Consider the following 126,713-nt stretch of genomic DNA (forward strand, 5'->3'; position numbering starts at 1 on the left):
AGTCAAATGGGGGGGTGGAGCGTTTTAACTAGACACTGAAAAATGGCCTCAGAGCACACCTATCCCAGGGGTGTGCATTTGACAAGGCCCTCCTCCACACACTGCTGCACTACAGAGCCTCCCAGCATTCCACTACAGGGGTCTCACCCGCATCCCTCATGCTAGGCCGTGAGCTCATGCTGCCCCTTGGCAGGCTCCGCCCCTCGCTAGCTCAGAGCCCTGCTCCACGGGTTCAAGCCACAGTCGCTAGACAGCAGGAGAAAATGAAACTCCGCTTCGACCAGTCGAAGAGGGCCAAGGCGCCCAACATCTCAGTCTCCGATTAGGTCAGAGTCCGCAGGCCTCACCACAACAATAAGATGGCCTCATTCTGGTCCTCCCCTCTCCAAATCAGCCGCCAACTTGGACCAGCCACTTTCTGCCTCACTGACGGCTCTCGGTGGCATGCCAGCCACCTTCGGAAGGTGCCAGCACCCCCTGATGCGGGATTATACGGATTTAATCCCGAAGCCTTACCCCCAGAGTGGCGGGATGCACATGTGGCTCAGCCAGCCAACCCTCAAGCAGATATTGTGCCTCAGCCTGCTCCTCACCAGTCCCCACCTCGGCCTGCTCTTCACCAGTCCACACCGCGGCCTGTTCGTACACGTTCTCGCCCTGGCCACCTACAGGACTTTGTCACTACATTTCATGTTTGAAATTCTGTGAGGGGGGAGGAAATGTTATGTCTGACATTGGTGATAGGTACTCGATTGCCTTGGCCTGAGCACATGGAGTTTGATAGTGCTGTTATCGTTGTATTGTGTCTGATATTGGATATAGGTATTTAATTGCTTTTGCCTGTAAGAGTGTGTTTGGATCAGCCATTAAAAGCAACATGAACTGAGCTCTGCATACGGCCTCTGGATTATCTTTGCAAATGCAACAGAAACATGGCAACCAATTTGCACACAGCAAAGGTCCCACAAATAGCAATGAGGTAAATTACCAATTAAACTGTTTGGATGGTGTTAGTTGAGGGATAAATGTTGGCCAAGACACCAGGAGAACTCCTCTGCTCTTAGAATAGTGCCATGGAATTTATTATATTCACCTGAGAGAGCCGGCAGGGCTTCGGTTTAATGACTCATCCAACTCACTCACTCAGTATTGCACTGGAGTGCCAGCTGAGATTATGTGCTCAAATCCTGGAGTGGGGCTTGAACCCATGACCTTCTGATTCAGAGGCAAGAATGCTACCACTGAGTCAAGGCTAATAAATGTATTTGTCCATTTAATTCAACAATCAAGCAGAAATATTAAGTTAGTTGGTATTAATATTCAGTAGAGCAAACAGGGGAATTGAAAAAAACAGCCCCACCCAAATGTTCTTAGTAGCTGTGTGTGCCCTCTCTGAGAAAACTGTGGAAAAATTCTTTAACTAGCTAATCTGGATTCTGCATAGACACTTGTCCTTGGTCACTGGCAGGTTGCTGATCTAATGCCTGCACATATGGTTGGTGGCAAAATGGCAGATGCACACAGTGTGGTTCTGGTACCTGCTAATCTCCGTGGCTTATCTTCTTTCATCTTGTACGGGTTCAACCACTGTATCTGGGGTGCATCAAAAGCACCTCTCATTTTCCATTTTTCCTCGGCTTGCTGACCACAAGAAGAGTCGGCACTTTGCTCTTAGATGGTTTGTGGCTCCCTGGGTTCTAGTGAAAGCTGGTATTGGGAAAAGTTCCTTTTTCATCTGTTCCCTTTCTTCATCTGTTCCCGTTTTCCTGAAGTCTTGTGTATGCTTCACTTACAGTCTTCTTTCTAGTGAGTTAGTAGACAATAATCTATTTTTGGGGATTTCAAAAAAAAAAACTACAATTCTCAGTAAATAGAGATTGTGTCAGGAAAAAGCCCAAAAATATATATTTAAAAAAGATACAAAAATTAAAAACAACTGCAAGAAAAGCAACACAGCATTAAAAAGATACTGCAATCATTTTTGTTTGAGGGGGCTAGGGGGGCGCGCGGGGCAGGGGGTGGAAACCTATTGAAAGCCTGTGCTCCTTTATGAGTTTAATCACACAGAGGACTTCCTTTAAGGCAATTCAAAATGGTCTTACAAAACAAATAACTAAATCCCGGTGGAAAAAAAACTGGGAAGCCATTCCAGATACTGATTTTAAATATTTTTAAACAAATTCTGTGTCTTTAATGAGGCTCTTGCACAAAAGGCCGTGGTATTGTTCAACGGAACATGCAAGACCCTATGGGTGCAATCTATAACCCTGGACCTTTCGAAATCCTGTGATCAGGTAAAATTACACAGTCCTCCCATGCAGATGCTGGTTGTTCAGGAGGAAAGAGATCAAATTGCTTGTTCAAGGAAACAAAGTATCTACCACTTGCTTTATACATCTGTGTATTGATTAATGTGGGTGATATCATTAATGCCACCTTGGAATGACCTGGAGGAATAGAAGTTGCTCTGACCTTCACTGCCTCCATCATTGCCCTGCTTGCAGATAAGTGTAGCCACAGGTCACCTTGAAGCTTGTGGCACAATTTAGTCACAGCATTCCTTGTGAAACATAGTCTGAGTATGCACTTCACTGACATTTGCAGGTTATCTGTGACTTAGTCTGTCAATGCAGATGCAATGGTACCAACACATGCCTATACTGCAGCTTGATCTTCCCCTTAACCCTCGATTGGTCCTCCTCTACTTCTTTCAAAAAACACAACTACAATAGGCTTCCTATGTGCAAATCCACAGTCTCACTATTGTGGCAAAAGCAGGCTGTGCCACAATAATTACCACCATGGCTCGTAATCCAGCGTCTCAGCAATCACTCTGAGGAAGTCAAAGTACCGCTCACAAGTGCTGGTCAACACCCTAGAAGCTGCAAGATGTGCAGTGTCTGATAAAATTCATGCCAGAATTTCAAACTTTGGTGGAGGTAGATGTTTGTGACATAGATATGCATTTGAAGTTCATTTACCTGCATTGTGTGTAAGGACTCTTCTACTAAAATTCATGTGTGTGGCTAAAATGGCGTTGTTGGATCCACACTTGTGTCTAGTCAGTGATTTCTATTAAAATATCTGCGATATCTGTCTTAGGAACATAGGGGGGAAAATTCGGTTGCTTTGCGCCTCCCGTTAGTGCCCTAAGAGGGTGCTAACGGGGCGCAAAGCAACTAGCGCCCGGGCACGGCGCCGCCAGCGTCTCCCGCAAAATTGAGCGGGAGGTTAGCGGCGGCAGTAACCATTAGCGCCCCGTGGCGCTGTGCCACCGGCGATGATGTCATCGCCATCCGCAGTGCCCTGATCGCGCCCCGGCCGCGATCTTCAGTAGCGCCCCCTGACTTACTGCCGGACGCGATGTCCGACGGGGTCAGGGGGGCCTACCTGCGGCCGGGGCGGCGCTAATTAAAAGTGAGGTGCCGGGCACCCATTTTTGTTGCTGGCCACCTGCCAGCACCTGCCCCCGTTGCTGTCCCCAGCCTCCTGAGAAGTCCCCCCACGGAGTGCTGGCTGCTCTCCGTGAGCCCAGCACTCCACTTGAGTGCTGGGCTCTTTTGCTGGCACTCCGATCCCCGGTGGCCCAGCTGGGCCCTGGGTCGCGCTGCGCAAGGCTTCTCCCCTTTAAGAAGGGGAGGAAGGCCTGCAGTAGCGCCACGATATTGACTCGCAGCACCCCAAGAGGGACACGGGGCGCTTCCAGTAGTGCCCCTCCTCCCTCTCGGGGCGCTACCTGGGAAAATCGACCGCGGGGGCGCTAATTTTTTCAGGGCGCTAAAGTAGCGCCCCAAAGGGGGCACGACTCAATTTTTCCCCCATAGACTTAGAAATCCGATTAGGCCAGGAAATGGCGGGTGCCACTGTGAGCTGAAGTTAACAGCCATCCGTTAAAAGAATGCAGGCAGCTGCCTGTTGATTTAAATTAGCGCAGTGCAAAACCTGCAGTGTAATGCACTGATTTGGGGGGTAGTCTCAGCAGGAGGCCTAATGTAATGTGGCCGTGGCATCCCTGGAGCAAAGCAGTGTTCTCTTAAAGCTAGGTTCTCATTTTAGAAAGTAATTTTGGTCCCGTAAAGGGGAACTACCTTGTAAAATTAAAAAAAATAAAAATAATTTTAAAATAGGCAATCTTTAGCCCTTAGAGCTCAACTGTCTTCTGAAAAAAAGGAAACATGAAAAATAATTCCAAAATGGCAGTCTTCAACTCAAAGCTGAACTGCCTTCTGCACATATAAAAATGGTAATATTGCTTCAGCACTAAAACAAATGGCTCAGCAAGCCAGGGAAGGGACACCCAGGGTCTCACATGCAGCACTCCAGCTTTGTGCAGGGGGTCAACACTACAAGAGAGGTCCTCTACTCACGGGCCAGGAGGCCCTCCAGAAAGAATGATGTGGGACCACATCACTGGGTCCATTACTGCCAGCAGTGCTGCCCCCACCACCTGGCTCCAGTGCCCAAAGAAGCTTCATGACCTCAGACCAGTGGTCAAGGTCAGCGAATGTATTCAAAAGCTGTCTCCTACCAACTGCACCACTAGCCTCACACATTGATCATTGCACAATCCCCCCACCCCATCACTCACCTACCAACAATCTGTACCAAACATGAGGCACACCTCCCATTCCTAGCTTCACTTCACTCCATTGGAGGAGACGGTGTAGGCCATTCTTGGCAGGGGCATGGCTGAACCCTTGGCCAGCGGCAGGGCTGAAAGGATATAAGATGCTGGTATCCTCATACATTATCCTCCTTCTCGGACAAAGTCAACATGGATTTACAAAAGGTAAATCATGCTTTACTAATCTACTTGAATTTTTTGAGGATGTAACTGGTAGAATAGATAAGGGAGAACCAGTGGATGTGATGTATTTGGACTTTCAGAAGGCTTTCGATAAGGTCCCGCATAAGAGGTTAGCGTGCAAAGTTAAAGCACATGGGATTTGGGGTAAAGTACTGACTTGGATAGAGAACTGGTTGGCAGACAGGAAGCAAAGAGTTGGAATAAACGGGTCTTTTTCCGAGTGGCAGGCAGTGACTAGTGGGGTACCGCAGGGATCGGAGCCAGGACCCCAGCTATTCACAATATATATTAATGATCTAGACGAGGGAACTAGATTTAATATCTCCAAGTTTGCAGACGTCACAAAGCTGGGTGGGCGTGTGTGCTGTGAGGAGGATGCAAAGAAACTCCAGTATGATTTGGACAGGTTGGGTGATTGGGCAGATGCATGGCAGATGCAGTATAATGTGGATAAATGCGAGGTTATCCACTTTGGTGGCAAAAACAGAAAGGCAGATTATTATCTGAACGGCAATAGATTGGGAAAAGGGGAAGTGCAACGAGACCTGGGTGTCCTTGTGCACCAGTCGCTGAAGGTAAGCATGCAGGTGCAGCAGGCGTTTAAGAAGGCAAATGGTATGTTGGCCTTCATAGCGAGAGGATTCGAGTACAGGAGCAAGGATGTCTTGCTGCAGTTGTACAGGGCCTTGGTGAGACCACACCTTGAGTATTGTGTGCAGTTTTGGTTGCCTTATCTGAGGAAGGACGTTCTTGCCGTGGAGGGAATGCAGCGAAGATTCACCAGACTGATATCTGGGATGGCAGGAATGACATAGGAAGAGAGATTGGGTCGACTGGGCTTGTATTCGCTGGAGTTTAGAAGAATGAGAGGGGATCTCATTGAAATTTACACAATTCTAACAGGACTAGACAGACTAGATGTAGGAAGGATGTTCCCGATGGCAGGGGAGTCCAGAACCAGGGGTCACAGTCTAAGGATAAGGGGTAAGCCATTTAGGAAAGAGATGAGGAGGAATTTCTTCACCCAGAGAGTGGTGAACCTGTAGAATTCTCTACCACACAAGGCAGTTGAGGCCAATTCATTAAATATATTCAAGAAGGAGTTAAATATATTTCTTAAGGCTAAAGGGATCAAGGGATTATGGGGAGGAAGCAGGGACAGGGTACTGAATTTGGATGATCAGCCATGATCTCATTGAATGGCAAAACAGGCTCGAGGGGCCGAATGGCCTACTCCTGCTCCTATCTTCTATGTTTCTCACATCCCACTTACCCCTCATCCCATAATATCTTCTGATTTACAAGGTGTGCATGGTGTAAGTATACAGCTCTTGCTTTCCCACCCTCCCCTCACCACAACTTGTGCCTTCCTCATTTCTGACACCCAAGAAATGCAGCCTGCACAGTCAGTGGTTGACCAAGAAGAGGGAGAGCAGAGTGAAGAAGAAGAACAAGAAAAAACACCATCACTCGATTTCACACTCCCAGCCACCAGCTCCTCGAAGTTGTCTTGCAAGACCCTCTGCAGTAACCCTCACTGAAAGTCAGCAGCCTTCCACCAGCCAGACTGCAGCCACTAGGGTAGCACTGCGTAAGAGCACTAGAACAGGCAAAGGCACACACAAGACAGTCACTAAGGGTATGCACAAGGGTGATTAGTTGATTTTTTAATGTAATATTGGATGCATATATGGATAAAGTGGATTGGAAAGTTTGCTTTGTGCTGGCTTTTATTTCAGCATTGTGGCCAAGAGGATACTGTGATGGTCAGTAACAGAGGGACGGTAAGGTGTGGGACAAATGTTGAAAAGGGAATTAGGATTGTGGTCACTGGTACCTCAGGCGGACGGTTTCATCCTGGATATCCTGGCCAGAAAGGGACTGTCTGGGTTGCATCCTTCCTTCCACTTCCTCCTCTTCTGCGTCTTCCTCTTTTGTGTCTTCCTCTTTCCTCTGCGAGTGGATGCTGGAAATCTGAAATAAAAGCAGAAGGTGCTGGAAATACTCAACAGGTCAGGCAGCATCTTGACCTGAGACGTTGGGCTTGATTTTGCCAGGCCCGAGGAGGTGGGATTGGAGGCGCGTGAGGTGTTAAAATCGCAAAAAATGTCGAGCGGCTCTGATCCCGCCTTCAGCCTGCCTCCGAGCAATTTTCCCAGAATCGGGGCTTCAGACCCCGTTTCCATCACACCTCTAAGACATGGGATAGGCCCTTAAGGCCCTTAACAACCAGTTAATTGCCTCTATAATCCAATTTTGAGAGGCCTTTCTGATTTTAACACATTTCCCCATCCTGCACTCCTCTGGAACACGTCATTTAATCCTGGCGGCCTCACAAGTGGATTGCTTACTAACAGCTGCAGCTCCACCATTAAAAAGGAGTTTTCACCAATCATCAATTGCAGGTGGCAGAACTTTGTTGTCTCAGGTCTGGGGGAACTTTTAGCAGGCATACTCATTGTTGTGGAAGTTTGGAGCCTGACACCCATCTCCAGTGTGACCTCCTGGGAAACTCCTCTCCCCACCTTGACTGAGCGCTTCCTCAACTGAGGCATATACCAGAAGCATGGGAACCATTTATTTCCTTTCCTCCTGGCCATCAGATTTGGACGAAGACCAGCCGTGGCAGCAGCAGAACCATGAACAACAGCAGCACCAACAGTAGCAGCAACAACAGGAGTGCCAAGCTGCTGCTCACCCACCTGAAGCTGCACAGGCCAGAAGGCGCCAGCGAGTGACCACATTGCTGCCTGGGATGCAAGGGACGCATTCATGTTGGCCAGATTTGCTTAGCCTGCACAATCAAACACTTTTGCCTCGCACCTTCTTACCAGAGCATCGACAATGGACAAGAACCTACGGATTCCTATCACTCTGACCACCATACTAACAATTGCAAGTCGCCCTAAGCCCTCAATGTGGAAGTCCCATTTGCGAGATGACACAGCCCACAACTTCAACAGTTTGCCATCAAATCTGTTTATCATCACATTACAAGGATGGCTTGTCAAAAAACAATATAACAGAACACCCAAGTGACTATCCTTGTGACTACTGAGACGTTGGGCTTGATTTTGCCAGGCCCGAGGAGGTGGGATTGGAGGCGTGTGAGGTGTTAAAATTGCAAAAAATGTCGGGTGGCTCTGATCCCGCCTTCAGCCCGCCTCCGAGCAATTTTCCCAGAATCGGGGTTTCAGACGCCGTGCTTTATCTTCCTCTTACTTGTGCTCCTACGTAGTGCTTCCCCTGTGGCATCAGCAGATGTGGAGGCCCCTTGCTCACTTTCTTGCTGCTCCTGTCTCGACACCTTTGGCGGGCGTCCTCTGGGGTTGCGAGCCTGTCTGCTACTCCTGCGGCTGTGCAGGGGCTGAGACGCCCATCTCAGTTGGGTGAGGACACTGGTGGGGCTCTGACCGAGGGCTCTGCAGTGGCATGGTCGTGTGAGCGCTTGGAGAGGAGCCCCCACTTCCTTGTTGTCTGCCACCAACAACCCTCTCATGGGTCAGCCCCACTTCAGAGCTAGCAAGTGGCTTGACAGCACCTTGCTGCACTTCAGGGGGGCCATGAGGACCCGTTTCTGCACTGGAAGTCCTATACAGAGGACCTCCATGAAGGTCTGGTTTCTATGCTCAATAGCTGACCATCGCTCCTCAAGAGATGTCAGTCTATTCTGAACAATGACCATGTTTTCAACACTCTGGCGACTTAGCTCCTCCATGGCCGTCGCAATCCTCTCCTCTACCATAGCCATCCTTTTCACGGAGGTTGCCATCCTTTCTGTGGTGATGCATTCATGCGCCAATGCCTTCACAAAGGCTCTGCTCATGTTCGCGATGGACTCCTCCATTCACTCCACACTCGCAGTGACCCTGGAGACAAAAGCTGCCAGAGACTCCTGCACTTCTTCCTGGAGTTCCAGCACCGCTCTCCTTCTGGATGGACCTGGAGGCACAGGGTCAACATGCAGCTGAGCCAAGCTGGGAGAGTCCTGCGCCCTCCGACAAGGACTCTCCACTGCTGTCCCTGTCTCCACCATCTGCTGATGCTCACTTGTGATCTGTGATACACCAGGTTACAACACTACTCTATCTTGCGAAGGTCCCACCTAGGTGTGACCGTCTGCACTAGTGCAGGGTGCGCTGAATTCTGCTGACGGAGCGCCCTCAGAGGTTGCAGCTTCCTCTGAGGAGTCTTGAGGCTCAGGCTGTTCCTCCTGGACAGTGGGGATGGGGGCTGTCGATGGTCCTGTGAGGGAGTAAAGGAAAGAGTTAGAGATGTGAGGTTGGGATTCTGTTGGTTGTAATGGTCTTCTGGAGCTGGCAACTGGTGTGCTGACCTGTTGCCTACTGGAGTGGGTTGTGCAGATGTTGGGGCCTCTTTGCTGCGTTGGTTATGGTGGGTTTGAGATGGGGTTTCCTCCACTTTTTGCGGAAGAGTCCTGTGTGCATCTTTCGACTCTTGGAGGCTGTTGGTGCCATTTGGTTGAAGGATATGGGATATGGGTTTCCTGGATGGATGAATGGATGGGATTGTGTTTGCTTTGTATGAAGCTGTATACTGCCATGAATGTTGAAAGGTGGTGGAGGATAATCTGACAGAAATTGGAGCATAGTGGGGATAAGTCATCATGTACATGATGCCTTAGTTACAAAGCACATGTTTGAACTATTGAATGCCTTACATTTCTTAAGGATTTTGAGGGACAGGTCTGGAAATATTGAGATGTGGCTGTTTTGAAGTGTAGTGCACCCTTGGCCCTCACCTAGGATACTAACATCTCCTTCATGTGAAAGTTGAGGAGCTGTACTACAGAGCCCTGGGGTTGCGTCAGTCATGGACTGTGTAGTAACCTGGGAGGTTATGAGTAACCTGATCCACCAGGTGGTGCTGTGGCAATTGCTCTCCTGAGTTAAGTCTGATCTGTACTGTTGTACTCTTTGTTTTTGCTGCCTCATGGCAGAAGCTTTTATGTGCAAGGGTTGATTAAACCATGTTACGGAGTTAACCTGTGTCTGTCTCCATCTATGGCCAGCTCAAGATACCACATATGGCGACGAGAATAAAGGACGGAAGAGTTTTGCAGTATTCGGAAGAGGTGCTCGGGTTGGTTAGCAAACTAGTCGGAAAAGCACGAGGCTAGGCCGCGGGAGTCGAAACGGAGTTTGATTTTTTGGCTGAAGTGACCGGACTCCAAGGATGGCAGGAACGGTAGGCTCCGTGGCACCTTTTGACAGCAAGTCGCAGTCTTGGGAGGAGTATATTGAAATACTGAGCCATTTCTTTATGGCAAACGAGGTGGACAGTGCTGAAAAGAAAAGGGCCATTTTACTGAGTTGTGTGGGAGCACAAACCTATACACGGATGAGGAATCTGCTGAGCCCGGAGCAGCCAGGAGAAAAATCTTTTGACGAGTTGGTGAGTCTACTAAAGAATCATTTCAATCCGAAACCTAGTGAAATAGTACAGAGATGGAAATTCAATTCGAGGATTAGGAGGCCGGAAGAAAGCGTTACCGAGTATGTGGAGGAGCTTCGGAAGCTCGCACAGGACTGTAATTTTGGAAATGCGCTCACAGTCATGTTAAGGGACAGACTAGTATGCGGAGTTAACGATGACAGTATACAGCAAAGATTGCTGTCAGAAGAAGTGAGTGAGAGAAGCAGTGCTAAAGGGGCAAAGCATGCAAAAGGGGGGAGGGAGAAGTACACAAAGCGGGCAAATTACATACAAGAGGAGGAAGAGTCTAGTGAGTCTAGTGAGGAGGTTTTCACTGTATACAGTATAGACACTTCAAGGCCCAACGTACCCCCTCTCACTCAGTATTTGACAGTGAACGGAGGTCAAGTAAAGTTTGAGATTGACACCGGATGTAGTGGAACACAAAGGAGTCACCAAAGAGCTTACGGTGGTAGTGGTAGCAGGGTCAGGGCCAAACCTGTTAGGGCGAGGGTGGATCAGTGAGTTGAGTGTGTACTGGCAGGCAATGAATAAAATGGAGGACAGTACAGAGGCACTGCAAGAAGTGCTGATGAAGCATGAGTTAGTGTTCAAGGACGAACTGGGCACCTTAAGGGGAGCCACAGCCAAGATTCATGTAGCCAGTGATGCCACGCCTCGTTTCTTTAAACCAAGGTTGTAAAGTATGTGTCTATACTTAATCCAATAATGAAGAGACAGCTTGGAAGATTCAACGTAGGTCTTTACTTAATACCAACAGGCGGGAACTGAGGGGAGATCAGTACCCACAGTACTATTTATACCCCTATGGCCAGGAGTGGTACTATGGTATCACTACGCCCTACAAAGTAGTGCCGCCCTGGCCATAGGTTTAAAGTAACATACATATTACATACACAACATTCCTCCCCTTTTAATTAAAACGTACCCGTGCAATTAAGTCAACAGATGCACCATAACTAGGGCTAATAACATTTGGTAACACAATATACATAACATATTTACATCAGAGTTGTCTACCTATATATATATATAAAAAGAAACATGTTATAGATTCAGTCTCTGAGGAGGCCTCCTGTCTTGACTAGGATAACGTCTTTCTCTAGTCGGTCTCGGTGTAGGCGGCGGTACTTCCGTCACCACTTCATCGCTGGAGTCGTCGGTGCCTGATGGCACATCCTGTGCCGTGGAGATCACTGGAGTGCTGAACTCCTCGCAATCCTGAGACCTCTGTAACGACGAGCTGGGCCGTGATTCCACTGTAGCAATGTGCTGAGACGTTTGAGGTAGTGAATCAGTTGGGTTTCTGGACTCCACAAGTTGATCAGCATGTCGTCTGATTATGCCGTCCCCTGTATCCACTGTGTACATCAAAGGTCCCTGGCGGGCCTTTATCGTACCAGACCGCCACTTTTCATTTCTATAATCACGGGCCAACACTTGCTGCCCCACCTCGAAGCTCCGTGTCTGTCTGTCAGGAGCCCTACGAAATACTTGGTTTTCCACATCTCTCCGGATGTTTGGTCTGAGCAATTCAAGGCGAGACCTTAACCTTCTATTAAAGAACATGACGGCGGGGGCCTGGTTGGTCACCGTATGTGCAGCATTACAGTACGCGAATAGGAAATTGTCCACCTTGTGTTGTAGTGGCAACCTTTCCTCCCCCATCGCCTTGATGGCCTTTTTAAAAGTCTGTACAAAGTGCTCTGCCAGCCCATTTGTAGACGGATGATATGGTGCGGACGTATAATGTCGCACTCCATTCCTTTTTAGGAATGCTTGAAATTCTTCTGCCACAAATTGTGGCCCATTGTCCGAACAGACTTGCTCGAGCACCCCGTTTCGGGCAAAAATGGTCCTTAAGACTGCGACCGTCTTTTCGGCTGTTGTTGATGACATCTTTATGACCTCCGGCCATTTTGAGTGGGCGTCCACTACAATAAGGAACATCGCATCCAGGAAGGGCCCAGCGAAGTCCACGTGGATCCTTTGCCACGGCGTTGAGGGCCACTCCCACGGATGTAGTGGGGCTTGGGGTGGTACGTTCTGTACCATCTGGCACCCTTGGCACGCTTTTGCTACTTCCTCGATGTCCCTGTCAATGCCAGGCCACCAGACGTAGGCTCTGGCGAGGCTTTTCATTTTGACACCCCCCAGATGACCTTCGTGTAAGTCCCGCAACACTTTATGTTGTAATTTTTGAGGGACCACCACCCTGGCTCCGCACATCAATGTGCCCCGGCAGACGGACAACTGGTCCTTCCTTGCCGAAAACGCCGGCAATGATGCGTCACCCTGCGCCGGCCAGCCTTTCACGGTCAATTCGTAAACCCTTGCCAGTGTCGGGTCGTTCTGTGTTTCCCGCTCGATACATTGGCTGGTGATGGGCAAGTGTTCCATAACAGCCGTATGATATATTTCCACGGGGTCCTGTACTATCTCTTCGATCTCGGCAGGCAATGGTAGCCGCGACAGGCCATCCGCATTGCCATGCTGTTTGGTACCCTTATATTCGATAAGGTACTGATGTGCGCCTAAGAACAGTGACCATCTCTGTAGCCTTTGGGCCGTCATCAGGGGCACCCCTTTTGTTGGATTAAATATCGACACCAACGGTTGATGATCCGTCAGTAGTGTGAAACGTTGCCCATGTAGGTAGTGGTGGAATTTTTTTACACCCCACACCAGACTGAGGGCCTCCCTGTTGATTTGCGCATAGTTTCTTTCGGCTGTAGTTAACGACCTTGAGGCAAATGCTATTGGCCTCTCCGTCCCATTGGGAAATTTGTGTGACAACACTGCCCCTATACCATACGGGGAGGCGTCACATGCCAACCTCATTGGCATTTTTAGGTCAAAATGTGCGAGCACTTCCTTTGATGTAATGAGTTGTTTACCCTTTTTAAAAGCAGCCTCACACGCTTCGTCCCAATTCCAGGAGACTCCCCTTTGCAGCAATGAATTTAGTGGATGTAAAATGGACGATAAGTTCGGGAGGAACTTATGGTAATAGTTTATAAGGCCTAAGAATGATCGTAACTGAGATACATTCTCAGGGGGCGGGGCCTTCACTACTGCCTCGATCTTTTCCGGGGACTTATGCAGGCCTTCCTTGTCTATAATGTGACCACAGTATGAGATACGTTCCTGGAAAAACTCACATTTCTGCTTGTTCGCCCTGAGTCCGTATTGTTGTAACCGCAGAAGTACTTGCTCCAGGTTAGCGAGGTGGTCGTTATCCGTTTGTCCTGTCACCAGGATGTCATCCAGGTAGCATTGCGTTCCTGGAATGCACTGTAAGACCTGTTCCATGGTCCTCTGCCATATTGCCGGGGCGGACGCCACACCAAATACCAGGCGATTGTACTGGTACAATCCCTTGTGTGTGTTAATCGTTAGGAGCTTTTTCGAGTCCTGTTCCACCTCCATCTGTAAATAAGCTTGACAAAGGTCAATCTTCGTAAAGTGTCTACCCCCAGCTAACGATGCGAATATGTCCTCTATCCGCGGCAGCGGATACTGTACCGTGTGCAGGACTGGGTTAATAGTTATCTTAAAATCCCCGCAAATGCAAACCTTCTTTGGTTCCCCCGGTGTGTTATTTGCAGATTTCTTTATAACTGGGACGATGGGCGTGGCCCACTCACTCCACTCAATCTTTGTAAGGACACCTGCACTCTCTAAGGCATCCAGTTCTGCTTCCACAGCTGGCCGAATGGCGTAAGGCACCGGTCTGGCCTTACAAAACTTGGGGTTTGCGTCTTGAGCAATAGTTATTTTTGCTCTAATGTCCTTTAAGGTCCCCAGCCCTTGTTGGAACACCTCTGGTGTTTTTGCCAATATTTTCGACAGCCTGCTTGTAATGGTTGTATCATCCTTGGTGGTCTCTACTTTTAACTCGTGTATCGACTTCCAGTCGAAATTGATTTTTCTTATCCATTCCCTACCCAAAAGTGGTGGTCCACCGTTTGGTAGGACATATAAATAAAGTCCTGGCACTTTTCTGCCGTTGTATTTAACTGTTACTTGCATTTTTCCCTTCGGGTAAACTTTTTGTCCCGTATATGTTTTTAATTTAATTTCCGTATCCTTTAAGGGAATGCGTTTGAACAGCCTGTTATAATCTTGTTCATTACTTACTGATAGGGCTGAACCCGTGTCCAGCTCCATATTAACTTCGACGCCTGCTACCTTCATTTTAACCCACATTGTGCTGTGGTCCTCCGTTTTGTCTACACCATATAACTTGAGACATCCCAGACCTTTAGGCTCTGCTTTTGTGCCTTCCTGTGACTCGTCTGAGCTACTGTCAGACATCTTATGTATTTTTGTCCTTGCCTTGGTACTGCTCGGACTGCCCCCACTATTGGGTTTCGTACCCGACCGACAAACTTTCGCTATATGCCCCTTTTTCCCACACTGCCGGCATATTTTATCACGAAACCAACAATTACTTTGGTCGTGGGTGGTTTTGCCACAACGGTAGCATTTACCTTTGTGAAATGTCACCTCATGGGTGTCATAGCAGGTTGTGTTTTGTCGCATTTGAGCAGCACCCTGTGCTGCTGCTTCATGGGAATATGCTATTTCAATTGTCTGATCTAGGCTGAGCTGTTTCTTGGCTAGCAACCGTTTTCGTGTACTCTCATTTAACATGCCACAGACAAATCTGTCTCTGATCGCGTCCGCCAAAAAGGCTCCAAACTGGCAATGTTTGGACAACCTTCTGAGCTCAGCCAAATAGGCTGCCTGCGACTCATCATTCCTTTGGTCGCGTCTGTAGAAGCGGTACCTTTCCGCTATAAATGGTGGCTTAGGGTTTAAATGTTCCCTTAATGTATCAACAATTTGGGCATACGTTTTGTCTGCTGGCTTTTCTGGAGTAAGAAGATTCCTCAGCAGACCGTATGTTTTTGCCCCCATAAAATTTAATAAGGTTGCTGCCTTTTCGTCATCTTTCACCTTGTGTACTATGCAATAAAGTTCATGCCTTTCGACATAGGCATCCCACTCTTCTGTGTCCTCAACAAATTCTGACAACCAACCTTCTTTAGACATTTTAAACTGCTGAAGAGCTTTTCCCGCCTTTGTCCACTAGATGGCGTTTTTTTTATTTTTTATTTTAAACTGCTGAAGAGAAAAAACTTTTCCCCTTTGTCCACTAGATGGCGTTTTTCCCGCCTTTTCTCCTGCTGCTGCTAACGACCTCTCTCCAGCGTCATTATTTTTGGCCCTTGCAGCTCCCGTTATTGCCACCGGCGCTATTAACAATGACCTTCCCCTCTCGTGGCTTGCTAGTCCTCGTGGCTCCGTTTGTTCCCCAGATCGCCTGCCCGTTCTGGCCCTTGCAGCTCCCGTTCCCCGGGAAGGATTTCAGTTTACCTGACCCTGGGTGGACTTTTGCCCCGTGGCTGGAGCGCCCGTTCAGCCTCTTCTCTCAGCTGCTGCAGCTTCTGTTGGAACCCTCTCTCTCTCTCTCTGTTGCTGCTCCTCCCGAACCTGGAGTGCTGGGCGGTTTCCTTTGGTCGATGCTGGACTCTGCAGGCTGGCTGGTAAGAAGCCTTTCTCCTTCTCTCTCCGTACTGCTGCCGTTCCTTTGTTGCACCGTGTACTGGTGAGTTCGAACCTTACTCGTCGCCAGTGTAAAGTATGTGTCTATACTTAATCCAATAATGAAGAGACAGCTTGGAAGATTCAACATAGGTCTTTACTTAATACCAACAGGCGGGAACTGAGGGGAGATCAGTACCCACAGTATTATTTATACCCCTATGGCCAGGAGTGGTACTATGGTATCACTACGCCCTACAAAGTAGTGCCGCCCTGGCCATAGGTTTAAAGTAACATACATATTACATACACAACAAAGGTCGGTACCTTTTGCAATGAAAACCAAGGTTGAGGCGGAACTAGATCGCCTGCTAAGGGACAAAGTAATAGAACCAGTGAAATTTTCAGACTGGGCAGCACCAATAGTCCCGGTATTGAAGCCCGACGGTAACGTAAGGGTGTGTGGTGACTATAAGTTAAAAGTGAACAGAGTATCATCACTGGAACAGTACCCCATTCCGAGAATGGAGGACATGTTAACATCGCTCGCTGGGGGAGAAAGATTCAGCAAACTGGACATGAGTCATGCGTATCAGCAGATATTGCTAGATGAAGAATCAAAAAAGTTTGTCACAGTGAACACGCACAAGGGGCTGTTCACGTATGCCAGGTTACCATTTGGTGTCAGTTCTAGCCCAGCAATATTCCAACGGACTATGGAGGGCATTCTGCAGGGCATTCCAAAGGTGGCCGTGTACTTAGATGATATTCTGCTAACAGGAAGTGACGATCAGGATCACTTAAAAACACTGGACAGAGTGCTACAGTGGCTGGAAGAGGCGGGGCTACGCCTGAAACGGAGTAAGTGTAGTTTCATGGAGAAGGAAGTTACATTCCTGGGACATCGGGTGGATGCCACAGGCTTCCATCCATTACCAGGGAAAGTGCGGGCAGTGCAGGATGCACCTGCACCCACCTCAGTGACTGAACTGAAAGCCTATCTAGGGCTCCTGAATTATTATAACCGGTTTCTTCCAAACTTATCGATGCTGCTGGCACCCCTGCACAAACTGCTGAGAAAGGAGGAGCCATGGCGTTGGGGGCCAGAGCAAGCGAAAGCGTTTCAGCAGTCAAAGGAGCTACTTCAGTCCAGCAGGGTGTTAGTGCATTACGACGAGAAGAAGGAGCTGATAATGTCCTGCGACGCATCACCCTATGGAGTGGGGGCAGTGTTGGCCCACCGCATGCCAGATGGAGCAGAAAGGCCCATCGGGTTTGTTTCATGCACGCTCACAGCTGCGGAAAAGAACTATTCACAGCTTGATAAAGAGGGGTTGGCCATTATATTTGGAGTAAAGAAATTCCATAAGTACATATATGGGAGGAAGTTTGTAATCAGTACTGACCACAAGCCTCTTATTAGCTTACTGAATGAGATGAAAGCGGTGCCTCAAATGGCATCACAGAGAATAATGAGATGGGCAGTAATACTAAGAGCCTATGAATATGTGATTACGTACAGAGCCGGCAAAGAAAATGGGAACGCGGATGCTCTCAGCCGCCTGCCCCTCTCAAAATCTCCTCGCAGTACTTCCCCTGAGGAGCACGTCCTGATGCTGGATCAGGAGATCAGTCCCCTGATGACTTCAGTGCAAATCCAGGGCTGGACAGCCAAGGACCCCGTTCTGTCAAGGATCCGTGAGTATGTGTTGAAAGGCTGTCCAGATCACCGTGAGGGACCGGAGTTCGCGCCGTACAGACAGAGACAGCACGAGCTCAGTGTCCAAGATGGATGTGTGTAATGGGGAGCACGCATCATAGTCCCAGAGCGGGGACGCTCTACTTTGATGGAACAGTTGCATCAATCGCACCCAGGAATGACTAGAATGAAAGGACTGGCTAGAAGCTACCTGTGGTGGCCTAACTTGGATGCTGAAATTGAGTCAAAGATAAAGTCATGCACTATATGTCAGGAACAGAGGAAAACGCCTGCCGGGGCACCACTCCATCCCTAGGAGTGGCCCAGCAAACCCTGGAGGAGAATTCACATAGACTATGCGGGACCTTTTATGGGCAAAATGTTTTTGGTGCTGGTTGACGCTCACTCAAAGTGGATCGACGTTTATCCAGTGAGCTCTGCAACGACTGATGCCATACTGAATTGTCTCAGGAACAGCTTCAGCACGCATGGTATTCCAGAAATGATTGTATCCGACAATGCACAGTGTTTTGTTAGTGAAGGGAGCAAAGAATTCATGGTAAGGATTGGAATCACACATGTCACCTCGGCTCCATATCACCCAGCCTCAAATGGGTTAGCCGAGCGAGCCGTGCAGACTTTTATGGAGCTCATGAGGAAGAGCTCAGGTGACACCCTGGAGACCAAGCTCAATAGAGCCTTGTTTAGTTATCACATAACACCCCAAGCTACCATGGGGCTTTCTCCGGCTGAGTTGATGATGGGGAGAAAGTTGCGGTGCACGTTAGACCTGATACACCCAGATCTCAAAAGCAAGGTTGAGACAAAACAAACAAACCAAAAAGCGTACCATGACAAACATACTAAAGCTCGCCATTTCGCCATAGGGGACTCTGTGTACACCTGGAATTTAGGTTATGGACCTAAATGGATACCAGGACTAATCCAGGACATTACAGGACCTGTGTCGTACTCCGTGTTACTAGGGGATGGTCGAGGGGTTTGTCGGCATGTGGATCAGCTTTTCAGTCGGCAGCAGGGGGAACTGCCTCAGATGGAACAAAGGGCAGTAGAGGAGGCTGTTCCAGGACCCAGCACGGCTTATAAGGTGCCAGTGGACACTGGTACTGCCAGGCCACAGCGGGACAGAGTAAAACCAACATCAGAGACTACTCCAATCTCAAGTGCGAATGAATCTGAGAATCCACCACAAGTGGAATTAAGACGTTCACAAAGGATTTGCAAGCAACCAGAAAGACTTATACAAACCTGTTAAATTAGTCAGGGGTTAACCATGGTTAGAGCATACTGGTTAATTAAAACATAGTACCTAGTAAGGGTTATTGTTTAAGAATTGCATACGGCAATCTTAAGGGGGGAGGAGTGTAGTAACCTGGGAGATTATGAGTAACCTGATCCACCAGGTGGTGCTGTGGCAATTGCCCTCCTGAGTTAAGTCTGATCTGTACTGTTGTACTCTTTGTTTTTGCTGCCTCATGGCAGAAGCTTTTATGTGCAATGGTTGATTAAACCATGTTACGGAGTTAACCTGTGTCCGTCTCCATCTATGGCCAGCTCAAGATACCACAGACTGGAGTTCTTGGACATGTTCTTGCATCAAGTCCACCCTGTTGTTGAGGCCCAGGAGGGATTTGGGAGTGTCTTAGTTAAAGTGGATTGTTCTATTTCTCTCCAGGCCTTCAGGGACACCAAAGATCCAGATATCATTTCCCTGGTTGTCCAGGTCATCTAATTTTGCAGCACCAAGAGCTCTGTGTGCATTGTCTGCTGCTGGACAGGAACTTGTTGAGGAGTCTTCAGATTCTGCCTGGGTGGTCACCTGCAGATGTTATATTTTGATTCTGGGTCATTTCCTGTGGTTGGAGGCTGTATTGTGCAAGTCCTGACACTGTTGTTGTGGGGGTTCCTGGGGAGGACTGTAGGACCTGGTCATCTGTAGGTGTCACTGTGGTCCATTGCTGTGGTTGTTGGCTTGGGCATTGGATAGTTGTGGTGATTCATTGGTTGTGGGGATGGAGTCCCCATGTTACCAAGGTGCATTATCCCTACTAGTTCTCTTTGACCTCTGCGGCTTTTGATACTGTCGACCATACCATCCTCCTCTAACTCCTCTCCTTCATTGTCCAGCTCTGTGGGACTGCCTTTATGTAGTTCCACTCTTACGATCATAGCCAGATCACCTCTAGCAATGGCTTCTATTCCCACCCCTGCACTCTCACCTCTGGAATTATCCAAGGATGCATCCTTGGCTTCCTCCTCTTCCTCATCTACATTTTGCCTCTTGGCAGCATCATCTGCAAACACTGGGCCAGCCTCCACAGGTACATCAATGATACCCAGCTTTACCTCTCAATCCCTTCACTTCTATGCTGTCAGTGTGCTTGTCCAACATCCAGTTTTCAATGAGCCTTAACTTCCTCCAGCTAAAGATTAGGAAGACTGAAGCCATTGCCTCCGGCCCCTGCCTCAAACTCAAACCCTCACCACTGTCTCCATCTCTCTCCCTGGTTACTGTCTCAGACTGAGTCAGGCTGTTGCAAGCTTGGCACCCCGTTTCATCCCAAGCTGCGCTTCTGACCCCATATCCTGTCCATCACAAAGACAGCCTACTTCCAGTACTGTATCTCAACTCACCTCCACCCCTCCGTTAGCCCATCTGCCACTGAAACCCTCATTCACACCATTGTCAGCTTCAGACTCGAATATTCCTTTTAATCACCTAGTTATGATGTGAAATGTATAATGAATATTAAGGATATGAATATCAAATATCATTAACTCTTTTGAAGAGTTGATGAGATTTATGCCCATCAAGTAGCCAAAGAATTGAGTAGAGAATCAGGGAAATGCTTCTTACAATGGAGTAACGGTAGAAGAAGGGGAACAGAGTATCCAGTACTAGACTTTATAGAGATAACACCCATGTGACAAAATAGGGACATTATTGTATTTTTTGTTATATAATTTTTGCATAGATGGGGTAAATCTAATTTAAACATGGCTTTAGCAAGCAGTACCTCTAAGAAAGTCTCATTGTTTCAGTGGCACCAATACATGTAACTAGTCAGGCCCCAGACCTCACAGTGCATTAGAGGAGTGTTTATCACAGGCCCTGCAACCAGTAAGTGAGAGAGACCCAGTGCCAATGGGTGAAACAATCTACTTGACAGGGGATGATTCACACATGGGCCTACGGAGGCCGTGCCCAGGGGCCTACGGAGGCCGTGCCCACGGGCCCCTAGTAAAACTCACAATAACGCAGAAAAACTGGATCAGTTTAATTGAAATGTAGTATATTGTGATATGATTTGCTTTATTATGTGCCAACATTCTATGGGATTGTTCCTACATGCATTTTACTACACATTCGTGCTTTAATAGATGGGGGTTTGTTCAGAGGTTGCAGAGGGACCCCGAATGTTTTTGGTGCCCAGGGCCCCAAGAATTCTTAATCCGGCTCTATTTATTGAGGTCCTAGCTCTGGAATTCCCTCATTAAACCTCTCTGCCTCTCCACCTCTCTCTCTTCCTTTAAAACCCTGCATTAAAACTACCATTTTGACCAACCTTTTAGTCACCCCTCCTATTATCTTTGGCTCGGTGTCAAATATTTGTCTGATTACACTCCTGTGAAGTGCTTTGGGATACTTTTCTATGTTAAAGGCTATGGCCTAGAAATTCAGTGGGCCGCGCCACCAGTTAGCGCCCAAAGAGGGCACTCAGTGGCTTTAGCGCCACTGGCCACGCCTCCCGCGATATTTAGCGGGGCGCTAATGGCGGCGTTAGCTTGTAGCGCTGCGCCGCCACCGATGACGTCATTGGTGTGCACAGCGCCCCGCTCCCGCCCCGATCGCGATATTTGGTCGTGCCCGCCTCTGTAACGCCGGTCGCAAATCGCGACCGGTTCACAGGGCCTACCTGTGGCGGTAGTGGCGCAAATTAAGGTGGAGGTGCGGGGTGGCCATTTTTTCCGGTGGCCACCTGCCAGCACCTCCTCGCGCCGCCCTCCCCGGCCTCCTGATCCACCCCCCGGGCAGTGCCGGCTGTGTCCCAAAAGCCCGGCACTTCTCCTCGGTGTCGGGCTCTTTTGCTGGCACTTGCGATCGGTGATCGCGCTGGTGCAGGCCCCTCCCCCTCAAGAAGGGGAGGAAGGCCTGCAGTACAGCAGCGCGCCGTGCCACAGCATGTGGCGCTGTGGCACGTAGCGCGGCGATATTCAGTTTGAGCGCCCCAAGCGGGACGCGGGGAGCCTCGAGCGGCGCCCCGAGTCCCTCTTGGGGCGCTCCCACTGAATATCGGGAAGGCGCAAACGGCTCTGGCCGGAGCGCAAATTCCGGCGCCCAGGCGAGCTTGGCGCCCCAAACGCGGTGCCACCGAATTTTTAGCCCTATATAAATACAAGATGTTCTTGTTGTTTCTGGCTGCACCCAGCAGCTGACTGAATTGCCTGTTGTGATTTGTCACAGACCCTGCACCAAGTGGGTGAGAGCGACTGACTGGGGTGTCACACCACTCCTACACCCAATGGGTGAGAGCGACTGACTGGGGTGTCACACCACTCCTGCACCCAGTGGGTGACAGCGGCTGACTGGGGTGTCACACCACTCCTGCACCCAGTGGGTGAGAGCAGCTGACTGGGGTGTCACACACTCCTGCACCCAGTGGGTGACAGCGGCTGACTGGGGTGTCACACCACTCCTGCACCCAGTGGGTGAGAGCGGCTGACTGGGGTGTCACACACTCCTGCACCCAGTGGGTGACAGCGGCTGACTGGGGTGTCACACCACTCCTGAACCCAGTGGGTGAGAGCGACTGACTGGGGTGTCACACCACTCCTGAACCCAGTGGGTGAGAGCGACTGACTGGGGTGTCACACCACTCCTGCACCCAGTGGGTGACAGCAGCTGACTGGGGTGTCACACCACTCCTGCACCAAGTGGGTGAGAGCGACTGACTGGGGTGTCACACACTCCTGCACCTAGTGGGTGAGAGCGACTGACTGGGGTGTCACACCACTCCTGCACCCAGTGGGTGAGAGCGACTGACTGGGGTGTCACACCACTCCTGCACCCAGTGGGTGAGAGCAGCGGACTGGGGAGTCACACACTCCTGCACCTAGTGGGTGAGAGCGACTGACTGGGGTGTCACACCATTCCTGCACCCAGCGGGTGGGAGCGGCTGACTGGGGTGTCACACCACTCCTGCACCCAGTGGGTGGGAGCGGCTGACTGGGGTGTCACACCACTCCTGCACCCAGTGGGTGGGAGCGGCTGACTGGGGTGTCACACCACTCCTGCACCTAGTGGGTGGGAGCGGCTGACTGGGGTGTCACACCACTCCTGCACCCAGTGGGTGAGAACGACTGATTGGTGAGTCACACCACTCCTGCACCTAGTGGGTGGGAGCGGCTGACTGGGGTGTCACACCACTCCTGCACCCAGTGGGTGAGAACGACTGATTGGTGAGTCACACACCCTGCACCCTATGGTGAGAGAGCTGATGGGGGTGTCACAACCCCTGCACCCAATAGGTGAGAGCAGCGGACTGGTAAGTCACACCCTCTGCACCCTGTGGTGAGAGTGGCTGACTGGGGTGTCACACACTCCTGCACCCTGTGGTGAGAGCGGCTGACTGGGGTGTCACACACTCCTGCACCCTGTGGGTGAGAGCAGCGGACTGGGGTGTCACACACTCCTGCACCCTGTGGGTGAGAGCGGCTGACTGGGGTGTCACACACTCCTGCACCCAGAGGTTGAGAGCAGCGGACTGGGGTGCCACACCCACAGGGGGCGAAATTCAGTTACGCCCCGTTTGGGGGTGGAAACTGAATTATCGTTGGAGATTTAGGACCCAGCACGGAAGAGCCGCCCTGGCCACTAAATTCGGCTTACCGCCCCGGCGAGCATGCGGAGTGCTATCTCGGGTGCTCCATTTCCTCTCGGGGCAGTGTCGGGGGCGCAATGCGCAGTAGCACCAGAACGCCACATGGCCGCTCTGCATAGCGCTGATGCGTTTCATATGTTTCTATGTTTCTCTCCTCTTCTGTTAAAGGGGAGGAACGCTGTGAGCTCTGCAAGGCCTCCGATGACACACACTAGCCCACCAGGCCGGCGTGGTGCCGTGGCTGCAGCAATGGTGGCCACAGACCAGGCCAAGGGCTGCCATGGAGGACCAAACTGGAGGTCGACCAAAACAAAAATGGCGGTGCGGGTCGCGGCCACACCTCCCTATCATTAGCGGCCAGCAAGTGGAGGTTGATCTGGCTCGCGACCCGCGAGGCTGGTGTTGACACCACCTGCGGTAGCCTTGCGGGATGCAGCTGAATTTCTGCCACAGGGCGATAAGGGGGAGTGGCGGGGCACTAAGGGATCGCGGCGCACAGCGATGACATCAACGCTGGTGGTGTAGAGGCCCGGCGCGCTATTGGCTGGGGTATGGCACTATCAGCGAGTGCCTCAGTAGCGCCCTGCCAAATTTCTTGGGGTTGCCCCCGCCCGGGCAATAAGTCCTTTGCGCCCCGTTAGCACCCCTCGGAGGCGCTAACGGCAGGCACAAAGGAGCCGAATTTTGCGGCCACTGCACCCAGTGAGTGAGAGCAGCTGAATGGGTTGTCACAGCCCCCTGCACCAAGTGGGTGAGAGCAGACTGGGGTTCCACACATGCCCTGTGAGAGCAGCTGACGAGGGTGTCACACACCCTGCACCCAGTGGGTGAAAGCTGCTGAGTGGAGTGTGACACCCTCTGAAGCCTGTGGGTGAAAGCAGCTGACAGGGTATCACACCCCTGCACCCAGTGGGTGAGAGAAGCTGACTGGGGTGTCACACCCTCTGCACCGAGTGGGACTGAGCAGTTCACTGGGTGTTAAATCCCGTGCATCCAGTGGGTGAGAGCAGTTGACTGGGGTGTCACAATTCCGTCACCCAGCGGGTGAGAGCAGCTGACTGGGATGTCACACCCCCTGCACCCAGTGGGTGAAAGCAGCTGATTGGGTGTCAAATCCTTTGCACCCAGTGGGTGAGAGGAGCTGACTGTGATGTCACACCCCCTGCACCCAGTGGGTGGGAGCAGCTGACTGTGGTATCACACCCGCTGCATTTGTCTGGGGTGTCACACCCCTTGCATTCTGTGGGTGAGAGCAGCAGACTGACATGTCATACACTCCCTGCATCCATTGGGTGAGAAAAGCTGACTTGGGCGTCACACCCTCTGCACCCAGTAGGTGAGAGCAGCTGATTGGGTGTTACACACCCTGCACCCAGTGGGTGAGATCAGCTGACTGGGGTGTCACGTCCCCTGTACCCAGTGGGTGAGAGCAACTGGTTGGGGATCCCATAAACAAATTAAAAAAAACCTGCACCCAGTGGGTGAGATCAGCTGACTGGGATGTCACAAATCCTGCACCCAGTGGGTGAGAGGAGCTGATTGTGATGTCACACCCCCTGCACCCAGTGGGTGAGAGGAGCTGACTGAAGTGTCACACCCCCTGCACCCAGTGGGTGAGAAGAGCTGACTGAAGTGTCACACCCCCTGCACCCAGTGGGTGGGCGCAGCTGATTGTGATGTCACACCCCTGCACCCAGTGGGTGAGAGCAGCTGATTGTGATGTCACACCCCTGCACCCAGTGGGTGAGAGCAGCTGATTGTGATGTCACGCCCCCTGCACCCAGTGGGTGAGAGCAGCTGATTGTGATGTCACGCCCCCTGCACCCACTGACAGGAGCTGCTCGCGGAGGCGCCTCCCCCGTTTGTTGCGTCACGGGCTTCCCTGCGGAATCACGTGATTCCGGCTCCTCTGCTGCGCAGCCATGATGGTGGGTGTCCTTAATTCTGTCCCATTACAGTCTTTTACTGTCCGTGTCACTTTTTTTCTTATCGACCGCCTTGTCGGCCGCGAACACGCGTATTTATGTGTGCAGTGACAATGTTTTTTTTCTGTTCAATCAGCAGGAAGGGTTGGACGACGGCCCCGACTTCCTGTCTGAAGAGGACAGAGGAGTAAGTTTTTGCCTTTCTCTTTTTCTGGGTCTCCAGTCTCGGGCCCTCCTTTGGGCCTTAATGGGGAAATAAAGCATGTTCAGCCCTTTAGCTTCATAACTGTCCCCTTGGTAGATGCAGTTCCTCCCCTGCTGATTGTGTCTGTTGGCAAATTATTTCCATTAAAACGCTGTTGAATGTCAGATATGTTTCTATAATACCTCTTGTGTTTCCTCTTTTTGTTGCATAGTTCTATACAGGCTCACAACAGCAGCATTTTAACATGCATTTAATCCGTTATTTGTTAGTGTTGTTTCAGGCTTTCAGTTATTAAGTCCGCTTTAAGAAATTTAGCTGCAAAAAATATCCTAGAAGTGAATTAACGTCAGTTCCTTGTATATCCTAGTTTAGGAACAGACTGCAAAAAATTGCAGTTTTATAAAGTTCTATTTGTAAGTTGTATTACTACCCTCGGGAAGCTTCTACATTTTGGGGGGAGGGGGGACAGAGATCAGGGTCTCAGTGACTGAGATCTCTCCAGTTCCATTTCTACTCCCAGTTGAGTTTCAAACGAACTCAAATGTGAATGTACAGAATAAACTGGAGAACTCTTTGCTCTCCTATCTACACGATGGTGCAATATCTGGAGCATCACGGAGTCCATTTTTTGGCCAAATTTACTTCTATCAAGTTACTGACGCTGCCATGAGTTATTCTCTCTACGATCTTAACATTATTACTGTGTCTTGTTTTCTCTTTTCCCCCTCCCCTTGATTTATTTCAGCGTGAGAAGTTAGCTGAATAATTTTGTGGTATATTTCAGAGATTGCACTATGTACATAGAAGTAATAATGCTAAATAAAGTTTGCAAAATCGTGTGCAGGAATAACATGTTGCAAGGGTGTCGTGCAGTTGAAAGTCTGAATGAAATCCCTCAAAGTTGTGACTTTTTGTACCTCCCTAAATATGTAAATAGATATGCAAACATACTTTATATGTTGAATCAGATCTAGCATATTTTGAATTTTTGAATTGAAGTGCCTAAATTTTGTTGCTGGTGATCTTGTTATTCAGTATGCCAGTGTTTGTCATATGACCGATCAATGCATACAAGTTTATTTGCAGGTCAGATAATACTACAAGGTACTGACTCAACACAATATTTAAAAACAAAATTAGAATCCCCTCCACAAGTGTCAAAATACCCTTTCCAGAACATATTGCTTAGAATCTGGTTACTTTCCAGATGCATTGTTTGTGGATGATGTGGATATCCGTTTCCTAATTATATATTGAGTAGATTGGGCCTATACTCTCTGGAGTTTAGAAGAATGAGAGGTGATATTGAAACATATAAGATTCTGAGGGGCATCGATGGGGTAGATGCTGAGAAGTTGTTTCCCCTGGCTGGAGAGTCTAGAACTAGGGGGCATAGTCTCCGGATAAGGGGTAGGCCATTTAAGACTGAGGTGAGGATGAATTTCTTCAATCAGAGGGTTGTGAATCTTTGGAATTCTCTACCCTAAAGGGCTGTAGATGCTGAGTCTTGAGTATATTCAAGGCTGAGATAGAGTTTTGGACTCTAGGGGAATCAAGGGATATGGGGATCGGGCGTGTAGTTGAGGTTAAACATCAGCCATGATCTTATTGAATGGCGGAGCAGGCTCGAAGGGCCAAATGACCTACTCCTGCTTCTATGTCTTCAGTTCTGGCAGGAGATCGAAGAACATAAGACTGAGAACTCCTCGGTACTTTTTCAATCCAAAGGTTTCTGAAGTTAGAGCTGTCAATCGAACATGATTACATAGAAACATAGAAGATAGGAGCAGGAGTAGGCCATTCAGCCCCTCGAGCCTGCTCCGCCATTCAATGCGATCATGGCTGATCATCCAAGTTCAGTACCTGGTCCCTGCTTTCTCCCCATACCCCTTGATCCCTTTAGCCTTAAGAAATATATCCAACTCCTTCTTGAATATATTTAATGAATTGGCCTCTACTGCCTTCTGTGGTAGAGAATTCCACAGGTTCACCACTCTCTGGGTGAAGAAATTCCTCTTCATTTCTGTCCTAAAAGGCCTACCCCTTATCCTTAGACTGTGACCCCTGGTTCTGGACTCCCCGACCATCGGGCACATCCTCCTTGCATCTAGTCTGTCCAGTCCTGCCAGAATTTTATAAGTTTCAATGAGATCCCCACTCATTCTTCTAAACTCCAGTGAGTATAAGCCTAATCGTCCCAACCTCTCCTCATACGTCATCCCAGGTATCAGCCTGGTGAATCTTCGCTGAACTCCTTCCATGGCAAGAATATCCTTCCTCAGATAAGGCGACCCAAACTGCACACAATACTCAAGATGTGGTCTCACCAAGGCCCTGTACAACTGCAGCAAGACATCCTTGTTCCTGTACTCAAACCCTCTCGCTACGAAAGCCAACATACCATTTGCCGCCTTAACCACCTGCTGCACCTGCATGCTTACCTTCAGCGACTGTTGCACTTCCCCTTCTCCCAATCTGTTGCCATTCAGATAATAATCTGCCTTCCTGTTTTTGCCACCAAAGTGGATAACCTCACATTTATCCACGTTATATTGCATCTGCCATGCTTCTGTCCAGTCACCCAACCTGTCCAAATCATCCTGTAGTTTCTCGGCATCCTCCTCACAGCGCACACGCCCACCCAGCTTTGTGTCATCTGCAAATTTGGAGATATTACATTTAGTTCCCTTGTCTAGATCATTAATATATATTGTGAATAGCTGGGGTCCAAGGGCCGATCCCTGCGGTACCCCAATAGTCACTGCCTGCCACTCAGAAAAAGACCCGTTTATTCCAACTCTTTGCTTTCTATCTGCCAACCAGTTTTCTATCCAAGTCAATACCTTGCCCCCAATCCCATGTGCCTTAACTTTACACGCTAATCTCTTATGTGGGACCTTATCTCAAGCCTTCTGAAAGTCCAAACACACCACATGCACTGGTTCTCTCTTATCTATTTTACTGGTTACATCCTCAAAATTCCAGTAGATTAGTCAAGCACGATTTACCTTTTGTAAATCCATGTTGACTTTGTCCGATCCTGTTACTGTTTTCCAAGTGCTCTGCTATTACATCTTTTATAATAGACTCTAGCATTTTCCCCACTACCGATGTAATTCCCCATTTTCTCTCTACCACCTTTTTTGAATAGTGAGGTAACATTAGCTACCCTCCAATCCATGGGTACTGTTCCAGATTCCATCGAATGTTGGAAGATGATCAGCAATGCATCTACTATTTCTAGGGCCACTAGTAGAACACAATAGTAGAAATTATTCTGCAGAATGCTAATGAGGTGGTGTTACCTGTATTTTGAGTGACTGTTAGTGTCTCAACCATGTACAATTCAATTTGCATCTGGAACAAAGCCCATGCATCCTGACTAATTTCCAGTTCAATCAACCTGACCTGGTCTTTTAGGCGACTTGTCTCCTGACCTTCATTTTGCAGTTTGGTAATGGGACAGCTTGAATTTTAGCTCTGAACCATTTCAAAGCCATATCGAATAAACTACAGAAATTCCATATTTTACCACAAGATTGAATGAATTGTGTTGAACTGGCCAAAAGAGAGGCTGAAGGAGATCAGAGAGTGATAGACTCAACATATGTCCAGTATTGCAAAGTAGGAATCAACAGAGCAAACAATGTTTGGTTATATTGCTAAATTGGTGTGGAGCATAAGCCTGAGGGCATCATTCCTGTTTCGTGCTCTGGTTAAGCTCTAACTTTGAGTAGTACGTTTGGTTCCAGTCACTGAAGCTTTAGGGAAATACCAAGCCCTGGAAGCAGTACAGAGAAGAGCCACAAGTCTGATTCCTAGTGTCAGGACTGTGTTATGAGGTAAAGTTAGAAAAGCTTGGACTCTTCAGCCTTGAAAGGAATTGAAAGATTTGGGACCTTATTGAAAGAAAGTACTTGCATTTATATAGAGCCTTTCACAAGCTCCAGGATGTCGCACAGCTCATCACAGCCAACAAAGTACTTTTGAAGTATAGTCGCTGTTGTAATGTAGGGAAACAGTGCAGCCAATTTGCGCACAGCAAGGTTCCACAAATAAATGACGAGATAATCTGTTTTGGTAGTATTCGTTGAGGGATAAATGTTGGGTGGGACACTTGGATATTGAAGTGGATTAAAAATGGTTAATTTAGGCATTATTTCAAGCTAAACCTCAACTGTAGGACAAGGGGAACATAGGTGTAAACTGGTAAAGAAAAAAAAAAGTTGATTCAGGAGGCACTTTGTACAAAGAGCGATTAATACCTGGAACATTCTAGAGTAGTGAAGGCAAAACTCTAATAATTCAAAAGACAGTTTGATCATGTGATGGAGGGACAGTAGGTTTCTATAGAAGGATGACCTCGATGGGCCCAATGGCCTTGCTCAGCTGTATTTTATTTTTGTGTATCTTGATTTGTTACTGCGTTGTAACACACTCCAGATTGTGCACTGTTCTTTCGTCACTGATTTTGGTGACCAGTTTGATTGTATTTAATTCATATATGATGGGATGCGTTGCCTATGCAATGGAACAATTGATTTAAAAAAAATAGTGGTTTGTAGATAATGGTCTCCTGTGCATTTGACAATTGTGTGTGGATGACAGAAGTGAGTCTCGATAAGATGTTCAACATGACGTAATTGCTTGCTTCTATGCTAATCTTTAAATAAACTTTCAATATCTGAATGAATACAGAGGTATTGTGTTTGGTTTTGATCTTGATTATGTAAAATGTTACTGTCTAGCTTCGAGTTGTATCAAGGCAAGATAGGTAAGGTTTGATGAATTTTTCTTAAGGTGAGCTTTGAGATAGAACACTTTTATCATGGCGGTTTAGTTAGCCTATCAGACTATTTTTCCAAAAAGAGTATTTTAAGAGCATACAAGAGGGAGATTTTGGAAGAAATTGTTTATTTTTCAGTGTGGTCTAAATGCTTGTTGCATTTCAACAAAAAGTACTTATTGTATTCTCATAAAATTAGAATCTTTATTTTCTAAAATGGATGATTTTTCTTTAACTGAATTGTAATAAACTTGGATTGGTATTTTTTAAACAACTGACATTTTAATTGTTTCTCTAATTTCATGAATAAAAGTAGGGAAGAATGTATAGTCTGTGAATTAGCTTTGTCTAGTTCCGAGGCTTTACACGGAAGCGATATGTATGTATCAGTTTGTTCTAGTTAGTGGTATTGTGTGAAGTGCAGTTGGTGTTGCCAGTGCATTTGAGTTTACTATCATAGCTGTGTTGGTGAATTGATTACTGCAGTTTTTTAAATACAGACTTGTTTGAACACATTTATTGGTCATAAATTGGAAAAGAGCCTGTGCTTGCTGACCTACATTGGCTCCCAGTCCAGCAATGCCTCGATTTTGAAATTCTCATCCTTGTGTTCAAATCCCTCCCTAGCTCTGTAACCTCCTTCAGCCCTACAACCCTCCCTACCTCTGTAACCTCCTGCGGTCCTACAACCCTCCCTACCTCTGTAACCTCCTCCAGTCCTACAACCCTCCAAGATCTCTGTAACCTCCTCCAGCCCTACAACCCTCCCTACCTCTGTAACCTCCTCCAGCCCTACAACCCTCCCTACCTCTGTAACCTCCTCCAGTCATACAACCCTCCCTACCCCTGTAACCTCCTCCAGCCCTACAACCCTCCAAGATCTCTGCGCTCCTCAAATTCTGGCCTCTTGTGCATCTGCGATTTCCTTTGCATCGCCATTGGCGGCTGTGCCTTCACCTTCTTAGGCCCTAAGCTCTGAAAATCCCTCCCTAAACTTTTCTGTCTCTCTACCTCCCTTCCTTTTAAAGTGCTCCTTAAAACCTACCTCTTTCATCAAGCTTTTGTTCACCAGTCATAATGTGTGGCCCGGTCTCAAATTTTGCCTGATAATACTCCTGTGAAGCGCATTGGGATGTTTTACTACATTGTTGTTAGGTCCACATCACTGCAACATGGTTTAATTGAACATGATCATGCATTAGCTACGCAAGCTTGCATAGTTGCGCAATCTCAACTATGTTCACTAGGAACTGGATTGCAATTGGCCAAATTTATTTAATGTAGGACCATTGCCTTTTTATAATGAGCATTAAAACTTGCAGAAAGGATTGTCTATTTTGAAAGGAATCCAAGTACAGGAAACTGTGCTATCCGGCACCCATGGGACCGAGCTGCTGCCGTTGCCTAAAAAGTGCCGTACTCTCCAGAGTTAATCACAGAATCACAGAAACCCCACAGTGCAGATAGAGGCCATTTCGGCCCATCGAGCCTGCACCGACACTTATCCCACCCGATCCCCGTAACCCCTACACCAACACATATCCCACCCTATCCCCGTAACCCCACGTATTTAATCCCCCTAACACTAAGGGTCAATTTTTTATCATAGCCAATCAACCTAACCCGCACATCTTTGGACTGTGGGAGGAAACCGGAGCACCCGGAGGAAACCCACGCAAACACGGGGAGAATGTGCAAACTCCACACAGACAGTCGCCCGAGGCCGGATTCGAACCCGGGTCCCTGGCGCTGTGAGGCAACAGTGCTAACCACTATGCCACCGTGCGCCATGTTGAGAGATACGGAGACAACAAACACTGTTGCTTAGCAACAGCTTCTAAACACTCGGGTGTGGCCCTAAAGCTCTGTAGCTGAAGCTGTTGCTATAGCTACAGACTTTGCACAGCTTGACTGTTCAAACAAAGCAAAAAAAAAAACAAACAAAAAGAATTAAAAACGGTTGCTGATTTTTGCCAGTGGCTCCAGATTGCCGGATAGCTCACCTCCGGATAGCACAAAGTTTCCTGTACAATGTGTGATAAAAATAATAACTTCCGGGAAGTTATGTCATCACTTCCTGTGAACTATGAACTGTGTACATACCTCACTTCCTGTCATGTGTCACTTCCTGTTGGACTGGTATAAATACTGGTCTGTTCAGTATTGTAAGAGGCTTCTACCAGAGGCATGGTAAAGACCTCTCTTGTATATAGTGTGTTTATAAGTTACTTAAAGCTTACTTTAAAGTTACTTGATGGTAAGCCTCCTTTTTCTTACATCAATTTAAGTAACTTAGTATTTACACTCACGAATACTAGACCTTCGGACAAACTCGGAATTAAGGATCCAGGGAACCACCCATCATGGAGAAAATCCTTAGACCTATTCGTCTGGACTTGGACCCGAATGCACCAGCAGCTGGCAGGGTATGGAAGCATTGGTACCGTACTTTTGAGAATTTTCTGGATGAATGTGAAGCGGATGCTCCTGCTAGATTGAAGATACTTATCAATTATGTGACCCCAAAAGTGTTCGAATATGTTGATGAATGGGATAATTACGATGAGGTGATTCGGGCACTTAAGAAACTGTATGCCAAGACCCCAAATGAGGTCTATGCTAGACATCTACTGGCCACAGCCCGACAAGGGCCAGGGGAATCAATTGACGAATTCCTGCAAGAACTTCGCAGGCTCAGCGTAGATTGTAACTTTCAGGCAGCCTCAGCTGAGCTGTACCGCCAAGAAATGATTCGTGATGCTTTCATCTGCGGGATTGCCTCTCCATTTATACGCCAGCGTCTACTAGAAAGTAAAACACTTGAGCTACAAAAAGCTTTTGACCTAGCTTGTTCACTGGATTTGGCAAAGAGAAATGCAGACCTCTATCAGCTGCCCAGATCTCGATCTGCTGCTGTAGCTGCAACCAGACAATTCAAGCGGTCTCAGGTGAACCCTATCATGGGGGAATCTAATTCTGATAATTCTGATGAAGAAGAGGAGGACGACCCCACTTTAGCAGCCTCTTGGCAATCTAGGAAGGAATGCTTCTTTTGTGGAGATGCTTTTCACCCTAGGAAAACCTGCCCTGCTCGCAATGCAATCTGCAGTTATTGCGGGAAAAAAGGACACTTTGCTAAAGTTTGCCTATCAAGGGCCTCTACGAGGGCCAATCCAGCTAAGGCCTACCGAACTGCCCCAATTAGGGCCTATCAAGATGCTCCAGCTAGGACCTATCAAGCTTCCTCTCGAGCTCTCTCCCGAAGAAGCACACCGAGAGTTTTAGCCACTCTCTGTGCAACGACACCAATTACAGCTGCTTGCCCACAGAACCTGTCTCATGCTGCCACAAAAATTTCAATTAAAGGGCATACCTTAGATGCCTTAATTGACTCAGGAAGTACTGATAGTTTCATTAAGGAACAGATTGTTGCGAAATTGAAACTACATGTCTTCCCATCGGACCAGGCAATTGCGATGGCCCAGTCATCACTTAATACCAGAATCTCCGGCTTTTGTGTTGTTGATATGACACTTCATGGTCGTATGTATCCCTCCACCCGACTTTCGGTGCTCAAGGACTTATGTAGTGATCTCCTCTTAGGACTGGACTTCCAAAAACAGCATAAGAAACTCACCATTGAGTTTGGTGGATCCAAACCCGGACTTACTATTTCTAATATACCGTCTAAATTACCATTTTGTGCATTATCAGCAGCTTCACTTGATGAACCCTCATTATTTGCCAGTATTCCGCCTCAATGCCAACCGATAATAACGAAATCGCGGCGCTTTAATCAGGAAGACCAATCTTTTATTGCGGCTGAAATCTCTCGACTTCTAGCAGAGGATATCATTGAACCATGTTCGTCGCCCTGGCGGGCTCAAGTCGTCATTGTCAAGAACCCTCTAAAACCTCACAAACAGCGACTATGCATCGATTATTCGCAAACCATCAATCAATATACCGACTTGGACGCCTACCCATTGCCACGCATTGATGATATGGTTAATAAACTGGCCGAATACAAAGTGTTCTCAACTTACGATTTAAAAAGTGCCTATCATCAGTTACCCTTGAAGGTCTCAGATAAGCAGTACACAGCCTTTGAGGCTAATGGACGGCTGTACCAATTTCGTCGCCTCCCATTCGGGGTTACTAATGGAGTGGCTGTCTTTCAACGGGCAATGGATGGCCTGGTTAAGCAGGAAAACCTAAGGGACACTTTTCCCTATCTTGATAACATTACCATTGCAGGTCACGATCAACAGGAACACGACTCCAACCTCCAAAAATTTCGGGATGCCCTCCATCGCCGTAATTTGACCCTGAATGAATCCAAATCTGTTGAGTCGCAACCGACCATCAACATCCTTGGCTACTGCGTAGGCAATGGTATCATTAAGCCAGACCCAGAAAGACTTCGCCCGCTCCAAGAGCTCCCGTCACCTAAGAATCCGGCTTCTTTACGTCGGGCTCTCGGTCTGTTTGCATACTACGCTAAATGGATTCCTCATTTTTCGGACAAAATCCAACCCTTGCTGCATGCTAGATCATTTCCACTGGGAACAGCGGCTGTTGCAGCCTTTAACCTTCTCAAAAAACAGTTGGAGAAAGCGGCTCTTCACTCCATTGATGAGAATCTCCCTTTCGTGGTTGAATGTGATGCCTCGGAGGTGGCGATCTCGGCTACTCTGAATCAGGAAGGTCGTCCTGTAGCATTTATGTCCAGGACCTTACAAGGTGCCGAGCTACATTATCCTCCGGTTGAGAAAGAAGCCACAGCCATCATAGAGGCAGTACGGAAGTGGAACCATTTTCTAGCTCGCCAGCACTTTACATTGATCACGGACCAACGATCAGTCGCCTTCATGCTCGATAATCGAAAACGAACCAAAATTAAGAATAATAAAATACAACTTTGGAGGATGGAACTGGCCTCTTTTGGTTATACCATTCTCTATCGGCCTGGCAAGGAGAATGTGGCCCCGGACACCCTCACATGGGCATTCTGCTCCACTATGTCATCCTCCACCCTCATGGATGTCCACAATGGTTTGTGCCATCCTGGCGTTACGCGCATGCTACATTTCGTACGATCACGGAATCTCCCTTTTTCCACTGGAGATGTAAAGAAAATATGCTCAGAATGCCGGCTTTGTGCGGAATTAAAACCTCAGTTCTTCTGCCCCTCAGATGGTATACTCATACATGCAACCCAACCGATGCAACGACTTAGCATCGATTTTAAGGGCCCAGTGCCCTCTTCAACTCGGAACACATATTTGCTCGCCATGATCGACGAATATTCACGTTTTCCATTTGCCTTCCCCTGCTCCAATATGCTGGCGTCCACAGTAATCTGCTGCCTTGAGCAGGTATTTTCTCTCTGTGGCATGCCGGCTTATATTCACTCAGATCGGGGTCCATCCTTTATGTCGAGGGAACTCAAGGACTACCTCTCAGAACGGGGAATTGCTACAAGCAAAACAACACCATACCATCCCATCGGAAATGGGCAGGTAGAGAGGTATAACGGTATCATCTGGAATTCCGTACGTCTCGCTTTAAGATCTCGGGGCCTACCAGACCAGCAATGGGAAACAGTGCTTCCGGATGCATTGCACTCTATACGGTCCCTGCTTTCTACAGCCACAAATACTACACCTCATGAGCGGTTCTTTGGATTCCAGCGTCGCTCATCTCATGGGACATCACTCCCGTCATGGCTAACTACTCCTGGACCTGTATTACTCCGAAGATACGTTCGGACGTCTAAAAATGACCCTCTTGTAGACGAGGTCGAACTAACCGATGCCAACCCCACCTATGCAAACATACGATATTCCGACGGCCGAGAATCTACCGTATCATTACGGGATCTGGCTCCCTGCCCACCAGGACCTAGTGGGACATCGGGTGATGGCATTTCACCAGGAAACTCTTGGGACCTATCGGGTACCCCTCTCCAGGATCCTGATCGGACACCAACTAGCTTGGTGCCGGTAGAACCCCGTGCTCAAGGTTGCGACCCTCCCAGTACCACGCATGAAAGTACTGGTCTGCCACAGACCAGCTCTGCACCTCCCTCTGAACAGAGGCAGTCTGACTTTGAACCTATTGGGGCTCGTACTCGAAGCCATGATCTCCCCGACCCTTCACAGGGCAATCCAGGCCACACGGACTCTGGCCAATGGCCAACCGCATGTAAGCGGACCAGCGACCCTCTACGACGGGAATCCAAACGGGTGCGAGTCTTCCTTGTTCGGCGGCTGCGGACCAAAAGGTAGACCACAGCCTCCTAAACCTGCAGGAGGGAAGAATGTGATAAAAATAATCACTTCCTGTGAACTGTGAACTATGAACTGTGTACATACCTCACTTCCTGTCATGTGTCACTTCCTGTTGGACTGGTATAAATACTGGTCTGTTCAGTATTGTAAGAGGCTTCTACCAGAGGCATGGTAAAGACCTCTCTTGTATATAGTGTGTTTATAAGTTACTTAAAGCTTACTTTAAAGTTACTTGATGGTAAGCCTCCTTTTTCTTACATCACAATGCATTTGTCTTCAATCAGTATTGCACACTTGATTTATTGGTAAGTCTAAATTTTGTTGGTGGATAAATCGCCATCTTGAGAATATATTTGGATTTTAAAAAGTACTGATGACATTTGGTTTATTGGGTTATTTCTCTTCATTTGTCCAATTGTGAATATTTTGGTTTCCGCAAAATCTTAAATCTTTTCTGTTTGTTGGGCTAATGCTCAGATTTATCTTAGTTTAAAAGCTAATGGCAGATTATAAAACATATATGCATTCACCTTAAGGATAAAATGTTGCAGCAAGAAATTTTGATTAATATGGAAGTCCTATTTTGTGCCAGTTAAGCTATGAATACCATTTTTATTAAAGCTTGCAATATTAGTTTGAGTTTGGTAGAAAGAAAATGGTATTTCAGAGTATAAAGAAGGTATTGTTTGCAGATTTTCAATGTAATAATGAAACATTGACTTTATATCCATTTGTGTTTGCAGTTGGACTTAGTGTTAGATTTTCTGAGCCAACCTTCATATAAATCTTCACATTCTTCAAGCATGAGTAGAATCACAGACCCATCAAGTCTGTGTCATTGTTTTCCCCACATGGGGCACCTAGTCTAATTTTGCTCTCCTCACTCACCATACTCTTTAATATTTTTCTGTTTTGTTTAAGCGGCTACCTAATTCTCCTCTATGAATTTATGGACCCTGCTTCAACAATAGTTTGAGGCAGGGAATTCCACATTCTAACCACCATCTGTGTAAAGATTCTTTTTCTAACTGACCCTTCAATTCTTTTGGTGATTATCAGAAATTTGTGCTGCCTTGTTACTGTTTTGCCAATTAGTGGAAATGATCCATCACTATCTTATGATTGCCCTTCACCACCTTGAAGATCTCTATTAGGTCACCCCTTAACCATCTCCACTCCAGTGAAAAAGCCCCAACTTTGCAAATGTCTTCATAATTATAACATCTCACCTCTGGTAATTTCCTAGTGAATCTATGCTGCACATTTTACATTGCTTTAATATCTTGTAATGGGGGAACCCAAAACCATACACAATACTCCCAACTAATTAAGTCTTGTATAAGTTCAACATCACCTACTTGCTTTAGTATTCTATGGCACTAGATACAAAAGCAAGAATTCCAGTTGTGCTTTTAATATAATTGTGCTGCCACCTTTTAATGACCTGTGTACCTGCACACCAAGCTCCTTTACTCCCATTAAAATACAGGAAACTTTGTGATATCCGGCACCGACGGGACCGAGCTGTTGCTGTCCCATCAAAACTGCCGGACAAACCAGTGCTAATGTTAAAACATACGGAGCTTTTGAGCTCCGTATCTGGCAACAAACCCAGTTTCTAAACAGTCGGCTGTAGCTTGCAAGCGTCTCTGTAGCTAAGCAACAGCTTTAGCTAGACCTTGCAGAGCCTGACTGGTGGAAAAAAAAAAGCAACGAAAAGATAAAAAACTTACTGAACCGACTCCTGAATTTTGCCGACAAATCCCCGGGGCCTGATAAACTACATCCTAGGGTACTTAAGGAGGTGGCCCTGGAGATAGCAGATGCTCTAAGGATCATCTTCCGGAACTCCATTGACTCGGGAACAGTACCCGTGGATTGGAGGGTAGCTAATGTTACCCCAATATTTAAAAAGGGGGGTAGAGAGAAAGCAGGGAATTATAGACCAGTAAGCCTTACATCGGTTGTGGGCAAAATGCTAGAGTCCATTATTAAGGATAAAATAGCGGAGCACTTGACAAATGGGGAAAGGATCGGACAGAGTCAACATGGATTTACAAAGGGTAAATCGTGTTTGACTAATCTGCTGGAATTTTTTGAGGAAGTAACTGGTAAAATAGATGGGGGAGAGCCAGTGGATGTGGTGTACCTTGACTTCCAGAAAGCCTTCGATAAGGTTCCACACAAAAGATTATCATGCAAAATTAAGGCTCATGGGATTGGGGGCAAAGTATTAACGTGGATAGAGAACTGGCTGGCGGATAGAAAACAGAGAGTTGGAATAAACGGCTCGTTTTCGGAGTGGCAGGCAGTGACCAGCGGGGTGCCGCAAGGATCTGTCCTGGGACCCCAGCTGTTCACAATATATATAAATGATCTGGATCAGGGAATTGGATGCAATATTTCCAAATTCGCTGACGACACTAAACTAGGAGGAGGGGTGGGCTCTGATGAGGATGTCAGGAGGCTACAGTGCGATTTGGACAGGTTGGGGGAATGGGCGGATACGTGGCAGATGCACTATAATGTGGATAAATGCGAGGTTATCCACTTTGGGGGTAAAAACAGGAGGGTAGATTATTATCTAAATGGCAATAGATTGGGAGATGGGGAAGTGCAGAGGGACCTGGGTGTTCTTGTGCACCAGTCACTGAAGGAGAGCATGCAGGTGCAACAGGCGATTAAGAAGGCAAATGGTATGTTGGCCTTCATATCAAGGGGGTTCGAGTATAGGAATAGGGATACCTTACTACAGCTGTACAAGGTGCTGGTGAGACCGCATCTGGAGTATTGTGTACAGTTTTGGTCGCCCCATCTGCGGAAGGATGTTCTTGCCATGGAAAGAGTGCAACGGCGATTCACCAGGCTGATACCTGGAATGGCGGGAATGACCTACGAAGAGAGATTAAATAGTTTGGGCTTGTACTCACTGGAGTTTAGAAGATTGAGAGGGGATCTCATCGAAACATATAAAATTATGGCAGGCCTGGACAGGCTGAATTCAGAGAGAATGTTTCCAATGGCCGGGGAGCACAGAACCAGGGGCCACAGTCTAAAAATAGCGGGCAAATCATTTAAAACAGAGATGAGGAAGAATTTCTTCACTCAGAGTGGTGAGCCTGTGGAATTCCCTGCCACAGAGGGCTGTGAAGGCTAATTCAATAAATATTTTCAAGAGAGAATTGGATATATTTCTGAAGGCTAAGGGGATTAAGGGTTACGGAGAAAAGGCGGGGACGGGGTACTGAACTGGTAAGATCAGCTATGATCTCAGACGAAGATCAGCCATGATCTCATTGAATGGCGGAGCAGGCTCGAAGGGCCGAATGGCCTACTCCTGTTCCTATCTCTATGTATCTATGTATCGAGCATTCCGGACAGTTAACCTCCGGATAAACCAAAGTTTCCTGTATTACTATTTATTTAAGATTTGTTTTCTTTCCCCATTCTTACTACCAAAATGTATAATTCACATTTTTCTACATTAAGCTTCATATTCAACTTTATTTTTTGATGAAAAATGTTGTTACTTTGTTGTACATTTTGAGGCTTATTTTTCAATTATTTTTCCCATTTCAGCCGAGACCAGTCAATGTTGATCTCCAAACAGATGCCACTCTTCAGGTTGACATTTCTGATGCTCTTAGTGAAAGAGATAAAGTAAAATTTACAGTTCACACAAAGGTAAAGGGATTTAAAATTTAAGATGAAAACTGAGCACTTTAAATGACCTGTACTTTTCTCTAATGTGTGGTAAACAGTGAAATATCATGCTAAAATTTGTGCAACAAGGTTTTGCATGTAGCTTTCATTGTTATCTGCAGCTAATTACTGTAAGTATTGTAGCAATGTAGTCTTATTCAGCTTCTGCTAAATGAAAATCTACAGGTGTTTGAATTTCTTGCCTGAATTTTTCAGGGCCTGCCACAAATTTCAAGGATTTTTTTTTTAATGAGTGACTGACTTGCTGTGCACAAATCTTTTTTGAAGTGAGCCCATACAATTATAGATTGAAGGACTATATTCTGGATGTTACAGCCTTATTAAAATATCAAAGTTTTTAAAGCACACTTGCTATGTTTCTATTGCTTGGCATCTTTGCTTAATTACAAGTGACGAGGCTCATAAAATCTATGGAAATGATAATTGATTAATAATAAGTGTCAAACTTGATCTCTGGTTGTAGACCCTCCAGAGAGCCTACACTGGCAGTGCTGATAAAGATTGGGAACTCGCTTGTGGGAACATGGATGCAACAGTGTGCTGTACTCTGGTATAGTGTATCAGTGTACCAACACAGGATTATACTTCACTAATTGTACGTCTATATTGAAATATCAGGCACTGTTGGAAAAAATCCTAGAATTTGGGGCTTGATTATATTCCAAATTGAAACAGATGTGGTTACTTTAAGCTAATCTTCATTATAGTATAGTTCCTATAAACTGGAGGTGACTGTTCTGTAGAAGTTTATAATTGCAATTATTGTGGAAGCTACAAAATGTTATTCCATAGTTTCTTGTCTTTTCCATTATCTAAAATCCAATTTGTATGTTCTCAATTACTTTTTGCTTACTACTTCATGTGTTAGGAATGGTTAAGTTTGTTAGTTAAGGCAACAGTTTGTACGTTCTACAAATTTTAAAGCCTCTAAATCAAATTTGTTGACAGTTTGTGTGTAATTAGGAAAAATTAATTCACATTGAAATTCATTACCATTTTAAACTTAAGATGAAAATTTTGAACTGCAAATTTTGTCCAGTTTTGTGATCTGCAGTATATAAGGGCAACTAGGGATGGGCAATAAATGCAGGCCTTGCCAGCGACGCCCACATTCCATGAATGAACGAATAAATTAAAAAAAAAATCATGCTATAATAATTTATATAAAAGGTATTTTACGTAGCTTAAATGGTTAATTACTAGACGCAAGGTAGGAATAGAGGCTTAAGCACAGAGCTTCTGGTAAGCAAATCATTTTCAAAGATTTTGTTTTAGTGGCACTGTTTGTTAACATTTAGGGACATGTTAATATAGTGTCCAGTGTTTTATTTCAACAAAGGATTGGCATTTCAGCTTGAAATACATTGGAGGCTGTTGCTTAATGTGATTCATTTAATTTACTATTTGTGTTGTGTTGAAACTAATTGCACAAACCGAAAATAATTTTTGTAAATCACTTTGGATTTTTCTTCGGGGCTAGACTATCCTTACTTTAAAAAAAAACTTGCCCTCAACACCTTTGTCCTTAGAGTACCTTTCGATCTCTAATCTCCCGTTCTTGTCGAGGACCCTGAATGTTTCATTGTTGCCCAACTACTATTTGCCATCCCTGTTTGAATCCCTTTAATCTGGTTTCTGATCATCCCACAGTACCGAAACTACCCAGGTCAAAGTCATCAACAATATCTTGTGTGACTGCAGTTGTGGCTCACCATTCCTCCTAACCTTCAACCTCTTACCTGCTATAAACACTAGTGTTCTGTCCATTCTCCTCCAACACCCCCCTCTCATATGGTCCACTTCAGTGGCATTCCATCTATCTTGGTGCAGTTACCACATTTCTTCTAATGGTTTCTCCTCCCATACCTGCATATCCACTTGAGGTGTGCCCCAGGATTCAGTACTTGCTCCCTCCCTATTTACAATCTACATATTACCCCTTGCCAACATCATTCATTGGAAGCAGCTTTTGTATGTAACCCGATAATTGCCTTTTTGACACTACACTTGTACTATCCCACTGTCTGTCAAACATCTGTTCTTCGATGAGTTCCTTCTCATCATGTAACTTCCCACTCAGTGCTGGCAAAATTGAAGCCATCCTTTTTGGCTCTTGCCTTGTGCCTCTGGCGTCAACTCCATCAGCTTTTCTGGCTGTTTGCTTTGGCTGCTACCTCATGGTGCATGACCTCAGCATTTTTTTGACCGAAAGCCTAGATTTCTACCTCATCTGGTTGCAATAAGAAATAGGAGCAGGAGTAGGCCGTACGGCCCCACGAGCTTGTTCCGCCATTCAATAAGATCATGGCTGATCATCGACCTCAACTCCACTTTCCCACCCGATCCTCATATCCCTTGATTCCCCTAGATTCGAAAAATCTATCTATCTCAGCCTTGAATATACTCAAAGACTCAGCATCCACAACCCTCTGGGGCAGAAAATTCCAAAGATTCACAACCCTCAGTGAAGAAATTAAATGGCCTACCCCTTATTCTGAGACTATGCCCCCTAGTTCTAGACACTCCAGCCAGAGGAAACAACCTCTCCGCATCTACCTTGTCAATCCCCTTCAGAATCCTGTATATTTCAATGAGATCACCTCTCATTCTTCTAAACTCCAGAGAGTATAGGCCCATTCTACACAACCTCTCATCCCAGGAATCAATCTAGTGAACCTTCGTTGCACTGCCTCCAAGGCAAGTATATCCTTGCTTAGATAAGGTGACCAAAACTGTGCACAGTACTCCAGGTGTGGTCTCACCAAGGCCCTGTACAATTGTAGCAAGACTTCCTTACTGTTATACTCCAACCCCCTTGCAATAAAGGCCAACATGCCATTTGCCTTCCTTATTGCCTGCTGTACCTGCATGCTAGCTTTCTGTGTTTCTTGCACGAGGACACCCAAATCTCTCTAAGCACCAACATTTAAAAGTTTCTCACCATTTAAAAAATATTCTGTTTTTCTATTCTTCCTACCAAAGTGAATAACCTCACATTTCCCTACATTATACTCCATCTGCCACCTTACTGCCCACTCACTTAGTCTATCTATATCCCTTTGCAGACTGTGTTCTCCTCACAGCTTGATGTCCCACCTAGCCCTGTATCGTCAGCAAACTTGGGTACATTACACTCGGCCCCTTCATCTAGGTCATTAATATTGATTGTAAATAGCTGAAGCCCCAGCACTGATCCTTGCGGCACCCCACTAGTTATAGCCTGCCAACCTGACAAAGACCCGTTTATCCCTGCTCTCTGTTTTCTGTCCATTAACTAATCCTCTATCCATGCTACTATATTACCCCCAACCCCATGAGCCCTTGTCTTGTGTAATAACCTTTTATGTGGCACCTTATCGAATGCCTTTTGGAAATCCAAATATACTACATCCACTGGTTCCCCTTTATCTACGCTGCTAGTTACATCCTCAAAAAGCTCTAATAAATTTGTCAAACATGATTTCCCTTTCATAAAACCATGCTGACTCTGCCTAATCATGTTATCATTTTCTAAGTGCCCTGATACCACTTTCTTAATAATGGATTCCAGCATTTTCCCAATGACTGATGTCAGGCTAACTGGCCTGTAGTTCCCTGTTTTCTCTCCCTCCTTTTTTGAATAGCGGTGTTACATTTGCTACCTTCCAATCCGCTGGGACCATTCCAGAATCTAGGGAATTTTGGAAGATCAAAACCAATGCATCCACTATCTCTGCAGCCACCTCTTTTAGAACACTAGGATGTAGGCCATCAGGTCCAGGGGATTTGTTGGCTTTTAGTCCCATTAGTTTCTCTAGTACTTTTTCTCTACTTAAATTAATTACATTAAGTTCCTCACCCTCATTAGACCCTTGGTTCCCCACCATTTTTGGTATGCTTTTTGTGTCTTCTACTTTGAAGAGAGATACAAAATATTTATTGAACATTTCTGCCACTTCCTTATTCCCCATAATAATTTCTCCTGTCTTACCTCTAAGGGACCAACGTTTACTTTTGCTACTCTCTTCCTTTTTACATACTTGTAGAAGCTCTTGCCATCTGTTTTTATATTTCTTGCTAGTTTTCTCTCATTCTATTTTTTCCCCTTTTTATCAATTTTTGGTCATCCTTTGCTGGTTTCTGAAACTCTCCCAATCCTCAGGCTTACTACTATTCTTCACAACATTATAAGCTTCTTCTTTCAATCTAATGCTATCTTTAACTTCTTTAGTTAGCCACGGATGGATCACTTTTCCCGTGGAGTTTTTGTTTCTCAATAGAATGTATTTTTATTGAGGATTATTAAATATTTCTTTAAATGCTAGCCACTGCTTATCTACCGCCATACCTGTTAATCTATTTTTCCAATCTACCTTAGCCAACTCACCCCTCGTACCTATGTAATTGGCTTTATTTAAGTTTAAGACTCTCGTTTTCGGACTTAGGCAAGTCACTCTCAAACTTAACGTGAAATTCTATCATATTATGATCACTCTTCCCCAGAGGATCCTTTACTATGAGATTGCTAATTAACTGTGTCTCATTTCACAATACAAGATCTAAAATAGCCTGTTCCCTGGTTGGTTCCATGACGTATTGTTCTAGGAAACTGTCCCAAATGCATTCCATGAACTCCTCCTCCAGACTACCTTTGCCAATTTGATTTGTCCAGTCTATATGAAGAGTAAAGTTGTGGTAAACCACTTTTATCGTTCACTATCGTTACACTATGTTTATATCGTTACACTATGGTTATCACTGTTTACACTGTTGTATCACTACACAAGGTCACCTCTTGTCACGCTGTTATACCTGGGCTGACCACAGCTGACTCCGCCCATGGCTCCGCCTGCTTGCCCAGGTATAAAGGTGGTCGACTGGCTGGTATTCCTCCTTGTTGGACCCGATCACCCACGAGGGTGGGCTCTGTTATTTAGCCAATAAAAACCTATAGTTACTATCTTAACTCGTCGCTTTTCATTGAATGAATTGATAGGTATATCAAAAGTCCCCCATGATTATTGCATTACTTTTGTTATAAGCTCCTACTATTTCTTGATTAATATTCTGTCCAACGGTATAGCTACTGTTAGGGGGCCTATATACTACTACCACCAGTGCTTTCTGCCCCTTGTTATTCCTTATCTTCACCCCTACTGATTCTACTTCCTGATCTTCCGTGCCGAGATCCTTTCTCTCTACTGTCCTTATGTCATCCTTTATTATCAGGGCTACCCCCCCCACCCCCCCAGCTTTTCCATTCTGCCTGTCTTTCGAAACGTCAGTTATCCTGAAACATTGGTCACCTTGCAACCATGTCTCTGTAATGGCCATTAGATCAAGCTCATTTATCTCTTTGTACCACTAGTTCATCTATCTTGTTATGAATGCTTCATGCATTCAGATAAAGAGCCTTTAATTTTTTTTTTAGCATTATTCCCTGCTTTGACCTTATTCTCTGCTGCACTGCTACCATTAAACTCTGTCCCTTCCTGTCACACTCTGCTTATTTTTGCCCAAATTGCTACACTGCTCTATTGTCTTGACCTTTCTCTTTAGATTTCTAAATTTCCCCTCACCTGACCCCTCCCCCACAAAAGGCCATCTTCCATCTCTAGAACTGTTCTGTTGTGTTACTCCGTCTGCAGCGGAAATCCTCATCACCTCATGGAGCGATTTCTCAAATATGTTTTTCACCGCCTTCCCTACCTCTTCTTCTCAACCTTCAGCTAATCCAACACTCTGTCCTGAGTTCTGTTCTGCACAAAGTTGCACAAATCCAACTCTGTCCTCATTCTGCTCCGCTCGTCCCTTGTACCCCAATGAATTGATTTCAAGATCATTATAATAATAATAATCAACTTTATTGTCATTGTTAGTGCACAAGTGCAGTACAACGAAATGTAGGCTTGCGGCTCCCGAGAGTGTACATTTAGATTAAGACATTTAAACATTCAACATACATTTGGCTTGTAATACATTAACATAAACATAACCATAATAAAGTGCATTGGCAGATGTGCAGGCTTTAGGGTTTATTTGTGGAGTTCAGTAGGATGACAGCCCTGGGAAAGAAGCTGTTCCTAAATCTGGTCGTACGGGTGCGAATGCATCTGTAGCGTCTCCCAGATGGCAGGAGGGCAAACAGACTGTGGCTGGGGTGGGTAGGGTCTTTGATGATGGACCGTGACCTCCGTAAACAGCGTTTCTGGTATATGTGCTCTATGGTCGGTAGCTGGGTGCCGGTAATGCGTTGGGGCAGTTTTGACTACCCGCTGCAGGGCTTTCCGGTCATAGTAGCTACAGCTGCCATACCATACTGTGATACAGTTCGTCAGGATGCTCTCTATAGTCCATGTTTTCAAATTCTTCAGTCTTATTTGGATAATCTGTTCCACCTATATAACCCAACTGACATCCCCTGATAGCAGATTGTTCCCCATCTCCTCTGCTCATCCATTGGAGACTGATCAGTCAGCTGTTATGCCTCTGCCATTTGGAACTGTTCCAAAACCTCTTAACCTCCTTGCTTCTCTCCCTGCTTTCCGAAGCCTCCTAAAAACGTATCTCTCAAACTGTGCCTTCAGTCTTTTCCCCATTCCTTACTTGTTAGTTATTGTCATCTTCTCCCCATTGTCAAGTGCTCTGATTTTTTTTTATATAAATGCAAATTTGGTTCTCAGGATTCTTGGCAGTTACGCAAGTTAAGAATCTTTTGCTAAATCACAAAGCATCTTCTATAATGTTTATTGCACCTACCACATAACAATTCTTTTTTTCTTTAAAACAGATTAAAGCTAAGTTGTGGATGTTGTAATTTAACATGTGCTTGTTTTCCTGCAGAGTACTCTACCTAATTTCAAACAGGATGAATTTTCTGTAGTTCGTCAACATGAAGAATTTGTCTGGCTTCACGATGCTTTTGTTGAAAATGAAGAATATGCTGGCTATGTTGTGAGTGTTATAGAAATTTAATAGTATACTGGTTACAATACAACATACATTTTCCTTACCAACTGTGAATGTTTTAAGTGTCCTGAGCTAAGTTAGTGTTTATTTATATACATAATCTATAAAAGAATTCTTAAAATTATAAATGACAAACAATGAAGGAAAAGTTCAATTGAACTGATGAACCTTATGTTCCTTGAATGTGTCTTCCTCTCCCAAACAGCATTTGGGATAAATGGTTCATTCTCAGACTGGCAATCAGTAACTAGTGGTGTTCCGCAGGGGTCAGTGCTGGGACCCCAACTCTTTACAATCTATATTAATGATTTGGAGGAAGGGACCGAGTGCAACGTGTCCAAGTTTGCCGACGATACAAAGATGGGAGGGAAAGCAGTGAGTGAGGAGGACATAAAAAAACCTGCAAAAGGACATAGACAGGCTAAGTGAGTGGGCAAAAATTTGGCAGATGGAATATAATGTTGGAAAGTGTGAGGTTATGCACTTTGGCAGAAAAAATCAAAGAGCAAGTTATTATCTAAATGGAGAGAAACTGCAAAGTGCTACAGTACAAAGGGATCTGGGGGTCCTGGTGCATGAAACACAGAAGGTTAGTATGCAGGTACAGCAGGTGATCAGGAAGGCCAATGGAATCTTGGCTTTTATTGCGAGGGGGATGGAGCATAAAAGCAGGGAAGTCTTGCTGCAGTTATACAGGGTACTGGTGAGGCCACACCTGGAATACTGCGTGCAGTTTTGGTTTCCATATTTAAGAAAAGATATACTTGCTCTCGAGGCAGTTCAGAGAAGGTTCACTCGGTTGATTCCGGAGATGAGGGGGTTGACTTATGAGGAAAGGTTGAGTAGGTTGGGCCTCTACTCATTGGAATTCAGAAGAATGAGAGGCGATCTTATTGAAACATATATAAGATTGTGAGGGGGCTTGATCGGGTGGATGCGGTGAGGATGTTTCCACTGATGGGTGAGACTAGAACTGGGGGGCATAATCTTAGAATAAGGGGCTGCCCTTTCAAAACTGAGATGAGGAGAAACTTCTTCACTCAGAGGGTAGTAAATCTATGGAATTTGCTACCTCGGAGAGCTGTGGAAGCTGCGACACTAAATAAATTTAAAACGGAGATAGACCGTTTCCTAGCTGATAAGGGAATAAGGGGTTATGGGGAGAGGGCAGGGAAGTGGACGTGAGTCTAAGTTCGGATCAGCCATGATCCTATTGATTGGCGGAGCAGGCTCGAGGGGCCGTATGGCCTACTCCTGCTCCTACTTCTTATGTTCTTATGATTCCCCTTTAATATTTGAGTTGGTGGTGGTTTTGTATGGTGGAACCGATACTGTAATCTGATGGATTGCAATTTACTTACTGCGCATCATTTTTCTAAACAATTATTAGAGCAAAACAAACCACTAGTATATTGGGCGCTTAAACACATTTGATAAGGTAGTCCAAATATAGCTTGAGCGAAGGAAATAACGTAAAATTAATAAATCTTTAGAGCACAAGAGTGTCTTAGAGAGAGGCCTGTCAGTGTGGCAGAAGCTAAGCTCTGTCCTTCTGCAAATTATAAAATGATGGCCTTTTTAATAAATATATTAACCTTTCCTATGACGTACTATTTTCCACAAAATGTTGCTTCCTTGTAACACTTTGTCAGTATTTTTAATGGAAATGTATGTAAACATTTGGGATTCTGTATGTAAATATTTAAACATTACATAATGGGGAAAATAATTTCTAAACTGTCAATTCATTGACGAAATAATTGAATAACTCATGTTTTTTGAAAAAAGGCTCGTCAAAAAAGTCTCTTTCTCACTGGCTGAAATTTCTGTCCAAAATAAACAATTTTTTAAAATGACATTTATAACAGGATTAAATGTACTTGTTAAATTGTTTTTGTGTCTTTTAATACATTCATTAACATTTTGATTTGAATGCTCAGTCTCTGCCATAAGCCTGGCTTTGATATTTTTGCCCAGAGCTGTGCATCTGAGCTGAATTTGGTTTGTACACTCTGAGCATATACCCTGTATAGTGTACCTAATTTCTCAAGATGCATCAGTACTGTTCAGTCAATGCTACTGATGGGATATTTTTTCTTTAGCTCCTGTTACTTTCTGCCCACTTTTTTCAAATAATTTTGAAAAAAAGAAGGCAGATGACAAAGCTGAAAAAAAGCTTTTTTTACAGAGGTGAAATTTATATTGTGTTTTTTTAAAAACAGAACAGGGGCTGTGTGTGTGTGTCTGAGAGAAAAAAATGACGATGTTTTCATAACACATCTGTTGTAGCTTTTTTGTGTTCATTTAGTTCAATTAAAAAAAAGATACATTTTGGAAACCAACTAATTATCTCCACCTGCATATTTTTTTAAAACAGAAAATATCATCGCTAATTGCATAGACCTGTGATAGAGATTCTAATTTTTAACACCTATGAAACAGGAGATGGGGAAGGTGGGTTAGGGGGGAAGAGAGAAATGCACAAAGACAGAGTGAGAATGATGGGGTGTTTCTTTCCTCATTCTAATTTGACTTCTGTCTTTTTTTTTAAAAACTTCAATTTTGAAGGCAAATAGTATTTGAGGGAAACATAGGATGGGAGGAGGGAATCTTGTTGAATGTAATAAATTGTACAGCAAATAATTTCATTTGATGTTTGAGGAATCCGTCAATGTTTGAGAAATCCTTCAATTTTTGTATCAACTTGGAGAGCAAGTTTACACTACCAGTTATATAGTTCTAGTTTTAAATGTTGTCAAATAAAGACTCGAATAAAAGACACAAGTAGGATGTGGTGACATTCAAATTCTGGCATACTCTTTATCTACTTTGTTTGAAAGTACAACTCTTGAATATTGTGAAATTATGTGCCTGTTGCTAATTATTTCCTCTGGTTTTAGTTTGATGTAGAAATTACCAAGTTTAGTACCACCATCTGGTTTACCAGACTTAGTGACACACAATGGAGCAAAATTATAAAATATCTTCTAAATCTCCAAAATCAGCTCGTCTTTGTGCCTGTTTTAAATGCAGGCTTACAGTTTCTGAGAATGCCCAGGCATCCACTTTAGTAGACTGTGTGGAGGGATGGGGGGCGGGAGATGCCACTTGAGTGGATTCGGTTTGTGTAATAGTACAGAATGTTAAAGTTTGGATTAGATAAAGATAAGCAAACATGTGGATAAGTGAAAATAATCTGTACCTCCCATGAAGGCATTGCAAACTCCAGCCTAATTTTGCTAAATGGGATCGAAGTGTACTGAGATGTGAAAGTCTTCAAATTTCTTGGCATGATACTTTATACTTGAATTAAATGCTGATTCACTTCTTTCTGGGAAGTAGTATTGAGAAATTGTATGGTCAAACACAAATTGCATTGGAAATGTTTTCTGGTATCCACAACAGAAAACCACAATATTATGGTAAATCTTGTCCTTGACATCCTGATGGTCACAGATTGGGTTTCTGTTTTCCTTCTGCTGAGTTATGTACTCAATAGTTCATCTTGCAACTTTTTAGTCCACTATTTCTGTTGGCTAGTGAGGCAAATTTTCTTCTGTTTTTCAACTTTAAACCCATGACCACTTTTAAGAGCTACATTACTAAGGCACTCAAGTATTTGAAAAGTCTGATTTGACTACATAATGTTTGAAGCATATTTAACTTTTCATGGTTACTGACATTGCTGAGAATGTTAGGGTTTCAAAATGTATTCCGATTGCTATATCTGCTTCAAGAATGTAAGAAAATGTCAAGGATGAGAAAAGGCGATTTGGTCTATCAAGCTTAGCACTTGTACTGTCTAGTACTGAATTGCATTGTGAACTACCTTAGCTTTGATTCTAGTACTTCACCTGCTGGATCTTTCCAAACATTAATCACCCTTTGAGTAAAGACTTTTTTTTAAGTACAACTCTTGTGTTGCACAGTATCACTCTAGGAAGCTGAAGTTAAAAGTATTTCCATTGCAAGATCCAGGAAATAAATTTACTGCTGCAACAAATAAAACTAAGAGATAGAGTTTCTGCTTTGGATGCAATTGGGAAATTAGGTGCAAATTGTGCTGGTTAGGTTACAGATGTTACAATTCAAGTTTCCGCTAAAGTGCATTTGCATAATCACAAATGGAATATCTTCCATGAGCCAGAGCAATCGGACTTTGTAATAGAACGTAATTTTTTTCTTTGCATTAAACAATATTCATATATTTAAGAGTGGTACCCTGGTGCAGTTTTATTAATACAGCTGAAAATGGGTTATCACAAAAAAAAGCATTTTTGATAGGGTCTAGCTCTCCACCTATGAGTAACCTGATTTTAAATCACTGAAAATGACTTTTAAAAAAAAGCCAATGAACCATTCTAGTTTCATTGGTGTAGTATAGTCAGTTTCTCAGTAAATTAACCATTTTTAAATATGAAAAATCTTTTAAAATGATGATCTAGTGCTTGTGTGCCTAAGTAAACAAGCTCAATTTGAAGACCCTCCTTGCAATTGGTGGAAACTCACCATCCTCATTATTTTGATCTGGGAGCGTGGCCAGCTTTGTGGGCGGGGCTGGCTTCGGATTAAATAATTTTAAAACCAGTGTTAAAGATCATGGAAACTTGATTTACACTTGATGTAACTTGCACTTGAATTTCCACAATCTTCTGCGCTGGTTCGGCCAATTTCACCCGGATTGTGCTGATAAAACTAGCCGTAACTCTAAGCCTTGAATTTTAGGGTTTTGAAGATAGTTGTATTTTATTTTCTTTGTCACTGATTCCAGGGGATCTTCCTAGATATAATGTCCTAATACTGTTTTATCTGTTTACTCTTTAGGTTGACATTAAGTCATTACTGTAGATCAGTTCCATTTTAATTGCAGCGTTGCCAGAGAAGTAGCTCTCCTTGCATCCTTATAATTTCCTCATTTGTAATGTTAGCAAACAGTTAGCCTTTTGTTTTATTACATTGCTTTGCAATCACATTGTATAATTATGCAGTTGTGAGCTGTATACTATGCATTCTGTTACACTAGTCACTGGTTGCCTGTGTTAACTAATTATAATGAAGCTGTTTGTTGCAAACCAGTTAATTGTTCTGGCTGGGACAGGATAGTTTTCAGACAGGAAAGGTAAACTTAGAATTCTAAAGGATGGTATACTGTTGTATAATTTGTATTTTGGAGAGGAGGGAGCTAAAAGAATGTAATTTAATTGATATGGAGTATGTTGAGCATATGTTTCCTAGGATCTCCTATATAATGTAAATGCAACAGGAAGAATTACATTAAATGTACTAATTGTGCAAGGAGGGCTTTTATAAAAAAAAACAACAACTTTTGAGTGGGCTGTAATGGACTCGCATTTTACAGTTTGATATTTCTATTTAGAAGTTAATCTTGTTTTTGACAATGAAAATGTGTTCATGGCTGCTTGTTTCTTCCAGTAGCCCAAAAGTGGGACAATACTAAAAAGTTAAGGAAGTAACTATATATTTATATCAACTAAAGTAAATGTAATCTCAACAGATCCCACCAGCACCTCCAAAGCCTGACTTTGATGCTTCAAGAGATAAACTTCAGAAACTAGGGGAAGGAGAGGGATCAATGACCAAGGAAGAGTTCACAAAGATGAAGCAGGAACTTGAAGCGTGAGCATACTATGCCATGCAGTTTAACATAGCCAATACATTGTCTTGCAGTTGTTAATGGTGACTTTAAAATATTTTCTTGTTACAGTGAGTACCTGGCTATATTCAAGAAAACCGTTGCCATGCATGAAGTCTTTTTGTGTCGTGTAGCTGCACATCCAGTTCTTCGAAATGACTTAAACTTTCATGTCTTCTTGGAATATAATCAAGATGTCAGTTGAGTTTACTTTATAAGGTCTTTTATATGTAGTATTTACATTGGCGCGATTAGTTTCCTTTTCAATTCATTTATGGTAAATGAGCAGTTAATGGGAAAATGGCATGATATGCTTGTATTTTGACAGTGTTCATGTTTACTGTGTTGTGCTGGGTTACTTCCCTTATTTTCTCCATTTCAAGTATTTGGTCTGCTTGGAATGCAACTTTAATGCATGTCTTAATGTTCAGTAATGGAAACAAATCAAAAGTTACTTAGTTCAGAGTTTTAAAGTTTTTTTACATTCTTTGAAAAGTTACGTTTTAACATTTGCATTTGATGTGAATGAAGACACCTTTTTAACTGGCAGCAACCTCTAGTTTTGTAAAACTGATCTCCAAGGTAAGAGTATAACCATATCAAAGGACTTGGCATCTGGGTAAATTCAGAATGGATACCTTTCTCCTTGATATAAATGACCTGCCTTCACTTGAAGATTTGTAGTGTTGAATTAATAGTCTTTTTCAAAAGTTGAACAAATATACATGTAGAGCCTCTTGCTCTGATGGTGTAATTGAACTTGTAATGGCTGACTGAACCATTTATAAATTATTAAACGTAGTCTGCTTATGCTAACACTAAATACTGAAAATATTAGTTGGTTGTAGTGCTACGACAATGATTAAAGACAAGTTTGCATCAGCAATTTCCTCACGTGGCACCTTCCAGATGTCGGGCATATTGTCTGGAGCAGACTATGATCAGAGTAATATTGGAAGGAGAGGTTGCTTTGGGCTGCTTTAGTACACCTCCTTGCAGCAGGTTAAACATTGAACTTGATGGAAACTGGGAAGATTGAGTGCCTGCCTCCTTTATTTGATCACCTTTTAGGGATTTAGATACCTGAAGACATAAAATACATAGAACCTGTAGAGGTGCCCAATATCTGCTTGCTTCCTTCCCACAGCAGAGAGGATTGGGAACTAATAGTGTGAGCAAATTAAATAGTAGCATTGTGTGTTGGTCATTTACTGTGCTTTACCACCATGCTGTATAAAAATATGCTTTAATAAAATAAATATATTTTGATGGGGAGTTGGGTAAATGTTCACTTTTTTTAATCCTGTTGTCATCCACCTGGCTTGATGCCTACAGCAGAGAGATCAGCTTGCTGCCAATGCCTTAGTAGCCAGCCTCCATTAGGTGCCAGGGATCAGGAACCAAAGAGGGAAAAACTTGAGCCTATGTTGGTCCTTGCTCCCTACCACCTCTTGTATATTTGTAATTGAGAAATAATAATAGATTGCAGATTTTTGTTTGTCAGAAATTGTTAACTTTCTAAAACTAGATTGTTAATTGAATTTACACTTATATGGAACAGTACTTCTTTAAGCACTGTACTAGTTATGGTAACTTTATTTTGTTTTTTAAGCTGAGTATTCGTGGAAAAAATAAAAAGGAGAAACTGGAGGATTTCTTTAAGAATATGGTAAAATCAGCTGATGAAGTACTTGTTGCAGGTGTTAAGGTACGTTAATGTTTTTGTATTTAAAGACCAAGAAAATTGATGAATCTGTATTAAAAGTTTAGTCTGTAATATTGTCATACTATAATAATATAGTGAGCATGCATTGTTGTCAACCATGTGACACCATATACCAATCCACTCCTAACATTCGCCTATCCTAGACCAAATAGAACTCTTTAAAAACAAAGCAGTTGTGTTGGATTTTGTATTTATTTCAGGTTGTTTGCTGAAGAAAAACAAACAGGAATCTGTTCCAGTTCCCAATAAATTCTAGTTTAATTATTTTTGAGTATGTGGTTGAGGAAGACCCACAGAAAGCAGAGCAGGATAATAACCAGGCCAGAAGCTGTGCAAGTGCACAGCAAACCAAATCATGGCACAGCTGATAAGGAGAGAAGCAATTATGAACTAAAATAGCATCAGACAGAGAGGCAGGGAATTTTCTTAGAGGAAGCAAAAAGACATGTAGAGGGAGTAAGTTGGGAGAGAACCACCACCTCCCCTTGATATACTGATTATCACCCACCAGCAGCCTCTGGGAAAGATAAGAGCCCAATCCATATAAATCCATCAGCAAGGTCACAAAATCTGTTAGCTTTTGTGTTAAATATTTTATACCAATGTGAGAATTGGGGTGCTGAACTTATTGCTGCTAGTTTTCCATACTGAAGCACTTCACTTCAATTGTTGTACCATGTTCAACCTGTAGTAATGTTAGAATTGCACCAAAACATCAAGAATAGATAAATCTAATGCCATAATTAACTAGTTTTGCATTTGTTAAAAATATGTACATCCTGTCTAATTGGCCTACATACAATACATGCATATCATTACAAAATGTTGACATTTGTGAAGTTTCATTGATAAAGCAAAAACATCAAGAAACAACTAAATAGAAAGTTAGGTAATGCCGTTCTTGTTGCATTACGTCTACCAAACTGCAGGCTAGGTCATTGGAAAAGGGGTTAAATCTCGCCTATTTTTTCATTTGCATCATTTTCACTTAATGCCATTGTGGATTTTTAAAATAGAATTTTCTACTTAACCAGGAGTTAATTACATGGTTGAAGAAAATTCTAATGTATCAGTTTTTAAATGATATAAAAACATCAGCTTTGCTTAGTCACCAGTACCCTGGCAGCCTAACATTCGTTATCATGGATGCTGGCAAAATAGTCCCAAAAAATGTTTGCTGGATATTTGTTAACCTGTATGAACTATTTTATTGGCTGCATCACTGATGCTTTCCAGATTGAGATTATTGTTCCTTTTGGTAGTTTGATTTGTATTTGAGTACAAACAGGTATTACAATTTCTTGTGTGAATTAATATTTTTATCTTAAAATGTTGTATGTGTTTGTGTGTATTCAAATTGTTCATCTATACAATATCCTAGCATGTTTCATTTAGTGCAATGGCTTTTGGTTTTTGCCACAAGATTGCTTTAGGTCTGTTGTCTCTTTTTTAGTGGAAATATTGCTTCAGGCCTTTTGAAGATTTTTATCTGAGGTAGCTGCTGAATATAAAGAAGATATACTACAATAGACTAGGAAAAAAGCAGGAGAGAGAATTTAGCTGCATCAAGGTTTGACTAAAAGGTCAAAAAATTATAAATTCAGAATCATATGGAAATAGAGAATACTTAAACGTTGTCAGAGATCGCCAAGTCAACAAATCTAACTTGTATAACCAGTTAATTAAACTACATTTCTGTATTTACAGTGTTGTAGTTATATTAACCTAATGTTTGTTTAATGGTTTCTCTAAGGTTTGCTAAATCTTGAACTGCAACTGAAAAATGCAAGTTTGCTTACTTTCACCTCTACAATATTGTCCACCTCAGACCCCCACCACACACACTTTGAAACCCTTAAACATACCTTTATCACCTATAGACAACTATTTTGACACACTCCTTGCTGGCCTCCCATTCTCCAACCATCAGAAACTTCCAACGTGTTCAAAACTCTGCCGCTCGTGTTCCGTCCTGCAGTAAATCTTTCTCGCCCACCATTTCTATCCTTGCTGACCTACCTTGACTCTATTCCCCAGCACATTAGATTTAAAATCCTTATCATTGTCTATAAATCCCTCCACAACCTTGCCCCCACCCAATCTCTGCCATCTCCTTCAGCCCTGCTTTCTCTCCCAAAAGCTCCATTCCTGAGTCCAGCCTGTTGTACATCCTCCCTACACCCCATCATTAGTTTTAAAGCATTCAGCTATCTTCCCTCTTGCTCTGGAACTCCTTCTGTAAGCCCCTCTACCTCTCCCTTTCTCCACCTTCTCAAAACCTACCTCTTCAACCAAACTTTTGATCGTCCTTCCTGTTCCTTCCCTTCTTGGCTTTGCAACCATTTTGTTGTGAAGCACCTTGGGATGTTTCTTTAAGGGTGCTATATAAATGCAAGTTGTATAGCTATCTACAAATGTATTAATGAGAAATTTGAAACCTGTAAATGTCACATCATCTAATTTTTACAAAGAGCATTAGACTGCTGAATATCTGGTTGCAGCTGCATAAAAGAAAACTTTAGGGTGCATCTCCTATCACGGAATGACAGACTATGGCCACCGTTGGTTAGCTTGCGTGAAGGTCAGCTACTATTGCGATTTGAGCCTGAGAACGCAAAAGTACTCAAGTAAGCACTTAGCTATTGGGTTGCTGATTAAGCAAGTCAAGTGTTTTAATTCTGTATTAAGTTGTCGGTTTTAAACTAGCTGCAAAATATTTTTAGGATGTTGATGATTTCTTCGAACATGAGAAAACCTTCCTTCTAGAATATAATAACAGAATAAAGGATGCAGCAGTTAAAGCAGACAAATTGACAAAATCGCACAAGAGTAAGTAGCATTTTTTGTTGTGCTGCATTGAAATGTGAAGCAATGCCAATGAGGTATATAGAATATTGGTATGTTAGACAAAATATTCATCCCTTTTCTTTGTACTGAAACCTTTCGTTGTATTTTTGTTATTCCTGTGGGGTTAAAAGTTAAATCAATAGAAAAATGCAAGCATGGACTACCACAAAATACATTATTGTTTTCAAAGAATGCTTCATTTGGCTAGTTACAAACATTTCCATTTTAATTTTACATAATTATTTATTCACTTCAGAATGATGGAATGCATCCAATCTGCATAAAAGTGGCAGCATAGCAAATTCACCCATGGAACTAATTATGGTGCTAGTTATTAAATAGCATTGAGAGACTGAAGCAGAAATCCGTATGGGGTGGAGGGAGGGTCTTACTTTAAAACAAAGTGAGGGGTGTGAAAGATTGGGAAAGGAACTAAGATTTGGATGAGTGTCATGCAATGACTGTTGTGGGGTGGAAAGGAAAAACCGATGCACATAAACAGGCATGCTGAACAGGTACTCAGAAACAGAACATTTTTATTATACGTTCGTGAAATATCTTAATGTCGTACACTACATGGTTTTCCTTTTCAGATGTGGCAGATGACAACAGTAGAATTAGTTCAACATTGTACACTTTAGGAACTCAAGACTCAACAGATCTATGCAAGTAAGATTTATTACATGCTTGTTTTTTCTAGATATTACGTATTCATTCTTTCAGTGGACTGCATAATATATTATCACTTGAATTATGAATTGGGGTTTTCCCGATGGCTCGTTGGTCCTGGTGGAACTAGGGTTGCAAAGGGGTGGAAAGTTTCCGGTAAATTTCTGGAAATTTTCCACGGGAAGTTTAGCTTGGGAATTTTGCCCAAAAAAGCACATGCTAGCATAATATTGTTTTTTTTGTATTTCTTTTTTTTCCACAGGTCCTCTGTTAAAATTACTAACCGAGATGGAATCTTAATTATTAAGGAATTTCTTAATCAATATATGTTTATCTTCTTACTTGGCTTGTTTTAATAATTACAAGTTTTGTGTGTGACTGTGAACAAATGTGTCCTGATTGAGTGGATGAGCGATTAGCTCCCTCTATTTGTAATATTTGCATATCGAATTGTGATTGGCCTGCTATATTGTCCTCCCACCAGACATGCTTTGTCTACTTATTTGCTGGAGGCTGAGTATAACAGAGTCCAAGGAAAGCTCAAAGAAACGATAGCGAGCACAGACACGAAGGACAACAGACACACAGGCACATACATTGCTGATGAGCTGAAAGCGGTCATCAACGATCTTGGATCACAAAAGGTCTTTGCAGTAGTTACTGACAATGCTGCGACTATGAAGGCTGCTTGGGCTCAAGTGGAGGAGGCCTACCCTCATTATGTCTATTGGGTGCGCAGCTCATGGGCTTAACCTGCTCCTCAAGGACATCATGGGTTTGAGAACCATGGAAGCACTGTACAAGAGAGCCAAGCAAGTTGTTAAGTATGTCAGGGGAAAACAGGTAGTTGCAGCAACCAACAACTCCAAGCAAATGACAAAGAACAAGAACACCACGCTGAAGCTGCCCAACAACACTAGATGCGGTGGCGTTGTCATAATGTACAACAGCCTTCTGGAGGGTAAGGAGTCGCTGCAAGAAATGGCAATATCCCAGTCTGGGGATATGGAAACCACCATCAAGAAAATACTGCTGGATGATGTGTTTTGGGAGAGAATGGTTAGCAGCCTTAAACTACTCTCACCAGTAGCATCTGCAATTGCTCAGATTGAAGGAGATGACGCTGTCTTGTCAGATGTTCTCGGGCTTTTTACTGTTTTAAAAGAACAAATCAGCATTGCCCTACTCACATCCCTGCTGCTCAAAGCAGAGGAGAAGGCAATTGTTCAATTCATACAGACGCGTCAAGAATTTTGTGTCAAGCCGATTCATGCTGCAGCATACATGCTGGACCCAAAGCATGTTGGGAGACCAATACTTTCTGGAGAACAGATCAACAGTGCTTACAGTGTGATTTCTACCCTCTCACACCATCTCAATCTGGATGTGGACAAAGTTCTGGGAAGTCTGGCAAAGTTCTCTACCAAGCAAGGTCTTTGGAATGGGGATGGGATATGGGAATCATGCAAGCATATCAGTACACATACCTGGTGGAAGGGACTTTGTGCATCTGAGGCCCTGTCACCTATTGCATCGGTGATACTCCAAATCCCACCTTCATCAGCGGCCTCTGAACGAAACTGGTCACTTTTTGGGAATACGCATACAAAGGTGCACAACAGGCTGACTAACAAGAGAGTGGAGAAGCTGGTGGCTATCCGGGCGAACCTACAACTTATTGAGCCAGATACAGAAGTGTCCACCACACAGCTAGACACTGACACAGAGGAGGAAATGGACACGTCAGAGCCAGAGTCAGAGAATCAGGAGGAGCAATGAGGAGTAGAAGACTCAAAGGGACAAAATAAGGACAAATTACAGGCTAAATAAGCTGACGCTCTTTTTATTTTAGATGGGTCTTTTTTGTGGGGGTTCAATAAAGTTCAAAATTATAACCTAAATAAAGTTTTGAAAGCCTGTTTTTATTTGTATGGAACAGTATGTCTATTTTGACGACAAAGATAATCTAAGGGTCAGAGACAAAAACCATCAGTGTGCAAAAAAACTCAAAATTCCCATAAATTCCTGAAAATTCCCATGGAAAGTTTCCTCTTTTAAAAAATTCCCAGAATTTTGCAACCCTAGGTGTAACATTAAGTCATACATCCAGAATGTGCCTTGTTTGATTCCCACTTTGTGCTGATGTAACTCGCTTTAGTTGAGGCAATAGTTGGGTTGCCATAATTGGCTTTGGTGTCACTGAGCTATGGAGAGGGAAACGTCAGCAAGGATTCCCAGTCTTGCTTGTTGTAATGATTCATGCTGGAAAGCCTGTGTGCAATGAGAGCAGGATCTGGTTTGGCTGTGATGCCCTCCACAGTGAAATAGCCAACCGATGCTCACTGACACTCGTGAAGAAAGGCCACTTGGGTGAGGTGACCGAGCGCTGCTGGTGTCTGTGGAGATGGATTCCAAAGAGAGTAGGTGGCTTTAGGGGAGATGGAAGGAATGAGGTTGGTGGGTGGGAGGGGAATTAAGACGACAAAAAAATTTACAACTGGAAATGGGTAGTGAGGCTGAAATTCAATCAACAGTGTGATGATTTTGGTCTCTTAACTAGTTTTACAGCAATTCCTGTAAGCCCACCTTGTCTGTTATTCTTCACCCCTCCCTGTAACAATTCAGAAATGTATGTTTTTACATGATCCTCCCTAGCAGAGTTGTGTGATATTGAAGATTAACAGTTATGCAATAATATGTTCATTGTTTTAGGCATATTCTCATGCTATGCTGCATAATCTCTTTGAAAGGAGGGTATTGCATATACAAAAAGTAAAGTGAGAAAAGACCATCAACCATACCCCATTCATTCAGTGTTGCAACCTTACACACTGTTCACCAACCCCTAAACCATGCTACCCTGGGAGAGGCAAAAAAACCTGCAACCAATTCAGGGTAAAACTCTGGGTTGTTCCTTTGTGACTCCCTAAGGCAAAAGTAAAACTTCAGGAGCCTGTGGTTGTCCATGATTTATCACGATCACAACTAAATCGCAACTTACTCCCATAACTGGAAATGCATTCTTCCCTCATGACCATGTCAGGTTCCCTTGTATAGGACAATAGCAACTTGATACTCAGTGTGTCTCAGCAGTTTGTACCAGAGGGTGATAACTCTCATTTAATCTAACTCTTTGCCTATTGATTTTATAGAAATAGCCTCTAGTCCTACCCTACCTATCCATTTCAAATAACTTATCTAACTAGACTGTATCCAATCCCTTCATTTTAAAAGCTTCAATTATAATTTCCTCTAAAACCGTGTTTCTCCAATGTAAATAACCCAACTCTTGGGTCCTATTATAACTAAGGGCCTGTAATGATTAATACTTTACCTGTATTGCCTGCACTGAATTTCTTATTTTCTAATATTTCTGTAATGTTAGATACAACTAAGAACAGGTTAACTCCTAAGCCTGCATGCAGCATTTTTCTCAATATTAGGCTAACTACTTGGTTTTTGTCTCCACGCAAGTAATTTGGAATGTTAATTAGTAAACACGAAGGAGATCATTGTGTATCATCTGAAGCATTTCACACAACTGTTGTAAGTAGTTCCCTTGTGATCTTGTGGAATAGTCCAAGCATCGTTTCATTTCATTTGCACGGCAAGGGGCGTGGCTGGGGCAATCATTTGGGAGCTGCATGCTCTTCCATCAAAAGGAAGGCGTTTTGTTTAAGATGATAACTTCGATTGATGGCTCAGTGTGGTCGAACTTCTGACAATCACATATTAAAAGGAGGAGCTCACAAGTTTGTTTTCTCTATTTTGTTTGCTTCGGTGTCTCACTCATTCACGCTCTCTCTCACGCACACACACACCCCTAACAGAAAGTCAAAACAACATATGTTTTGATTAGTTTAGCTAGAAAGTGGGCCTACGTTTCGAGAGAGAAGGTTGGCACCTTTATTATTTTTCCATAACTAAAGATTATAAGAAACTGTTAACACTGTAAAAGTTGTATACTGTTCATATTTTATTTATAAAATAAACGAGTTTGTTGGTTTGAGGTCAGGCCTTATCTCAATAATGATTTTCATTCCGCCTTCTCTAGAGGGGAATGCATAAGGCAGCACATGTGATTATTACAATAGCTGGTAATGTTATGGTCCGCGGGTCATGCTATCGTTTAACTAGATACTGGTCAGTAAAATGTGCCCTGCATCATACAAGTGACCAGTGAGACTGAACCATGCAAAACCCGAAAATTGCGATAGGGTTCTAAGATTTAGTATTATCCTGTTTGTCCTATGCACTCTGTCCAGAGTGTCTGTATCCTTCACCAAGTGCAGCAACCAAAGCTGGACACAGTACTATAAGTTGTAACCTACCAGAGCCTTGTACAGCCTAAATATATTACTCTTTGTTTTGTATTCAGTGGTCCTGGCAGTGCAGCCTAAAAATGTATTTGCTTTCTTCATGGTCAGCTCACACTGCTTGTGCAGCTTTAACAAATGATTGACTACTACTTTTAATAGGTACTCCTACATTGTGTAAACATGCTAAGAGTTTCCTAACTACCAAGTCAGTCACTGCACTTGTCCACATTAAATAACATTCGCTACACACAGGCTCTTCCACTTGACTTCTCTCACTCAGCCTGCAACCTACTAGTTTGGTCTGACTTATGATCTTCCCCATTTCCTTGAGCAACCTTGGATAAATGACATTGGGTCCTGCAGAACAATCAATCTTAAACACGTTCATCTTGGCTAAAATGTATTTGTAGTGCCTTCTAATGAAGTCGTTTTAGCTACACACCTGTCCTGTAACACTGGAACCATGGTATCCTGTTGAGAAGTGAAAACTGATGCAAAGTATCTATTCAGCTCATCAGAAAATCTTTTATCTTTATACAGACCCTGGCAAATCCTTCAAAGGACTAATGTGGTTCTTGATTGTCCTCTGATTTTTAACATAGTTGTAAAAAGCTTTGCTGTCACTATTGCAATTGTCCAGTTTTTTTTCTAATTCCATTTTCGCACTCTTAATACAGAAACATTTATTGCATTTAAATAAAAATGTGAAGCACAAAATAATTTGTTCTGTACTGTTACACAATATTAAACATTATGATTCGATTCTGTAATGGGTTAATCATCTTTCACAGTAATTTATCCTGAAGAAATCTAATAGTCTTTTCATTGTACAAAACAAAGTCCTGGTTGCAGGCAAGATGAATAAAATGGATTAGTTGTTTTGCACCATTTTTGATACTGATGTGTCAGTTGGAGTTCAGATGTGATGTATATAATGTAAACTTTGTTATGGAGTTCTCCACCATTCCAGAACTCAATGAACTGCTGAACTAAAAAAAAAGCCTTGCAGCTTTTAACCTATATTTATTTCAATTAACTCATGTTTTCTGATGAGCTTGCAGGTGGTTTCTTGACCTTACAGACAATGCTCAACAGTATTGTAATTCATAGGAACAATCAACACTGTTAAACATTTGACATTGGACAAGGAGACAAAAAAAAATTGCATGACTTTTGCACTTGCAGACTAGACACACAAATGAACTATTTGATGTTTGGTAATCTTTGTTTTGCGATCTACTTTTTCAATCAGCCGTAGTGCAAACGTACACATTCAACACTCATGTCAAAGAGGTTCAAATGATAGTTAAGCTCAACTGGGTAGTAGTTGTCTCCTGAACCAGGAGATTAATTTATATTCTATCTGTTATAACAATTATGGCCTCAGTCAGCTGAACATAGTTGGTAGTACCAATTACAAGCTAAAGAGCAAGATTTTCACTTTGCATTATGTGTAATTAAATCATAAACATGTTCTTTATAATTTATGATTTTATTAGATGATGCATAGATGAAACCTTCTCCCAAGAGAGCCATTGCATTGCCATCATTGCAGATCAATACTGTTACATGATTCATGGGAGTAAATTATTTTGTGATTCTGAGAGAGACGATAGTGTTTAATCTTTGGTTTTGCATTGTGTACTTGCTGTTTAAATGTGCATCAAAAAGCACCAATGCAAACCTTTATTCTTTTCAATACATTCATAGTACCACAGAAATAACTGACCGTAAAGATTGGAGAAAATTATAATTCATGGGTTTTTAACACTAATGGTGCAATTTTGTTTTGTGGGAGATACAGATACTGACAAAATTGTTAAATGTCACCAGTCAATGCATTTTTAAGGAAAGGTAATTTTTGGTTTGAGACAGAACACTTAAGTATTCTATTTTTGCAATGATGGTGCCTAATGAAAACTGGACGGCTGCTTTCACATTTTATATCTTTTCCCGCTGAATAAACAGGAACTCCGTTTAGTAAATACATCCAATTTATTTTCTCTTCCAATCAAGGATTAACATTTCCAAAACTATGGCTGTAATTTGGTTTTGCTACTAAGTATATCTGTTAATACTAAAATATACTATGCTGTATTTACTAATTTTGAATATAATGTTTTGGGAGAGAACTGTCTGTCCACCAGATGACAAATGTCAGCAATAGAGGAATGCAATATTCTTTCCACCTTTAGCAATGTCCGTATCGCACTTCAGAATCAGTTATAGCACAGATAACATTTTTTGATACCCTGTCTATCATTGAGCTATGGTTCAAACTCGGAAGCATCCCCACTACACCAGTGTGACATTTCTGCTTCCGGCAACAGCCATGTTTATGGCTTGTCTGCATGAAACTGCCAATTTAAGTTACGAACAGTTTTGTGGTATGAATTTGTGCCCAGTAAGAGGTGGGTTGAGACTAGCCAAACTCATTTCACTTATGACTCCTAGAGGCATTATTAAGAGGAGACTCATTGTTCAAACCCAGGTCGTAAAGGTGTTGAGGACGTGCCTTGACCTAGTGAACCACAAGTTTTTCCTTAGTTTTGAATGGTGACTTATAAAGTACTTTTGTTGGAATGATTGATTTAATACATTCCCTTTTTTCATTAAGTACCATATATTATTTTTGGAAAAAAAGTTACAGTTTGATAATGTGTTCATAATTTTGTTTCAGATTTTTCTTGAAGGTATCAGAGTTATTTGAAAAAACAAGGGTATGTCAATTTTGACTTGCATGCATCTAGTTTGACTGACTTTCCAAATTATGAAATTTAGCTGAACTTTCCTTCAAAGGTTTTTGTTAATAAACCATGTTACCTTGTTCAGCATTGGTGTGGATATACAACAACAGCTTCCATTTATATAGCACCTTTAACATAGAAAAAAACCTCTCAAGGTGCTTTACAGAGGTGTGTGGAAAAAGTAAACGCCAAGCCAAGGGAGGAAATATTAGGAGGGGTGACCAAAAGCTTGCTCGAAGGAAATGGGTTTTTGAGGAGAATCTTAAAGGAGGAGGATGAGGTACAGAGGAAGAGGGGTTTAGGGAGGGAACTCCACGGAGTGTGGGATCTAGGTAGCTGAAGGCATGGCTACCGATGGTGGGACGAGGGGAAGGGGATGCACAAGAAGCCAGAGTCAGAGGGGGTAGTGGTGGGGGTGGGGTTAAGGCTGGAGGAGGTTGTAGAGATGGAATGAGCAAGACCATGAAGGGATCTAAACATAAGGATGAAAATGTTAAATATGCAGCAGTGGGGCGATTGAGAGCCAATGTTGGTCAGTGAGGCCAGGGGTGATGGGTAAGCGGGACTTAATGGAGCAGAGTTTTGATGAGCTGAAGTTTAAGGAAGGCCAGCCAAGAAAGCATTGAGGTACTGAGTGGAGGTGAAAATGGCAATCCGAGGGTTTCACTAGCAGATGTGCGGAAGTCGATGATGTTCGAGGTGAAAGGGGAGGATATAGGGTCAGACACTCTGCTCTGGGGCGAATAGGATGCTGAGTTTGCAGATCAACCTGACACCGTGGCCGGGGAGACAGATGCAATTGGTGCCAAGAGTTTGTGGCAGGGGCCAAAGGCGATGGCTCCAGTCTTCCAATGTTTAATTGTAAAATAATTATGGCTTGTCCAAAATTGGATGTCAGATAAACAATCTGACAGCATGGACATTTGAGTCAAGGGAGGTGGTGGAGAGGTAGAGCTGGGTGTCATCAGCATATATGTAGAAGCTAACCCCATGTCTTTGGAAGGCGTCGCCAAGAGGTAGTATGCAGATGAAGAGGGGGTCTAGGATAGATCTTTAAGGGATTCCAGAGGCAACAGTGTGGGGACAGGAAGGGAAGGCATTACTTGAGATGTTCTAGCTATGATTGAATAAGTAAGAGTGTAACTAAGCGAGGACAGTCCCACTGAGCTGATACAATGGCGGAGAGGCTTGGGGGAGATTCGTGTGGTCGACCATGTCAAAAGCTGCGCAGAGGAGCGATAATGCACCATGGGGTGGTAGTTTGCAAGGACCAGAGGGGCCAAGGGTGGGTGTTTTCAGGAAGGGTCTTGACGGCAGTTTTGGAAGGGAGAGGGACAATCTCAAAGTAGAGGCAACCATTTACAATGTCACCTAGCATGGGGGTCGGAGTGACGTTGAATGGTCAGCAGTTTAGTAGGAATGGAGTCAAGGGAAGTGGAGGTGGATATCTGGAATGAAATGAGCTCGGAGAGAGCACGAGGGGAGATAGGAGAGAAACTATGGAGGTTCAGGGCTAGGGCAGGGAGGAAGCTTGGGTGGTTTGACTTGGTGGGAAGTGGGGAAGGAGCAGAGTGACGAAGATGTCCATGAGCTACTTGCATTTGTTGGGAGGTGAGAGTGGAAGAGGAGATAGGTTTAAGGAGATGGTTGGTGGTAGAGAAAATATGAGTGTTATCTTTGCTCTCCAGAATGATCCTAGATAGTGGGTGGTTTTGGTGGTGGAGAATGAGGCCCAATAGAGCTTGATGAGGTCCAGCCAGATCTGGTGATGGATGGCTAAACCGGTTGTGCGCCAGATACGTTGAAGTCTACACTCCTTGGACTTGAGGGAGTGATGATGGCTATATCAGTGGGAATGACCCAGATGGAGACAGTAAAAGTGTTTATGGGGATAAGGGCATCAAAGGTGAAGGTGAGGTAGTAGTTGAGCAAATTGATAGCTTCAGAAATATTATGATGAATCAAAGGCTAAGCAGTTGGGAGTTTGAAAGTACAATTGTAAATAACTTGGGAGTTTTTCTTCAAGGATTAGAAGGGAATGTGGGTGGTGGATGATGTCGTTTCAAATAAGTGATTGAAGATGGCCTTGTCAGTGATCAAGATCACGGGAGTGAAGAGGGAGCAGGGGATGACAAGGTCAAGGACATGACTGTGGAAATGGGTAAGAGTTAATGTGGAGCGAGAGGTTATGGGAGAATAGAAGCACAGTGAATTCAGAGGAAAGAGTTGAGTTGAAATTGGTGAAGATAAGGAGTCACTCTGTGCAGAAGCTGAGGGAGGAAAGGAGGAAGGATATCTCTGCGAGAAACTCTGGGTGGGAGGGAGTCGATGAGCATTTTAAAGGAGAGGTGGAACAAGGCAAGATGCTCAAAGAGGAAGAAGGTGCCAGAAGAGTAGGACGAGAGATGAAAGTACAGAATACATTTTTCAATTAGGCCAGTTTTAATGGACAGAAAATCACATGCTAGAGATGCACAATTTCCCAGTATGCTGCTCCAGTGTGCACTGGGAGCACTGAAGCGGACAATCTTCCCTTTGATGACTTCCCTGTTGGTTCGGGGAGCTTGCTGTACTGGGAATTATAGATGCTAACCCATATCCTGCCAATATGCAGTGCAGTGTCTGGACATAAACTTCTTATGATATCCGGTTGTGAGCAGTCATTAAATTTACTTTAAAATGGTTTATATTAAAGTTTCTATATTCATGAGTCCTGACTACAGAGCCTTAGGAGTAACCGACAGAACATGGTAGACTAATGCATCTTGGGGAAAGTTGCAGGGAAATAGGATTAAAGGGGCTAGCTCCAGATGAAACACCAACACTGGCACAGGTGTGATGGTATCCTTCTGTGCTGTAATTCCTATAATTTCCTCTTCTGATCCTAGCTTGTGTATATCTAACTTAAACTAGCGTATTTTAAAAAAAATCAATTAAATTTATTTGTAGTTACTCTTGTCACATTGCTGCCATTTGTGTTTGTATTAAAATTTTTACTGTAACTGTTACAAGGACGAATTGACCATGTAATTATACCCTGCTTGATTCTTCAAATAAGTAACATTCTGTGCTAAAATTATAACCAGATATCCATTTTTTTCCATTTTGAAGAATGCAGTGAATTGAAAAGTTTTATAATTTTTGTTTCTCTGAAAATCCACAGTATAAGAACTTCAGTATTTTACTGCAGACGTATTTATAGGTTTTGGAATATTTGTAAATTATCTGTATTCAAAAGGTCACGGTAAACATTGTGTAGTTACCCATTTATCAGGAATGGGTACAAAAGATTAACTACAACAGTCTATTGGCAGTTATGTTTGAAAATTGCCTGTTTAAGCATTCAGTTTAATTGAATTTTGTATGAAATTTTTGAAAGACATAGGCTAGTGAATTTGATAGTAGTTGGTTTGGTTCATGCTTCAACAGACAGAGGTTACTTTCAGTTTGTACTTGATTTCTTGCACTTAATTTTCCAGAAAATAGAAGCACGAGTGTCAGCAGATGAAGACCTAAAACTTTCTGATCTTTTGAGGTATTACTTAAGGGAATCGCAAGCTGGTAAGGTAAATCATTTTTTAGCCAGTTGTTGTTTTTATACAATCCTGTAATTTCCGATAATATTTTTAGGAGGCTCCCTTGATTTCTCAGCAGGCTTAACCAGTGAGTCGTTGAAGCATACAGACCAGGATGATTACAGATTCGAAGGGGGGGGATGAGAGTAATTTTAACTGCCGGCGGGTTTCTGGTGGGAAACCGCTAGAATCATAGAATGGTTACAGCACGGAAGAAGGCCATTCAGCCTGTCGAGCCTGTGCCAGCTCTCTGCAAGAGCACTTCAGCTAGCCCCTTTCCCCGTAATCCTGCAAATTTCTTTCCTTCAGATACTTATCCAACTCCCTTTTGAAAGCTGTGATTGAGTCTGCCTCCACCACCCTTTCAGGCAGTGCATTCCAGATCCTAACCACTCACTGCGTAAAAAAGTTTTTTCTTACGCCGCCTTTGGTTCTTTTGCCAATCACCGTAAAATCTGTGTCCTCTGGTTCTCGACCCTTCTCCCATTGGGAACATTATCTACTCTGTCCAGACCCCTCATGATTTTGAACACCTCTATCAAATCTCCTATCAATCCTCTCTGCTCCAAGGAGAACAACCAAGCTTCTCCAGTCTATCAACGTAACTGAAGTCCCTCATTTCTGGAATCATTCTCGTAAATCTTTTCTGCACCCTCTCTAAGGCCTTCACATCCTTCCTAAAGTGTGGTGCCCAGAATTGGACACAGTACTCCAGTTGGTGCCGAACCAGTGTTTTATACAGGTTCATCATCATTTCCACAATTTTGTACTCTATACCTCTATTTATGAAGTCCAGGATCCCGTAAGCCTTTTTAACTGCTTTCTCAACTACCCTGCCACCTTCAACGATTTGTGCACACATACCCCCAGGTCTCTCTGTTTTGTGCACCTGCTTCAGGATTGTACCATTTAGTTTATATGTTCTCTCATTCTTTCTACCAAAATGTATCATTTCACACTTTTTTGCGTTAAATTTCATCTGCCACATGTCCGCCCATTTCACCAGCCTGTCTGTCTTCCTGAAGTCTATCACTCTCCTCATCGCTGTTCACTATACTTCCAAGTTTTGTGTCATCTGCAAATTTTGAAATTGCGCCCTGTACACCCACGTCGAAGTCATTAATATATATCAAGTAAAGCAGTGGTCCTAGTACCAACCCCTGGGGGACACCACTGTATACCTTCCTCCAGTCCGAAAAACAACCGTTCACCACTATATGTTTCCTATCATTTAGCCACTTCCGTATCCATGCTGCCACTGTCCCTTTGATTCCATGGGCTTCAACTTTGCTGGCAAGCCTATTATGTGGCACTTTGTCAAACGCCTTTTGGAAATCCATGTGCACTACGTCAACTGCATTACCCTTATCAACCCTCTCTGATACCTCATCAAAGAACTCAATCAAGTTAGTTAAACACGATTTGCCTTTAACAAATCCGTGCTGGCTTTCTTTAATTAAGCCACACTTGTCCAAGTGACTGTTAATTTTGTCCCTGCTTACTGTTTCTAAAAGCTTCCCCACTACTGAGGTCAACCTGACTGGCCTGTAGTTGCTGGGTTTATCTTTATACCCTTTTTTGAACAGTATAACATTTGCAATTCTCCAGTCCTCTGGCACCACCCCCGTATCTAAGGAGGATTGGAAGATTATGGCCAGTACCTCCACGATTTCCTCCCTCAGTTCCTTCATCCTAGGATGCATCCCATCCGGTCCTGGTAACTTATCTACTTTTAAGTACATCCAGCCTTTCTAATGCCTCTTTATCAATTTTTATCCATCAGGTATCTCCACTCCCTCCTCCTTCACTATGTCTATGGCAGCATCCTCTTCCTTGGTGAAGACAGATGCAAAGTACTCGTTTAGTACCTCAGCCATACCTTCTGCCTCCTTTTTGGTCCCTCATCGGCCCCATCCCTCCTCTTGCTATGCTTTTACTATTTATATGCCTATAGAAGACTTTTAGATTACCTTTTATGTTGACTGCCATTCTATTCTCATACCCTCTCTTTGCCCCTCATTTTCTTTTTCACTTCTCCTCTGACCTTTCTATATATAGCCTGATTTTCATGTATTTGCAACCTGACATCTGTCATCCACACTCTTTTTCTGCTTCATCATATTCTCTATCTCTTTCATCATCCAGGGAGCCCTGACTTTAGTTGCCCTGCCTTTCCCCCTAGTGGGAATGTACCGCAACTGTATCTGAACTATTTCCTCTTTAAAGGCAGCCCATTGTTCCATTCCAGTTTTGCCTGCCAATCTTTGATTCCAGTTTACCAGGGCCAGATCCATTCTCATCCCACTGAAATTGGCCTTCCCCTAGTTAAACAATTTTATTCTAGATTGCTCCCTGTCCTTTCCATAGCTAATCTAAACCTGATGATACTATGATTACTGTTCTCTAAATGTTCACCTACTGACACTTGCTCCACTTGACCTACATCATTCCCCAGAACCAGATCCAACAATGCTTCCTTGTCGGGCCGGAAACATGCTGATCAAGAATGTTCTCCTGAACACACTTCAGAAATTCTTCCCCTTCTCTGCCCTTAACACTATTACCAGTCTATATTAGGATAGTTGAAGTCCCCCATTATTACTACTCTATAGTTCTTGCACCTCTGTTATTTCTCTGCAAATTTGCTCCTCCATATCTTTCCCACTATTTGGTGGTCTATAGAATACATGGTCAAATTTCAGTTAGTTGTCTGCCCGCCCGCAGCAGTATGAGGCCTCATTCACATGACGTCGGTCCACTTCCCACTTGGAATGGGTGGGAAGTGGTTGCTGGTCTCTGGTAAATTGAGCTGCATGCTCCATCCTGGCCCCACAAAGGAAAGTAATTAAACTTATTTGGAGGGCATCTTCAGCTTCCTGATCCTCAATTCTGGGCTTCACCTGGTGGGAAAGCTGAAGTTAGAATAGTTGTCGGGGCCTGATAACATCATCAGACCCCAATTAGCATATATGAATTAGGTTAGAATTCTCCCAGCTTTGGGCTGGCGGCTTAATGTCTGTTAAAATTGGGAACTATGGGATCGGGGCAGGTAAGTAATCCAGGGCATTTTAACTACCCACCTGCTTGGTTTCGGTGGGCAGGTAGGGTTAAAAATCACCCCCCCTGTTGAGTCTGTGTGTCCCAGTTATGCTTATGATCAATCACTGGACACAGACAACAAGAATAACTTTTAACAGGTCTTTACTATTCGGAGGTCAGGGCTGAACTGCCCAGCAAATCCCTACACAACACTTATATACCGGTGTGGTCACCACCGGTATTACAGTATACAGCAGCCAAGAGAAAGTAGTACATCTCTTAAAGTAGTTCTCTTAAGGTGGAACAGGTTACATACACCACAATCCTCCCTTTTTAGCTTAACAGTTATATCCCCATTTAACATAACATAATAACATATATATATATATATATATATATATACAACTTCATGCAAAACAGTTCAAAGATTCAGTCTCTGAGGAGGCCTCCTGATTCGAGTTGGATAACTCCTTTCAGGGGTCTCTGATTCTCGTTGCTGGGGTGACTCATCTAGTTGGTCTCTTATGGATTGGACATCATCAGGTACATTCACTTCTGAGGTAGATGCTTCAGGTTCACTAACTTCTTCCACGGTTGTCTCTGCCGTAACCATGGGTTCGACCCTTGTTCTCGATTCTGCCAGTTGGTCAGCATGACGCCGTATTACATTTTCACCAATATCTACTGTGTACATCAGGGGTCCTTGTCTGGCCCGAATTGTTCCAGATTGCCATTTCTCGTTTTTCTTTGCCCTTGTGGACCACCTTTACCTCTATCTTCCCAATGGGGTACACTCTTTGCCCCGTGTATGTTTTCAATACAATCTCCGTATCCCGTAGGGTAATATGTGGGAATAACCTTTTGTAATCTTGCTTATTCATGACCGTCAATGCCGATCCAGTGTCCAATTCCATCTTCACTTGGACTCCTGCTATCTGAAGTGTGACCCAAATTGTTTGGAGGTCTGCTTCCTTACCAACATTGTGTACTCTTAGACTACCCAGTTCATTACTGCTGGAGTCTGAATCTGACTTCAGTTCTCTGTTCGTTCGAACTGTTCTCTGTCACCTTGTGTACCTTTCTGTACTTTTCCTGCGGTGACTTTTTGTTGCTGGTCTTCTTTCCTGACCGGCATACTTTAGCTATGTGACCAAGCCTGCCATATTTTCTGCATTCCTGATTTTTGAACCAGCACTGGTTCTGATCGTGCGTTGTCTTTCCACAACGATAACATTTTACTGTACCCAAGACCATTTGATTGGTGCTGAGTTCCGGTGACCGTAGCTGCATTTCCGCCGTGCCTCTCGCTGCGGCATCGTGCGATGCTGCAATAGTGACAGCTTTATCAAGCGTAAGATCATTCTCCTCAAGCAGTCGCTTTTGTGTTCCTTTTAACAATCCACACACAAATTTATCTCTCAGCGCATCTGCTAGTCCTGTTCCAAACTGACAGTACTTTGATAGCTTACGCAGTTCAATTAAAAGTTCAGCGTTGTTTTCGTCTTTCAGCTGCGTTCTTCCGTAAAATTTAAATCGTTCCGCTATCATCAGCGGCGTGGGGTTTAAATGATTTTTCAGGACAGTAACAATATTCGCGAAAGTCTGATCCGCCGGTTTATCTGGTGATAGAAGGTGCTTCAATAGCCCGTATGTCTTCGCACCCATTGAGCTTAATAAGGTTAGTGTTTTCTCATCATCTGGTACCTTATTTGCTTTGCAATAAACTTCCATGCGTTCTACATACGTGGTCCAATCTTCGATATCGCTATCAAAGGTATTAATGTTCCCATGTTTAGGCATCCTTGCAAGTTTTTAAATTTTTCTTTTTCTCAAAATGGCGGCTTCCCGCGCTTGTCTTCTTCCCCCGCCTACTAAAATGGCGGCTTCCCGCGCTTGGCGGTCTTTCCCGCGCTCGTCTTCTTCCCCCGCCGACTACAATGGCGGATTCCCGCGTTTGCCTTCTTCCCCCGCTGGCTGCAATGGCGATTGCCGTGCTGCTGCCGTTCTCGCCTCCCCAGCGGTTCTCAATTCCCCGACGCTGCTTTGCCTTGCAGCCCGGTCCTTTACACCGGCTGCGTTTGATTTCTCCGCGGCTCTCGTGCCTTAAGCTGCCCCAGTCGCTGCGCCTCTCGGCCTCAATTGCAGCCCGGCCCTTTTTACCGACCGTGGTCGAGTTTTCCGCCCTTATTCCTCCGTTTTCCCTCCCCTACTCCACAGCCAACGCGGCCGACTTTCTGCTCGTGTCGCTGATCGGCTTACCCACCACCGTGGTAGAAGGGATGATCACTGCCTGTCGCTGATGGAGGGCTTCGTGGTCAGAATTTTTCTTTTTAACCCGGGTTCTCGATGCCTCCCGTGCGATGGTGCTCAGCAGGATGATGAGGGCGGATGCCTCTTCTCGACGCCCGTTCTGAGGACGAAGCTGCCTTGGATGTAAAACTGCCGCAGGGTAAGATCGGACTCGTCGCCACTGTTGAGTCTGTGTGTCCCAGTTATGCTTATGATCAATCACTGGACACAGACAACAAGAATAACTTTTAACAGGTCTTTACTATTCGGACGTCAGGGCTGAACTGCCCAGCAAATCCCTACACAACGCTTATATACCAGTGTGGTCACCACCGGTATTACAGTATACAGCAGCCAAGAGAAAGTAGTACATCTCTTAAGGTAGTTCTCTTAAGGTGGAACAGGTTACATACACCACCCCCCCCCCCCCCCCGAGATACAGTTGGTGTTGAGTTAGCTGATATCAGCCTAGGAAGAAGTAGGGATATTACAATAAGCCTTAGCGACATTGTGTTACAAGGGGGAAAATCGGCCAGGTTTCCTGCACCTGATCCCAGTGTGATGTGCAACGCTGAGCACCTGCTCAATTTTCCTTGGTGCACCTTCGTTATATATTCATGGCAGATACCTGGCACTACTGGGACCTATAGAGGGTGTCTGCTTTTGTGAGAGTAGAAAATCTGGTGCTGCTGCAGCATTATACAGTGTTGAGATTCACGTATCTCTGGTAAACAGGATCAAGTGCAAACCAATATGGTGGGTATATTGTGTTTAATCAGAGTTTAGGATGGAATATAACACACTAGTAATACAGCAAAAACATACGACCGTGACAAGCAGCTGATATCAGACCTGATTGGACAGACGGCTGGCATGCGTAAACAGTTCTCTGGCTTCTGCTCTCTCTCTCTCTCTCTCTCTCTCTCTCTCTCTCTCTCTCTCGGGCCTTCGATGGTGAGCATGGGATCACTCTTAAAAGTGTGTTTGACCAGCTGTTCGGCTCTCCCTTCCACAGTCTGTGTGCAAGCCCTTGGGGTGTCACTTTTTATTCTCTTTTTAGGGGTGGGCCTGAGGCCAAGTTATTGACAAGACCATTTAACCTATAGAGGTTCCTCCAAAACTGCATCAATCAATGACAGCTTAAGTTCTTTGTCTTGGTGTTTGAATGAAAGCCCTCCCCAAAAGAAGGCCTCATTACTTCATCCTTGTTTTTACAAATTGAAGGTTCCTCCATTGGAATCCATCTTACCTCTTTTTACTCTCTCCCCCTTCCCAACAAGTACAAGGCCCGGCCCTGTCCCTCTTAATCATGGCCCCAGCCAGAGCTGTCGCACATTAACCAGTCGCTATCTCACCTTCATCTAGCAAATGGCCCATTCTAAGATGGATACTTTATCCTCCTCAAATTCCTTTCATTCTATGTCTTTTCCTAATTAACTTTTAATTATCTTCACAAGCAGTTCTGCTAAACAAACTCCAAATTCTATCTGTGGAGATTATAATATGGTTATTAGTAATAATGGAAGAAACATAGGCTGGCCAAATTAAAGATACATTAACAAAGTCAAAACCCTATAACTTACAACAACAGATAACTAGCCTGGTAGGACCACCCTATGGGCCCCTGTGTGGAATGTTTGTTTCACCTAATCTAACTGATTAAAAAGACTGTCTCAAATTCTAATACAAGCTTCCCAGGAAAACGAAACTTATCATTTAAAAGCCATATACATTTTTAGGCACCCCTAGTTTCTAACAGGCTGCAGCAGCTGTCCGGGCCAAGGTAGCTATTTTGTGTCTACCAATTTGGCGCAACATTGTGTCTGAAGCTGATGGCTTGTCAGGGCACTTTAAACTCTTAAATTGAGGTTTAATCGTCTAATCTGGGAAAGGTGGAGCCAGCTTTTTAGCCCCGAGGGAAGGAGGCCCCTGAAAGGCATGATTCAGGCCTAGTGGAATGTAGTGGCTGCACCTAATTTCCTCTCCTACAAGTGACCTTTACTCGCAACTGGGCATGCAGGGAAGCCATGGAATACACACATGTATCTCATTTCTGCACCTGTTCTCGCTCCCATTAAGGAATGCCTTCCGAAATCTTGATTGCATTCCATACAGAATGCTTTCACATTCTCTTTCTTAAAAGGGAAGCAGCCCACAGCCAAAGACATGGACGAGTCACCTCAATCCCCTACGGTTACCTCTGCTAATCATCAATCAGACTCCTCGGAACCTTCTGCCACAGGAAAAGTACAAGGCTGAGATTGTAAGGACACACAAAAATAGGCAGCAAGGATCATAAACAGTGGGAAGGCTGTCACATTTGTTTTTGGTAAAATGTTTTACTCACTGACAGGATATGTCGTAATGATTTGAACCAAGTTTGGGGAAGGCCTGTATGAAGGAGTTGCAGAATGATTTCTAAAAGGTAGCCTTGGTAGCTTTGGAGGAAAACTACATGTCGGAAAGCAAATTATTTGAATTTGTTGCTAAACGGGGGCCAATATGGCAGGATTCATTTTGCAGTGTTCTCAGATCATAGTTACCTGAAGAGTCTCTTGTGAGCTGTACCTCAGCTATCTGGCAGCAGGCACAACTTGGTTATTGCCTCTTGATGAAACGCAATCTCTTTGAGCATTGCCAAGTTGTCAGCTTGAAGTAACCTCACCTGGGTCTATAGACATGGGCACCAGTGGGTAGCGTCCAGAAGATGCCTGATTTGTCTGACCTGTTGTGGTTCTCCTGCTCCTTCTCTTACTCTTAGAAGAACGGCCCAAGGGAAACCCCACTATTTTCTGGGTCCACGAGTCTCCCAAATTCTCCCCCTCTCCCCAAACAAAAATGCACCTACCAAAGCTCTCGCAAGGAGCTGATTTAAATGAAAAAGAACAATACAGGATGCCTTCTGCAGTAGTGTTCTACTTCAAAGTAGTTTAGAAGAATTATTTTTCCTTGCCCCAGTGTCTCTTTTACTAAGGTGTTTTCCATGGGTGCTGATGAACGGAAATGGAGCAAGCCAGCAAACCCTGCCTTCTGTCATTAATTTGGTATGATTGGCATTGTGGACTGGACCCAGTGGGGATGGAAGAAAATTCTCTTTGAAGTTTCTTAGCAGGGATTCACCGGTAGGCCTCCCTGCCCCATTTTCCTCCATTGACCATCCCAGAGTTACCCCAAAACATTGTTAACCTGGAGAAAAAGTCAGGCATAACTGTTGAGAATCATACATGAATGATGGCCACTTGGGCAAGATACCAGAGGGTACCAGATAGCTATGGGGCCATACCCCAACAAGGAATAGATGGCCAAAGCTGGAGATGGTGAGGAACATTTTATATTTAAAAAATTGAATCTAAATGTTGGTGACATTCCATCTACTTGATGTTGTTTATGCTTTCCATTGGTTTGCTTTTGACAATGCAAAACATTAAGCAGCAGTTGCAGTGGAAACATTCAAACTGACTTATATGCACAGGTTCAATTTGTATAGTCTTGGGCAATTTTCATGGACTTTGTATATTCTCTTATTTTAAAAAATGTTATTATACATGCTGCGTGACTTTGTGCACAGGACCTCCTTTATAGACGAGCAAGGTCATTAGTGGATTATGAAAATACAAACAAGCTACTGGATAAATCAAGAGCTAAAAACAAAGATGTGCTTCAAGCTGAGACCAACCAGCAGTTATGCTGTCAAAAGTTTGAGAAACTTTCAGACTCAGCAAAACAAGGTAAATGTTTACTATCATTACATTTCAGAATTACTGTTTTTAAGTAGAATGTTTTCATGTACGATTGAAAGTTTTGCATGTGTTTGTTGGGCTACTTCTCAGAAGTAGTGCTGTAGTGGCGCTTCGTAATTTCCAAACATGCAGCCACTGAGCTTTGAGGCTTTAGCAACGAGTAGACGCGTGTCGAAATAAAACGTTCCAAACCATAACTTTATCTTTAAACTGTTTACTGTAACACCTTACAAACAGAATTACAAAGCAAAACACGTTTAAACGAACACGGTCAAAAACTGTATTGCTCCAGCCCTCAAAGCTTCTGCCTTCTCCAGCCTCGTGGTGCTTGAGCTGTAAAATGGCTGGATACCATGTGACAAGCTTAAGGACTGTACCATGGTATAGCAAGAATAAAGGGGGTCACTCAGCCTATACTATTGTAACAAGAAAAGAGGGGGTTTCTCAATACAATAAGTCAGTCAGGTAAATTAACTGTATTATACTATTTAACCAATATTTTAAAGTATTTTCTTTCTTAAACTTTCATGACTCTTACAAGTGCTATAAATCTCATTCTATGGCCTATCAGTTGAGTAGTGGAGCTGCATAAAATTAGAAACTGTGGCGGTGCCCATTTAAGAACATAACATAAGAAGCAGGAGCAGGCCAATCGGCCCCTCGAGCCTGCTCCGCCATTCAATAAGATCATGGCTGATCCAATCTTGGCCTCAACTCAACTCCACTTTCCCGCTCTATCCCCATACCGCTTGACTCCCTTGTAGTTCAAATGTCTGTCAATCTCCGCCTTGAATATATTCAATGACAGCTCTCTGTTGAAGGATAGGAAAAATAGTTGTAATGGTTTTTTATTGGATTAAAAATAACTTTTAAATCTTCAATGTATAGTGTTTTTTATTGACTGACTATATTTACAGACTATTTAGGAGTGAATTGACTAATTTTCTAATTAAATCTGGAATAAGTGTACAAATATTTGAGCATTCAGCATCTGTTGTGTTTACAATTAGAGATATATCTTATCTTCCTTGAGATTATGTAGCCTTGATAATTATAATTTTGTTCCTAGAGCTTATAGACTTTAAAACTCGGAGAGTTGCAGCATTTCGAAAAAATCTTGTAGAATTGGCAGAATTGGAACTCAAGCATTCCAAGGTAATGTTTTTGAAAGTACAAAATTAAATCCATTTTAAATCCTTCTAAGTTTAGGGTGTACGTTATGTGTATTGATGATTAACATTTTTTTAACACTTAAAATTTGAAGCAGAAGGACTAAATTTCATCTTCCACTATAACCTTTGCAGGCTTTTATAGGTACAGGAAACTTTCGTTTAACCGGAGGTTAAATGTCCGGAAAGCTCTATCTACCGGCAAAATTCAGGAGCCGTTTCCTATAAGTTTTTTTACTTCTCGTTGCTTTTTTTTTCCGGTCAGGCTCTGCAAGGTCTAGCTGAAGCTGTTGCTTAGCTACAGAGACGCTTTTAAGCTGCGGCCGACTGTTTTGAAGCTGTTGCTAAGCAACAGGGTTTGTTGATTCTCACGGAGCTCAAAAGCTCCGTATGTTTTAACATTAGCGCTGGTTTCTATGGCAGTTTTGATGGTACGGCACCAGCTCGGTCCCGTCAGTGCCGGATACCAGAAAGTTTCCTGTATCTCAAAACTATTGTCGCAAGTTTCCTCAACCACCGTGTTCAGAAGTTTCCAGACTGCATTATTTTTCAACAGTGCTATCTGATACTTTTTTCCTTTTGGAAAATCTTACCCATCTGCCCCATTAGATTAACAGATGAAAGATTTTTGCTGAAATAAGGCCCTTGCTATGCATCCATTTTTCTTTACTCTGCATCTTCTGCGCACTGTAGGAGTATGGACCAGTTTGACCTAGTCTATAAATTACTAATCTGGCTTATTGCGAGTAAAATGTAGATAGTAGCAGAAAATCAGTACAGTGGAAGTCACTAACAGACTTAGTTTTGTACCAGAGGAGGTACAAGTTAAACAAAATGTAAAATTTTGCAAAATTTCTTAGTAATACCAGGTCTGGACGAGAGTCCATAACTTAAAACTTACGTGTGAGGTTTCTTCTAGCTTTTGCTCCAATCAGGTTTCTGTCCTGCCACAGCACTGAAACGGCCCTAATCAAACTCTCAAATGATATCGCTGTGACCATGGAGCACTATCCCTCCTCGTCTTTCTCAACCTATCTGCAGTCTTTGACATGTTTGACCACACCATCCTCCTCCAACGGCTCCCTTCCGTTGCCCACCTGAGCCCACTGCCCTCACCTGGTTCCACTCTTAGCTATCCAGTCATAGCCAGAGAATCTCCTTCAGTGCCATCTCTTCTTGCCCCCGCATCATTACCTCTGGAGTTCCACAAGGATCTATCCTTGACTCACTCTTATTTCTCATATGTGCTGCCCCTTGGTGACATCATCTGAAGACACAATATCAAGTTTACATGTATGCTGTCGACACCCAGCTCTACCTCACCACCACCTCTCTCTCCACTACCTCGCTCAACACCTCCACTGTGTCTGATTTGTGTCACTGCTTGTCCGACATGCAGTACTGGATGAGCAGAAATTTCCTCCAGTTAAATATCGGGGATACCAAAGTCATTGTCTTTGGCCCCCACCACAAACTGTGTTCCTTAGCCACCGATTTCATTCTCTCCCTGGCCACTGTCTCGGGTTGAACCAAACTATTCGCAACCTTGGCATCCTATGTAACCCTGAGCTGAGCTATTGACCCCATGTTCTCTCCATCACAAAGACCGCCTACTTCCACCTGCATAATATTGCCCATCTCTGCCCCTGCCGCAGCCTATCTGCTGCTAAAACCCTCATCTATGCTTTGTTACCTCCAGAGTCAACTATTCTAAAGCTCTCTTGGCCGCCGGTCTCCCATCTACCACCTTCCATAAACTTTAGCTTGTTCAAAACTCTGCTGCCCGTATCAAACTTGCATTAAGTCGTGTTCACCCAGCACCCCTGTGCTCACTGACCTACATTGGCTCCTGGCCCACCAACGCCTCGATTTATTTTTTTTTTAAATAAAAAAATTCTTATTTCTGTTTTCAAATCTCTTCATGGCCTTGCCCTGTCTTTGGAACCTCCTACAACCCTCTGAAAATTTTGCATTCCTCCAACTCTGATCTCTTGTGTATCCCCCACTTCCTTTGCCCCATCTCTGGCAGTTTTATTAAAATGGACTACATCTAATTTCTAACAGCTTAACTAATGGTGTGTCCTATGTTAAACTGTTCCATTTCAATTCAGCTATGACGAGAATTCCATCCTACAAATTGGCAACATATTGAACCTCAATCAATTAAGAAACTTTTTTTTTTTTAAATCCTCTAAGATATTGAATCATTAAGACTGAGCAATTGCTAACTGCATATGGAAAACTAAGACTTTTCCATGAATGTTCTGGTAAACAGAAAACTTGAGTCACCTGTAGCTATAAACAAGAGCGGCAGGCTCCTTTCTCACTTTCTGGCAAAAGCAACAGCTATTTTATAACTTTGCATGTATTTTCTTGCCATACCATGAAGGAAAAGAACAGGTTTTTTTTAAATGTTGAATCCAAAAAGCATCCTGTATTTATGACTCCTTTACTCTTCCTCTTTCCTCTCGTTTCCCTCCCGCCATAAAAACAAATTCAATGTAGGTGCTTTGGGCACATTGACCTAGTCCATGGAACAGAACTATGACCTCGTCATGTTACAATTAGTATACTATTTGCTCATTGCACCAAATGCTCCTTGCTTTTTTTTAAGAAAAAGTAACAAGTACCACCAAGGGTTCTAAACCAAACACACTGGGAGATGGTAAATGAGCCAGCAAAGACTGCCTCATTTATGCAAAATAAAAAATGGTGTTGTCTTTAGTAGTACTGTGTGAATATTGTAATGCTAGAAATGTCTGGGGTTCCCAAGTGGCGCAGGTTTGCAGGAAAGTGCTCTGCACAGTAACATTTTGATGAGATTGATTAAGAGTGGGGAGCTCTTGTTACTGTTTTGGTGTTTGTATGTATGCATATGTATACGTGTTCAACTTTTGTGGTGTAGAGATGATGGCATCATGGAGACCTGATTAAATGTATGAGTTAAATCCCTGTCAAGAAGACATGTATAGTTCATCACTTTTAAATTTAAATCACACTTGTAAGTTAACAGTGTGCATCCTAAACACTCATCTGTATATGTCTTGGATCATTGGTATATAACCTCCTTAAATGTCACGAGTATTTTAAGTGACATAACACAGTATTTAAGCGAATAGATCACAAAGTATTGCCTAACTTTGACATGATTTACAAAGTTTGTTTTCAGATCCTGTATGTTTGCATCAAAACAGATGTGTTTTGTTTTCTCAAAATCCTTCATAAGGTGATCTAATGTGTTTTTTATCCACAGGGACACTTGCAGTTGCTGCAGAGCTGCCTTGTAGCACTTAAAGGTGACAGTTAACTGCTTTATGATTGTTGCATTAACAAGGGCTGTATATACCAAGTCTACAAGGAAAAAACACTAACAAGCTTTTATGGCTCCCTGGAGAAGATTTACAGCCAGGAAGTTACATATATGTCAGAAGTAAACAGCACCATTACATCTGACCAGGAAAGAAAAACTTTGGTGCAGAAAACCCAATTCTGAGATGCCACATAGCACATGTCATTTGTATTTGATTGTCCAGAAACCAAAATATTTTCTTCAGCGGTTGCCAATATCTTCGATACTATTGTATATTTGGTTGCCAACTTTATTCATTTTTACAATATCAAAGGCCTAATTACAATACAATATGTTTTTTAAGAAAAAAAACTAAATACTGTTCGATGTATTCAGTATTGTCACACAATGCATTGTTTGGCATTTAGTGCTGTTCCAACATCTTAATATGACAATTAGTCTTCATTTTTTTATATTGATAACACTTAAGTCTTCAACTAAGATTTATGTTATAACTGAATATAATTTCTAAATCAAATGTCTAAGTATATCTGCCTTAAACTTGTAGAGTGATTCCTAACCATTGTAAAATAAACTGGTGAACTAGAGAATGTTTTGCTATCTTATTTATTAACCTGTTTAATACCTGTATGGGTAAGCAGACTAATGACTTCCTGTTGCTTTCTACTGATAATTTAGCACTGGCTTTAAAAACACAAAATTCACTCTGCAAGGATGCCTGTTAGAATGCATTCTACACCAGCTGAAAGAGCAGCCCATGGACTTCTCGATGACCAAAATCTGATTTCCTCTCAATTGAGCTGTACAATTCTAGTTCTTCCATCACCCCATCTTTGTCTTTCCAATAAGGCCTGTCCTTTGACAACCCAGCTGAGACCTGCAACAGTTACTCACTCTGGTAAGTACAGTCTGCCAAGCCAGGAACTTCAAACTACAAATTTCTGGTTGCTAAAGTAGCTGACATAAGTAATTTTATTATACTGCAATATTTTAGTAATTCTGTGTCTCATTGCACATAAAACATAATGTAAAATAAACTGTTAAGCTTGTTCCCCTCCTTTTAAAGGAGTGATGTAATTTAATTGGTGCTGGTGGTGGAAGAATTACATCACCAAGAATCTGTAAAATGTACAGTTTAAAAAAAGCACAGAAGTCTTTCTGCTGCCCTATTAGGGATTTCAGTTGAATGTTGTGCACTGTTTAAACCTGTACTTGAGAGTATACTTTAAAGTGCCAATATATTTCTGGTTTGAGACTCTTAATTTATCACCTCAAATTGTTGCACCCTGCAGTATTATATAACTCAACATACTCTCACTAGATAGAATCCAAATTTGAAAGGACAAAATCTGTAATTTTGTTGTATTGCTGGATGTTCTTCACAGTTCCAGTGGACAGTAAGACACTTTCACATGCTCCCTTCACTAAAAAAAAACTAGTGATGACACTGAGCTCTAATATGTAATGAGGAGCCTTTAGGCTACTGCCCAATTCACAGCTCTATCTCTTAAGCATGGCTGCTTGCTAAAAATGTTATAGCTGGTGACTAATATTGAATCCACAATTGGGAAAACTTTAGAATAATGCTGAAGTTGGATAAAGTTCATACAAAGGTCTCCGAAGGACAGAAATAAACTGATATACGGACTGTTGTCAAACATTGAGTAACTACTACACCATGGCCCATACCAAGTCAAAACTTTTTTTAAACCTGTTTTCAACAAACATGGCAGTTTGCTTATTTTTACAAGTTGATTACATAATTCTTTATTGTGCAATTGTCAAAAGGTTTTATATTCACCTTGTACACTTGGTATCCTTCAGTTCTCCCTATAATTCAGGACAAAAATTTTAAATTGCAGTGGTTACTGCCTGGGTTACCTCAATGGTAGCTTTCACCTTGACTGCAAAATACAAATGTACTTTGTAAAAAAGAGCCCAATATTTATCATTCTTTCATACACTTCACAGACAGACTATTTACTGTATATCTCTATAATGTATTAAAAATCTTAGCCCTGCATGCAATTTCTGTCTGTGCTGCTTTACTTCCTCTTGTCACATTTTTGGTGTCAGCTTTTTGCATCATAAATTCTTATGTCTACATTTAACATGGGCTTTGCCTATGTAAACCTACCATATTGTAATTATAACCCCCAGTACTAGTGGCACTGGCCTTCCTCTCCCAACACCAAGCTCTATTGCCAGTGGTGACACTGGCAGCCTATAACCTGTAGTTGCTAAATCATCAGCTAAATCCCTGGTGGCCTTGCTTCCATTCTCAATCCTCCTGGTGGGCCAAAGGTCAGCTTTGCTGCTCCAGGCCTCACTTCTCCAGAGCCTCGGTGGGGCGATGTGGTCGAATTTAAAAAAAAAAACAAAAACAAAAAAAAAACAAATTTAACATTGCATTTCATCTGCAATCCTCTCTTGCTGGTGGGCTCTGTGGCAGGTGAGGAGGGGTGCATTTCCCCTCAAAGTTGAGGGTTCCAGAGAATTTGGTGCTGGTGAGTTCTGACCACAGATGTTAGTTGGATGAGGTCTGTGGAGGAAAGAGGGAGCTTGGACTGTTAGTGAAGAGAATGGTGAGCAATAAAGTAATGAAGAAAGGTTTAAAAAAAACTTTAAGAATTGGGGACAGGAATCATGCAAGGCTTTTTGTGGTGGGTAATGTTATATTTTTTTAAAAGTAAGATTATAAAGCGCATAAGAGTAGCAATTAAAAAAAAAAAACCTAGGGTTGTTGGACTGAAAAATACAGACACTAGGGGCTCAATTTTAATAGCCCTGAGGAGACGGGTTGGCAGCAAAAATCGGGGAAAAATGTCTTCAGACACCCAACCCGCCTCCATCCCACCCCCATGCGATTTTCCTGAGTGTCGGGTCAGCCGCTCCCAAACTGACCCGACTGAAACTAGTGGGACAAGTAGTTAAGAGCCTGTTAACTGCCTTGCTAATCCTATTTTTATAGTGGTTTCCCATTTTTGTGCTTCTGGCTTCTGTTTTCTGTCTTGTCAGAAACAGGCCAGCTGCAAGGAGATGAGTTGCTGGAGGACATGATTTGGGGTCATTGGTGCAGCACTTTAAAAGCGCTCCTGTAACATGGCTGACAGCCAAATGCAATAACTTTGTTGGAGGTTTGGGATAAGATTTTGCAAATCTACTGACCATGTGACTGTTCAAGCTGACAGCCATCTGCAGCGTGACCAGATTGGAATAATTTCAAGCCACTTCGACTGAACGCTTGCAGGCTTCTTGCCTCGAATGAAATCTATAGCAATGGGATGGGAACATTTACATAAGAACATAAGAAATAGGAGCAGGAGTAGGCCAATCGGCCCCTCGAGCCTGCTCCGCCATTCAATAAGATCATGGCTGATCTGATCCTAACCGCCAATCCACTATCACCGAACCATCTCCTGAATCTAACAGAATTAGACACACGAAATAGGAGCAGGATCAGGCTACACGGCCCTTGGGCCCGCTCCGCTACCCACAGGGCCATGACCGATCCGAACCTAGACTCATGTCCAAATTCCTGCCCGCTCCCCGTAACCCTTAATTCCCTTCTAGGAAACTGTCTATTTCTGTTTTAAATTTATGTAATGATGTAGCTTCTACAGCTTTTTGGGGCAGCATATTCCATGGACCTACCACCCTCTGAGTGAAGTAGTTCCTCTTCCTCTCAGTTTTGAAAGAGCAGCCCCTTATTCTAAGACTATGCCCCCTAGTTCTAGTCTCGCCCATCATCGGGAACATCTTCCCCGCATCCACCCGATCCAACCCCTTCACAATCTTGTATGTTTCAATAAGATCGCCTCTCATTCTTCTGAACTCCAATGAGTAGAGTCCCAATCTACTCAACCTCTCCTCATATGTCCATCCCCGGGATTAACCGAGTGAACCTTCTTTGTACTGACTCGAGAGCAAGTATGTCCTTAAGTATGGACACCAAAACTGTACGCAGTATTCCAGGTGCGGTCTCACCAATACCTTGTACAACTGAAGCAATACCTCCCTATTTTTATATTCTATTCCCCTAGCAATGAAAGCCAACATTCCATTGGCCTTCTTAATCACTTGCTGCACCTGCATACTAACCTTTTGAGTTTCGTGCACCAGGACCCCCAGATCCCTTTGTACTTCAGTACTTTCCAGTTTCTTGCCATTCAGATAATAACTTGCTCTACGATTTTTCCTGCCAAAGTGCATAACCTCACTTTCCAGTATTGTATTCCATCTGCCAAATCTCTGCCCACTTACTTAGCCTGTCTATGTCCCCTTGCAGGTTTTTTATGTCCTCCTCACTCACTACTTTCCCTCCCATCTTAGTATCATCTGCAAACTTTGATATGTTACACTCGGTCCCCTCCTCCAAATCGTTAATATAGATTGTAAAGAGTTGGGGACCCAGCACTGACTCCTGCGGAACACCACTAGTTACTGATTGCCAGTCTGAGAATGAACCATTTATCCCAACTCTGCCTTCTGTTAGATAGCCAATCCTCTATCCATGCCAGAATATTACCCCCAATCCCGTGCTTTTTTATCTTAAGCAATAATCTTGTGTGGCACCTTGTCAAATGCCTTTTGGAAGTCTAAATACACTACGTCCACTGGTTCCCCTTTATCCACCCTATATGTTACTTAAAGAACTCCAGCAAATTTGTCAAACATGACTTCCCCTTCATAAAACCATGCTGACTTTGTCCTATTAAATTATGATTATCCAAATGTCCTGTTACTGTCTCCTTAATAATGGACTCCAAAATTTTACCTACCACAGATGTTAGGCTAACCGGTCTATAGTTTCCAGCCTTCTGTCTACTGCCCTTTTTAAATAAGGGCGTTACACTAGCAGTTTTCCAGTCTGCCGGGACCTTTGCTGAGTCCAGGGAGTTTTGGAAAATTATTACCAATGCATCCACAATCCCTACCGCCACTTCCCTCAAGACCTTAGGATGTAAGCCATCAGGTCCAGGTGATTTATCCGCCTTGAGTCCCATTATTTTACCGAGTACCACTTCTTCAGTGATTTTGATCGTGTTTAGCTCCTCCCCCCCTTTAGCCCCCTGTTTGTCCAGTGTTGGGATATTCTTAGTGTCTTCTACTGTAAAGACTGATATAAAATATTCATTCAGTGTTTTTGCCATCTCCATATTTCCCACCATTAATTTCCCAGTCTGATCCTCTAATGGACCAACATTTACTTTAGCCACCCTTTTTCTTTTTATATAACTATAAAAACTCTTACTATCTGTTTTTATATTTTTTGCTAATTTACTTTCATAATCAATCTTCCCTTTAATCAATCTTTTTGTTATTTTTTGTTGTCTTTTAACATTTTCCCAATCCTCTACCCTCCCACTAGATTTGGCTACCTTATATGCCCTTGTTTTTAGTCGAATACTATCCTTAATTTCTTTACTTAGCCACGGATGGCTGACTTTTCTTTTACACCCTTTTCTTCTCAGTGGAATATATTTTTCTGGAAGTTGTAAAATAACTCCTTAAATGTACACCACTGATCATGTATCGTCTTACCCTTTAATCTATTTTCCCAATCCACTCTACTCAATTCCGCTCTCATACCTTCATAGTCTCCTTTATTCAAGCTTAGCACGCTTGTTTGAGATCCAACCTTCTCACCCTCTAATTGAATATGGAATTCAACCATGTTATGGTCACTCATTCCAAGGGGATCCTTTACTAGGACATTTTTAATTAATCCTGTCTCGTTACACAGGACCAGATCCAAGGTTGCTTGCCCCCTGGTCGGTTCAGTTACATACTGCTCAAGAAACCCATCCCTAATACACTCAATGAACTCATCCTCAAGGCAGCCCTGCCCAATTTGATTTGTCCAATTAATATGATAGTTAAAATCCCCCATACTTATAGATGTTCCCTTATTACAAGCCTCAACTATTTCCTGATTGATACTCCGTCCAACAGAGTTGCCACTGTTCGGAGGCCTATAGACTATGCCCACTAGTGTTTTTTTCCCCTTATTATTCCTTACCTCCACCCAAACTGTTTCATTATCCTGATCTTTTGACCCAATATCATTTCTCTGTATTACAGTGATTCCTTCCTTTATTAACATAGCCACCCCACCTCCCCTTCCTGCCTGTCCTTCCTGATCGTTAAATAACCTGGTATGTTTAATTCCCAGGCATTGTCACCCTGCAGCCATGTTTCTGTAATGGCCACAAGATCATACCCATATGTAGTTATTTGTGCCATTAACTTGTCTTATTTTGTTACGAATGCTACGTGCATTCAGATAGAGAACTTTCAAAGATGTTTTGTGACACTTAGTTCCTGCTTTTGCCCTTTTTATTACTTTACCTTTTACTCCATACCTTCTGCCCCTTCCTGACACGCTCTGGTTTTCAATTTCCCCACTGCTACCTAAGTCTATGACCTTCTCTGTTGTCATTTTTATTATTTGCTCTCTAGGAACCTCCCCCCCCACTAGTTAGTTTAAAGCCCTCTCTACAGCCCTAGTTATATGATCCGCCTGGACTCTAGTCCCAGCACTGGCCAAGTGAAGCCCGTCCCAACGGAACAGCTCCCTCCTGCCCCAGTACTGGTGCCAGTGTCCCAGGAAGCAAAACCCATTTCTCCCACACCAGTCTTTGAGCCACACATTTAACTCTCTAATTTTATTTGTCCTAGCCAAATTTGCTCGTGGCTCAGGTAATAATCCAGAGATTATTACCCTTGTGGTTCTGCTTTTTAATTTGACCCCTAGCTGCTCAAACTCCCTCAGCAGAACCAGCTTCCTTGTCCTATCTATGTCATTGGTACCAACATGGACCACGACAACTGGATCCTCCCCCTCCCACTCCAAGTTTCTCTCCAGTCCAGAGGAGATGTCCTTAACCCTGGCATCCTCTCATCCTGGTCGTCCGATTTAGAGGAAGAGCAGCTGCGGCACCAGCACCAAGAGCGCCAACAACCTCCTCACCCACCTGATGATGCACAGGGCGGAGGGCCTCAGCGCAGGGCTGCACCTCGCCGCAGGAGATACCCCCAACGCGGTTTACAGGCAGAGGATCGGCTTCCTCAGCATGACTGAGCAGCAGTGTCAAAGGAGACTGAGACTTTTGAGAAATGTAGTCGCTGACATCTGCATAATGCTGCACGCTGTCGAGGGTCTGTAGCCAATCCTCGGTGGCGCTGGCACACATCCCTCGTGAGAGGGCGTCGGGGGATTCGTTAAGGGCCCCTGGCCGGTAAATGATGTCATAATCGAAGGTGGAGAGCTCGATCCGCCACCTAAGAATCTTATCATTTTTAATCTTCCCCCTCTGTTTATTATTGAACATAAACGCTACCGACCGCTGGTCGGTAAGTAGGGTGAAGCGTTTGCCGGCTAGGTAGTGGCGCCAGTGGCGCACTGCCTCCACGATGGCTTGGGCCTCCTTTTCCACGGAGGAGTGTCTGATCTCGGGCCCTTGGAGGGTCCTCGAGAAGAAAGCTACGGGCCGCCCCGCCTGGTTGAGGGTGGCCACCAAGGCAAAGTCAGACGCATCACTTTCCACTTGAAAGGGAGTATTCTCGTCCACTGCCTGTAGCGTGGCCCGCTCAATATCCCGCTTAATGCTTTTGAAGGTGGCGTGGGCCTCAGCAGGGAGCGGAAAAGAGGATGCTTTCAAGAGGGGGCAGGCTTTGTCGGAGTAGTTGGGGACCCATTGGGAATAATAAGAAAATAACCCCAGGCACCTTTTCAGGGCTTTGGGAGTGTTGGGCAGGGGCAGCTCCCGTAGGGGGCGCAATCGGTCGGGGTCTGGTCCGATTTCCCCATTCTCCACCACGCTGCCTAGTATGCAGAGGCGCGTGGTGTTGTAAACGCACTTGTCCTCGTTGTAGGTGAGGTTGAGTTTTTGTGCGGTTTTCAGGAACCTCTCGAGGTTCGAGTCGTGATCCTGCTGGTTGTGACCGTAGATGGTGACGTTGTCGAGGTAGGGGAAGGTTGCCTGCAAGTGGTGGTCATCGACCATGCGGTCCATCTCCCTCTGGAAGACCGAGACCCCATTCGTCACCCCAAAGGGGACTCTGAGGAATTGGTAGAGGCGTCCGTTCGCCTCGAAGGCGGTGTACGGGCGGTCCTCTGGTCTGATAGGGAGCTGGTGGTACGCTGACTTGAGGTCGATGGTGGAGAACACCCGGTATTGGGCGATTTGGTTCACCATTTCTGATATGCGGGGTAGCGGGTAGGCGTCTAGTTGGGTGTACCTGTTGATCGTTTGGCTATAGTCGATCACCATCCGTTTCTTCTCGCTACCCCTTACCACTACCACTTGGGCGCGCCACGGGCTGTTGCTGCGTTCGATAATGCGCTCTTTCAGGAGCCTGTCTACCTCGGTCGCGATAAACCGCCTGTCCTCCCAGCTGTACCTCCTGCTTTTGGTCGCTATTGGCCGGCAGTTAGGGGTAAGGTTCGCGAATAGCGAAGGCGGCTTTACCTTCAGGGTAGCCAGACCGCACACTGTGAGGGGCGGCTGGGACCCACCGTAATTGAGCGTGATGCTTTGGTGGTAGCACTGGAAATCCAGGCCCAAGATCACGCTCGCACATAGATTCTTCATGATTAGTACTTTAAAATTATCGTATACAGTTCCGTTAACAGACAATTGTACCGTGCAGTAACCCATAATGGTCGATGTCTGGGTTTTATCAGCCATAGAGATGGTACCCCGAGTAGGGACCACCTTTAGGGAGAGTTGTTGTGCCAGTTCAGGGTGGATAAAACTCTCCGTGCTTCCACTGTCAATTAAACATTTAACCCCGCACCCGTTTACATCGATGTCCACCATTGATTTGGATAGCGGGTGCGGCCTGGTCTGGTCCACTGTGACCGATGCCACTGTAGGGCCCTGATCGAGACAAGAGGGCGTCCACGCTGTCTGCTCACAAGATGGCGGACCCCACGAGGTCGGGCAAGATGGCGTCCAAGATGGCCGCTCACGCGGCGGTGGCGGGTTTTCCGGCGGGGTTCCCTCTGCACACCTTCCCAAAGTGCCCCTTCTTACCGCACTTAAAGCAGGTGGTGCCTTTCGCCGGGCACAGGTTTCTGGTGTCCTTCGGCTGCCCACAGAAGTAGCAGTTGGGTCCCCGACGCGTCGCGGCTGTCGTAGGGCTTTTGGGGGGAGAGCGGGGCCCCGACGGTGTCGGGCTGCCGGGCGGGGAAGATGCCTTCCAAGATGGCGGCGCCCTTGGTGCACACGTGGCGGTGTGGACGGCGCGGGCTGAAGAGTAGGCGTCCGAGTTTCTCTGGGCCACATCCAGGGATCGCGCTGTGTCCGCAGCCTGTTTCAGGTCCAATCCCGTTTTTTCCAGCAGTCTCTGTCGGATGTAAGTGGAGCTGAGGCCTGTGATAAAGGCATCGCGAACAAGCTCGTCAGTGTATACTGCGGCTTTTACATCTTGGCACTTGCAGTCTTTGCCAAGCGTTTTCAGGGTGCCTAGGAACTCCTCCATCGATTCCCCAGGTCGCTGTGCGCGAGTAGCGAGCAGATGCCTAGCATACACCTCATTCGTAGGCTGCTGGTAATGCGCCTTTAAGATGTCGCAGGCGGCCGGGTACGTGTCGGCGTCTTGGATGAGGGGGTAAACCCGGTGGCTTACCCAATTCCGCAGAATTCCGAGTTTCATACTCGCAGCGTCCGTAGCGTCTTTGACGGCTGCGGAATTGTCCAGGAAGAATTCCATACACATAAACCAGTGTCCGAAGCGTGCCGATGCGTCCGAAGCATGCTGGTCCAAATCCAAACGTTCGGGTTTCAAGAGTTGATCCATTGTGTTGAAAATTAAATCAATAAAATTGATGTGCCTCAATAAATCCGAGACTCGATGTTAGCGAAACAAAACAAGGCTTTTATTGACTTAGAAGGTAACACACAGAGGAGAATGTATCTTTCATCCAGAGGTCTGCCGTACTGGATGTGATGCAGGCTGGGCCAGCTTACATAGGGGCCAGGTATGGGCGGAGCCCTACACACAGTACAATACAATGGTGAGGAAACGGAACTGAGGTAAGGGAAATGAAACTGAAACCAACCACAGTCACAGGCAGAGAGTACCAATGAGTGATGAATGGAATATTTCATCACAGTGGACATGGCCCTTTTAAATCTTTACTGAAACAACGTGTCATCAAAGGCGAGAATCTGACACTGCAAGCAATTACCTGGAGGGACTCGCAGGTCAGCTGTAACGAGGCCAATCAACATAAAATCTTAACTGCAGGGCAGCGGCAACCAGGAGCGGGTCTGGAAGACACCGAGCAGTGGGCCCGCCCTCAACCCGCCTCCTTTCATTAAAATTGAGCCCTAGGAGTGTGGGTAAAAATGATGAAGGCAGCAGCTTTTCAAATCATTTTGAAAATGGAGCTCTGTATTTGTAGATTTAAATGCACAGCTTTTTCTTGAATTCAATTGTATTATATATTTCCAGTTCCAGCTACAGAGAAGGGTCCAAGAATGGGAGTTGTATCAGCCTAAAGTCAGCAGTGGGTTAGGGACATCGTACTGAGAGAAGGGCTTTGGGTCATCCAGAGGAACCATTAGGGTGGGAACAGAGTGAGTGGCAGTAGTACTTGGGTCACAGTGCAGATCGCAGCTTGGGGGAGAGGGGGGGCACACTGGATGGGAAGAACAGGAGAGGCAGCCAAGAAGGAGCGGGAATCCGGGCCAGAGAGTGGTACTTTGTAAAAATGGCTGAGGGATCAAGCAGAGGTGACTAATAATGGGCCTGTGGCAGACAAGCAATGGTGGCTAAAAGGAGTAGGATGCGGCTTGAAGGGGCAAAATGGGGCTGGGAGAGGATGCAAAAACCTGCAAGGAAGCAGAAGTGCAAAGATTTTAAGAAAAACTAGACTTGAAACCACAAGACACTAGAGAACCAAGATGGTTGACACACTAAGGTTGCAAAACTAAAAATAAATGTGCAGTAGAACCACTCGGCCAGAGCACAGAACTGCAGTCGTAACAGAGCATCACAAACTGTCATATCTATAAAAAATGAAATGCTTTACAATTGCACACTTCCTGTCTACTAAACCTTATTTTCTGTTACCTTTTTTGCCACATTTTTTAGTTTTTTTCCCATTATAAATACCTATGTCCATATTTATAATAACAGAAAATGCTGGAAATACTCAGCAGGCCAGGCAGCATCCGTGGAGAGAGAAACAGTTAATGGCCCAGAAATTCGGGTCGGAGGCTTCCCGCGGGTGCAAGCCCCTGACCTGCACTTACCTAGTGCTCCGGCTGTTGTGCTGTGGGCCCGTGTGGGATTCCGATCCTGGGCCTGCTCCAACTGCTGGCGCGCAGTGCTTGCGTATCCCAGGGGCGCAGTTAGTTCCACGTGTCCCCTGGGATCACGTGGGCCATGGAGAGCCAATGGTAGCAAGGAATCTGTATTCATAGATTTGACAGTAAGACCTGTCAAATCTCTGAATACAATTCAGCCCCAAAACATAACTAAAACTTCAAATACATTTTTTTTAATCACATTTTTAAAATAACTATAAATTACATAAAATAACTATTTTAAACAATAATTTAAATTTTTGAAAAAATTAATTAGTTTCTAATGGGGCTAAAAATAAACTTACCTTTCTTTAAAGTATTTAAAAAATAATAAACCTGTGGAAAAAATGTTTTAATTTTACTTAATTCACCACTTACCTTGTTAAAAGCAGGCCTTGCAACTGCTTTTTAAAAGCGTAGCTCCTGGAGACTTACCCCCGCCTCCCCCCCCCCACCGGAGAAACCTGAAAAAAACCGGAAGTTGCAGGCGTACACGCTGCCTCTCCAGTGCACGCGTTCGACCTGTCAACCCCTTCCTTTAAGGGAACGGAAGTTCCGATTTCCCGCGCATGCGCAGTGCATGCACAAAACGGGCACGTTCGTTGGGCCTACGCGTGAGTACTTAGCGTGTACTCACCTGTGGGGACCCGAAGTTCTGGTCCATTATAATATTTCGGGTCTGGGACCCTTCATCAGAACTGGAAAAGCTGGAAATGTAACATATTAAGCAGGCGCAGAGACGGGTGGGGGTGGGGGGGGGGGGTGGTTTAGGAGGGGAGGAAGGAATTTAAAAAACATAGTGAAAATGTTGCAAATGGGAATGGCAAAATCATACAGCATGAAAAATGGGGGCAGGGATTATTATCTGGAATTGTTGAACTCGATATTGAGTCCGGAAGGCTGCCTAATCGAAAGATAAGGTGCTGTTCTACGAGCTTACATTGAGCTTCATTGGAACAATGTAACAGTCCGAGGACAGAGAGATCAGAGTGGGAGTGAAGCAGAGAATTAAAGAGACAGGTGACCGGAAGCTCAGGGTCACCCTTACGGACTGAACGGAGGTATCCCACAAAGCGGTCGCCCAATCTGCGTTTGGTCTCCCCAATGTAAAGGAGACAGCATCGTGAGCAGCGAATACAGTATATTAAATTGCAAGAAGTACAAGTAAATTGCTGTTTCACCTGGAAGGGGTGGTTGGGGCCCTGGATAGTGGGAAGGGAGGAGGTAAAAGGGCATGTGTTGCATCTCCTGCGCTTGCACAGGAAGGTGCCAGGTGAAGGAGAAGGGCTGTTGGGAGTGATTGAGGAGTGGACCAGGATGTCGCGGAGGGAGCGGTCCCTTCGGAATGCTGAAAGGGGAGGTGAGGGGAAGATGTGTTTGGTGGCGGGATCACGTTGGAGGCGGCGGAAATGGTGGAGGATGATCCGTTGAATGTGAAGGCTGGTGGGGTGAAAGGTGAGGACAAGGGGAACCCTATCGTGGTTCTGGGAGGGAGGGGAAGGGGTGAGTGCAGAAGTGCGGGAAATGGAACGGACACGGTCAAAGTAGAGGGGAATCCTTGGTTGAGGAAAAAGGAAGACATGCCAGAAGCACTGGTATGGAAGGTGGCATCGTCAGAACAGACGCGGCGGAGACGGAGAAACTGGGAGAATGGAATAGAGTCCTTGCAGGAAGCGGGGTGGGAGGAAGTGTAGTCCAGATAGCTGTGGGAGTCGGTGGGCTTGTAGTGGAGGTTTGTCGAAAGCCGAACGCCAGAAATGGAGACGGAGAAACATAGAAACATAGAAGATAGGAGCAGGAGTAGGCCATTCGGCCCCTCGAGCCTGCTCCGCCATTCAATGAGATCATGGCTGATCGTCCAAATTCAGTACCCTGTTCCTGCCTTCTCTCCATATCCCTTGATCCCTCTAGCCTTAAGAAATATATCCAACTCCTTCTTGAATATATTTAATGAACTGCTCTCTACTGCATTCTTTGGTAGAGAATTCCACAGGTTCACCACTCTCTGGGTGAAGAAATTCCTCCTCATCTCAGTCCTAAATGGCTTACCCCTTTATCCTTAGACTATGACCCCTGGTTCTGGACTCCCCGGCCATCGGAAACATCCTTCCTGCATCTAGTCTGTCCAGGCCTGACAGAATTTTATAGGTTTCGATGAGATCCCCTCTCAATCTTCTAAACTCCAGTGAGTATAAGCCCAATCGACACAATCTCTCCTCATACGTCATTCCTGCCATCCCAGGTATCAGCCTGGTGAATCTTCGCTGCACTCCTTCCATGGCAAGAACGTCCTTCCTCAGATAAGGCAACCAAAACTGCACAAGGTGCGGTCTCACCAAGGCCCTGTACAACTGCAGCAAGACATCTTTGTTCCTGTACTCGAACCCTCTTGCTACGAAGGCCAACATACCATTTGCCTTCTTAACCGCCTGTTGCACCTGCATGCTTACCTTCAGCGACTGGTGCACAAGAACACCCAGGTCTCTTTGCACTTCCCCTTCTCCCAATCTATTGCCATTCAAATAATAGTCTGCCTTCCTGTTTTTGCCACCAAAGTGGATAACCTCACATTTATCCACATTATAGTGCATTTGCCATGTTTCTGCCCAATCACCCAACCTGTCCAAATCGTACTGGAGTTTCATGACATCCTCCTCACAGCATACCCTCCCACCCAGCTTTGTGTTGTCTGCAAATTTGGAGATATTACATCCAATTCCCTCGTCCAGATCATTAATATATATTGTGAACAGCTGGGGTCCTAGGACCGATCCTTACGGTACCCCACTAGTTACTGCCTGACACTCGGAAAACGACCCGTTTATTCCAACTCTTTGCTTTCTATCCGCCAACCAGTTCTCTATCCAAGTCAATACCTTGCCCCCAATCCCATGTGCCTTAATTTTGCACGCTAATCTCTTATGCGGGACCTTATCGAAAGCCTTCTGAAAGTCCAAATACACCACATCCACCGGTTCTCCCTTATCTATTTTACCAGTTACATCCTCAAAAAAGTCCAGTAGATTCGTCAAGCACGATTTACCTTTTGTAAATCCATGTTGACTTTGTCCGATCCTGTCACTGCTTTCCAAGTGCTCTGCTATTACATCTTTTATACTGGACTCTAGCATTTTCCCCACTACCGATGTCAGGCTTACTGGTCTATAATTCCCTGCTTTTTCTCTACCACCTTTTTTGAATAGTGGGGTAACATTAGCTACCCTCCAATCCATGGGTACTGTTCCAGAGTCTATCGAGTTCTGGAAGATGACCAGCAATGCATCTACTATTTCTAGGGCCACTTCCTTAAGTCCCCTAGGATGTAGATTATCAGGCCCTGGGGATTTATCGGCCTTCAGTCCCATCAATTTTCCTAACACCATTTCCCTACAAATACTAATTTCTTTCAGTTCCACCCTTTCATCAGACCCTATGTTCCCTGGCATCGCTGGGAGGTTATTTGTGTCCTCCTTTGTGAAGACAGAACCAAAATATGTATTTAGTTGGTCTTCCATTTCTTTGTTCCCCATTATAAATTCCCCTGATTAAGACTGCAAAGGACCTACGCTTGACTTCACCAATCTTTTTCTCTTCACATATCTATAAAAGCTTTTACAGTCAGTTTTTATGTTCCCTGAAAGCTTACTCTCATACTCTATTTTCCCCTTCTTAATTAATCCCTTTTTCCTCCTTTGTTGAATCCTAAACTGCTCCCAATCCTCAGGATTATTGCTTTTTCTGGCCAATTTATATGTCCTCTCCTTGGATCTTATGCTATCCCTAATTTCCCTTGTTAGCCACGGTTGAGTCACCTTTTTTGTTTTATTTTTATGCCAAACTGGGATGAACAAATTCTGTAGTTCATCCATTCGGTCTTTGAATGTTTGCCATTGCCTATCCACCGTCAACCCTTTGAGTTACATTCCCCAATCAATCCTACCCAACTTGCTCCTCAGACCATCGTAGTTTCCTTTATTTAAATTTAGGACCCTAGTCTCTGAGTCAACTACTTCAGTCTCCATCTTAATGAAGAATTCGATCGTATTATGATCACTCCAACCCAAGGGGCCTCGTACAACAAGATTGCTAATGAATCCTTTCTCATTACATAATACCCAGTCTAAGATAGCCTGATCTCTGGTTGGTTCCTCGACATATTGGTCCAGGAAACCATCCCGTAAACACTCCAGGAATTCCTCCTCCACAGTATTGTTACTAATTTGGTTAGCCCAATCTATATGTAGATTAAAGTCACCCATGATGACTGCTGTGCCCTTATTGCACACTTCCTTAATTTCCCTTTTAATGCCATCCCCAACCTCCGCCTTACTGTTTGGAGGTCTATATACCACTCCCACTAATGTTTTCTGCCCCTTAGTATTTCTCAATTCTACACATACAGATTCCACATCATCAGAGCTAATATCCTTCCTTATAATTGTGTTAATCCCTTCTTTAACCAGTAATGCTACCCCACCTCCCTTTCCTTTTTGCCTATCTTTCCTGAATATCGAATACCCCTGGATGTTGAGTTCCCAGCCTTGGCCATCTTTGAGCCACGTTTCCGTAATCCCAACCAAATCATATTCGTTTACCTGTATTTACGCAGCCAATTCATTCACCTTATTACGAATGCTCCTCGCATTAAGACACAAAGCCTTCAGGCTTGTTTTTTTAACGTTCGTAGACCTATTAGAATTATTATTTACTGTGGCCACGTTTGATTTAAACCGTTGATTTCTCTGACTGCCACTTTTGTTTTTCTCCTTCCTATCTTTTGCTTTTATCCTTGTTTTCCTTTCCTCTGTCTCCCTGCTCAGGTTCCCAACCCCCTGCCATTTTAGTTTAAACCCTCCCCCAGAGCACTAGCAAACACTCCCCCTAGGACATCGGTTCCAGCCCTGCCCAGGTGCAAACCGTCCGGTTTGAACTGGTCCCACCTCCCCCAGAACCGGTTCCAATGTCCCAGGAACTTGAATCCCTCCCCCTGGCACCATTCCTCTAGCCACGTATTCATCTGAAATATCCTTCTATTTCTACTCTGACTAGCACGTGGCACTGGTAGCAATCCTGAGATTACTACCTTTGCGGTCCTATTTATAAATTTACCTCCTAACTCCCTATATTCCGTTTTTAGGACCTCATCCCGCTTTTTACCTATATCGTTGGTGCCTATATGCACCACGACAACTGGCTGTTCACCCTCCCCTTCCAAGATGTTCTGCAGCCGCTCTGAGACATCCTTGACCCTTGCACCAGGGAGGCAACACACCATCCTGGAGTCTCGTTTGCGACTGCAGAAATGCCTATCTATTCCCCTTACAATAGAATCCCCTATTACTATAGCTCTACCCCTCTTTTTCCTCCTGTGCTGTGCAGCAGAGCCACCCCTGGTGCCAGGAAGTTGGCTGCTGCTGCTTTCCTCTGATAAGCCATCCCCCCCAACAGCACTCAAAGTGGTGTATCTGTTTGAGAGGGGGATGTCCACAGGGGACCGCTGCACTACCTGCCTGCACCAAGTACTCTGCCTGTTGGTCACCCATTCCCTTTCTTCCTGTCCAACCTCTACCTGTAGTGTGTTCAACTCTGTAAACGTGCTATTCACGATGTCCCGAGCATCATGAACGCTCCAGTATGCATCCAATCGCAGCTCCAGCGCCGCAATGCGGTCTGTCAGTAGCTGCAGCTGGATGCACTTCCTGCACATGTAGTTGTCAGGGACACAGGAAGTGTCCCTGAGTTCCCACATATCGCAGGAGGAGCATACCACGTGGCCGAGCTGTCCTGCCATGATTTACCCTTTAATTAATTGAATTTAAATTAAATCAATCAATCCCACTAATTTCAGTACAATTAAATGGTTTACCAACAGTCCCCGCTACACCAGAGAGATGTTAGCAACCATAAACCACAGAGTTAACGTTTAAAAATAAGGAAATACTTAGCAACCAATCACTTACCTGCTTCCTGGTGATGTCACACTTTGATTACTTTTTACCTCTCTCTCCCGCTGCTGAGTTAGTATGCCTCGCTACCGTCACTTTTATACTCCACCTCGCTCCTCACGCCACACACAGGTCCGCTCTGGTCGGGCCTCGCTACCGTCGCTTTTATACTCCACCTCGCTCCTCACGCCACACACAGGTCCGCTCTGGTCGGGCCTCACTGCCGCCGCTTTTATCCTCCGCCTCGCTCCTCACGCCACACACAGGTCCGCTCTGGTCGGGCCTCACAGCCGCCGCTTTTATCCTCCGCCTCGCTCCTCACGACACACACAGGTCCGCTCTGGTCGGGCCTCGCCGCCGCCGCTTTTATCCTCCACGTCGCTCCTCACGCCACACACAGGTCCGCTCTGGTCGGGCCTCGCCACCGCCGCTTTTATCCTTCGCCTCGCTCCTCACGCCACACACAGGTCCGCTCTGTTCGGGCCTCGCCGCCGCCGCTTTTATCCTCTGCCTCGCTCCTCACGCCACACACAGGTCCGCTCTGTGACAGAAGTCAAGGAAGGGAAGGGAATAGGCGAAGATGGACCATGTGAAGGCGAGGGAAGGGTGGAAATTGGAAGTAAAGTGAATGAACTTACCTAGTTCAGGGTGAGAGCATGAAACAGCACCAATACAGTCATCGATGTACCAGAAAAAGAGGTGAGGGAGGGGACCTGAGTAGGACTGGAACAAAGAGTGCTCCACATATCCCATGAAAAGGCAGGCATAGCTAGGGCCCATGCGGGTTCCCATAGCAACACCTTTAATTTGGAGGAAGTGAGTGGAGTCAGAGGAGAAGTTGTTCAATGTGAGAACAAGTTCAGCCAGGCGGAGGAGGGTGGTGGTGGATGGGGACCAGTTGGGCCTCTGTTGGAAGAAGGCATGGGATCAGAAGAAAGTAACGGGAGAAGAAGGTTCTGGAGGGGCATTGGTGTCCAAGAGCTGATGAAGCTTGTGATCCTTGACATCAGAAAGGAAGAAAAAAGTTTTTTGTTGAAGCGTCGGATGAGTCGAAGGATGAAATGGAACTGTGGACATGGACAGCTTTGAGATAGAGTGCGTCGGCACTGCTGAAGAGAGAGGTCAAGCTTGTTCATGTGGTGGCGCATGGCGTTGAGCATGGATCTCAAGATGCAGCGAGAGCAGTAGTTCGAGGAACGATGACTATCGAGGATATATTTGTAATCCTGGGTGGATCCGAAACATGAAGGGTGGAAGTTCAGTTTCCTGGCCCCAACCGTCTCCTTTTCACTATGGACGTCCAATACCTCTACACCTCCATCCCCCACCAGGACGGCCTTAGGACGCTCTGTTCTTCTTGAACAGAGGCCCAACCAGTCCCCATCCACCACCACCCTCCTCCGCCTGACTGAACTTGTTCTCACATTGAACAACTTCTCCTCTGACTCCAGTCACTTCCTCCAAAATAAAGGTGTTGCTATGGGAACCCACATGGGCCCTAGCTATGCCTGCCTGTTCATGGGATATGTGGAACACTCTTTGTTCCAGTCCTATTCAGGTCCCCTCCCTCACCTCTTTTTCCGGTACATCGATGACTGTATCGGTGCCGTTTCTTGCCCTCACCCTAAACTATATAAGTTCATTCACTTTACTTCCAATTTCCACCCTTCCTTCACCTTCACATGGTCCATCTCCGACTCTTCCCTTCCCTTCCTTGACTTCTCCGTCTCCATTTCTGGCAATCGGCTTTCGACTGTAAGGGGTGGTGTGTGGGTCAGCTTCGCCTCTGACTTATGAGCGGTTCAAATCGCTCCCACTCCCTTAGTTCTAGACCTGGACTTATTTGGGGGTTGTAATGAAATTGCAGCAGACAACTGAATTGGTGAAAAGAACTTGGATTTTACTTGAGACAGGAAAATATACACAACACAACAATCTTATCATTCTAAAAGGGGGAACACTTTGGAATATACGAGGGAGAATAACAATAGACAGAATACCTCACCCCTCCCAATCCCACTACACTAACTAAGTTGGACTCCAGGGGACCAGGGAAAATGCTCACCAAACGCAGGAATAGTTTGTAGAGTAGGAAAAACTTGCAGATCTTCGGTTTCTTCCGAGTTGGTTTCTTGTTGGTTGCAGTGGCCCAGTATTACCTGGTTGGCTTCTGGTAATATTTGGTTGTTGGTTTCATGGGGCCCTTGGTGCTGTGAGGTGTCCGATGATGTGTTACTTCTTCGAGAGAGAGAACTGCTTCCAGATGCTTGCTTCTGAAACCGCCGAGTTTCGATGGTGTTTTAAACTTGAACGATGGGTCTCTCCTTTCTTCTCGAACTGGTTGAACTGTTTCTGTTGAACTCCTTCTGCTGAACTATACTTATCGAACTGTTCGAACCCATCGAACTCATCGAACTGATTTCTTGTGGAGACAGGCTTTTAGTTTATACTAATTGAGGCCTGCTTATCTGCCTGCCAAATCAGTCTTGGTTCATTGTTAAATTTTGGGTGGGCTTGTTAACATTGATTGGTCCCATTTATTTAACTGTTTTCGGGATTGCTTCGAAATTGGTTTAAGTTGGTGTAAACTAGGTTCGGGATGGCCCATTGAAACCTAAATTGGCTTTAAATGACTGTTTAATCTTTGGTCCGATTAGTAAGTTTTGTCTTCTCCTGCTGGGGTCAGGGTCCCTTTTGTTGATCAGTGGCATGTACTGCATTATGCATACTCTTGATGGCTCTGTAATTTTGGCAGGAACTGCTCTTCTGTAGGCCGATTGTCATTATGTAAAAATGACCGAGACAGCCCAGAACATTCCCAGACAGTTTGGCCTATGCCAATACCCAAACTGCTTGTTTTACAGAAGCCCATCCCAACCCTTTTGTCACAGCCTTCCACAGGCCTGGACATGCCCTTTTAAAATAACCAAAATCCTGGGGTTTTAACTTTAAGCCCCTTTTTGGCCCAACATTCTTTTAAACAGTCCAAAATCTCTTCTTTGGGGTAATCTTCTTGGTTTGAGGGAATCTGCAGAATTTGCGAACCTTACACTCCCCCATGTAATACTTTATCCACTATAGTATTATCCTGGGTGAGCAAAATTTCTGATCCCTGGGAGCCAACCTTCCCCTGTATTATCTAAACTAAAAACCCAAAAACAAAACACTCTCCCGTTCCCCTTTAGGTGTAGTGTTCAAAATATGTACAAGGTACAAAAATTCACTTACATCCACATCCAAGCACGGAGGGGGTCCAACACCCCTGCACCACTTGGAAAAAATTACACACACAAAGGAAAAAAAACGACACACACACTCATCAAACTTTATTTTTAATAATGGTTAAGGTTGGGTTTATACCTGGTCGTAGATGTTATTTTTATGTTTGTCCCATGCTCCCTCATGTTGAGAGCAGAGCATCCTATCCCTTCCCTTGCACTTTGTGCACAAGTAGAAAACTATACCAAGCTGGCAAACCACTAAAATGTGTGAAGCCATTCGAATCCAAGAAGGGACCTCTATATTTTCAAAAATATCCCACCAAGGTGGAACTACGATATCCAAGATCTTGGCCCCAATCTCGACTGTCTTCTGTTCTAATGTATAGAAATGTTTCTGTGAGATGACCACTGCTTTTAATAGGGCGGTAAGATGTTCTGGTAGAGGGGGAATTTCATAGCTGAAATGTGTTACGTAATTTTGCAGGTTGGTAATGTTTTCCCTGACAGTGAGGTGAACAGTTGAGGGTTCAGGGATGGGTACAATCCGTTCCTGGGCCACTTGAACTTCTGCCTTGGGTTTAAAGCAGAAACTGCTGTCACTCACCGGACACCAGATGTGCTGTCCATGCCGGTAGTGGGGCGCACTTGTGGTGACACAATATGTCCCACCCCCTATGAATGCTACCTGTGGGGAAACATGGTCTTGTGCCATTACCTCCATGGTACAGTTCACAGGTCAGTGTCAGTTTGGTGTCCAGGAAGTCACTTTCCTAGGAGATAATCTATCTGGTAAAGGAATAGAGCCAGATATGGAAAAAGTAAACGCCATACTCAAAATGCCCCGACCCACTGACAAAAAAGGAGTGCTACGCATCATGGAGATGATAAACTTCATTAGAAAGTTCATTCCTAACTTGTCAGCCAAGACAGCCTGTCTGTGAGACCTGCTACGTAAAACAAATGAGTTTGCATGGACAGGAAGACATGAACAAGAGTGGATAAACCTCAAAACAGTGCTGACAACCACACCTGTACTCACCTTCTTTGACCCAACAAAAAGAATCAAAGTGTCAACGGATGCATCAAAAGATGGCCTAGGTGCGGTCTTGCTACAAGCAGAGGGTGAAGATTGGAAGCCTGTTGCCTATGCCTCCAGGTCTATGACTGATACTGAGTGTCGATACGCCCAGATTGAAAAGGAATGTCTAGGCTTGGTAGTTGGACTAGAAAAGTTTCATGGCTACATATATGGACTTCCCACCTTCACAGTTGAGACAGACCACAGCCCACTGGTTGCCATCATAAAAAAGAACCTGAATGAGATGTCTCCAAGGATTCAACGACTCATGATGAAGCTGCAAAGATATGACTTTGAACTGACCTACACACCAGGCAAATACATAATGTTAGCAGATGCACTATCCCGAGCACCCACAATGAGTCATGTGAGCTCTACTGAAGAAGATGTGGATGTTCATGTGAGTATGGTCACTGCTGCGCTGCCCGTGTCAGACACAAAATCAAAGCAAATAGCAGAAGAAACAGTAAAAGATACAGTATTACAAACAGTAATAGAGAACATTGATGATGGTTGGCCAAAAGGTTCCTGTCCAAAATATTTTCACATAAGGTCAGAATTGAATGTCGCAAGTGGACTATTACTAAAACAGAACAGAATAGTCATTCCACAGGCTCTACGTCAAGACATGCTCAAAAGGATTCATGAGGGACACCTCGGAATTGAAAAAGCAAAAGGAGAGCAAGAGACACTGTTTATTGGCCTGGCATAAATAAGGACATTGAGAACATGATAGGCAAATGTGAGACATGTCAGAAACACCAAAACAAACAAACAAAGGAACCAATGATAGTAGCTGACTTACCAACAGCACCATGGCAAAAGGTTGGTATGGACCTCTTTCATTTAAATGGTAAAGAATATCTAATAGTGATTGACTACTATTCTAACTATCCTGAGATGGCGCTGCTCTCAAGCACCACAGCAAGCAGTGTCATAATGCATGTGAAATCCATCTTCGCCAGACATGGAATTCCCAGGATTGCCGTTAGCGACAATGGTCCGTGCTTCAACTGTAAGGAGTGGCAACAGTTTGCAGCACATTATGACTTTCAACACATCACATCCAGTCCTTTGTATGCTCAGTCGAATGGTAAGGCAGAGAAAGGTGTTCAAGTTCTCAAGCAGCTACTGAAGAAAGCGACAGAAAGCAAGTCTGATCCTTATCTCGCCCTGCTGAGCTACCGAGCCTCACCTTTAGACTCTGGTTCTTCACCTGCTGAACTCCTAATGGGTCGCAAGTTGCGTACCACGCTACCCTGCTGTGCAAAAGAAAAGCAGAGTAAGGAACTGAGACAGAGACTTCAACTGTTAAAGCTGAAACAGAAATCATACTATGACAAGTCATCCAAAACTCTGAAACCACTGACAAGGGATGATGTTGTCAGGATTGAGGATCCAGATGCATGGAACAGGAAAGCTACAGTTCTTGAGGAAGTAGGACCAAGGTCATACACTGCTAGAACTAAGGAAGGACAGATTCTCAGGAGGAACCGCCATTCCCTCCTAAAAACACAAGAGACTATCGAAGAGCAAATCGATGACAATGCCACAACTGAATCTTGTCACTCACCACCAGAACAATCTAACACAAACACACATACAGGCTCTCATGAAAACACATCAGACTTACCTGTGCTGAGAAGATCCACACGTGAAGTAAAAAAGCCTGATAGACTTAATCTTTGAGTACAAAGAAAACTACATTGAAAATGTATTGACTGTTGAAGATGTTTATGTTGTTATTGATTGATACTGATTTTGCTTAACCTCAAAGAAAGGGGGATGTAATGATCAGTAACCTGTCATTCTGGAATGGTACACTAGGTGGTGCTGTATGTATATAAGAGTGGGCTACCCACAATGCACTAGGCTACCCACAAGGCAGCAATCAAGATGAATGCCTCTACAGATACTGTACCTAGTCCACATGTGCTCAATAAAGTGTCTAGCAAAAGCTAGCTGTTCTTAATAAAAACGACTAGTTATTAATGAACATAACACCGGCTACTGGGGGTATACCTGAGTCCCACTTAATTGGTGGGAGGGCCTCTCCAGTCACACACGTCACTGCCCCCACCTTTGCGGTCTGTGAGTCTGCCACAGCTGCAGGCTGATGCTCTCCAACTTTAACACGGTTCACCCTTGCTGGCCGTTCCCCACTCTCAGTTTTGAACAGCTTGCACTGATTAATGTGGAACTGTAGGAGTCAGTGCACTCCTAACAAAAACACTGTGAACTAAACTGGTAGTTAACAAACTTAGTTTAATGCACTGAAAGTATTACAAAACAAAAACGCAGGAGAAACTCCAAACAGGTCTGTACACTAGCTCACTCCACGAGAACTAACTGGAAACGCCCTCCAACCCTGACGTCATGACGTCATCATGTTTCCCGCCATTGGGAACGTCACATGACCCACGTGATGACGTTATCGCGTCAGATCGCGATTTTATCGATCCCGCGCTGTTTAAACAGGGCAAACATTAAAAGGTAACAATAATGATTAAAGACAATTGTGCAAGTTACTGTGAGAGTCTCTTTGGTGGCTTTGCCACATACGCCCCCCCAGAATTGTCTTTAATGAGGAAAGTCAATCGCCAAGGAGGTCGGACAAGCCTGTTTGACCGACTCCTAAATTCCCGGAGAGGAAAACGCCGAGCAGGTGGCGAGCTGGCAGGTAGCACGGTGCAGTTAGGCATAGCGGCGGCCGGCTCCGGCGCGGAGGCTGCGCCAGTTCGACCGGCTGTTCGAGGTCCAGGTGCGCAGGTTTGAGGCAATCAACAGAGATGTGATCAGGCTTGCCCCCGACGTCGATCACAAAACTCTTGTCCCCGGTCTGTAGAACCTGGAACGGACCTGCATAAGGAGGTGCGAGCGGGGTACGATGGCCGTCTTGGCACACAAAGACGAACTTGGCCTTTGACAGCTCCCCAGGGATGTTGGAAGAAGGCAAACCGTGCTGCAAGGTCGGAACTGGGCGGAAACACTGAGCCGCATCCCGATGGGCCTCTCGCTGACTGGCTGCAGACCACGGCCGCGTAGGGGACGGCAGGAACTCGCCCGGAACTCGAAGTGGCTGACCATAAACCATTTCCGTGGCCGACGACTGTAGATCCTCCTTCGGCGCAGTGCGCAGTCCCAGCATCACCCACGGCAGTTTATCGACCCATGCTGCATCCAGAAGGCTGGCCCTGAGCGACGCCTTCAATGAACGGTGGAACTGCTCGCACAAGCCGTTCGCTTGCGGGTGATAAGCCGTAGTGCGGTGTAGTTTAGTGCCCAATACTGAGGTCACCTCATTCCATAGTTCCAACGAAAATTGCAGCCCGCGATCCGACGAAATATCCGCAGGGACACCAAACTGGGCTACTCATGATGAAATGAAGGCTCGCGCGACATCCGCAGAGGTGGTGGACGTCAGGGGAACCGCCTCCGGCCACCTCGTGGTGCGATCCACCATTGTCAGAAGGTGCGTAAAACCACGGGACGGTGGAAGTGGGCCCACTAGGTCAACGTGAATGTGGTCGAAACGCCGCTCCGGTACCTCGAAGGTGGCCAGAGGGGCCCTGACATGCCGTTGCACCTTGGCCCGTTGACAAACCACACAAGTGTTCGCCCAGTCACGGACGTCTTTGCGTATTCCTCTCCATACGAATTTGGAGACTAACAGCTTCTGCGACGCCCGCACTCCAGGATGCGACAGTCCGTGTATGGTGTCGAAAACGCCTCGGCACCAGGTGGACGGCACAATCGGACGGGGTGCACCCAATGAAACGTTGCAGAGTAGAGTGGTACCTGCCGCATGGAATGGTACATCTCTCAGCTGGAGGCTGGCGGGGACAGAACAAAAGGCCTGAGTCTCCGGGTCGGCAGCCTGGTCAGCTGCCATTCTTGCGAAGTCAATGCCTAATTGAACGGCCTGGACGGCGGTGCGGGAGAGGCAATCAGCGACGACGTTGTCCTTGCCGGCCACGTGCCTGACGTCGGTGGTGTACTCGGAGATGTAAGTCAGCTGCCGTTGTTGCCGAGCCGACCATGGTTCAGCTATCTTGGCCATCGCGAACGTCAATGGTTTGTGGTCAACAAACGCAGTGAAGCGGCGCCCTTCGCGGAGGAACCGGAAGTGGCGGATGGCCAAAAACAAAGCTAACGGCTCCCTGTCGAAAGTACTGTATCGACGTTCGTGCTGTTGCAGCTGGCGGCTAAAAAATGCCAGAGGCTGCCATGTGCCGTCGACCCATTGCTCCTGGATGGCCCCCACAGCATAATCCGACGCGTCCGTCGTGAGGGCGATGATAGCTCCTGGCAGGGGATGTGCCAACATCGTCGTGTTCGCGAGCGCGGCCTTCGTATCCTCAAAGGCGCGACCCATTTCTTGTGGCCAAACCACGGGCTCCTTTCCCGTCTTGCCCCTGAGGGCCTCGTAGAGCGGCCGCATGAGCTGTGCGGCCCTGGGGACGAACCGGTGGTAAAAATTAACCATCCCCAGGAACTCCTGTAAGGCTTTCACGGATTGCGGCTTCGGGAACGCCATGATCGCTTCCACCTTAGCTCGAAGCGGCGTTGCCCCTGCGGAAGTTATGCGGTGTCCGAGAAAATCGAGCTGCGCCAGGCCGAAATGGCATTTGTCCGGTTTCACAATGAGGCCGTGCTGCTGAAGCCGTTGAAAAAGGACACGGAGATGCTTGAGGTGTTCCTCCTTTGTGGTGCTAGCAATCAGAATGTCATCCAAGTAGACGAACAAAAAATCGAGGTCCCGCAGAACCGAGTCCATAAGGCGCTGGAACGCCTGCGCCGCATTTTTAAGCCCAAAGGGCATACGGGGGAATTCAAAAAGTCCAAAAGGGGTGATGGTAGCTGTAGTGTATGTGCTTTAAGTCAGAACTACTTTTTACAGCTCCTGTATACTGTAGTACCGGCAGTAACCACACCGGTATATAAGCTGTGCGCATGCCTCTGTACTCCAGTCTAGAGATGACCCTCCTCCAGTAAAGACCTGTTGTTTGTTTATGTACAGGATCCGTGTAATTCTTTATCCACTGAAACACGGATCTAACAATAGCCGTCTTTTGGACATCCTGGGGGTGCACTGGGACCTGATGGTACCCACGGACGAGGTCGACCTTTGAGAATATTGACTTCCCCGCCAAATGCGCAGAGAAATCTTGTATGTGGGGGATGTGGTAACGGTCGGGCGTCGTTATCTCATTGAGGCGACGATAGTCGCCACAGGGCCGCCATCCCCTGCCGGGCTTTGGGACGATGTGGAGCGGTGAAGACCAGGGACTACTGGACCGGTGAATAATCCCCAGCTTCTCCATCGTGGCGAACTCCGCCTTCGCCGCCGCGAGCTTGCTGGGCTCCAAACGCCGCGCCCTGGCGTAGACAGGAGAGCCGGTTGTCGAAATATGATGCTCCACCCGATGCTCTGCGGTCGAAGCTGAAAAGGTGGGCTTTGTCAGCTCGGGGAAGTCCCCGAGAAGGCGGGAGAAATCGTCAGGAGGTGGCCGCGCGCAGGAGACTGAGTGCGGTGCAGCCGTGCTGCGCGCACCTGAAATACCGTCGAGCGTGACGGCATGAATGAGGCGTCGATTTTTCACATCCACCAACAGGCTGTTGGCGCCTAAAATGTCGGCGCCCAAAAGGGCCTGCGAAATTTGAGCAGTGACGAAATCCCAGGTAAAGCGCTGGCCACCGAAACAGACTTGCACCCGTCGTTTCCCGCAAGTGCGGATTGTACCCCCGTTGGCAGCTTGGAGGGGGGACCCCGTCCGTCAGACCGAAGGTCGAGGACCGAGGCGGGAAGTATGCTGCACCGTGCCCCCGTGTCACACAAAAAACGAAGGCCCGAGATGGAGTCAGTTAAATACATGAGATTCCCAGAGTCGCCGATTGCCATCGTGGCCGCAGGGGACGCACCGGACCCGGTGTTCTTGACTTGCGGCAGTCTGTTCGACGGTCTGGGCACGAAGCCACACAGTGGTCGGCAGCAGCGGGCCTTCGGGCCAAAACGAATGTGGTAGTAACAGTAACCGGCCGTCGGAGGCGCCGGGGCTGGGGCTGGGCCCCTCGGGGCGGGACGTTGCGCGATGGCGCAGTATTGTTGCCGGACCGCGTAAATTTTATCCGCCTCTTCGGCGAGCGCGATGCAGTCCCCGGTGTCCGATCTGGCGAGGGCTGCCTGGACGTGTTCGGGCAGCTGCGTAAGGAACAGCTCACGGAACAGGAAACATGGGGGTTCGGACCCCAGGAGCATTAGCATGTGGCTCATTAGTTCCGAGGGTTTGGAGTCACCTAACCCTGGTAGTGTCAGAAAGCGGCAAGCGCGCTCCGCCTTGGTAAGGCCAAATACCTGCAGCAGCCGAGTCTTGATGGCTACATACTTGTCAGCATTCGGGGGGTTCTCCAGAAGGCTGATGATCTTCGACACCGTCGAGCTATCGAGGGCGGAGACCACATACAAATATCGGGTCTGGTCCTGCACGATGTTGTGGAGTTCAAATTGCGCCTCGGCCTGCACAAACCAGGAGACCACCTGTTGTTCCCAGAATAGGGGGAGCTTCAAGGCCACGGCGTTGGCATCCATCACTGGCCTGCGTTCCGTGTCCACCGCGAAAAACAATCGCGAGGATTCGGGGTCACCAATGTAGGAGTCAGTGCACTCCTAACAAAAACACTGTGAACTAAACTGGTAGTTAACAAACTTAGTTTAATGCTCTGAAAGTATTACAAAACAAAAACGCAGGAGAAACTCCAAACAGGTCTGTACGCTAGCTCACTCCACGAGGACTAACTGGAAACGCCCTCCAACCCTGACGTCATGACGTCATCACGTTTCCCGCCATTGGGAACGCCACGTGACCCACGTGATGACGTCATCGCGTCAGATCGCGATTTTATCGATCCCGCGCTGTTTAAACAGGGCAAACATTAAAAGGTAATAACAATAATGATTAAAGACAATTGTACAAGTTACTGTGAGAGTCTCTTTGGTGGCTTTGCCACAGAACCACTTTGTGCGGCGGGGCATCTTTATGGCATAGACCATGGGGCTTGCCTTATCCACAATGCTGTACAGCCCCATATACAATGGTTCGAAACTTCCCAACCAGGCAAAGTTCCTCACCATGACCTGATCCCCTATCTCCCACCCGTGGTGCCTGTTAGGTTCTAGCAGCAATCGGTTACTCTGGTGCTGTTTTCCCATGTTGCTAGCAGCCTGCCAGTGAATCTGTTTAAGGTGTTCAAACAGAAGCTGTCCTGGTTCACCTCTCTGAGCTGGCCTTCCGTGAGCACCGGGGCTAACACATGGGTGGAGGTCCGCATAACCCTACCAGTCATGAGCTCGTGTGGGGAATACCCCGTGCTTTTTGACTGGCTGGCTCGGATCCCCATTAGGACCAACGGGAAGACTTCTACCCACTTCTTGGGTGAGTCTCCCATCTCCTTGCGCAGCTTTTCTTTGATGGTGCGGTTTAAACACTCTACAGGACCCGATGACTGTGGGTTGTAGGCGACGTGCCATTTCCCCTCAATGCCGAGTACCATGAGGGTCTCTTGCATGACCTGTCCGGTAAAGGGACTCCCTTGGTCGGACTCCACATACCGTGGCAGTCCCCATCGTGAGAACACTTCCCTGACCAGGATCTTAGCTGTACCCAATGCGGTAGCTATACGGCAGGGAAAAGCTTCTACCCACTTTGAAAACACATCCACCAGGACTAGGCAGTACTTGTAGCCTCCCTGGGCGGTGGGTAGGGGCCCGATGTAATCGATCTGGATCGACTGCCATGGTCCCTCTACCCTCCTGGTGTGTCCCAAAGATACCTTCCTTTTCTGGGGGTCAGGGTTATTGGCAGCACACACCAGACAGCCAACGCAGAACTCGCGGACATGTTCCCTCAGTCCTGGCCACCATCCTGCCTGTTCCACTCGCTGCCAGGTGGCCTCAGGCCCGGGATGCCCCGCTCCTGGGCCCTCATGGGCCAGTTGGAGGAATTCCCTTTGGTGCTGCTGCGGCACTACCCATTGCTCCCCCCTGAACAGCATGCCTTCCTTGACGGTGATGGCTGCTGTACTGTACGGGCCCTCTACTTTCTCCCCTTTTGTGAGCGCATTCAAGACGGCTCTGAGGACAGGATCCCATACCTGGGCCTGCTTTAGGTCCTGGACCAAAGCTACCCCTTGTGTACCTCTCTTGTCCCAGATTGCGGCTACCGAACCTGTCTGGTAGGGGTCCTAAAACTCTCCTTCCCTAGCTCCCTGCTTGGCCTATTCATCTGCCTTTTGGTTGCCCTCCCGCATGGGTTCTGTCTTCGAATGGGCCTTAACCTTATGGATATAGACCTTCCCTTCCTTCCCTACGGCTGTCATGATTTTCTCCAGCAGAGGCTTGATTGCCAGGGGTCTCCCGTCAGCGGAGGTGTATCCGCGACGGGACCAGATGGCCAGGTATTCCGTACACGGATTGCATGTGAACCTGCTGTCCGAGCAAATCGTGTATGGGGTAGGGAATTTCTCAGGGTGTGTAACCACGTACACTACCGCGGACAGTTTAGCCTGCTGGGCGCTCATGGTGCTGGGGAGTTTAATTGCCAGGGCAATGTCTGCCCCTGGGTCATAAACTCCACACCCTGTGAGTCGTTTTCCAGCAGATACTGTGCTCGAACCGTCTACATAGATTTCGCGGCCTGTGGGGTGTATCCCGGCCCGAAAACCTATGTCGACTTCCCATAGTCCTTCAATGGAACACCGATGGGCCGTCCCTGGATAGATCATGTTGGCTGCAAGCTTGGGCTCGCAGAGGCCTTTCACCCTTAGGTCCATCTGGGAGAGAAGCAGGGTCCAGTGAGCAATGCGGGCACTGCTCACTGTCCCATCTTTAATTCTCCCATCTAGGAGCATTTGGGTGGGCGTGTGATGGGTGAAGAGGGTGATGGGCGAGGTGCCTGTGAAGATCAGTGATCTTTTCACAGCCCAGTGAGTGGCGAGGAGGTGCCTCTCACAGTTGGAATAGCCCTTCTCCACATCCGTGAGTATCCTGGAGGAGTAAACCACCGGTCTCAGCTGACCATGCCGCTCCTGGAGCAGCACTTCACTCAGACTGTCCCCACTGGCTACTACCTCCAAGAAAAACTCTTTTTCCCCATCAATGGCCCCTAGAGCTGGCGCGGTCTGCAGATTTTGCTTGAGTTTTACAAATGCTGCCTCGCAACCCTCATCCAAAACCCACTCCACTCCCTTATGTAGGAGTCGGAGCAGAGGGGCTGCTGTGGCTGCGTAATCCTCAATAAAATCTTGGCAGTACCCAGTTAGCCCTAGAAAAGATCTCACTCCTGTCACTGTATTGGAGGCTGGTAACTCCTGCACTGCTTCCCTTCTGGCTATATCGATGGCCCTTTCCCCTGCGCGCACAGCCAGCCCTAGGAATTTTACTTCCTGTTGGCCGATCTGTACTTTCTTAGGGTTTACTTTAAAACCTTCCTGCCTGAGCAACTCCAGCAGTTCAGCCAGTAGTGGACCGTGTTCCTCTCCTTCATCGGTGAATAGGAGCAGATCATCCACATACTGGACTAACTGTCGGGGCCGGCTGAAGCTCTTTAAACAATCTGCCATACACTGGTGAAAAATACTGGGGCTATTGTGGAACCCCTGAGGTAGGCAGTTCCAGGTGTATTGTTGGCCTTTAAACGTGAAGGCGAACTTGTACTGGTCCTCTTTCCGTAGAGGGATGGACCAAAACCCTTTGGAAATATCCAGCACCGTGAAGGTGGTCGCGGAGGCTGGAATACTTCCAATGAGGTCAGCAACAGCTGCGACCGTGGGTGCACAGACGGGGATGTTTCGATTGTGTACCCGATAGTCCACTGTGGCTCTCCAGGAGTTGTTCGGTTTTCTAACCGGCCACAGTGGAGAGTTTACGTGGGTGGCTATCGGTCTCAATACCCCCTGTTTGACCAGAGAGGTCATGGCCGTTTCCATGTCTGCCTCCACCTCCTTGGGGAAATTATACTGCTTTTGTGGTTGGGTCATGGGGTCCCCGTCTACACTTACTTCGACCCCATTCACCCTCCCACAATCATGCTTGTGAGTGGCAAATGCGCCGAGGTGTGCTCGCACAAATGCCTGGTACTCCACTGGAGTGTTACTGACCATTTGTTCGAGGTCGTAACCCTCCTTGAGTTTTAGGGTACACAAGGTCCCCTTGCCCTGTTTCTCTGGGATGACTGCCACTTCACTTTCTTTGTCGGTGCATGCTCCCCATAGACAGTGGTTCCTAAGATCCACTAGAATCCTGTGGCCTATGATAAAATCAGCCCCCAGGATCCCTTTCCCTTCCTGCTCCCACTTCATTAAAACACAAGTCCACTTGGTGTGGAGTGCACCTAAATGAATGGACAGTGGGATAGAGAACGAGCCAACCTGCTCGTTACCTGTGAACCCCACTAAGCTGTACGGGACCCCGTTAGACAGAGGTGAGGCGGCGGGTTTATCTGAATAGACTATGGTGCTCAATGCTCCCGTGTCCAACAGATAGGTCCCTTTCACCTTTTCCACCTCCATCTTAACAAGTGGTCTCTTCCATGCATCGTACTCAAGGGGACACAGATAGACAGGCTGCGCTGGCTCTAGTCATAAGTCTGTGTTAGGTGGGGCAGATGGAGTTAAAACACCCGTGGTTGTGGCTACCCTCCCTGGGCCAGCCAACAAAACTTGAAGTGCAGCTACTAATGAATCAACTGTGGGGGAAGAGGTCGGTGTTTCTGTCTTTGGGGCAGGAGCTGGGGAGTTTTTCCCCACATTATCCTTCCAAGGATTTCTACAGTCCCTTCTCCAATGCCCACTTTTCCCACACCCGAAGCAGTTATGCCTCGTATCGGAAGGGTTACCCCCTTCCTGGTGCCATTCTTTCTTACTTTGGCTTGGTTTTAATTCATGAACCTTTCCTTTCATTTGTGGTTCTTCTACCCCTCTACCGTTGCGGTAAGCCAGGGTCAGTTGTCTGACCACCGTCTCCTCGGTGACTTGGGGGCCCTTTGGGTCAAACCACAGCTCAGCCTTGGCTCTGATCCGTGGCAAGCTGTTTGCCACCAGACTCCGGAGCCAGTGGGCCAGCTCATCCTGGTTCAAATTAGTCTGGTTGAGATCCCCATTACAGGCACTCTTATACACAGGCCACAGCCTGTCTGTGAAAGCCTGTGGGGTCTCCCCTGTTAACTGTGTAGTCTTCTTCACCTGAGAGAAAGGACTACCATCGTTCATCCCCATCGCCTCCAGAACTTGCTCCCGGATGGCAGCATACCTGCCCTGTCCCTTCTTGCTCTCAGCAGAGAGGGACTGGTACAGCTTGCCATCCAAGGTGAACAGAAGCATTTTGGCCATCTCAGAGTCGTCGCACTCGTTGATGCCTGCTGCTTGTTCCACTTTCATGAAGTGGACTGAGGGGTCTCCCTTGTGGGTGAGTTTGTTCAGGTGGCTTACCATAGCCCTAAGCTGTTGGGTACCATGGGGAATCACGAATTGGCTTTCAAGAGGCCCCTGGCCCCCACTACCGCCGGGCGGGCCAAACTTTTGCTGTCGAGCCGGGCACATCGGCCCCGGCTCCGACCTTTCCTACATTGGTTTGCCCCCTGCTGCCTGCTGCCAAACCGAGTCAAAACCTGGTGCCACAGGTGGTGGTGGTGTGCACTCCTCCCTGCCCTCCCTACAGATTGCTTGTCCCTCCTGCTGACCAACCGGGGTGTTCCCCGGCACCACAGGTGACGTCTGAACAGTTTCTCCTTCTACTTCCAGGTCCACCCGGGCCACACCCAGGCTCACTAGGCATACCATGCCTTTTGCCCTGGACAGAGCAAGTTTTAAACTGTCGATCTGCTTTTGGCAGGGGCCGTGATCTCCTGCTTCAAAATCCCTAGTGCTTGCTAGCTTATAAGCTGCCTGCATGTCTCGTAACCTTTCCTCCTGTTCTTTTAACTGTCTGGTTAGGCGAGCGTTCTCTTCTCTTAACACTAACTCACTGCTTTTAGCCTTGGTGACTTGACACCAAAAATACTCATGTCTGTTCCTGTGTTTCTCCGCTATCTGTAACTTCTCCTAACTTTGGGCCTGTAATTCCTGCAGTAATCCCTCCCCTGCTGGAGCTCTTGCTTGAGACAGTTTGTCTGCCTCCTGCAGCTCTTCTGTTAACATTTTAATGTGCTGATCTAAAAGCTGGATCTGTCGCAGGGCGCAGACCAACCAGATGGACTTTTCCACTGACTTTTTATGATCCTTGCTCTCAGTCCATTTGACTGCAGCGTCCATGGGATGCTCAGCGCGCAATAGACTGGTCACCCATTTCTTTGTTATATTCACTTTCTTGAACACATAAGAGGAAATCCTCTCTCCATCTTAGTTCTGTCCTCAAAAACAGTGTCTACTGCATCACATCCTTTTTGCCAAGCTCGTGCCACGGTCGCCATTATGTAAGGGGTGGTGTGTGGGTCAGCTTCACCTCTGACTTATGAGCGGTTCGAATCGTTCCCACTCCCTTAGTTCTAGACCTGGACTTATTTGGGGGTTGTAATGAAATTGCAGCAGACAACTGAATTGGTGAAAAGAACTTGGATTTTACTTGAGACAGGAAAATATACACAACACAACAATCTTATCATTCTAAAAGGGGGAACACTTCAGAATATACGAGGGAGAATAACAATAGACAGAATACTTCACCCCTCCCAATCCCACTACACTAACTAAGTTGGACTCCAGGGGACCAGGGAAAATGCTCACCAAACGCAGGAATAGTTTGTAGAGTAGGAAAAACTTGCAGATCTTCGGTTTCTTCCAAGTTGGTTTCTTGTTGGTCGCGGTGGCCTAGTATTACCTGGTTGGCTTCTGGTAATATTTGGTTGTTGGTTTCGTGGGGCCCTTGGTGCCGCGAGGTGTCCGATGATGTGTTACTTCTTCTTCTTCTTCTTCGAGAGAACTGCTTCCAGATGCTTGCTTCTGAACTCCTTCTGCTGAACTGTACTTATCGAACTGTTCAAACCCATCAAACTCATCAAACTGATTTCTTGTGGAGACAGGTCTTTAGTTTATACTAATTGAGGCCTGCTTATCTGCCCACCAAATCAGTCTCGGTTCATTGTTAAATTTTGGGCGGGCTCATTAACATTGATTGGTCTCATTTAACTGGTTTCGGGATTGCTTCGAAATTGGTTTAAGTTGGTGTAAACTAGGTTCGGGATGGTCCATCGAAACCTAAATTGGCTTTAAATGACTGTTTAATCTTTGGACCGATTAGTAAGTTTTGTCTTCTCCTGCTGGGGTCAGGGTCCCTTTTGTTGATCAGTGGCATGTACTGCATTATGCATACTCTTGATGGCTCTGTAAATTTGGCGAGAACTGCACTTCTGTAGGCCTATTGTCATTATGTAAAAATGACTGAGACAGCCCGAACATTCCCAGACAGTTTGGCCTATGCCAATACCCAAACTGCTTGTTTTACAGAAGCCCATCCCAACCCTTTTGTCACAGCCTTCCACAGGCCTGGACATGCCCTTTTAAAATAACCAAAATCCTGGGGTTTTAACTTTAAGCCCCTTTTTGGCCCAACATTCTTTTAAACAGTCCAAAATCTCTTCTTTGGGGTAATCTTCTTGGTTTGAGGGAATCTGCAGAATTTGCAAACCTTATACGACAGACATCCACTACAAGCCCACCAACTCCCACAGCTACCTGGACTACACTTCCTCCCACCCCGCTTCCTGTAAGGACTCTATTCCATTCTCCCAGTTTCTCCATCTCTGCTGCGTCTGTTCTGACGATACCACCTTCCATACCAGTGCTTCCGAGATGTGTTCCTTTTTCCTCAACCGAGGATTCCCCTCTACTGTGGTTGACACGGCCCTTGACCGTGTCCGTTCAATTTCCACACTTCTGCTCTCACCCCCTTCCCCTCCCTCCCAGAACCACGATAGGCTTCCCCTTGTCCTCACCTTTCACCCCACCAGCCTCCACATTCAACGGATCATCCTCCGCCATTTCCGCCACCTCCAACGTGATCACACCACCAAACACATCTTCCCCTCACCTCCCCTTTCAGCATTCCGAAGGGGCCGCTCCCTCCGCAACACCCTGGTCCACTCCTCAATCACCCCTAACAGTCCTTCTCCTTCACCTGGCACCTTCCCGTGCAAGCGCAGGAGATGCAACACATGCCCTTTTACCTCCTCCCTTCCCACTGTCCAGGGCCCCAAACACCCCTTCCAGGTGAAACAGCGATTTACTTGTACTTCTTGCAATTTAATATACTGTATTCACTGCTCACGATGCAGTCTCCTCTACATTGGGGAGGCCAGATGCAGATTGGGCGACCGCTTTGTGGAACACCTCTGTTCAGTCAATAAGGGTGACCCTGAGCTTCCGGTCGCCTGTCACTTTAATTCTCCGCTTCACTCCCACTCTGATTTCTCTGTCCTCGGCCTATTACATTGTTCCAATGAAGCTCAACGTAAGCTCGAGGAACAGCACCTCATCTTTCGATTAGGCACTTTACAGCCTTCCGGACTCAATATTGAGTTCAACAATTTCAGATAATAACCCCTGCCCCCATTTTTCATGCAGTATGATTTTGCCATTCCCATTTGCAACATTTTCACAGTATGTTCTTTCAATTCCTTCCTCCCCTCCTAAACCCCCCCCCCCCCCCCCCCCCGCTGTCTCTGCACCTGCTTAATATCTGTTACATTTCCAGCTTTTTCCAGTTCTGATGAAGGGTCCCATACCTGAAACGTTAACTCTGTTTCTCTCTCCACGGATGCTGCCTGGCCTGCTGAGTATTTCAGCATTTTCTGTTGTTATTTCAGATTTCCAGCATCCGCAGTATCTTGCTATTGTATTCCATATTTATAATGGAAGCTGCTTATGTAAACTTGTCATGCTGTATTACACTTATCCACTGTAATGCCTCAGTTTTACATCTCCGAGCTTCTCAGCTTGTACTACAGCGAAACTACTATGCTCTAACCAGTTATACTTTCTAGCTATAACTAATATAAATACAAAGTATATTGAAAAATAAGGGAGTACTGTGCAACTTTAAAATGGGGACTGAATTACATCTGCGCACCCTGATCAAATTATTCCCCACCTTCTAACGCTGCTTCACCTGATTATTACTCTTAGTAGAGTCAAGTTTATTTTAGTATTGACTCCCTGTGTACAATGCAACAGGAGATGGCTAGTAACATTGGAAAGATCTATTACGGCAGTGTTACCTACAGGCATCACAGGAAAAGAGTTATCAAGGACTTTTCAATAGGATGTAGCAAGACATACTGAATTTAATGTTTTATTTTTTAGATGAGGGATGACCTGAAGTGCGACTGTGGCCACAAGTCCCAGACTATGGAACACATCACATCAACCTGCCCACTAAGATCTGTTGCGGGAGGCACCTCATTTCTCCACTCGGCATCTCAGGAGGCCATCGAATGGAGAGCCTAACTTCCCGTCATACGAAACAACCATAATGTTTTATATGAAATTGTGTGGTCCTTTGTGGGATATAAATTACCCCACAGATAACATGACCCCATAACCCACAATCAACAAAATCACCAATAGATTATATATGTCGTGTTGAAAGTGGAAGTGTTTCCATATCCTATACTATAGTTCATACTATATATGTGTTCATTATTTGGATTTTATTTGGGGAAAAGTGCAAATAATTTCCACTGATGACCAACTGGGAAGATTGTGTGATATTGCACGGCAAACAAAAATAGAATATTTCGGAAACACCCAGCACTATTCAGTTTTTGGTGTCTTAATTGTACCCAGGATTATGAATTATGTGCACTACCAGTCAATAACTTCATTAATAGAAGAACATGAGAGCAGTAGAATCCACTGAAAACATTCTTGTGCTATACCCCTATAGGTCAGGATTCTTTATATTTAATAATCATCGCAGGAGAATACCAATAAATCAAAACCTGAATTCTCATCATGGAACTACAAATAAAGAGCAATAAAATCAGTGCAGGGCATAGTCCATTTGGACAATATGGGTATATGATTGTGAAACACACTGATCCTAGTTAGTACAAAGTTGTTAATGTTTTAATTACGTTCAAAGGAAACTGCAACCTCCAAGTTCACGTGAAGCAGGTCAAAAATAGAAGTTGGATGGGTGAATATTCAAATCTTGCATTCATCCTGACATCCCAAAAACACACACAGCACAGACCACACACTAACAGTTGTAAAAGTTTTATTTATGTACCTTTCAACACATAGCTGCCTCACAGTGAAGTACTTAGAAAGCTACCTATTTGCTGTAACTGCTCAAACAAAAGAATGAATGCTGTGTATTTTATTTATAAATGCATACCATGACTCTCCCTTCATACTGTGCCTGTCTCCCTCGTTAGCACTATCACAAGGAATGATTGTTACATTCCACATCTTGCTGGAGTAGGGTATCTCACAGTATATGCCATTAGACTTGTTTCCTGTACCTTTCAGCTCAAAACATTTGTTGGAAGTGTGATCTGATAACGGTGTGGCCAGAGCATCAGGGACCTTAGTGAATGGCAGGACCAACGGTATATCTCCTTAGCCAATGAGATTTAAGGATTGAGAAAGAAAAAGAGGAATAACAGAAGGAAATAGAGTGAATGAGAGTCAAATCAGGTCCAGAAAGTGAAATAGAGAGAAAGAAAGATTGGATTGAGAGAAAAAGAGACAAAGGAAAAGTAAGACATCTCTTAAGAACAATTCACTACCACTCGGAATGAGACTCCAATGTTTTAATTGGTCCCTTTCTGGGCCGAGAGGTTGATTGACAGTGAATTAACAATTATCACATTGTTAAGAGTACTTACGCTATTGATTACCAGACTTAAGTTTCTGTGGAGAATTAATGGGCAATTAATGTGCAAATCCAGCGAGTTCTTAAAAATAACAGGGAGGCTCGGGGCGAAATGCGATTTGTGCGAAGCAAATGGATCGACGTAAATCAATCAGTAAGTTCTGGAGATTTGCAACTCAGCACTTATTTATCAAAGATGAATCAGCATGGATGTCAAGCCAAAGATGGATGCCAAGCCAAAGAAGGAGATAGTAGAAGAGATAGCCAAAAGCTTAGTGAAAAGTGGGTTTTAAGGATGCTCTTAGAGCAGGAGAGGGAGGGGTTAGGGAGGAAATTATAAAGTGTGGGGCCTAGGTGGCTAAAGACAGGGCCACCAATGGTGGAACGGAGAGACGGATGTACAAAAGGCTGGAGTCAGATGAATGGTGAGGTTGGGGGTTTGTAGGGCTGGAGGAAATTAATATAGGCAGGGGCGAGACCATGAAGGGATTTAAATACAAGGATAAAAATGTCAAATTGGAGGTGTTGCAGGCCTGGGAGCCAACGTAGGTCAGCAAGGACAGGAGTGATGGTGAGCAGGATGTAGTGCAGGATAGGATATAAACAAGAGTTTTTAAGTTTATGGGGGTGAAGGTTGGGAGGCCGGTCAGTAGTGCATTGGAATAGTCGAGTCTAGAGAATTTATATGGACAGAGGGGTTAAGGGAAGACAGTGAAATCAGGGGAGAGAAGGCGGCAAGATGAGTTGACATGAAGATTGAAATCAGCAACAACTTGCATTTATATAGCGCCTTTAACATAGTAAAATGTCACAAGGCGCTTTACCTGAGGATGAGGAGTTTATCAGAGCAGAGGCTGAGCGAGGAATGGAGTGAAGATATCATGAGAAACACAGTGTAGGGCTTGTGGGGGGCAATAGAGAATGAGGATTTTAAAGGAGAGGCGAGCCAGGTGGAATTAGATGAAGTGCTTAAATGAAGAGAAGGTATCGGAGGAGGAGGAGGGACCAAGGTATGATTTTGTGATAAAGGCCATACTGCCACCCTGGCAGTTTGGACAGGGAAGTTGGTGGAAAAAATAACCAGATGGGGAGACTCAGTATGTATCAAAGTGTTGGCACCCATAAGCTAAGTTTCTATCAAAGCCAGAATATCAAAGCAATCATCCATAAGGTCATGGATGGCAAGATCTTTGTTTGCGAATAAACAGACATTTTGGAAGGGAAATGTGGAGGGGGCAATGATTGTTAATCCCCTGGCAGATTCCAGGAGGGCAATGGTGGGAGGTTGGTGAGATTAGCCCCCAGCAGGTGTGCTTGAGGGAAGGTTGACAAGAGAGGAGGATGGGGTCGCTGCTTGTAAGGATGCAGTGATGGGTGCCTCAATGAGCCCTTTGGAGAATGTTGAGAGGCACAGAGTGTAGCAGTGGGATTATCCAAGGGGGATTCAGGCTTGGGACTGCGGTAGGAGTGTAGGAAGGCACAGGAGTAGTGCCCTATCAAAGCATGTAAACGTTCTGCCATCCTAATTTGTTGATGAGCCAAACAAATCATCCAAAGACTTCTTCAAAAAATGTTGGTCCGCTGTTACTTTTCTCGGTAACTGAAATTTCTAGTATCCAAAATAAGGTTTTAAACAAAACAAAAAGTAAAAAATGACCTATTTCAAAATAACAAGTGCACTGTGCTTGTCCTGGCCAAGGAGGGCTGGTATTTCCTATTCTGTGCCATTAACACAGCCCAGGTGAACAGCCTGGCAGAACCTAGTGGCGGCAAAAGGAGGGGGGAAATTTGCACACATCTTCAGGTCTCTCAAGCCTGGCTGCCAGCCTCATGGCCTGATGATCATCTGGAGTTAGGGTGAGTATCTCAGCAACATCATCTTGGTCTCCTCTTACAGACCCTCTGGTCCACAGAGATCCCAACATAAGCCCCAGTGCCAGGTTTCTTCGAATGCCCCTCTGCTGTGACCTTGAATAGTTAGATGAGGAGGAAAGTGAGGCCCCAGCCTGGGAATGCCCTCCCACCACATTTGAATGAAATTGTTATGTCTTGATCTATTGCAGGCACAAACACAGCTCCACCACCCCGCTCCTTCCGCACCCCCAACCCCCGCCCCCGGAAAACCCAGGAATCCCAATGGCAACATAAAGATAAAGGGGGCAGAAATACAGCACAGTGGGTCTCTACCCTCTTTTTCATGACATTTGCTCCTGTAGAATGGGCGTTCCCGAGGGACAAGAAAGGCAGGTCCTACAGTTTGAGCACATGCAGTGTGTACAATTTCTGAGGATGCAGCAGTCGTATTTAAGCTAGCCAAATAATAGAATGCTTCTCTCTCAGTTATTAATAAATTCAAATTGGTTGTTTTTTCAAAGTTACTTTAAGAAAGGCTAGAGGACAAATTTCAAAATCTTTATTAATGTTAAATTTATATGAAGTGTTTCCTTTTAAAACAGAGACTATGTTGTGTGAGAGAAAGAGGAGAAACCATGTTAGACTGCATTTAATGAAAGAGAGGGTCTGAGAGAGGAAAGAAATAATAGATTACTGATTACACTGCTGTTGCAACTATTGTTGGTTTCCAATTATAAGTACTATTGAAAGTTCAGAAATCTATTAAACTGAGAGATAGTGTCTTTCCTCAACCTAATTTAAAAATACGTGTTAAATTTTGAAAGCAATCAGAAACCCTTAATTATCACTTGATTATCACCGGAGTTTCGTTGATTGAAAATGTAAACATTCCAATTACTAGCACCTGTGAGACAAAGAAATTGTACGTTTCCCCATCTTTATTTGGATATTATCTTTCCTCATCCTAATTTAAAAAAAAGGAAATAAATGTGTTGAATTTTGAAAAAAAAAGAAAGCCTCTAATTATCACCTGGGTTTTGTTACAAATTAGAACGTTTAATTGTTTTAACTATCGGCACCTATGAGACAGACAGGTAGAGGGGGAGATGCACTTCCAAAGACTAGTCATAAAACTGTAAATTTAATGTTTTCAGAGATCTCTTAGAAAGTTACAAACTAGTGCTGCTAGATCTGGAATGCCCCTACCCCACCCAGTGCTGTCAGACCTATGCCTGCCACGACCCTCATTGCTAAAAGACTTCAGGGAGTAATTTTAACGACCAAGAAGAGATGGATTTGGGGTGGGAAGTCATTTTTTTAACATTTCAAACATGACCCCAACTGACCTGCAATCAACCCACTTCTGGTTTTAACAGAGGTGGGTTGGGGGAATGGGCGACCAATCCACTCTCAGCAGGCAGTTTGGTCATTGAAATCTTTTAAGGAGGCTGTGTGTCTCCATTTTTACAGGCTTTTTATTTTTTACCCATTTTGGCCGGATTTCACGGGGCTCGGGAAACCCAGCAGGTAAAGGGAGTCGCGAAAGGCCGGATCCATAAGGTAAGTGCATTTACCGCACTGCTTGTTGGCTAGGAGGAGCAGGAGTGTTCCCCAGCCCCAGCCCAACAAACAAACCCCTTCACTGACCCGCGATCTACCGACCTCCCCCATCTACACCCGACATCCTCTCTGCACCCCAGCTGCAAACTTCTGGCACAGGTTCCTCACCCCCCAACCCCCCAACGGGTAGCCAGGCTGTCAGTCAGGAAACCTGCAGAAAAAATGCGAAACACGTCCTGCTGTAAATTTCAGCAGGACATCCGGGAATCCCTTACTTCTGAGTTTGTGTATTCAGTTTTAAAACTAGTAGAGGATAAAAATTAAATACCTTCTCTCTAGCTTCCCACTTCTCTCCCTCTTCTCTCCACTGCCCTTTTCTCTCCATCTCCATTCCTCTCCCCCTTTTCCCATCTTTTGCTCATTCCCTTTCTCCTGCCTCTAACCCTGCCTAACCTGAATACTGAACTTGGTCTCAACTCCCCATGTGCAATGCCACAGGAGAATGATTAGTAGTTATACATTTACAGTAGACAACCTTCCACCTACCTCCTTAGATGCACAAAATAATAAAAAAAATTACTGTGCATTTGCAGCATTTTCTGTAAAGCCAAAATGGATAATTAAAGCCACAAGTATTAGAAATGTCAAAAAAAGGCATTAGAGAAAGGGTTATAGATAGATGTTGTAATGATGGTAAAGCTTTTTATCGTACAAATAAAGAAAGAAATGGTCTTAACAAGAAATAAAGCACTGAAGCCGGTGGACCTGATAACATTTACCCCAAGGTGCTGAAGGAAGTGGGAGTATTATGCAAGGCATTGGCTCATTAAATTTAATAGCTCTGAGGTCTGGAATCATTCCAATGGACTGGAGAGAGTCACCGGTGGTTCCAATATTTAAGATTAGGTACAAATCAGACCTTAAGATTATAGACCAGTTAGTTTGGCAACAGTTGTAGAGAGGATGATGGAAGGCATTATAAAGGATGGGATGTATGATCACCTGGAGAGGCTGCTAGCTAGTAGAGAATCCTAACATTGCTTTGTGAAACAGAAATCGTGTGTCACTAACCAGTCAGTTCTTTAAGGAACTGACCAAATTAGTGGATGATGGCAGTCCAATTGATGTCATATACAAAAGCAAAACACTGCAGATGCTAGAAATCTGAAATAAAAAGAGAAAATGCTGGAAATACTCAGGAGGTCAGGCAGCATCTGTGGAGAGAGAAACAGAATCAACGTTTCAAGTCGATGACCTTTGATGTCATATATCTTGATTTGAAGAAAGCCTTCAAAAAAAATGCCACACAGAAGGTTACTGTGTCATTTTTCATCTTGTAGCATTGACAGTCAGATATTAGTATGGAAAGCAAATTGGTTGGTAGGGAGTTGCAGTGGAATTTCCTAGATTTTTTTCCCTAAATTGGCCACAGGTGTATGGGTTGGCCTTTTCCATCATAGATAAAAGAACAGTACTCAGTGCAAACAGTATATTGACAGTATTTACAACTTTTACTAATTTCCTCAAAATGTAAAAACAAAGACGCATCCTGTGTTAAACCACAACATTAAAGCCCTCTGAGGCCTGACTCAAGTCTTCACGTCAGATATTGCTGTCAAAGTTAATCTTTAAAAAAATATTCCTATTATGTCAATCATATAAGATGTTTGAATAGAATGGCTTGAGTGTTTCTTGAGAATCTCATTGAGGTGTTCCAAACCTCTCTGAATGATGCAAGGTATGTCTTGATCGAGGACAATGGCAGCAATCAACACAAGTGAAGGGCTTGTGCTGAGATGTGGATATCCGTCAATCTGGGAAGTGTTTCTCCACAGCACGCGGAAGTGTCCAATTTTAAACGCTGCATTGTGAGCGGCAAATAAGAATCCAACAAATAATAAATCATAGACGCACATGTATCACTCTCACAATCTCTTAACAGCCCCGTCCTTACTTTAACTACCTGGCCCCTCAGTACGAATAAAGATAGACTTGCATTTATAGAGCGCCTTTCATGACCACCAGATGTCCCAAAGTGCTTTACAGCCAATGAAGCACTTTTTGAAGTGTAGTTACTGTTGTAATGTAGGAAACGCAGCAGCCAATTTGCGCACAGCAAGCTTCCACAAACAGCAATGTGATAATGACCAGTTAATCTGTTTTAGAAGTTGATTGAGGGATAAATATTGACTACAACACTAGGGACAACTCCCCTGCTTTTCTTCAAAATAGTGCCACAGGATCTTTTACGTCCACCTGCGAGAGCAGGCAGGGCCTGGGTTTAACATCTTATCCAAAAGACAGCACCTCCGACAGTGCAGCACTCCCTCAGTACTGCACTGGAGTGTCAGCCTGGATTCTTGTGCTCGAAGTCTCTGGAAAGAACCCACAACCTTCTGACTCCGAGGCGAGAGTACCGAGCCACTGGCTGACACTAATATAGAAACATAGAAGATAGGAGCAGGAGTGGGCCATTCGGCCCCTCGAG

The 126,713-nt window shown here is 45.0% G+C and overlaps 1 protein-coding gene across 3 annotated transcripts; it reads left to right on the forward strand.

The window, feature by feature from the left end:
- Window positions 1-25,286: 25,286 nt before the first annotated feature.
- On the forward strand, window positions 25,287-82,969 carry snx6 (sorting nexin 6). Of its 3 annotated transcripts, none has more exons than XM_086003372.1 (14): window positions 25,287-25,344; window positions 25,481-25,528; window positions 40,205-40,309; window positions 47,171-47,281; window positions 52,812-52,933; window positions 53,022-53,145; window positions 54,562-54,657; window positions 57,399-57,504; window positions 58,116-58,191; window positions 65,191-65,230; window positions 68,737-68,823; window positions 77,729-77,888; window positions 78,970-79,055; window positions 82,323-82,969. In XM_086003372.1, exons 1-14 carry the CDS (start codon window positions 25,339-25,341, stop codon window positions 82,374-82,376), a joined length of 1,221 nt encoding a protein of 406 aa, XP_085859498.1. In that variant the 5' UTR covers window positions 25,287-25,338; the 3' UTR covers window positions 82,377-82,969. The 3 variants fall into 3 exon arrangements, with proteins under 3 accessions (XP_085859498.1, XP_085859499.1, XP_085859497.1); XM_086003371.1 differs by having other exon boundaries at window positions 25,324-25,344; window positions 25,478-25,528; XM_086003373.1 differs by lacking the exons at window positions 68,737-68,823; window positions 77,729-77,888; window positions 78,970-79,055; window positions 82,323-82,969 and having other exon boundaries at window positions 25,306-25,344; window positions 25,478-25,528; window positions 58,676-65,230.
- The last annotated feature ends 43,744 nt before the right edge of the window (window positions 82,970-126,713 follow it).

Source organism: Somniosus microcephalus, chromosome 12 (assembly GCF_052327205.1).
Source record: "Somniosus microcephalus isolate GS21.2 chromosome 12, FLI_Smic_1.0, whole genome shotgun sequence".
Classification (NCBI taxonomy): Eukaryota; Metazoa; Chordata; class Chondrichthyes; order Squaliformes; family Somniosidae; genus Somniosus; species Somniosus microcephalus.

What these genes read in the sequence shown, in the direction of transcription:
- snx6 (XM_086003371.1), top strand. An exon ending in TGTCTGAAGAGGACAGAGGA is followed by an intron (nt 25,529 to 40,204) that starts GTAAGTTTTTGC and finishes TTCCCATTTCAG; the next exon opens with CCGAGACCAGTCAATGTTGA. An exon ending in TGGAACTCAAGCATTCCAAG is followed by an intron (nt 79,056 to 82,322) that starts GTAATGTTTTTG and finishes TTTTATCCACAG; the next exon opens with GGACACTTGCAGTTGCTGCA.